The sequence below is a fragment of the Antennarius striatus genome, chromosome 14 (genome assembly GCF_040054535.1).
Source record: "Antennarius striatus isolate MH-2024 chromosome 14, ASM4005453v1, whole genome shotgun sequence".
In the NCBI taxonomy this organism is placed as follows: Eukaryota; Metazoa; Chordata; class Actinopteri; order Lophiiformes; family Antennariidae; genus Antennarius; species Antennarius striatus.
In genome coordinates, this window is record NC_090789.1 from 20,154,480 (window position 1) to 20,298,658 (window position 144,179).

The window sequence follows — 144,179 nt, forward strand, 5'->3', positions numbered from 1 at the left end:
GTTGGCTCAGCTCAGCTGGTGCTGTTTCAGGGCACAGACACAAAATGATCAAATCCCAGACCTCCTGTTTCCATAAATACAGATGACACTTCTCCAGGCGATGGGACCAGGATGGGATTGGATATAAATCACGAGCTTTCATAGAAACAACATTCCTGGGGATCTGGGCCCTGGTCTGTTAGGGACAGCTTTGAGGTGGGGGGGCTCTCCATGGAAACTATGCACGCTGATGTCACGGTGAACACAGGAGGTGTGGATCTGTCGCTGATGAAGACGATGTTAAATTAGTCCTCAAACCGGAGCTCAGACTGGGCTCCACTGCTGCCCCAGGGGGAGTCAGGCAGACTGATTTGCCCCTCTGCTGTACGCTACACGCCGTGCTGGCCCTGAAGGCTACCTGCTCCATTCAGAGCAGATATCCCATCAGCCCCTCTGTCTGAGTTATGACCACGAAGCTGGAACACCTTCATGTTACAGCAGGAAGATGAGAATTTATTAAAGCACAGCCCCCACCTGTCTGTCCTGTCCAATCAGCTCCAGAAAAACTGTCTGTCTGTCTATTATTTTACTAATATTAATATTAACATTAACATTAACATTAATATTAATATTAATATTAATGTTAATGTTAATGTTATTGTTGTTATTACTGTAATTATTATGATCAGCATCATTATAATCACAGTGGACGATACTGTGGTCTTCTAGGCCCCGAACCCACCGGCTCCCCCCCCCTTCATTGCATGTTTACAGGTTTGTGTGTGTGTGTGTGTGTGTGTGTGTGTGTGTGTGTGTGTGTGTGTGTGTGTGTGTGTGTGTGTGTGTGTGTGTGTGTGGGTGTATGTGTGGGTGTATGTGTGTGTGTGTGTGTGTGTGTGTGGGTGTATGTGTGTGTGTGTGTGTGTAAAGTAACTTTCCTCTTTGTTTCTTCTCCAGCACACAGTACCTGTCTTCCACCACTAGAGGTCTCTCATCTATAACAAACAGACGTGCAGCAGCATTGGACCACGCAGCTCCTCTTCATTTACTCATCAAATACAATCACTTATGAAAATGCAAAGCAACACATGTGTTCACAGGTTACAAAATACATAATTGTGTTATGTTTGGTCACCCTCACATATTTCACTATGTTACTTGAAGATATGATCTCCACACAGCAGGTTGAGTGTTCCTCTTGCTCTGTTTGTTGGAGCAGGATTATACAAAAACTACTGGACACAAATTAGAAACGTGGCCAAAAAGAATGAACCATTTAATTTCAGCGTAAACCTGGATCAAAATGTGCATCCATAGTTTCCCAGTTGATTAACACTGCACGGACCCTGAGGATAGTGGTTTAACTCAAAATGTTACAGACATATTTACATGAAACATTTCAGGGGTCGACATCAGGAATAGAAACAGGTAACTAATAATTCATCATATGGAACTGATGTTTTCTCTGGCACAAAAGAATGGATCAGGTGACTGCAGCAGCATAACATTAGTGTAACATTAGTAATATTAGTCTAACATTAGTATAACGTTAGTGTAACATTAGTGTAACATTAGTAATATTAGTCTAACATTAGTATAACGTTAGTGTAACATTAGTGTAACATTAGTAATATTAGTCTAACATTAGTATAACGTTAGTGTAACATTAGTGTAACATTAGTAATATTAGTCTAACATTAGTATAACGTTAGTGTAACATTAGTGTAACATTAGTAATATTAGTCTAACATTAGTATAACGTTAGTGTAACATTAGTGTAACATTAGTAATATTAGTCTAACATTAGTATAACGTTAGTGTAACATTAGCAATATTAGTGTAACATTAGTGGAACGCTAGTGTATCATTAGTAACATTAATGTAACATTAGTAACATTTGTGCAACAATAGTAACATTAGTGTTACACAGCAGTTTAACTAATGTCACTAACATTACTAACGTTACACTAATGTTACACTAATGTTACTAATATTAAAATTTAATTGAAATTTTAAATTTAAATTAAATTACACTAATGTAACATTAGTGTTACTAATGTTACAATAATCTTATACTAATGTTACTAATATTACACTAATGTTACACTCATGTTACTAGTGTTATACTAATATTACTAATGTTATACTAATATTACTAATGTTATACTAATGTTTCTAATATTACACTAATGTTACTAATGTTACACTCATGCTACTAGTGTTATACTAATATTACTAATGTTACTAATGTTACACTCATGTTACTAGTGTTATACTAATATTACTAATGTTACTAATGTTACACTAATGTTACACTAATGTTACTAATGTTATACTGATATTACTAATGTTACTAATGGTATATTAATGTTACTAATATTACACTAATGTTACACTCATGTTACTAATGTTATATTAATATTACTAATGTTACTAATATTACACTAATGTTACACTCATGTTACTAATGTTATATTAATATTACTAATGTTACTAATGTTACACTAATGTTACTAATGTTACACTAATGTTATTAATGTTACACTAATGTTACTAGTGTTATACTAATATTACTAATGTTACTAATGTTACACTAATGTTACTAATACTACACTAATCTCACACTGCTGCGTAAACACATCACCTTGCTTTTTACTGACTTTCATACAAATTTAATATTTTACTTTATGAAGGAAAAAATCCTTTCTTGCATAATGTCATTAGGTCCAAGTATGTGTTTCTGATCCAAAGCATTAAGCATTAATTCACACGCAGGAATGTTACAGAGGTGAATTATATAGAATTATAAACATTGAATAAATGCCCTCTAACTGCAATAGGTTACATAAGGACGAGCATCCGGCCACACTAATGTCACTTGAACAAGTCATTTGTCCTCCTGGCTGAACTGGCGCTCTGGAGGAAAAATAAAAACTGTGTTTGTTGATATTTTTACTGCTACGATCTTTTAAGGTTATAATAAACAAAAAATGTCATTTCAAAACTTGCATCACAATAAATTGTCAATGCCTACATGGGACATAGAGATGGGTGCTATGCCCACTGTCATGTGACAATGATCCATTCAATGGTATGAAAGTCTGGATAAATGTTGAAGTTTCACAAATAATTAATAACAACTAGTTCAATCAATATAATGTGATGTGTCAATACAATACTTATTGATTGTCAAACACTGACAGCATGTTGCCTGCCCTGTAAGAAATATTTGAAATTCCAATCTGGACTTCCTTTGGTATGTATGGACAGCAGTGTAGAACCCTTTAATACCCACTAGTACTCGTGATGGTGGTGGATCTAATCTGAAAAATGCAGTGGCATTCTACTTTAAAACACCACATCCTTGAAAAAATAAGTCTGTACCTGCTGCTCCAAATATCTCATCACTTCTACTGCTGGGCGTCTCCTCCAGACACACATGATTCCATTACAGGAGAGCGGCTCACACACTCACATTAAAGGCAACGGGTTTGTTTAACTCACCTGTCAAACACAGACCATTTGGGACCGTGTACATTTCACTGAGTCAGTTCAGACCAGGTGGAAAGGGAAGAGTTGGTGCTACAATCAATCACACACACACACACACACACACACACACACACACACACACACACACACACACACACACACACACACACACACACACACACACACACACACACACACACACACACACACACACACACACACAAGCACAACAACCAACTCGCCTCATGATGATCTGGTACCTCATCTGGGGTGTACCCCACATCTTGTTCGTAGCCTGCTGAGATAGACCCCTGACCGACAAGGGTACTGGTCGATCCAAGCTGGACGGATGGACGGATGGATGAATGGATGGACGGACGGATGGATGAATGGATGGACGGACGGATGGATGGATGGACGGATGGACGGATGAATGGATGGATAGATGGATGGATGGACGGACGGATGGATGGACGGATGGATGAATGGATGGACGGACGGATGGATGAATGGATGGACGGACGGATGGATGGATGGACGGATGGACGGATGAATGGATGGATAGATGGATGGATGGACGGACGGATGGATGAATGGATGGACGGACGGATGGATGGACGGATGGATGAATGGATGGACGGACGGATGGATGAATGGATGGACGGACGGATGGATGGATGGACGGATGGACGGATGAATGGATGGATAGATGGATGGATGGACGGACGGATGGATGAATGGACGGATGGATGGATGAATGGATGGACGGACGGATGGATGAATGGATGGATAGATGGATGGATGGATGGACGGACGGATGGATGAATGGATGGACGGACGGATGGATGAATGGATGGATAGATGGATGGATGGATGGACGGACGGATGGATGAATGGATGGACGGATGGATGGATGAATGGATGGACGGATGGATGGATGAATGGATGGATGGATAGATGGATGGATGGACGGACGGACGGACGGATGGATGGATGGACGGATGGATGGACGGATGTTTCGACTGGACATGTCAGACTGAACTATGTAAACTTTTTAAACGACACGTGAACGATCCTGAGAGTAAACAGAACACTAACAGAACAAGAACCAATGCAGTCACAGACTGCAACATCCCGTGACACCCCTGACTTCAAAATGTTACCCTGACCCACTTGCATAGGTCATAGATCGAAGCTAGTGCTCTGACCTACTGTCATGGATCAGAGCACTATCTTTGATCTATGGTCTTAGTCACACTGGCCTTCTCCCTTATCTTATCTGGTTCCTGAGTGTACAAAAATTGAAATTTCACCTTGACCTAGTTTTGTCAAGGTCAAGGTCATCATCTCATCTTCATCCTCTGTGCTGCCTGAGTCACGTGCTTTTGTTTCATCTTTCTATCTGCAGGTTGTGGAGATCCTTTGTGACACTGGTGACAACCACCCCGCTCTGCAGCGGGACTGATCCTTCAGCGCGTAGAGAAGTTAACGCTCAGCAGCAGCCTGTCGGTCTGAAACGTTCCGTCTGTTTCAAATCAACCTGAAGCTGTTTTTATTGTTCTTGTTTCAGAAAACTGAGTTGGAACTGTGACATTAAATATTTGTACTGACAAGGTATAATGTTTCCTTTCTTTTAGAGATTATGGGATGTTTAGTTGTGGCATGTTTCCCTGTGTGTGTGATTCCATGTGTGAATTTGCATGAATGTCTGTCAGCCTGTTGGACACTAGTGATGGTTCACTGTAGTGAACCATCACTAGTGTTGGACACTAGTGATGGTTCACTGTAGTGAACACTAGTGTTGGACACTAGTGATGGTTCACTACAGCCGCTCTGAGAGCTGCTCCTGATCCACCGGACTGTGGTCATGTGTGGCAGCTGTTGGGCTGTTTTTGGGGTTTGATGCTTAAATGTTGGGGGTGTTGGGGGGTGAAGGAGGGGGCTGCTTGGAGTTATTGGCAGCGGACCTCTGACTGTCAGCTCATTGATCTGCATCAGGCGCACAAACCAGCAGCCAAGGTGAGACTCTCCACACAGAACTTGGTTTCCTGCGTCCTCGTCGCGGCTCGGACCAGCCTCACTCCGCTTCATTCGTCTTTTCCTGCCATTTTTTCCTCCTCTCTCACTCCCCCCCCCCCCCCCCCCCGGAGCGAGAGTCTCTCCGGTTGTGTTGTTATAAAGCGGGAAGCCCTTCCGTTCCCTTCAGATCGGAGCGCACCAACATCTGCGCGCACAACTCTCAGACAGTCTGGACCTGAACCTGCTCTCAGCTATGACCCCCCTGCTGCCTCTACCTGGATTAACTCTCAGATAAACGCAGTTTGTCGCCCCCCCCGCCCCAACACACATCATTGGCCCCGCAGCAGCAGCCTTCTCATCCCAGCCTCCAACTTCCAGCCTTATTCCGCGGTCATGGGGTGCGCTGTGTCCTTTTTGCCCGGGCTTCTGGGGGGCTTGGCCGCGCTGTGAGGCGGGGGACTGGTGGATTTATGGTCTGCAGAGCCGCAGCTTCCAGAAGAGGGACACTAGTGGAACTTTGAGCTCCGGGAGGATGCAGGTGACGTGTTGGTGCGCCGTGTTCCTCCTGACGCCGGGACTCTGTCTGGTAAGTTGGACTCACCTGCTCCACCTGCGATCACAGTTCAGCTCCATCCGCTTCACACAGAAACATGAATCCTCTGTCAGGGGGGGTGATAAGATAAGATAAGCCTTTATTGTCCCACAGCGGGGACATTTGAGATGGTGTTCTGTCCATTGGTGCGGGCTCCAAACGGATTCCACCGGGGCGAGAAAGACGCGACTGAAAGTTTATGTCACAGAACTTATCAAATGTGTCTGATGGACAAAGGGTTTGGACTCCTCTTTGGTTCGTATGTCAAAGTTTTTGAATGTGAAACTTGAAGCCGGGGACTCTTCCTGTGCGCAACGGCGCTGTGCGTAAAATGTGCGTAAAACAGAGGAAACGAAGCTTTCAGTGGATTTTTCACCTCAAACTAAAGTAAAAAAAAACCCAGATGAGATGTTTTTACTATTTGTAGTTTATTATCGTTCTTCTGGTAGCCTGGACAGTGACCACTATTCACCTCATGGGGGCGCTAGAGTAAACCAAAACTCTGGATCCACAGCGGCTCCAGCCTCGTTCCGATGAACACACGCAGCATGTATGAGAGAAAACAGACATTATGTGGAAAAAGACATTTCGTGTGGTTCACCTGTGTGAAGGAAGTCATTTGTGAAATAACAGCGTTCACCTGATTATTGGTTATAAATATGAAAATACACAAAATCACAAAAACAAAACCAGATTCACAATAATTAGTTTTGTAGGAATATAGTCTTGAAGATAACAAACCAAATTAAACTTTGCTTCATATTCTATTCATATTTTATGGTTTAAAACATATAAATATTTCTTACTTATTATTACATAATCACCATGCGCTCTCCTCTATGATCACACAATAAATACATTTAAGTGAAAATAACCTGTAATCTAACTTTAATATTGAAATTAATCTTTTCTTCCTGGACAACAGAATTTTTCCTCTGAAACAGAGGAAGTCTGAACATCACTTCTGCTCAAAGCGTGTTTTAATATAAGTATATAAGTATATGCAGATAAAAACTGGCCCATTTCACATTCGTTATTAATCTGACTTGGTGGATTTCCGCTCGGCTGCAGTATTTAAATTTAGAAAAATAATTATTTCACCTCATAAACTGAGCAGGAATTCCAGTGGAATTATATTTGCAGGTGTTATTTATTACACATTGTGACATTTCAGTGTATTTCATTGTAATCCGTGTATTATAAATAAAGGTCTTTGTATTAGAGTTACACTTTTCCTTCATCTTTATCTAAAACACACACAAACACACACACACACACACACACACACACACACACACACACACACACACACACACACACACACACACACACACACACACACACACACACACACAGAGTGTAAGTGGTGCTCTCCATGGTGCTTAAACAAACATTTAATGTGGATTTACCCAACGGGACTCTGTGGCCAAAAGGGAATAACAGGCCGAACAGTAAACCGCGTTCACACTGAGAAAAGGGGAATAATCTTAAATAGATTTTAAAAATGAAGAATCACATTAAATCAGGAGAAATCCTCTCTGATTTAACACAAGTCTAATCTTTCACGTTTCTCTCGTCTTTAAATCATTTTTTGAAGCGTGGTTTTATTTGATATAATATAAAATCCTTCCAGTTGAAGGAAAGGTGTGGTTTATACACACCGGACACACCGGGCAGATCATCTCCGCTCCTCCAACAAATCCTGTTCACCGGGCTGAAATGCGTAAAAGCGCACAAAGAGATGCGCCGGGAGTGAATTCCGTTAACAGTCAGCCTAATCCGGGCGGATTACAGCTGAACTTTGATGCTTTTATTTGCTGTTAAAGGCTCTTGTCTCTGCTTAAGCCTCTTGTCTGCGAGCCGAGCCTTGACCCCCCCGACCGGCAACAGACAGCGCAGGTAGACGCAGCACTGAACACCTACAGCTTTATTCAATTAACACCCCCGCTGTCCTCTGCCCAAAGCAGGACAACACACTATATATATATATTTAAAGAAAATCTGTAAACGAGTATTCATAGATTCAATGAACTTTTTTTTATTTCTGATTTATTGTTAAACACAATCCCATAATACTAATTTTCAGAAACCAAAATGAGCAGAACTTTTAAATCATGCAATCACGTTATTTTCCATGATTTTATTCTGACAGGATGAAGTAAAACACTGACACACCCATGCGCACACACACTATGCCTTCACTTTGACAGCAGGTGTTTGATTTGTTTTGTTCACAAAAACATTAAAAAGAGTAGAAATTCTTCTCTTATCTACCTCCTGTTTGTCCCCAAAATGTGTAACTTTGAGAATCTTTTACTGGCACACATTAGTCCGGCCCCAGGGCCCCCACCTGACTCTGCTTCTAGTGGTTCAACAATAGAAATTGTTGGAGTAATTTAATCGTAAGTTGATGAACATATTTGTTCATTTGGACACTAACGTGGTTCAGGAGCTCTCTGCTCCGATCGGCTCAAAAATATTCATGTTGCCTTTTGTTATTATTACGTTTGACGTGTGTGTGTGTGTGTGTGTGTGTGTGTGTGTGTGTGTGTGTGTGTGTGTGTGTGTGTGTGTGTGTGTAAATCTTGATCAGGGATTACTGGACAGGAAGGATTTATTGATGCAGCTGACTGAGTTTTTCTCTGTTCTGGTGGGGGACATGAAGCTATGCTGGGGTGTTACTGGTTGTTCACCCCTCCATGGAGGCATCTTCACCCCCCCCCCCCCCCCCGTCCCATGGGAGGAACAGATGCTGTGGTCCCAACTGAGTATTCCCATTAAGAAGTTGTTATCTAACAGTGTCAAGCAGTCGGGGTGATGGGGGGGGATCATTACAGCACTTCTCATGCAGTGTGACCCCCCCACATCACATCACATCCAGCCCCCCTCTAAACACACCACACCTCCTCCTCAGTCCCACCTCAAAACTATATATAATAATAATTAATAATAATGACAACACTAATAATGATAATCTCAATAATATTAATACTAAAAACTATTTATTATTAATAATAATAATAATAATAATTAACTCCGCGGTGCACTGGCGTCGTGCCCGGAGTGTCCCCCGCCTCACGCCCTGAGACTGCCAGGATAGGCACTGGCTACCCCGCGACCTGCGTTAGTGGATTTCAGCGGGTTGGAAGATGAATGAATGAATGAATAAATAATAATAATAGTAATAATAATAATAATAGTGATGATCATTAATATTATTATTATTATCAATAATTATTATCATATTATATAATAATAATAATCAATAATAGTAATTATTATAAATAATAATTATTAATAATTATTAAAATCATATTATATAACAATAATTAATAATAACAATTATTGTTATAATCAATAATAATAATAAACCAGGTTTCAACAGTTAGTTTTTATATAAACTCAGTTACACAGTAAAGGGATGAAAATAGCAGATTCATCACTGCAGTGATGAACACCCCCCCCCCCCAGCAGATGGGGGAACACCCCCCCCCTCGTCTGCTGGGGGGGGGCAGAGCACTAAAGCACTAAAGGGCTGAGAGTTCAGTCTAGAAGCAGAACACTGAATTCACCCCCCCCCCCCCCGCCGTCGCCGTCTCAGCGGCCTCCACTCACGCCGGTTACACCCCCCCCCCCCGTTCCATCGGTTGGCTCTCCCTGTTCAAGTGGTGACCAGCTGCTGTAAGTGGAGGCTCCAGTGACAACCGGGGGGGTCTGGTGGTCTGGAGGAGGTCAGACGTGGTTTTCAGGTGGTTCTGATGGGTTCAGCACGTTGTGAGTCTAATGTGGTTCAGTGGAGTCCTTCATGGGGGGCTTCATGGGGGGCTGGGAGATGTTCAGAGAAGGTCTCCACGTGATCCTGTTAAGACACGGGTTCTTGTTTCCAGTTGGTGGTTTATTGGTAAAGATTTTAAATATACTACACCTAGGAATCAATCAATCAATCAATCAATCAATCAATCAATCAATCAATCAATCAATCAATCAATCTGTGCCACAAAGGAGATATTGATCGATTTTGATATATTGATGCTGTTCTACCATTAATTATCCATATCCATAGTACTACACGTATCCATAATCCATTTCTTATCATTGTTAATGTCTACGATATCAAATAGTAATTTATTTATAACGAACTGTTTCGTTAATAATTTAATAATTAATGATTATTAATTAATAATTTTCTCTCACTTGTACCGTTGTGAACTAAATTATTTCTGCTGCGTTTTGAACGGATCTTAAACATTTTGTCAGACCAACCGTTCAAAACTCAAATATGTTCTGTCATAAGTATAAAACACCAGAAAACGTACAGTAGTGTAAATGTGGAGTTGATTCACACTCATTCATCTGGTGATCTGGAATAATGGTGACTGATCTGGAATAATGGTGACTGATGTTTCATGAACAGGCAGAAGAGATGAGGTTTACACATAACTATGTTTTACCGTTTTGATACAACCATCATTCTCTAAGAGAAAAATCAATTCCATTAAAATTCAATACAATCAGGTCATCAGCCATGAACTAGACCCGACCACACCAAACAGAAATCTAATCTTCAGTGAGCTGCTGTGAGTCCAGGCTGAGAGATGGATGGGGCACGGCTCTGGAGCAGACACCAGAAGGTGACCTGATGCTGCTGTGCTGTTTAAATGTGTGACCTCTGACCTCTGTGATCCTGCTGCTCAGTCCTGGGGTGTCTGATCTGGGATCAGCCTCCCCAGGTGGCCTCAAACAGCCAAAGCAGCGCCCGACCTTGGGCTTTGACCATCCCGTCAGTGATAACAGTGTTACCACTGACACCGGGGTCGTGTTTTCCTCTGGGGCATTACAGGATTAACTATTTAAATCCTGAGGATTAAGAAGGATGAACCTGTCTCTGATGACGAGGAGAGATCTCAGAGATCAGGACAGAAAAATCAAAAATCACATGAAAAATCACCCACTGGGGCTGTAGACTGGGTGTCATCAGTGTGTGTGTGTGTGTGTGTGTGTGTGTGTGTGTGTGTGTGTGTGTGTGTGTGTGTGTGTGTGTGTGTGTGTGTGTGTGCGTGTGTGTGTGTGATTGATGACCGTGGCTCTGGTTCTCTCTTCCACACACTGCTCCACATGTTCAATCACAGCCACAGGTCAGAGGTCAGACGTGGAGCTGGTGGTTGAAGGTTGTTGTTCTCAGAACATCCAGTGGAGCTCCTGACCTCAGTTTGGTCCTGGGGGGTTTCAGCCCATCCGTTTCCATCTCCACACAGAGAGTCCTCTCCTGGTGAGGGAGGTGTTACCCTGACAGCAACGCTGGGAGGCCCCCCTGGAGAGAAGAGTAGTAGTAATGGTAGTGGTAATGGTAGTAGGAGAAATGGTAGTAGTAGTCGTAGAAATAGTAGTAGTACTATTAGAAGTAGTTGTAGTAGTAGTAGTAATAGTAGTAGTAGTAGTAGTAATAGTAGTAGTAGTCGTAATAGCAGTAGAAATAATAATAATAGTAGTAATAGTAGTAGTAGTAGTAGTTCTAGTAGTAATAGTACTAGTAGTAATAGTATAAGACAAAACTATTACTACTATTATAGTAGTAGTAATAGTAGTAGTAGTAATGGTAGTAGTAGTAATGGAAGTAGAAGTAATGGTAGTAGTAGTCGTAGAAATAGTAGTAGTACTATTAGAAGTAGTTGTAGTTGTAGTAGTAATAGTAGTAGTAGTAGTAGTAATAGTAGTAGTAGACGTAATAGTAGTAGAAATAATAATAATAGTAGTAATAGTAGTAGTAGTAGTAGTTCTAGTAGTAATAGTACTAGTAGTAATAGTTGAAGACAAAACTATTACTACTATTATAGTAGTAGTAATAGTAGTAGTAATCGTAGTAGCAGTAATGGTAGTAGTAGTCGTAGAAATAGTAGTAGTACTATTAGAAGTAGTGGTAGTAGTAGTAGTAGTAATAGTAGTAGTAGTAGTAATAGTAGCAGTCGTCATAGTAGTAGCCGTAATAGTAGTAGAAGTAATAATAATAGTAGTAATAGTAGTAGTAGTAGTAGTTCTAGTAGTAATAGTACTAGTAGTAATAGTAGTAGTAATGGTAGTAGTAGTAATGGTAGTAGTAGTCGTAGAAATAGTAGTAGTACTATAAGAAGTAGTGGTAGTGGTAGTAATAGTAGTAGCCGTAATAGAAGTAGAAGTAATAATAATAGTAGTAATAGTAGTAGTAGTAGTAGTTCTAGTAGTAATAGTACTAGTAGTAACAGTAGAAGACAAAACTATTACTACTATTATAGTACGACTACTACTAATAAAGTAGTAATAGTCATAACAGTAGTAGCCATAATAGTAGTAGTAGTAACAGTAGAATAATAATAGTAGTAATAATAGTAGTAGTAGTTCTAGTAGAAGTAGTAGTAGTATTAGTAGTAGTAGTAGTAGTAGTAGTAATAGTAATAGTAGTAATAGTAGTAGTAGTGGTACTAGTAATAGTCGTACTGAGTAATAGTAGTAGTAATAGTAGTAATAGTTTGGGGTGGCAGTGTCTCAGCGGTAGAGCACATGTCTTGAAGACGGATCTCCCGGCCATTGGTGGATCGATTCCCCCTCCCACCATGACATCCCTTGGAGTGTGAGCTGACAGTGGGAGGTGTCAGCTCACCTCCCAGCCACTGCCGAGGCGCACTTGAGCAAGGCACCGTCCCCACCACAAGCTGCTCATTTGGGGCGTGACCTCCGAGCGCGACCCGTCACTCTTCCTCCCCTGGACTAACTGTATGATGACAGGCCCCCAGTGAGCTGTGTTCAGGGGCCTTGTTCACAACACTGTGTGACGGGCTAGAGACTAACACAGATGTGTGTACTGAGAGTGTAAAGAGAATTTACCCTCTGGGGATCAATAAAGTTTGAATTATTATTATTATTATTATTATTATTATTATTATTATTATTATTATTAATAGTAGTTCTAATAGTACTGCTAGTAGAAGTAGTAGTACTAGTAGTAGTAGTAAAAGTAGTATTAGTAATAGTAATAGCAATAGTAATAATAGTAGTTCTAGTAGTACTAGTAGTAGCAGTAATAGTACTAGTAGTGGTAGCAGCAGTAGTCATGGTATCATTATGATTCATTCATTCATTCTCTCATTCATTCATTCATCTTAACTGCTGTTTCTGTGTTTGTGGTTTGTTGGGATTACTTGAGCCTATCCTAGTAGACGGGGTACACTCCAGGCAGGACGCCGGTGCACCACATGAAAGACAAACACTCAGTCAGTCACACCTACAGATGACTTGGAACCAACAAATTCATGTATGTACATGTTTCTGGAGGGGGGAGCAAGCTGGAGAACCAGGAGAGAACCCACGCAGACACAGGGAGAACAGAACAGAACCGGAACCTGGAACCGCCCTGAGGCGACAGAACTACCCCCGGCACTACCACCACCCATCATTGTTATTATTACATCCTGCTGTAAAGCGGTGATGTATTGTAACGGTCAGTGTTCGTCCGTCTGTCACCAAATGTCTTCACAACCGTTTCAGATAGAAAGATGAAACATAAAGCACATTACTCAGGCAGCAAGGGGATGAAGATGAGATGATGACCTTGACCTTTACAAAAGTAGGTCAAGGCCAAATTTAAACTTTTGTACACTCAGGAACCGGATAAGATGGAAAGACGAGGGAGAAGGTCAGTGCAAGTAAGACCATAGATCAAAGCGGAAGCTTTGATCTATGGTCTTGTGGGATGTTGCAGTCTCTGACTGCCTTGTTATTATAGGTAGTAGTAGTACTACTACAGCAGTAGTAGTACTACTACTACTACTACTACTACAAGTATTTGAAGTCACAGTAGTCATAGCAGGGGGTTGTACGACATCCAGGTCTGGATCTGCATATTGAAATACAGACAAGGACAAATGCATCAACATGTCTTCATTAGCATCAAGACAGAAATGAATAATTCTGTCTCAGGGTTAATAAAAAATTCTCTATCAAAAGAATAATTACAAAACTGTGGTGAGACCAGCGACGTTGTTTGGTCTAGAGACAGTGTCACTGAGGAAAAGACAGGAGACAGAGCTGGAGGTAGCAGAGATGAAGATGCTGAGGTTCTCTCTGGGAGTGACCAGGATGGATAGGATCAGGAAGGAGTACATCAGAGGGACAGCACATGTTAGAGGTTCTGGAGATAAAGTCAGAGAGGCCAGACTGAGATGGTTTGGACATGTCCAGAGGAGAGATAGTGAATATATTGGTAGAAGGATGCTGAGTTCTGAACTGCCAGGCAGGAGGCCTAGAGGAAGACCAAAGAGGAGGTTTATGGATGTAGTGAAAGAGGACATGAAGGTAGTTGGTGTGAGAGAAGAGGATGAGAAGACAGGGCTAGATGGAGTATCAACAACACAAACGGCATTAATCTTAAAGGACAAGAGGTTCTCCATCCTGGACTTGATGACCTCCAGCAGATCAGTTTTACTAGAGACGTGTTCGTTGCCAAACGGTTTTGTCTTCTCGACTGGACCGTCTGACACACTGGGTCTGATCAGAGTCTGGCTCCAGTCAGACTTCCAGTGTGTGAAGTCTGCTGCACAGCTTCACACACTCATCGCTCACACACTCATCGCTCACACACTCATCGCTCACACACTCATCGCTCACACACTCATCGCTCACACACTCATCGCTCACACACTCATCGCTCACACACTTATCGCTCACACACTCATCGCTCACACACTCATCGCTCACACACTCATCGCTCACACACTCATCGCTCACACACTCATCGCTCACACACTCCACGCTGCCATTGGTCCTGCCTTTGGAGTAGCTCCACATGTCTCCGTCCGTTGGTGTGGATTCTCCCTCATCCAGGTCAGGCTGCTTCAGATCAGAGTTGGTCTCGTTCCTCATGCAGTGTTTCCTGCTCAGATTGTATTTTGAGTCTTTTCAAAGTCTTTTCATTTTACAAACGTTTACAGCGATGAGTTCCACACCACCTCCAGGTGTTCTCACTGGAACAGCAGCAGGTTTGAACCAGCAGCCTCCTGATGGGAGACAACACGCTCCACCACAGGATGGCGCTGGTGAGAGTCCCAGGCGTTGTAATGGTGACGTCATTTATGAGACATCTTGAAGTAGTTTGGGGCAGAGGCAGCAGTGGTTCAGTCCTGGGGAGGGTGGAAGGTTCAACACCCACCAAGTGTGAACGGACAGTTACCTCCTGAACACTGCCAAGGTCCCCTGGAGCAAGGCACCGTCCCCACTAGTAGTAGTAGTTGTAGGGGTAATAGTAGTAGTAGTATTAATCATACTCGTCGTACTAGTTATAGTAGTAGTAGTATTAGTCACAATCGTAGTACTGGTAGTAGTAGTTATAGTAGTATAAGTAGTATTAGTGTTAATAGTAATAGTAATAGTAGTAGTAGTAGTAGTAGTATTAGTATTAATATTAATAGTTGTAGGAGTAACAGTAGTAATAGTCATAATAGTAGTACTAGTATTAATAGTAGTATTAATAGTAGTTGTAATAGTAGTAGTAGTAATAGTAGTAATAGTCATAATAGTAGTACTAGTATTAATAGTAGTATTAATAGTAGTTGTAATAGTAGTAGTATTAATAGTAGTAGTAATAGTAGTAGTAGTCATAGTATTGGTATTAATAGTATTAGCAGCTGCCTGTCGCTCTCTTACCTCTCAGTATTTACTTGCATGCTTACAGGTGTGTGTGTGTGTGTGTGTGTGTGTGTGTGTGTGTGTGTGTGTGTGTGTGTGTGTGTGTGTGTGTGTGTGTGTGTGTGTGTGTGTGTGTGTGTGTGTGTGTGTGTGTGTGTGTGTGTGAAAAACTCATTTGTGTTCTGAGTTCACTGAAATAAAGTAAGCCTGCATATGGGCCTGTGGTATGAAGTTTCCCCCACACAGGTAAATAATCACAATATGTTCCGTCTTTAAGATGAATGAGAGGAACTCTGTTTGTCCAGATGTTGAATTTCTCTCACAGATGAGTTCCTGTTTCACTGATTAATGTTTTTAAGTAACATCTGAAAATATAATTTCTCTAAATTCCCACTAGGAGTCCAGCTGAGGCCTCACTGTTTCTGTATATCGGCAAAAAAATTAACTGAACTGATTTCTAACTTAAACAAAGAATTTCCAGCCGGCCCACAGAAAACATCACTTTGGCATATTTCGTATTAAATTCTGCAAATCATGGAGGTTTTATATTCATATTTACATGTAATAAATGCACCGTTCCAAAAGAAACTGCTGCTTTTTGATCCTTTTCATGTGTTAAAGTCTTTTCTTATTAATCTCAGTGGTGACAGAACAGCTGGTGAGTGTTGGATTACAGAAACAAACCTCCTTTGTGTTTATCATCATAGTTCTCATGCATGTTGTGACAAAGATAAGAAGGACATGAACAAATTACCAAACTCCATGAATACAGTGATTTATTGGTGTTTAGCTGTGAGAAAGCAGAAACCACGTGTAGCAGGAGGGTCACACAGATCTGGAAGAATGTTCTAATAATTATTAGCATTAGCAACTGGTTTACTAAATGGGGAAGTTAGCACATTAGCATTTACAGAGAGAACCACATTCAGATGTTCAGATTGAAAAGATTGAAATAAATTTGTGAATTTCACTTTAAATATTTATCAAAGACAAACCAACAGATCAACTGACAGACGATCAGTACGTAACCCAAAGACGCTACGATTACGGTCATCTGCTCTTCAAGGAAATGGACGGATTAATGGATAACAGCATGTGTGTGTGTGTGTGTGTGTGTGTGTGTGTGTGTGTGTGTGTGTGTGTGTGTGTGTGTGTGTGTGTGTGTGTGTGTGTGCAGCACGTCTCCCTCCACTGCGTCTGCAGTGATGGGTCTGACACCGGGCGTGTCGGTTATCTCCTGCTGGATCCTGATTGGTTCCAGAGACCGGCCACGCAGACATGATCACGGATCAACTCACAATCAATGAGCAGTGAACACGCGTGTGAACGCTCAGGCCGAGGTTTACAAGCCTCACAAATTTCACAATATTACGCTGTTTCATTGGCAGGCAGCAGTGGAGTGTGGAGGGCTTCACGAAGCAGAGAAGACACGCAATAAATCCTTTTTCAGAGCGTCTGAAGGGGTGTTTCAGACATTCTGAAGGGGTATTTCAGAGCGTCTGATGGGGTGTTTCAGAGCGTCTGAAGGGGTGTGTCAGAGCGTCTGATGGGGTGTTTCAGAGCGTCTGAAGGGGTGTTTCAGACTGTCTGATGGGATGTTTCAGAGCGTCTGAAGGGGTGTTTCAGACTGACTGAAAGATTGTTTCAGAGCGTCTGAAGGGGTGTTTCAGACTGTCTGAAGGGGTGTTTCAGATTGTCCTAAGGGGTGTTTCAGACCGTCTGAAGGGGTGTTTCAGAGCGTCTGATGGGTGTTTCAGACTGTCTGATGGGGTGTTTCAGAGCGTCTGAAGGGGTGTTTCAGAGCGTCTGAAGGGCCGTTTCAGAGCGTCTGAAGGGGTGTTTCAGACTGTCTGAAGGGGTGTTTCAGACTGTCTGAAGGGGTGTTTCAGAACGTCTGAAGGGGTGTTTCAGAGCGTCCGAAGGGGTGTTTCAGAGCGTCTGAAGGGGTGTTTCAGAGCGTCTGATGGGGTGTTTCAGATTGTCTGAAGGGGTTTTTCAGAGCGTCTGAAGGGGTGTTTCAGAGTGTCTGAAGGGGTGTTTCAGACTGTTCGATGGGGTGTTTCAGAGCGTCTGAAGGGGTGTTTCAGAGTGTCTGAAGGGGTGTTTCAGACTGTTCGATGGGGTGTTTCAGAGCGTCTGAAGGGGTGTTTCAGAGCGTCTGAAGGGTATGTTTCAGAGCGTCTGATGGGGTGTTTTAGAGCATCTGATGGGGTGTTTCAGATTGTCTGAAGGGGGGTTTCAGAGCGTCTGATTGGGGCGTTTCAGATTGTCTGAAGGGGTGTTTCAGAGTGTCTGATGGGGTGTTTCAGATTGTCTGAAGGGGTGTTTCAGAGCGTCTGACGGGGTGTTTCAGAGCGTCTGAAGGGGTGTTTCAGACTGTCTGAAGGGGTGTTTCAGATTGTCCTAAGGGTGTTTCAGACTGTCTGAAGGGGTGTTTCAGACTGTCTGAAGGGGTGTTTCAGATTGTCCTAAGGGTGTTTCAAAGCGTCTGAAGGGGTGTTTCAGAGCGTCTGATGGGGTGTTTCAGAGCGTCTGAAGGGGTGTTTCAGATTGTCTGAAGGGGTGTTTCAGAGCGTCTGAAGGGGTGTTTCAGAGCGTCTGAAGGGGTGTTTCAGACTGTCTGATGGGGTGTTTCAGAGCGTCTGAAGGGGTGTTTCAAAGCATCTGAAGGGGTGTTTCAGACTGTCTGAAAGATTGTTTCAGAGCGTCTGGAGGGGTGTTTCAGACTGTCTGAAGGGGTGTTTCAGATTGTCCTAAGGGATGCTTCAGATTGTCTGAAGGGGTGTTTCAGAGCGTCTGAAGGGGTGTTTCAGAGCGTCTGAAGGGGTGTTTCAGAGCGTCTGAAGGGGTGTTTCAGATTGTTCGATGGGGTGTTTCAGAGCGTCGGAAGGGGTGTTTCAGAGTGTCTGAAGGGGTGTTTCAGACTGTTCGATGGGGTGTTTCAGAGCGTCTGAAGGGGTGTTTCAGAGCGTCTGAAGGGTATATTTCAGAGCGTCTGATGGGGTGTTTTAGAGCATCTGATGGGGTGTTTCAGATTGTCTGAAGGGGGGTTTCAGAGCGTCTGATTGGGGCGTTTCAGATTGTCTGAAGGGGTGTTTCAGAGTGTCTGATGGGGTGTTTCAGATTGTCTGAAGGGGTGTTTCAGAGCGTGTGACGGGGTGTTTCAGAGCGTCTGAAGGGGTGTTTCAGACTGTCTGAAGGGGTGTTTCAGATTGTCCTAAGGGTGTTTCAGACTGTCTGAAGGGGTGTTTCAGACTGTCTGAAGGGGTGTTTCAGATTGTCCTAAGGGTGTTTCAAAGCGTCTGAAGGGGTGTTTCAGAGCGTCTGATGGGGTGTTTCAGAGCGTCTGAAGGGGTGTTTCAGATTGTCTGAAGGGGTGTTTCAGAGCGTCTGAAGGGGTGTTTCAGAGTGTCTGAAGGGGTGTTTCAGACTGTTCGATGGGGTGTTTCAGAGCGTCTGAAGGGGTGTTTCAGAGCGTCTGAAGGGTATGTTTCAGAGCGTCTGATGGGGTGTTTTAGAGCATCTGATGGGGTGTTTCAGATTCTCTGAAGGGGGGTTTCAGAGCGTCTGAAGGGGTGTGTCAGAACATCTGAAGGGGTGTTTCAGAGCGTCTGATGGGGCGTTTCAGATTGTCTGAAGGGGTGTTTCAGAGCGTCTGATGGGGGTGTTTCAGAGCGTCTGAAGGGGTGTTTCAGAATGTTATATACGTGGGTGCTGCTGAACAGTATCACACACTCTAAGGGCTGTTTTTATATAAGACTAAAGCTTTAAGAAGGTTTAAAGTTACAAATGGTGTAAAACGGCAGCAAGTGCAAATCTGAATTTATTAAGACACACACACACACACACACACACACACACACACACACACACACACACACACACTCAAAGGGATTATTTAAAGATTGTAATGCATGCTGACGTCACCTCGAGTGAAAATGTCAACTGTCAGACAGAAATTGTCGACATCAACAACATGTTTACTGTCTGGAAAATATAAAAATTCATTCAGATGAGAAAATTTGTTTTCCTCCTGAAACTTCAAGTATTACATCTGTCTTTTAAAATCAATACTGCTGGAAATATGAAATGTTTCTGGTCACAACAAATTATCCATAGGTTTGTGTCTTACCTGTAACCAGCTGGGATAGGCTCCAGCACACCTCACTGATGTTATATCCATCCACCAACACATAATAAAGAACGAGATCTGGTCTCACTGATGTCGTATCCATCCACCAACACGTGGTAAAGAACGAGATCCGGTCTCACTGATGTTGTATCCATCCGCCAACACGTGGTAAAGAACGAGATCCGGTCTCACTGATGTTGTATCCATCCGCCAACACGTGGTAAAGAACGAGATCCGGTCTCACTGATGTCGTATCCATCCACCAACACGTGGTAAAGAACGAGATCCGGTCTCACTGATGTCGTATCCATCCGCCAACACGTGGTAAAGAACGAGTTAATATAATCCAACATATTTTGTGTTAAAGTATTTGAAGCAAAAGGAGTACATAGACATGGACAGCACTGTTTAGGTTCATTATGTAACCAGATATGTTTGTTAGGTGGAATTCCAGTGAGGTGAGAACATGCTCATGTTTACCTGCTTTGGCCCAAACACACTGTCATCACCTGTTATAATAATGTCTGAAGCTTAGGGTGAGTTAAATCATGTTATTTGCCTCTTTTTCAATTGACTTATTTATCAATTTATTTACTTGTTTATTTTTGATCAGTTTGATAAATGAACTGCATGAGTGGCCGGACTGAGTGTAGTGTGTTCATACTGCATACATAAAGAGAATGTATGCAGACAAAAATGGTTTACATATATAGTTCAAATGGCAGAAGGGAACCATCTCTTCCTTTGTACCCAGACCTCCCTTCTTCATGTGCAGACAAAGCACTACCTGTGAGTCACACCTCAGGGCAAAGAAGACCCGAGAACATCTAACATCCTTAACAACTAAAGAGCTGCTTAACCTACTGACAACTCTAATGAGGTCTAACACATGAAATTAACATCTCTGTTTGGAATGGTTCTCAGCTGGACCGTCAGTTTCTATCACTATCACTACCACTACCACTATCACTACCACTACCACTATCGATATCACAATCACTATCACTACCACTACCACTATTACTATTACTATCACTACCACTATCACTACCTCTACCTCTACCACTACCTCTACCACTACCTCTACCTCTACCTCTACCACTACCTCTACCACTACCTCTACCTCTACCTCTACCACTACCTCTGCCTCTACCTCTACCTCTACTTCTACCACTACTTCTGCCTCTACCTCTACCTGTACCTCTACCACTACTTCTACCACTATCACTACCTCTACCTCTACCACTACATCTATCTCTACCTCTACAACTTCCTCTACCACTACCTCTACCTCTACCTCTACCACTAACTCTACCACTACCTCTACCTCTACCTCTACCTCTACCACTACCACTACCTCTACCTCTACCACTACATCTACCTCTACCTCCTACCTCTACCACTACGTCTACCTCTACCTCTACCTCTACCACTACCTCTACCTCCTACCTCTACCACTACCTCTACCACTACCACTACCTCTACCTCTACCTCTACCACTACCTCTACCTCTATCTCTACCTATACCACTACCTCTACCTCTACCACTATCACTACCACTACCACTATAACTATCACTACAACTATCACTACCTCTACCTCAACCACTACCTCTATCACTACCTCTACCTCCTACCTGTACCTCTACCACTACCTCTACCTCTACCTCTACCTCTACCACTACCTCTACCACTACCTCTACCTCTACCTCTACCACTACCTCTACCTCTACCTCTACCTCTACCTCTACCTCTACCACTACCTCTACCTCTACCTCTACCACTACCTCTACCACTATCACTACCTCTACCACTACCTCTACCACTACGTCTACCTCCTACCTCTACCTCTACCTCTACCACTACTTCTACCACTATCACTACCTCTACCTCTACCTCTACCACTACATCTACCTCTACCTCTACCTCTACCACTACCACTACCTCTACCTCTACCACTATCACTATCACTACCTCTACCTCTACCACTACGTCTACCTCCTACCTCTACCTCTACCACTACTTCTACCACTATCACTACCTCTACCTCTACCACTACATCTACCTCTACCTCTACCACTTAATCTACCACTACCTCTAGCTCCTACCTCTACCACTACCTCTACCATTACCACTACCTCTACCTCTACCACTACCTCTACCTCTACCTCTACCTCTACCACTACCTCTACCACTATCACTACCACTACCACTATTACTATCACTACCACTATCACTACCTCTACCTCTACCACTACCTCTACCACTACCTCTACCTCTACCTCTACCACTACCTCTACCACTACCTCTACCTCTACCACTACCTCTACCTCTACCACTACCTCTACCTCATACCTCTACCTCTACCTCTACCACTACCTCTACCACTACCTCTACCTCCTACCTCTACCTCTACCTCTACTTCTACCACTACCTCTACCTCTACCACTACCTCTACCTCCTACCTCTACCTCTACCTCTACTTCTACCACTACCTCTACCTCTACCACTACCACTACCTCTACCACTACCTCCTACCTCTACCACTACCACTACCACTACCTCTACCTCTACCACTACATCTACCTCTACCTCCTACCTCTACCACTACGTCTACCTCTACCTCTACCTCTACCACTACCTCTACCTCCTACCTCTACCACTACCTCTACCACTACCACTACCTCTACCTCTACCTCTACCACTACCTCTACCTCTATCTCTACCTATACCACTACCTCTACCTCTACCACTATCACTACCACTACCACTATAACTATCACTACAACTATCACTACCTCTACCTCAACCACTACCTCTATCACTACCTCTACCTCCTACCTGTACCTCTACCACTACCTCTACCTCTACCTCTACCTCTACCACTACCTCTACCACTACCTCTACCTCTACCTCTACCACTACCTCTACCTCTACCTCTACCTCTACCACTACCTCTACCTCTACCTCTACCTCTACCACTACCTCTACCACTATCACTACCTCTACCTCTACCACTACCTCTACCACTACGTCTACCTCCTACCTCTACCTCTACCTCTACCACTACTTCTACCACTATCACTACCTCTACCTCTACCTCTACCACTACATATACCTCTACCTCTACCACTTCCTCTACCACAACCTCTAGCTCCTACCTCTACCACTACCTCTACCACTACCACTACCTCTACCTCTACCACTATCTCTACCTCTACCTCTACCTCTACCTCTACCTCTACCACTACCACTACCTCTACCTCTACCACTATCACTATCACTACCTCTACCTCTACCACTACATCTACCTCTACCTCTACCACTTAATCTACCACTACCTCGAGCTCCTACCTCTACCACTACCTCTACCATTACCACTACCTCTACCTCTACCACTACCTCTACCTCTACCTCTACCTCTACCTCTACCTCTACCACTACCTCTACCACTATCACTACCACTACCACTATTACTATCACTACCACTATCACTACCTCTACCTCTACCACTACCTCTACCACTACCTCTACCTCTACCTCTACCACTACCTCTACCACTACCTCTACCTCTACCACTACCTCTACCTCATACCTCTACCTCTACCTCTACCACTACCTCTACCACTACCTCTACCTCCTACCTCTACCTCTACCTCTACTTCTACCACTACCTCTACCTCTACCACTACCTCTACCTCCTACCTCTACCTCTACCTCTACTTCTACCACTACCTCTACCTCTACCACTACCACTACCTCTACCACTACCTCCTACCTCTACCTCTACCTCTACCTCTACCTCTACCTCTACCACTACCTCTACCACTATCACTACCACTACCACTATTACTATCACTACCACTATCACTACCTCTACCACTACCTCTACCACTACCTCTACCTCTACCTCTACCTCTACCTCTACCACTACCTCTACCACTACCTCTACCTCTACCACTACCTCTACCTCCTACCTCTACCTCTACCTGTACCACTACTTCTACCACTACCACTATCACTACCTCTACCACTACCTCTACCTCTACATCCTACCTCTACCTCTACCTCTACCACTTACTCTACCTCTACCACTTCCTCTACCACTACCTCTACCTCCTACCTCCTACCACTACCTCTACCTCTACCACTACCATAACCTCTACCACTACCTCCTACCTCTACCTCTACCTCTACCTCTACCACTACTTCTACCACCATCACTACCTCTATCTCTACCACTACATCTACCTCTACCTCCACAACTTCGTCTACCACTACCTCTACCTCCTACCTCTACCTCCTACCTCTACCACTACCTCTACCACTACTTCTACCTCCTACCTCTACCACTACCTCTACCACTACCACTACCTCTACCTCTATCTCTACCTCTACCACTACCTCTACCTCTACAACTATCACTACCACTACCACTATTACTATCACTACCACTATCACTACCTCTACCTCTACTTCTACCACTACCTCTACCACTACCACTACCTCTACCTCTACCTCTACCATTACCTCTACCTCTACCTTTACCACTATCACTACCACTACCTCTACCTCTACCACTAGCACTATCACTACACTCTCACAAATGGACTGGTTGTTAAACAAGTTATTGCCCTGTATCTGCCCCCCTTCAGTCCTCATGTCAGACAACAGCAAAATCCTCCAACTAGATGTTCAAAGAGAGACGGTCACCTGAGTGATGTGGAGCAGAGAGCAGGGCTAGAGGCTAGAGGGCTAGAGGCCCAGAATAGGGACATGGACTAGGGATGTGGAATAGGGATGTGGAATAGGGATGTGGAACAGGGACGTGGAATAGGGACTTGGAATAGGGATGTGGACTAGGGATATGGAATAGGGACTTGAAATAGGGATTTGGAATAGGGACGTGGAATAGGGATGTGGAATAGGGATGTGGACTAGGGACATGGAATAGGGACTTGGAATAGGGATGTGGAAAATGGATGTGGAATAGGGATGTGGAATAGGGACGTGGAATAGAGATGCGGAATAGAGATGCGGAATAGGATTGCAGAATACGGACGTGGAAAAGGGACGCTGAATGGGGAAGCAGAATAGGGACGTGGAAAAGGGAAGCGGAATAGGGACGTGGAATAGGGATGTGGAATAGGGATGTGGAATAAGGATGTGGAATAGGGACATCGAATAGAGATGTGGAATAGGTACATGGAATAGACACGCGGATTAGGGAAGCGGAATAGGGACGTGGAATAGGGATGTGGAATAGAGACGTGGAATAGGGACGTGGAACAGGGATGCGGAATAGGGATGTGGAATAGGGAAGCAGAGTAGAGACGTGGAATAGGGACATGGAATAGGGACGTGGAATAGGGACGTGGACTAGGGACGTGGAATAGGGACGTGGTAAGTCGGACTCTCATTCGCCGTCGACCCCGACGACCGTCCTGACCCCGTGTTGCGTCGCTCTGTGTTCACACTCCTCTGTGTGAAGGCAGACAAGCAGCAGTTGTATTACAGTAGTTGCTTATAGTTAGTCGAGTCAAACGTGATCAGATAAATACTCTAAATGTTTGTCTGGTTGGAATTTGAAGTTTGATGTTTGAAAACAGCAGAACTTCAGCTTTTTATAACAAATAACTCCAATAATGGCCGTCAGTGATTGGTGGTTTGAAATAAACATTTTTATAATATTTTACAAAACAGACACATACAGTTTTGTGGTGTTGGTAAAGCACAATATAATTAATATAATTATAATTACAGTAATATAATTATGTCTCTTTTTCCAAGTAGATAGAATGTTAACAGAACACATAACTTATAATAGTTGGGGATCTTTGGGGGAGGGAGGGGGGGGTGTTGGGGCTACTATGAAATGATGATCTGCTATGATAAAGTTAATGTCCCTGTAATCACACTTACACGTAGCTGCTCATAGTGAACTAATCAATACATCTAGAGCTGAGCGTTCTCTGTTTGGTCCTGGACGATCGATGATGTCATTCACCAATCACAGGCCTCCTCTGCTCCTCATTGGTGGCCTCATTGATGTCCAGAAAAACAGTTTTATTTTCTGCTTGTGGATGAGTTCCAGTCACAGACGAGAGCAGCGCTGTGTGTGTCTGTGTGTGTGTGTGTGTGTGTGTGAGTGTGTGTGTGTGTGTGTGTGTGTGTGTGTGTGTGCATCTGACGACCGTCAGTCATGTGTCAGGGAGATGAGAGTCATCCTTTAGACGTGTGACTGTGGTGAAAGAAGGAGAAGGAGGAGGAGGAGGAAGAGGAGCATCCATCCTCTTATCTCTCCTCCTCACTCGCTGCTCCTTCCTGTCTCTTGTCTGGTTATCGTTTTCTACTCCTCACACTCGCCTCACACTCGTGTGAGTCACTCCTGTTATCAGCTGACCCTTGACCTCCCGTTCTCCCTGGAGGTCACAAGTCCTCCAGTGAGAACGTTTCCACGTTTATTCTCGCCTTATCGCTCCAGTGTCATCAGCCCGATTACTAACAGAGGAAATGAGTTCCATTCACCAAAACCACGTCCACGTGAACATTTGTGTTCACTATCAGCCCACAGAGCAGCGGCCAAAGGGAAAGTGTAAAAAATTAATAAACAAGTTTAAATGTTATACATGAAGACAACATTCACTTGTCACTGACTCTGTCTTTCTACCTTTTTTGTTTTTAAAACATATAATTATTATATTTTATAAATAATAAATATCTAAATATAATATATATTGCCAATATAATATTCATTTATATTATGTATATTTTATTATATTTATGTTTTTTTCTCTATGTCACTGACCTGCTCTGTCTCAGTAGATGCCCCCCCCTGCTGTGAATCTTGGTTTTATGTGTTAAAATGAAGTTTTCTTTGTCGTCATCACCAAAGTTCTGTAGTAGTTTTTGAAGAGCCTTTAGATTATTGTGTTCGTGTGTTATTAAAGAATAACAGAGCTGAACAGATAAAGACACACACCATCACACACACACCGTCACACACACACACCGTCACACACACACCATCACACACACACCGTCAGGTTGATGGAAATATGTCGGTGTTGAAATTTTAAAGACATCAGCTAATTCTGGCACTTTTTCAAATACACAAGTAAAACTATTAAACAGTCTGTATGTGGATATTCAGATGTGTCATAATAAATGTGTTACAAATAAATCAAGCTTTTGAGTCCATGTACAGTAACTGAATTTGGAAGCACATTCTAATGTTTTGGGACAATGACTAAAGGTTGTTCTTAAACGTGGGCAGCATGAGGCTGAAAGACGGGGTTGGATGTTAAAGAAAATATTTCTGACCATTCTGGGGGTTTGATCAGAAGAGTTTTGGATTGTTTTGTTGCAAATCTGGAAAATTTTTAAAATTCTTTTGTAAAAGTACAAAACAGAAATCAGTCCACCTGTAAGATTTAGAGATCTAAAAGCCAAAACAAAGACAAATGAAGATGTTTTGAAGTGTGTGTACTGTGTAAAGATAAATGTGAACGTCATTATGGTGAGAGGACGGAGCTAAAAAGCTGTTTCCTCTGTGTTAAACGTGTTGTGTGATCAGCGTTTACCATCAAACACATGAGACAACAGAAAGAGGTCTGCTGGGGCTTTTCTACTGAGAAGGTTCCATTTTTGTGGCCATTTATGAACATTTGTTTTTGAATCAATTTTGATTGAAAACTGTCTCAAACCTTGTTTTTATTTAGAACATTTGGGTAAATTTATCGCAGCATTACGGCCACGTGACATTGTTTTCTAAATCTAAATTAATATGGACTGAAATCACTGCATTAAAATGAAGGCTATGATAATAATAACATCATAAACGTGGTGCCACTCTGAGAATCACCAGGAAAACCAAACGATGATGATTCTAAACTGCATCAAAACACAGACGTTCATCCACATTTCAGCTTTAATGGACCGCGTGATCAATATTTAATGTTTGACGTCAGCCAGAATATTCAAATTAATTTAATAAGATGAGAGCATGTGGTCTCATATCTGTGTGTGTGTGTGTGTGTGTGTGTGTGTGTGTGTGTGTGGCTACATTTGTTTGTTTGACGGTGTTGTAATCCTAATCTGTGGTCTTTGAATGTTTGTGGAGACGCAGACAGACGCTGACGTGGTCTCTTCTCCCTCAGCGTGAATCTTCTCTGATTTCCCGTCCCGTTCTGTGATCGTCAGTGGAATCCTGACAAGAGCTTTTTACTCCACCATCAACTCTGAATCAGGACAAACCGTCTTCCTGGAGTAGAAACCTGGGCTGTGATCCAGTGGAGATGTGTTTCCATCTCCTCTCTGACTCCTCTTCCTCTCGTTCTGCCCCCTCCCCCCGCCCCCCAGCTCTGGTTCTGTGTATGCCGGGGCATTTATCAAATCAATTACTGCTGATGGGAGTCCCTCCTAACAGGTAGTGAGGTGTCTCACCACTAATTCATCCTGTCTCTTTGATGGATTCGCTCTCCGAGCGCCGGTCCTGATGCTGGGGGGGGGCATCCGATCTGTCAGGCCCCGCCAGCCGTTACCTGAAACATTAGCTGCTCGGGAAGCAGCGACGGCGTGACGGTGTGTGTGTGTGAGACGGTGTGTGTGTGTGACGGTGTGTGTGTGATGGTGTGTGTGTGAGACGGTGTGTGTGTGTGACGGTGTGTGTGTGATGGTGTGTGTGTGTGACGGTGTGTGTGTGACGGTGTGTGTGTGTGACGGTGTGTGTGTGTGACGGTGTGTGTGTGACGGTGTGTGTGTGTGACGGTGTGTGTGTGATGGTGTGTGTGTGACGGTGTGTGTGTGTGACGGTGTGTGTGTGACGATGTGTGTGTGTGACGGTGTGTGTGTGATGGTGTGTGTGTGATGGTGTGTGTGTGTGTGACAGTGTGTGTGTGTGACGGTGTGTATGTGACGGTGTGTGTATGACGTGTGTGTGTGACAGTGTGTGTGACGGTGTGTGTGTGACAGTGTGTGTGTGACGGTGTGTGTGTGTGACGGTGTGTGTGTGATGGTGTGTGTGTGACGGTGTGTGTGTGTGACGGTGTGTGTGTGATGGTGTGTGTGTGATGGTGTGTGTGTGTGTGACAGTGTGTGTGTGTGACGGTGTGTGTGTGACGGTGTGTGTGTGACGTGTGTGTGTGACAGTGTGTGTGACAGTGTGTGTGTGACGGTGTGTGTGTGATGGTGTGTGTGTGACGGTGTGTGTGTGACGGTGTGTGTGTGTGTGACAGTGTGTGTGTGTGTGACGGTGTGTGTGTGACGGTGTGTGTATGACGTGTGTGTGTGACAGTGTGTGTGACGGTGTGTGTGTGACAGTGTGTGTGTGACGGTGTGTGTGACGGTGTGTGTGTGTGACGGTGTGTGTGTGATGGTGTGTGTGTGACGGTGTGTGTGTGTGACGGTGTGTGTGTGATGGTGTGTGTGTGATGGTGTGTGTGTGTGTGACAGTGTGTGTGTGTGACGGTGTGTGTGTGACGGTGTGTGTGTGACGTGTGTGTGTGACAGTGTGTGTGACAGTGTGTGTGTGACGGTGTGTGTGTGATGGTGTGTGTGTGACGGTGTGTGTGTGTGACAGTGTGTGTGTGTGATGGTGTGTGTGTGACAGTGTGTGTGTGTGACGGTGTGTGTGTGACGGTGTGTGTATGACGGTGTGTGTGTGTGTGTGACGGTGTGTGTGTGACGGTGTGTGTGTGACGGTGTGTGTGTGTGTGACGGTGTGTGTGTGTGACGGTGTGTGTGTGACGGTGTGTGTGACGGTGTGTGTGACGGTGTGTGTGTGATGGTGTGTGTGTGACGGTGTGTGTGTGACGGTGTGTGTGTGACGGTGTGTGTGTGTGTGACGGTGTGTGTCACAGTGTGTTTGTGTGACGGTGTGTGTGACGGTGTGTGTGTGACGGTGTGTGTGTGACGGTGTGTGTGTGACGGTGTGTGTGTGTGTGACGGTGTGTGTGTGTGTGACGGTGTGTGTGTGTGTGACGGTGTGTGTGTGACGGTGTGTGTGATGGTGTGTGTGTGACAGTGTGTGTGTGTGACGGTGTGTGTGTGACAGTATGTGTGTGTGACGGTGTGTGTGTGACGGTGTGTGTGTGTGTGTGTGTGTGTGACAGTGTGTGTGTGACGGTGTGTGTGTGACGGTGTGTGTGTGATGGTTTGTGTGTGACGGTGTGTGTGTGACGGTGTGTGTGTGACGGTGTGTGTGTGACGGTGTGTGTGTGACGGTGTGTGTGTGATGGTTTGTGTGTGACGGTGTGTGTGTGACGGTGTGTGTGTGACGGTGTGTGTGTGACGGTGTGGTGAAGCAGTGATGTTCAGACCATCCTGGGACGCAGTGAGAATATGCATGAGGCAGGAGGGATGCTCGGCCCCCCAGGGCCGTCTGCCTGCCTCCAAACGGGGGGGCTTTGGTTAAGCTGTTAGAATCTCCTCCCGGAGGATCTGTGGGGAAATGTGCAGATATGAGAAATTATTTAAAGTCAGATTAAGACTGAAGCTTTTAACCTAATCCCTCAGTTTTTCATATTTGGTGACAAATCTGATTATGTCCCCTTTACTCTGACTTTAATTAACAATTATTATTTGTGCTGTTTGTGTTTATGGAAAAACATGTTTTGCTCTATTTATGACTGTATGTGACCAAAGGTAGGTGTCAGTGGTCCTTATGGATTAAAACTGGTCCTGAATGATGACAACATTCAAGAATGTTTGCGTCTTCATCATAATAAGACCTAGAAGTACTTTTTCTGCTGTCCCACTGGCAGTAAAGCTCCTGCCAATCATGAATCACGTCCCGTCACTCGTGAGACGTGAACACGAGACCTTTGACCCCGACAGTCTTCAGGCTGGAGGAGTGTTTGATGAACGGAGGTATTATTATTCATTCTATATGTAAAACCCATCCTGTTACACTGAGCAGCAAACAAACAAACAAACAAACAAACAAACAAACAAACAAACGTGTTTAGATGACTCGTTGAATGGAACAACCTTTAGAACGTCATCTAACAGACATCACCCAGTGGAACAATGAAGAAGACCACACACACACACACACACACACACACACACACACACACACACACACACCTGTCCTGTGTGATTAATGGTAGGGACCATCAGACTGAAGCCTCTCCTAGAGGACAATAACCATTTAAATGGACGTTAGTCCTGAATACGTCCCCCGCTGCTGGACAATGGGTGACGTCTGACCCAGTCAAAGTCAACCAGTGCAGCTTCTGTTCAGACCCTTCATGCCAGTAACCTGGATGCTGTTAATGGTGTGTCTGATCCTCATTATGGGAGCGTTGTTGAGAGACAAAGTAAAGAAACAAATTTACCAACAGATAAACTGTGAAGGCGACCACAGGTGACCACAGGTGACCACAGGTGACCACAGGTGACCACAGGTGACCATAGGTGACCACAGGCGACCACAGGTGACCACAGGTGACCACAGGTGACCACAGGTGACCACAGCCGCTCACTATTCACTAACAGGATTCTACTAATACGGTATTTTCCACACTATAAGGTGCTGGATTATAAAGCGCACTGGATTATAAAGCGCACTGGATTATAAAATGCACTGGATTATAATACACACTGGATTATAAGATTCAGTGAATGTCCTGTTTAAAAACAGTTTTCACCTGAACGGCACACAGCCTTCTAAGGCCCGTAGAACAGAAACTACCCTAGTGGATGGGGTTGCTAGCCAAAGTGCTACAACTGATTCACAAACGTGGTTGACACCTGAAACAACAGGTAACTGTGGGGGGGCGGGGGGGGCTCAGTTTAGGTCTCATTCTGACTGCAGCCAATCAGACTGTTCACACTGTTCTCAGTAAGTGTCCAAATGCGATCTGGCTCTGTTCAGACTGGACCACATTATCAACCGGTCTGACAGGTTGCCGTAGCAACGACGTCGGGGCGGAGTCATTGTTCAGTGTGCGTAATGTGTGAGGTCATATAATTGCGATGGCTGCAACAACAATGATGAACCATGTTACCATGGTGATATCACTGTCTGGTAGAGGTGGAGAAAACACACACACACACACACACACACACACACACACACACACACACACACACACACACACACACACACACACACACACACTCCAGACATCGTCAACTTCTTCTTCCGTGTTTGACCGCCCCGTAGCGTGACGCTCTTCCTTCTGGCTCCTCCCTCTCGTGTCGTAAATATGACGTCACGATGCATCATATCTGATCGGAGTGTCTGGAGCTGTTTAGACTGAGATGCTTCTGTCCATATCCAATATGAAACTACCTCCCCAATGTGGTTTCAATCTGTTCCGCAAAAATCAGATTGGGACTGTTCAGACTACACACGAGACATGTGACATGGATCTGGATGGGCGGAAAATCAGATATAGTCTGAACAAGGCCTTAGACTGGTGCATTCTGTCTGGGCTGCTGCCCAGACAGACCACAGCCTGGGGGGGTTGAGGTTACAGCTGAGAGCTGAGAACTCATCTGAGACCTTCAGCAGCTTTTAGAGGTCACCACTGCAGAAATGAGTAAATTAAAACACGGGTTTGACGTAAATAAATTCTCTTCTAATCTGAGTAAAACCAGGATCATGCTATTTGGAAACCGCACAACAGATGAACAAGTAGACATCGTGGTAGATGATGTTAAAATCGAAAGAGTTTATGAAAACACATTTCTGGGCGTACTGCTGAACCACAAAACCTGCTGGAAACCCCAAATCAGTCACATAAGAACAAAGCGTCCACGTAGTATTGCAGTTCTGGTAAAACAAAGCACATATTGGACCATAAATCACTACACATCTTATATTGTTCACTTGTACTACCCTATCTAAGTTACTGTGCAGAGATTTGGGGTCACACCTATAAAAGCAACTTCAAACCACTGTGCACTTTTACAAAAAAGAGCTATTAGAATAGTTAACAAGGTAGGCTATCTGGAGCACACCAGACTGTTTCTACAATCATTTGCCATGAAGTTTATGGACCTTGTTGAATATAAAACTGCAATAATAATGTTCGGAGCAAGAATCAATTCATTGCCACTTAACATCCCAAAATGTTCAGTGATAGAGAAGGGCATTACAACCTAAGAAGAGAGCTCAACTTAAAAGTACGACCAGTTAAAACGACACTGAACAGCATGAGTATCTCTGTACATGGAGTGAAGCTGTGGGACAGACTGAGTGTGGGGGTTCAGCTCAGTCCAAACATCAACCAGTTTGAGAGGTCACACAAAAAGATGATGTTTGGGAGGTATTTAAAAGAGGAAGGCCTGTTGTTGACGCACAATTAACAGTTAAAAGACATTTTCAGTTGAAGGTTTACTCTTTGTCTTTAATGATTATGTTCCTCGTTTGATCACTTTACTGTTTTATTTGGTTGTTTATTTTTTCTGCTTCTGTTTTATTTACTTTGTTTTATTTTATTTTATTTTAATCTTTGTATTAATATGCAGTTTAAATGATCGATTTACTTCTGTAAATATTATCATCTAGTATTTTGTAATGAGTATTTTTCTTTTTTTTGGAGTATAAGGGGGTAGGAGTTTAACAAGTTTACACTTCTTCCTACTCCCTTTCGGACAGTGTCCACACCATCCTGGTGTATTTATTACTGTTTGTTGTTGTTTGTTCTGCTTTTTTTGTTATTAGAAATACATTTTAAAAAAAGAAGAAAAACAAAGAACTCATCTTCACTGAGTGGCCTATTTTAAAACTGTTTTCATATATAAGGGGCACTGGATTATATAGTGCACCGGATTATAACGCCCACTGGATTATAAGGCGCAGTCGGTTTATGAGAAAATTACATTACATTTACATGACAAATCAATTACATAGAGTCAGCCAATCAGCCAATCAGCATCCTCTGATCAGACAGAGAAATTGTTTTATTTATTATTTATTAATTATCCCATCTTTACTTCTGAAGGGCACACAGACATCACTGGAACTTTAAATTGAATAATTGTAGGAATGAGTATTAATATTAACATTATTATTAATATTTGAAGTGTCCTCTGTTTGACATGAAATAATAAAACATTAGTTGAATACGGTCCAGACTCACACCAGCCACTGCTGGCTTTAACACAATGAAGTGAACAAATGGTGACATGATCACCGGCTTCAACACACTCCTCAGAATTATTTACGGGCTTGGACTCTGTAGTAACCTTGAAAGAAAAGTTCTATTTCACATTTCATGTCTTATTCATGAAGTAGGTGAACTAAATGTCGAAACTCAATGTTTCTGCACAACTTTTATATTTTTACATTCACACTTTTTAAAACGTTTTTCATCTAAAGCATCTCTTTCCTCTTTTTTATTGCCGTTTGGACATCTGAGCAATATCCTGGTGACTAATAAACAACATTTCTTATGGTGTTCTCCAAAACATCAGGCCAAACTTTCCCATTTAAAAAGTCACTTAAACTTTTTAAAAATGTCACTATTTGTGTTCTGAGCCAAATGTCCTCATGTCAGGGTGAAGGTTAGAGAAATGTTAAAGGTTCCAGATAACCTGCAATTTACAGTACTGACAAGTCTGTTAGACAAGGTAGTCTGATGAGGTTCATTCATTGTAGAACAGTACTTATCTTACACACACACACACACAAACGCACGCACACACGCACGCACGCACGCACGCACGCACGCACGCACGCACGCACGCACGCACGCACGCACGCACGCACGCACACACACACACACACACACACACACACACACACACACACACACACACTTTCACCCAGTAGTCTCCACCGTCTTGTTTCAGATTTGACGCCAGCCTTTGATGCAGCCACAGCAAAGGAATCCCTGTGTGTACCCCCCCCCCCCCGGCTCATGATGGTAAAAAAACACAGCAGTATTCACGCTTCAAGATGCACGGCTTCAAGTCACGTGATACCGTACACACATTCTATTGGCTGACAGCATCAGGAAGCGCGCTGCGTTCTGAGACTCACGGAACGCAGCGCGCTTCAATGTAGTAGAGAAACACTTCAAAGTATTTTAAACAGTCTATCAGAGTGTTTTAAAGGTAACACAGATAGAAGGTGGTTTAATATCAGTATGGGGGGGTCAGAAACATTTAAATTACCGTAAATAATAACATAAATATTTTGTCTCTGTATCGTGGAATTTCGACAGTTGCGGGTGGTCCTGAAATGCATTGTGTGTGTGTGTGTGTGTGTGTGTGTGTGTGTGTGTGTGTGTGTGTGTCTGTGTGTGTGTGTGTGTGTAAATTATTTTTAGATGTAACTCAAGCTATTAAATGTGAAACACAAAAGTCTTACATGGTTTTCCAAAATTGTAAACTACAAACTTTTCACGATGAGTAGAGTCTATTCAGTAGAGGAAACATGGGGTCACCGCGGGGGCTGTCCTCTGTCACACAGCCTCACCGGCCACCCAACGCCTCCAAACACCAGCCAATAAACTGTCTGCATGACATGGAAAGCTCTGTCAGGCATCAGTGCAGCGACGATGAGTAAATGTGGTTCCATACAGGGTGGGGCCAGGAAGGTAAAGGTAACAGCAGAGGAGGAGGAGTCAAACACCATACGGGTCAGTAGAGCAGCCGCCCCAGACCGGAGGAACAGACCAACCAGCACAACTCACAACTCATGTTTACACGATCAAAACAACTCGAGATATATATGTATAATTTTTTTGTATATATAATGTGTGTGGCATTGAGTAAGTTCGATGTCACACCCACCAACAAGACTATAATAATGTTTTGTCTCATTTTGCATAAACGGTCTAATTTGTTTTGACGTGTTTCTTCCCTTGTGGCAAAACCATTTCCGTTTCATTTGTAATCGCACAACAGTGTGTTTGCACCAGACACTGCACTAGGCTGTGATAGCTTCACCGAGTCGCAGCAGCTGTGATCGTACCCCCCCCCCCCCCGCGCTGATGGCTCCTCTAGTAGCTGTTGGAGTGGGGATACAACTGAAACCCAATGCAGACGAGTTCACAACATTACTAAAGTCTGCTCTCCTTCTCTACAAAACCTGTTTGAACCTCTGATCCAGGTGATCACTCTTTTCTCACCATACATACAAAAGCTATACAACTTCTATTCTTCATCTCACTACAGATTCTGTGCAGTAATTGTAGGGGAAAGTGAAATATGATGACTTTGCTTTTCATCTGTTGTCTATTTGTCAATCAGGTGATAGTGTGCACGTGTTTCTATTGTGTCCAGAGGGAAGTCATTCACTACCACTCATTGCAGCGTACTGCATCATCATGTGAGCCTTAGATCCTCTCCTACTACCCCCCAACCTTACTGTTTAATGTCACCTCATGATCACCAAAACCAACGACAGACAGCAGCAAAAATGAATTTCTAAAATGCAATTACTGTCAGCCAATGGGGAGAGTCGGAGTGAGCGAATAACTGCCTCCATTTGCCTCAAGTGAGTGTTTTCTGCCTTCGGTTCTCATATCAGGAGGTGCTCTGCTTTCAGTGAAAGTAAAACTGCTTTCATTGGATTAGAGCTTTAATTTGATTTCAGGCAACAACTGTGCATAATAATGACACGCAGCTGCACTCCCGTGGCGGCCTTTTCTTTCACTACACCATCTCAGACAGACCCCGGGTCAGCCCCAGCACACTCTCCATTCACTTTATAACATCTCTGCTCTGGGGGGAAGAGCAAACTTCATTATGTTTGTAAGAATAAATCAAATTAAATCAAGTACAGCAGGGGCGTCAAACTCGATCACGCAAGGGGCCACAAATCAAGACTAGGCTGGTCAAGCAGATTTTGAATTTAAAAGTTCAATCTCAAAAGACGGCAACAACTTTTCGTCTGGACAGGGAGTTTGACGCACGTCAAGTAAAGCATCAGAGGTCGATGTCAGCCTGCTGGTTATGTATGTTTTGAATTTCCGTGGATCAGAGAAGTCGAGGTTTCTACAAAATGGGATGTGGAGAAAGATCTTTCCAGGAAGTCTTACCGACACATTGGTCTTGGTGAACTCTGGGTTGTGTTTTAAAGTCCAGTGAGAGGTCAGTCACACTAGAGATGTGCTACAAAAGCAGGGGTGGGGGTAATATGTTTGACCTGGTTCACAAATGAACACCTTTGTTTCATTTGGATATTAGCCGGTTCTGGACTAAATGTGTTATCTTAGTCGAGTAGATGTTCATCGGGAATAAAAGGAAAGAGTCGCATCTAGGATGTGTAGTTTTCATGCTGAGTTGTGACTACCCCCCCTCACACGTAGCACTGCTCAAGGGCAATGTAAGACATGGCAGAATGACATCTTGAGTGTTGGAACAAGCGTCTGGATTTCTTGTCTTCACTCTGTTCTGGTGTCTCTGTCAACAGTTAAACTGGCTTTAGATTTCTGAAGCATGTTACTCTCTACGATTTTAATTTTCTGAGAGCAAATCTCTGAATACTTCGCTCTTGTTCCGTCAAGAGACCGTCTCCTTCCTCTAGTCTCTTTCACTGCTAAGCAGAAGTTGCCCAGTAGCTTTTCTTTGCGTTCACCAATAGTTGACTTCTCTGGCAGGAATCTGAGGGTGTAGAATTCAAAATGCTTCCAGTGTCAAGAATATGATCCTTGTCAGCCAAGAAACACCAGAAAACCTTTGGATGGGCAGAACAGAGGTGCTCAAGTTGTCCTTTTTAGCTCCCTGAGTTTAATGTCATTTAAGAGCCTCCATGTTGTCATCAGTCTCTCATCACCATACAACCATACCTTCCTTAATCACCCTGTTTCTGCTTGTTCTTCGCCCCCTCCTCCTCCTTTTCTGTGAATAACATCTCAGTATCTTTACAAATATCTGACAGTACAGAATCATGGCCACGGAGTTCATCCCAAATTTCTACGTCTCATTCAAACCAAAAGTTTCCTTTTTGGACGCCAACTAGGAGTGACGCTCTTTAGGGACTGAATCGGACTTATACGATAAACCAAGAGAGTGGAGGAGTTACAAAAGCCTTTATTATTTCCTGCATCATATCCTAACCCTCAGAGAATTTGAGACTTCATTTGTTCACTCACTTCTAAAACGACTGACTGCCCGATATTCACTCCAGACATTTTGTCTAAGCATTAAGACACACACAATGCCCTCACATGTGTGTGACTTTATGAAAGAGCAACAAAACAGCCATAAAGGTGCCTGACTTTCTATCAGGCTGCGTTGTCGCGGTAACCTATGCTGAACACCTAACCTGCTCCGGAGTAGGATAAGTTCAGGATAAGAGCTCAGCAGGTATAACAGCCCCACCTACTGACCAATCAGAGCTCAGCAGGTATAACAGCCCCACCTACTGACCAATCAGAGCTCAGCAGGTATAACAGCCCCACCTACTGACCAATCAGAGCTCAGCAGGTATAACAGCCCCACGTACTGACCAATCAGAGCTCAGCAGGTATAACAGCCCCACCTACTGACCAATCAGAGCTCAGCAGGTATAACAGCCCCACCTACTGACCAATCAGAGCTCAGCAGGTATAACAGCCCCACCTACTGACCAATCAGTTCTCCTGAAAACGGGCCGTCCGTTCCCTGAGAACCCGGTGGATCTCGGGTCACAGCTTGTGTGCAGAGCGCTCAGGCAGAGAGAATATTTAGGGATGGCTGTAATCCGGTGGGATTGGCTGAACAATGACTGTAGAAAGGTAGAGGTTTTGGGGGGAGGGGTTACATTACATCTGTCAGCTGCTGGAGCCTCACATCAGGAATGGAACGCACCCCAACCACGCGCTGACAGCCCCACACAGTGTGCATTGACCTGAGGGTCTTTGACACAGTTCATATATTTCTGAGTGATGTTGGTCATTATTATGATGTCCTGAAATCCCTCGTTGGACGGGTTACAAGCAAGACACAGATAGCATGTCACTGATCAGTGATTTGTTTCAGTAGATCATGGATTGATTGATTGATTGATTGATTGATTGATTGATTGATTGATTGATTGATTGATTGATTGATCGGTACTTTAATGTATTGTGTTGGCGATGCTGAAAACCTGTGAAGAACACAGTACGTAGAGCTGTTCATAAAGTCACGGGGCTACGATCACATGTCATAACCAAACATGTGGTTCACACACACATGTATGAACACACACATGTTACTGTAGTCAGACACACAAGTGCAGTCATAGTGGGGCAGTAATATTATAATGGCACTAACTTCCTCATTGACGCAGTCGGCCATGTTTTCCCAGAGATCCTTGCTCCGTTTGGCAGCTGCAGCTGTGTTGCTTTTTGCCTGGATTATTGATTTGTATTGATCGTATTTATAGATTATTATTGTTTGCTCCTCCGTTGTGAAATATGCGTCTCGGGCCGGTTTGTTGCATGTTTGTGATTGGTCGCATGCAGCAAACTCCGCCCTTTTTATGTGAGCGCGCACAGATCTAGAGTGGACAAGTCTGGATTGAATTAGTGAGTTGATAGCCGGCTTTATGGTACCGAAAATCCGGAGGGTGGATGTCTGGGTAAGTGAAGCCAGATAAGGAAGAGGAAGCCTGACTAGGTTAATCCAGCTTCATGGGACAGGACTCTGGACATCATCTTTTGGAGCCATGATGCCTCATGCTGAGACTTAACTGTGATGAATGTTTTTTTCTGTTCTGACTGGTGTTAGAACAAAATGATAGATACCAGAGTAGTTACAGATTGTAGATTGCTTGTTGGACATGTTAATATTGGATCAATGTTCATTTTTAAACCTTTATTTATCGAAGTCAGTCAGTTAAGAACCCTTTCTCATTTACAATGAGGTTGATGCTACATTCTGAAGAAGCAAATACTTAAAAGTCTTTTTATTTTCATTAGAGAACTTCAAAATAGACAAATTATTCATTATTTGTTCTGATCTTTTATACTAATGTTTCACTGGCATCGCTCTTGAATGACTTTTGCTCTTTTCTAATTGATTAACCTCATTCAGTACCGTCACCCTTGCTGAACAAAGCACAACATCATTATTGTTAAATTACAAATTTGCTGTGGTTCATGGTTAAGCTGTCAGTTTATGGATTGCTTTTGTAAAACAGTGGAACTGAACATTTCTCTGACAAACGGTGATAAATAACAGTGTTAAGATTCAATAATGAAGGAGCGCCCCAAATAAGCAGCTCGTATGGGGGGACGGTGCCTTGCTCAAGGGCACGTCGGCAGTGCTCAGGAAGTGACTGCTGGTTCACACTCCACATGTTCTGGTCCACGTGGGTCTTGAGCCTCCGCCCTCTGGTCCCCAGCCCAACACCCAATGGACTGAGCTACTGTCGCCCCTAGCAACTTGACTATGGGATGGCTCGTAGATTCACCTGCGTCAGCACCAGCTGTTCAGCAGGAGACTGGATTTATAGTGCTGGACCTTAATTCAGTTTGGGTGACTCCCAAACCACATCAACACCCCACACCCGATTACCCCCCATTAAACAGGCTGATGGTGTAGGAGTGTTATTGAACGTACGGTACGTACCATCAGGACCCTATGAACGACCCCTAACCCTAACATTAAACAGGCTGATGGTGTAGGAGTGTTATTTAACGTACGGTACGTACCATCAGGACCCTATGAATTAACTTATTTTAGAATTTATGAAACAGAATTTTGTAAAATGTATGAAGAATAGAAGAGCTGACGTCTGGTCCAGCTCTGGAATTAATGTTCCAACCAAAACTGTAATGTATACTTTAATGTATATTTAAATGTATACATTAAAGTATACATTAAAGTATACATTAAAATAATGTATACTTTAATGTACTGTGTGTTGGTTTAAGAACAAAGGAATCTGAAATTCTGAATAAAATGACTGAAAGCTATTCAAAGCTAAGCTGCAGAAACGTTCATGATTAGGGAGACAGTCCTGGAGGGGTTTAAGACCTCAAGCAGAACGGATGTAATAGTATAGTCATATGTACTACATATTATGTATTATGTACTATGTATTACATATTATGTATTATGTATGTGTATATGTATGTAATGACACTCTTGTCTTACACCGATCCCTCACCTGTATCGAAGGGAACTTTACTAAATGTTGTGTTGCTCTACTTCTCTATCTGTTCTGGAACGCCTGCACTTATTTCTGCAGTGTGATTCACATTTAATGGTGACAGAACACTTCTTGTTGTACGAGTATCTTCGTTCTCCATCGATCGCTGAGCAGCTGGAGGATATATACGATCAGAGTTTATAACAATCAGATTAAACCGAGTGTGTTTTGGACAAACCACTGTTAATCAGATAAATAATGTCCCTGTTTAAACGTCTCACTGAGTAAAAATTAAACTCTCTGCTGTTTAGTGAACACGTGTAAACGTGAGTCACATTCGTGTTTAATTGTTTTAATATTAGCAGGTTAGCATTCAAACTGGGACTGAAGAGTTCAGAGGAAGAAACTGTCCTTCAGATTCAGGAAACTGTTAATGTTTCCACAGAAACAAACACCAGCAGTTCACTGCGGGGGGGTCGGGGTGGGGGGTTCACCAATGTGAGCCGTCGCCGTAAAGCTACAGGTGGATTAACAATGGAGTAGTGAAATGGCTTCGTTTATGTGTGTGTGTGTGTGTGTGTGTGTGTGTGCGTGTGTGTGCGTGCGTGTGTGTGTGTGTGTGTGTGTGTGTGTGTGTGTGTCGCGGAACTCAGAGATGGTGCTGTCTGTGTGAAAATAACTAATGATAATAATAATAATAATTATTATTATAATCGTATATTATTATTATTATTATTATTATTAATAATAATAATAATAATTATTATTATTATAATTATTATAATAACATTACTAATAACAACAACAGCAACAACAATAATAATAATTAAAAAAAAAGAAAAAAGTAAATAATAAACAAATAAATTAATTGATTAAAAAACATTGACTGAGGAACATTACAAATCATTAGGGCACCATTAAAACTTAATAAATCTGCCATCAAAAAAATTTCATTTTCCGTATTTATGAATCTTTCACAGTAATTAATTATCAATAATCAGGGTGGTGATCATCTCTCTGTCTCTTTCTTGCTTCATCTTCATTTTGATTCCTTGTCTCTCATGACTATTTACCCCAGTGTGGGCAAATATAACTACTGTACTTACAGTAAGGTAAAGTAGAGCTCCTGTCATGGTTCCATAGAGAACACTGGGGCACATTCAGAACCCGATCATGTACATGATGAAATAATGAAGACATTCTAGTCTGTACTGGAAAATCACTAGAGGATCCAGTGATAGTGAACGTCTGCATGTTCACCAGTCAGACTGACGCTGAGCTGCTGTGATCCTCGTGCGCCCTGAGGGACACCGTTCACCATCACACCAATCACAGCACTGATGATGTTAAAACACACCCTCACCCAGAACCAGAGTTCATCCTGTTCCATTCACCCTACTGGTGTGTGTACGGGTCTGATTCCATTCTGTTCCATTCACCCTACTGGTGTGTGTACGGGTCTGATTCCATTCTGCTCCATTCACCCTACTGGTGTGTGTACGGGTCTGATTCCATTCTGTTCCATTCACCCTACTGGTGTGTGTACGGGTCTGATTCCATTCTGCTCCATTCACCCTACTGGTGTGTGTACGGGTCTGATTCCATTCTGTTTCATTCACCCTACTGGTGTGTGTACGGGTCTGATTCCATTCTGTTCCATTCACCCTACTGGTGTGTGTACGGGTCTGATTCCATTCTGTTTCATTCACCCTACTGGTGTGTGTACGGGTCTGATTCCATTCTGCTCCATTCACCCTACTGGTGTGTGTACGGGTCTGATTCCATTCTGTTTCATTCACCCTACTGGTGTGTGTACGGGTCTGATTCCATTCTGTTTCATTCACCCTACTGGTGTGTGTACGGGTCTGATTCCATTCTGTTCCATTCACCCTACTGGTGTGTGTACGGGTCTGATTCCATTCTGTTCCATTCACCCTACTGGTGTGTGTACGGGTCTGATTCCATCCTGCTCCATTCACCCTACTGGTGTGTGTACGGGTCTGATTCCATTCTGTTCCATTCACCCTACTGGTGTGTGTACGGGTCTGATTCCATTCTGCTCCATTCACCCTACTGCTGTGTGTACGGGTCTGATTCCATTCTGTTTCATTCACCCTACTGGTGTGTGTACGGGTCTGATTCCATTCTGTTCCATTCACCCTACTGGTGTGTGTACGGGTCTGATTCCATTCTGTTTCATTCACCCTACTGGTGTGTGTACGGGTCTGATTCCATTCTGCTCCATTCACCCTACTGGTGTGTGTACGGGTCTGATTCCATTCTGTTTCATTCACCCTACTGGTGTGTGTACGGGTCTGATTCCATTCTGTTCCATTCACCCTACTGGTGTGTGTACGGGTCTGATTCCATTCTGTTCCATTCACCCTACTGGTGTGTGTACGGGTCTGATTCCATTCTGTTCCATTCACCCTACTGGTGTGTGTACGGGTCTGATTCCATCCTGCTCCATTCACCCTACTGGTGTGTGTACGGGTCTGATTCCATTCTGTTCCATTCACCCTACTGGTGTGTGTACGGGTCTGATTCCATTCTGTTTGCCCAAGCTGCATAAACATCTCATTATGACTAATGAACAACACACACACACACACACACACACACACACATACACACACACACACACACACACACATACACACACACACACACACACACACACACACACACACACACACACACACACACTAATGCTGCTGTAGCGGAGTGTGTGTGTGTGTGTGTGTGTGTGTGTGTGTGTGTGTGTGTGAACCATTCACTGCTAACCCAGTTCTAATCCCCCACAATGCATCCTCTGCTCCTGGAGGGGCAGGAGGGGTTGTTTGAGAGCAGTTGGGGCGATGGGGTGATGGGGGGGTGCCAGCCTGCGCCGGGGGAGTCGCTGCTCCACTTACTTTACAAACTGTAAATCTCATTAAGTGTGACACTAAAGATTAGTTGGGGGGGAGCAAAGTGGAGGAGAATGAACCCACAGAGGGGGGTGGGGGGTGGGGGCCCTGGCTTTGTTTGCCGTCATTAATTCATTGCAGCAGCTGGGGGGGGGGGGGGGGGCTCCGAGCCGCTGATCAGAGGAGCTGGTATGACAGGCGAACAGGTGCCCCCCTCCCTCTACAAACACATTCCCCTTTAACTCTCCTCGGGTCTTCATTGAGGTGTGTGTGTGTGTGTGTGTGTGTGTGTGTGTGTGTGTGTGTGTGTGTGTGTGTGTGTGTGTGTGTGTGTGTGTGTGTGTGTGTGTGACCATCTGTGTGCTGACAGCGTCCAGCCAGCAGTGATTCATGTGCCCTGACACGCGTGAGCGTCACGTGTTCACCGTCAGGAGTGTCTCTGGTCTCCACTCAGAGACAGGAGGTTTACTTTTTATTAGAATTTAAATAATCCTAGAATAATCTGAGACTAAACGACTTCTCCTGTTGGTGATTAATGGACATCTTCTCAGGATTCTGTGTTTGGTGCTGAATTCAAATCATCCCCCCCCCCCAACTGTCATCTCAGAGATTCAAATTGGTCCTGTTGATGGAGTTCGTTCAGATTAAATCATAAAAATCATTGTTGACTGTAATCTGTCAGATTATTTCTGAGCAGCACCTCGGTTGGGACGGACGGCTCCTGAACACGTTTGTTTATGTGTGTGCTCCAGTATTTATCCTGCTTCACATTCATACATGAAAAAGCTGGAACTTTGCTACATATTTAAAGTATGTACATATTAATATGTTAATTCCGACACACGCTAATTGTGAACAGAACACGGACATCTGGAGGAAGATTTTTGGGAATTAAAAATTGAAGTGAAGTATTGTGATAAAACACAAATGAAGAGGAAGCTGTAAGTAGAGCGATATTTGTGAAATTAACTTTAAATTAAATGAGTAAATGAATCAACTAACGGATCGATTGATCGATCGATTGATGAAATCGATCGATTTCATGCTGAACGAATGAAATAAAAACACAAGAGAAAAGGGGCTTTAAGTGTTACACCACGTTTATGCTGCCCCATAAGGTCTGTTCACCGCTGCGTGACATGGTCTCTGGGCTGGACATGATGAAGAGGAGCTAAACTGATGAGAACAGAACGACAGTCTGTCAGGTCTTTATTGATCTCACAGCAACAACAGATGAGAGAAGGAAGGTGATCTCAGGTTAAAGAACGTAGTGTGGGGTTAGAAACGTCTCTGGGGGTGTCCAGAGGGTCTGAACAGAGAGAAGCATCATAAAAACAGGAGATATGTTCAAGGTCACTGATCAACAGGATCAAATAAAAACCGGACACCCCCCCCCCCCCGTCCCCTGAGTGGAGGGTCGTTTGTTTGAGAGTTTGTTATCAGAATTCTTGAGATTCATTCTCTAACATAATATTGTGGAGGAGTTTCAGTTTGAGTGTCGATCAGAGAGTGGTTGTCACATCTCCAGCTCTGATGGATTAATTTCCTCCTGGGGGGTCTAGAGGCTAAGCCCAGCTCTAATCCATTGAGGTGTTCCACCACACTGACCTGAATGACGCGCTGATGTCACTTCCTGCTCATCAAAAGTCAGACACGCCCCTTTATGTTTGATGTCTGTTTGATGTCGTTAAGTTTCTAATTAATCCTCCAATAGTTAACATCAACTAGTAAAAGATTCAGAGTTCAGCGTTAGCGTCGGTTAATGCTTCCTGACAGAAACCTGACCCGGAAACATTGGTTCCTACATCATTTAGTTCCTACAGGAGGACAACATTGGTTCCTACATCATTTAGTTCCTACTGGAGGACAACATTGGTTCCTACATCAATTAGTTCCTACAGGAGGACAACATTGGTTCCTACATCAATTAGTTCCTACAGGAGGACAACATTGGTTCCTACATCATTTAGTTCCTACAGGAGGACAACATTGGTTCCTACATCATTTAGTTCCTACAGGAGGACAACATTGGTTCCTCCATCATTTAGTTCCTACAGGAGGACAACATTGGTTCCTCCATCATTTAGTTCCTACAGGAGGACAACATTGGTTCCTACATCATTTAGTTCCTACAGGAGGACAACATTGGTTCCTACATCATTTAGTTCCTACAGGAGGACAACATTGGTTCCTCCATCATTTAGTTCCTACAGGAGGACAACATTGGTTCCTACATCAATTAGTTCCTACAGGAGGACAACATTGGTTCCTACATCATTTAGTTCCTACAGGAGGACAACATTGGTTCCTCCATCATTTAGTTCCTACAGGAGGACAACATTGGTTCCTCCATCATTTAGTTCCTACAGGAGGACAACATTGGTTCCTACATCATTTAGTTCCTACAGGAGGACAACATTGGTTCCTACATCATTTAGTTCCTACTGGAGGACAACATTGGTTCCTACATCATTTAGTTCCTACTGGAGGACAACATTGGTTCCTACATCATTTAGTTCCTACAGGACAACATTGGTTCCTACATCATTTAGTTCCTACAGGAGGACAACATTGGTTCCTACATCATTTAGTTCCTACAGGAGGACAACATTGGTTCCTACATCATTTAGTTCCTACAGGAGGACAACATTGGTTCCTACATCATTTAGTTCCTACAGGAGGACAACATTGGTTCCTACATCATTTAGTTCCTACAGGAGGACAGCATTGGTTCCTACATCATTTAGTTCCTACTGGAGGACAACATTGGTTCCTACATCATTTAGTTCCTACTGGAGGACAACATTGGTTCCTACATCATTTAGTTCCTACAGGACAACATTGGTTCCTACATCATTTAGTTCCTACAGGAGGACAACATTGGTTCCTACATCATTTAGTTCCTACAGGAGGACAACATTGGTTCCTACATCATTTAGTTCCTACAGGAGGACAACATTGGTTCCTACAACAGGAAAGACCAAACGACCACAGGAAGTGACATCAGAGCAAACGGTTCACTGAGCCTGAGATCAGCTGAGTCATGTTAACATGACTGGTGAAACCTCAATCCACGGGGTGTTGATGTTACGTTTTACAGACTGTTAGCATGAGGCTAAACCCTTTAGCACGTTGGTGTGATTGGCCCTTATCCAGGATCCTGAAGCCTAATTAGAACTTCTTCCTCATCTTCATCTCCCTCATCATGGCCAGGACAGAAAACTGAATGTTTTCATATTGAGTTTGAATATGAAACTGTTTAGAGCCTAGGCTCACAGAGTGTACCATTAACCTAAAATATAATTCTTTTTTTACTTTTTAATTTCATATACTGATTTCCCTTGAAGGGAAATTGGTAGCACACTAGTAATCAAATACATATTAGACATGTTTATTCATTTTGTTATTGGACAGATGTGTACAGACGTGTAATTAGTAATAAATCTATATTAATACGGTGATCCAGATCAAAACAAGCATCTGTTGGAGTTGAGCTTTAGCAGTTAACAATAACATTAGACACACACACACACACACACACACACACACACACACACACACACACACACACACACACACACACACACACACACACATGAAATGCAGGGATTCTCTTGTTTGTTTTAGTTTCAGAAACAGAAAATTCCAGGAAAATAGACCCAGACTGAAAAATATATGAAATGAAATGTGTTGGTGATCAATCTTTTTTTATTTCAACTTAATTTGTGGATTTTAGTAATGAAATGGAAAATCTCCAACGGACATCTTACCAGCCTTTATTCACTGTGTTGATAATGACATGAAGGTTAATGGTTCATTTATTTAGGGCGGCTTTTCTTCAGTCCTCTCTCTATATTGTTAAACTCCTATTCTTTCCTCTTTCTGCTCCTTCTGTTTCCTTTTTCTGGAGCTTTCCTGAAGTTTCTGTCAGACACACATTGTGCTCAAAGCTCTCACTCTTCACACAGCGTTGTGCTTTTCTGCTCTTCTGATTGGAATCTTCTGAATAGTCAGAGATCCTGGATCTCATCTCAGATCTTTTGTCTTCCCACACAAATGACACGGTGGTGTCCCGATGGACCTGGATGAGGACCTGGAATCGGATCGTTTTATTTAACTTTTTCCTTGTTACAAAAGCAGATTGAACCCCATTCTGTGTATTCAGAGAGGAAACGAACATCACCTGCCCTCTCAACGCGTTTCCTCCTCCAGTCACTGATGCACACGGTTCACGGAACAACATGGATTCTGATGCATGTGTTGAGATTTGATTTATTGCCTCCTCTTCAGCTGGTGGCAGTAGCGGAGCATCAACAAGAACACCTGCCTGTTCAGCAGAACGCAGCAAGTTAATTATAAGAACAAATGAAAACAAAGCGCGGCTCCAGTAGAGGATACGTTTGGATCATTTTCATGAATCCAATGAAAGTGAACCGGGTCTGATGATGGGACCAGTGGGGGGCGCTGTCATCGACAGCCAGGTGGGAAACCAACCTTGGATTGGTTGGTCCTCATCTAGTTTATCTGGTATTAAACTTTGATGATGCACAAATTCATAAAGCAAGAGTAAAAGTAAGGTTTGACCAATTTTGATTTTTCTGTCTTGTCAAGAGTTTTGTAGATCTTTAATCGATAAAGGCGGTCTGAGGGGAACATTGGATTTATGTACTTACGGCATATTTGACATATTTGGGGCATTTTACAACAAATCTGACAAAGAGTCACTTTATTTATTTGTATTTTCTCCTTCCTCCTGGAAGTTTTCTCTTTAGCTGACTTTACCAGGTGGTCACGTGTCTGCAGTGTGTTATGACCAGAGTTCAATCAGTGTGTTTTGGGACTACTTGAAGTTTTTCTCCACTTATTTAGTCAATTCTGTCAAAACTATGGAAATAGCTTGTTTTTAAATTCAGTATTACAGTATTTTCCACACTATACAGTATTACAGTATTTTTCCACACTAATATATACATTATCACTTTCTGAAATATTGTAACTTCCATATTTCTTTTTTGATGGAACTGAAATTTGTTTTATCCATATCTGCTAATTTTCACATCCTTGGTCACACCACCGTCTAGTCCATTGGTTCTTAACCTGGGTTCGGTCGGACCCCAGGGGTTCGGGTGTTGGTCTCAGGAGGTGGAGGTCAAGACAAAACACCCGACATGATGTGTCGGGTGTTTTTACCGAACAAACACAAATCACTGTACGTTTGACCCATGGTGTCAATTGTCAATTGACACCATGGGTCAAATTGGTGATGACACATGACGCTACATCATTAGCCTACCTGTGCTACAGGGGATTTTGCGCACTCAGTAGTGGATTTCTGCCTTCATGATGGTACGTCTTCTGATTGATTTCTTAATATTTTAATTCATAGTAACTATGTGGATCAAAAACAGAAAGTGGTCAGACGAACACGTGTAACCTGAATGTACCTGTACTGTATAACAGAACGTGATGGGAGTCAGGGTTCTGCAGGATCTGAATGTCAAGGTGAACACCTCTAGTCACATTGAACCCACATTTAGTTTTGAACAGCTTTAACATGTCTATCAGACACATTTACTGAACTGAATGTCCCACCATAAAGAGTTTTACTGTACTTTATAATACATGTAAATGTGTTAGTTGTGTTTTACTGGTACCAGTTTACCTCTGTCACACTTCTTGGTAGATCTCATTGGGCAGAACTGTTTCGTTTGCTGTCGCTGTGTTTCGTGGAGATGCTCAGATTCTCGTCTCCTCCTTCGCGTCTGTCTGAGGCTGCGGGCAAATAAATCAACATTAAAAATGAAAACGGGGGTGACAGTGTCCCGGTGGTAGAACGGGTCGCCCACTGATCACAAGGTCGGGGATTCGATTCCCGTTCCCGCCCAAAAACACCTGGAGTGAGAGCTGACGGGGGGGGGGGGTCAGCTCTCCTGCACTGCCGAGGCGTCCTTGAGCAAGACGTCGTCCCCCTTTACAAGCTGCTCATTTGGGGCGCACCAGGAAGGAGCTGCACACCTGTGTGTGTGTGTGTGTGTGTGTGTGTGTGTGTGTGTGTGTGTGTGTGACTAATATATGAATGCGTTAGATTGAAGAATGACCACTAGAGTGTGTTCGTAGGTTATTAATTTTCTTAACAAAATACAAAAAATAAATAAAAAATCACCACCATCATACAAATGACCTCCAACTGTAGGGGGTAAAAACTGCCCCTTTTGCCACCTCTGCATGGTAGGTATAGGCATGGTAAATACGACCTTCTACTAACATGCAGTCAGACGTTTGAACGGCTCTCATTGGGTTAAACCCTGGAAGCCCCCCCCCCCCCCCCGTGTTGCTGCTATTGATAGATAGATAGATATATACTTTAATGATCCCAGGGTAAATTCAGGGTTGATTTTGGTTGATTGGTTGATTTTGTTTCTGTCTGCATGTGACCGTGTGGACCAGGTTATACATTTTACATTTTAAATATTTCTCTTCTCTCCATTTGGTACTTCCTACTCTCTCCATGTCTAACTTTACACTCATCTTAGTTCTATTTGTTCTATTTGTTCTATTTGTTCTATTTATTCTATTTGTTCTATTTGTTCTATTTATTCTATTTGTTCTATTTGTTCTATTCCATTGTGTTTTTATAATATATCTTCTGGGCAGCTGAATCCTTTCCTTCTCATGTCAGGAATCTTGTCTGCTTCATGGAGGCTTTTTATTTTTCTCCATTTGAAGGTTGACAGAATTCATCCGTCAGCAGCTCCACAGAATTGAAGCTCATTGTTTCACCAAAGCCTTAAAAAACAGTGATATGAAAGATTTTTTTTTTAGAACTATTAATCAATTAAAATATATACAAAATAATGTAAATTAAATGTATAACATCTGCTTGGAATGATGGTAAATTAATGACCAGATGCTTAAATGTTTTGAGGGAAGGACTGCTGAACAGAGAAGCAGTGAAATGTATTTTGACTGATTTGACAACATCTGGAAATGTCAAAAAATAACAGATATTTGAGATGAAATGAAATCGACTTATAGGGAAATTATTTGTACACAAGGAGCTGAATTTTAAAAAATGTGGAAGTTGAACTCATAGTTTTGAGAATTTCAATGAAATGTTCATAATTGCAAACAAGCATGAGATGAAAATTAGAAAATAAAAGCATTGACCTCAAGAAACTCCCACGTCCTACAAATGTCATGTTTGTAACGGTTCCCTCCATCAAAAACACCCTTCAGTACCAAATATAACATCACTAATCAAACGTTCATTCACTGTGAGAACCGTTGAGCTTCAGAAACGTCCACAAATACATCAAATTAAACTTTTAGTGAACACAGAATTAAATTATTCTGCAGACATCTGAACACACACAAAGACTGTCCTGTTTTCCCTGCCGGGGGGCAACCGACTGGCTGTCTGGCTGCTATCTGTGCGGCCTGTGATGGCCATGGGGGGGGACATGTTTACCAGATGCCCCATTCCCTCAGGTGAGCACACAGCTGGCAGCGCCAGGACCCAGGAAATACACTGGCCCCCAGCCTGAGATGTGCTGGATGATGCTGAACCTGAGAGCAGCCCAGATAAACACACACACACACACACACACACACACACACACACACACACACACACATATAATACAGAGTTTCATTGAAAAAATTGCAGTCTGGATCAAATGTTTTCAACCCCAAAATAATACATACTACAAATAATATTAACAATAAATAAATACTATTAAATAGTACATGATGCTATTTAATAGCATTACCTTACTCATGAATTCATGAGTTAATGTTATAAACTGTTATAAATATGCATTGCCCCCCCCCCCACCACCACCACACACTGCAGCTTTTATGGTTTCTGGGGTAGCAGGACTTTTTTTTTTTTTTTTTTTTTGTCTAAATACTGAAAGTATTCAACAAAGAAAAACACAGGTTTCCACACGACAGAGGCTGTTGTAGAAGGAAACCAGGGATATAATATTGATAATATTGATATAATATTTACTATAATGTTCTTATAGTAAAGGATCCACCAGTCATTCCAGAGCAGTTAGATGAGAGTTATAAATAAGTAAATAACTGGAGGGACGGCTCAACCAATAGGAGCCAACGAGTCATTTTATTACAGACGCGTCTGGTCTATATAATGTAGTTTTATTGCCTATTTAATTAATGCTAAACGGATCTAAGAGGCAAATATTGTTTTTAATTAGGTCCATGTTCCACACCTATCAGAATTCAGTTTGTCAGTTTTAATTAATTTGCATGATTAATGCATAACATTTAGACTTCCACATAAACCATATTTATGCAGTGATATTAAATTTACACACTGAACAAATAAGTCAAACACGTAAAATAAAAAATCTTCAATAAAATTAAAAATACGCTGACAGACTGTTTTCTGTCACCACCTGGTCTCCGGCAGAGGTTATCAATCCGGGTTACCTTCTGGTAGTGTGTTTTATTGTCACACACCCTCCTCCATTATTCCCTCTCACACACACACACACACACACACACACACACACACACACACACACACACACACACACACACACACACACACACACACACACACACACACACACACACACACACACACTCCGTCCTCCAGCTCTAGAAGTCAAAACTTTCTCTCACAAATGTTTGAAATGACTTTAACTAGAGTAAATACCTTCACATCATCCTCCAACAGCTGGTTTGTTAACATACAGGTGGTTTAATGCTGCTGCACTGATTAATTAATAGTAACAATTAATTGTCTTATTTAATGTGTACAGCTAGAAAAATGTGCAGAGACAATTTCTGAGTGACTGGAGAGGAAACATTTCAAGTGTGTGTTCTCTTTCTCTGAGGAGTGTGTGTGTTCTCCTTTCTGTGTGGAGTGTGTGTGTGTGTGTGTGTGTGTGTTCTCTTTCTGTGTGGAGTGTGTGTGTTCTCCTTTCTGTGTGGAGTGTGTGTGTTCTCCTTTCTGTTTGGAGTGTGTGTGTTCTCCTTTCTGTGTGGAGTGTGTGTGTTCTCCTTTCTCTGTGGAGTGTGTGTGTTCTCCTTTCTGTGTGGAGTGTGTGTGTTCTCCTTTCTGTGTGGCGTGTGTGTGTGTGTTCTCCTTTCTGTGTGGAGTGTGTGTGTGTTCTCCTTTCTGTGTGGAGTGTGTGTGTGTGTTCTCCTTTCTGTGTGGAGTGTGTGTGTTCTCCTGTGTGTTCTGTCTGGTCTCCTCTCTCCACCTCCATAAACACACGCTTCAAGTGAAGTGATAAGACCTAAATTGCCCGTAGGTGTGTGTGTGTGTGTGTGTGTGTGTGTGTGTGTGTGTCTGTGTCTGTGTCTGTGTGTCTGTGAGTCTCTCTGTGTGTGTGTGTGTGTGTGTGTGTGTGTGTGTGTGTGTGTGTGTGTGTGTGTGTGTGTGTGTGTGTGTGTGTGTAGGTAGTTGTCTTTCTTGTGGCTTTGCGATGCACCGGCGATGCGTTCGGAGTGTTCCCCTGTCGTCTTGAAGATGTAAAATGCTGTCAGCAGGATGAACTGGTGAAGTGTTGATGTGATCAGTACTCTACACTATATATAAATTAATGCTGGGGGGGGGGGGGCATTCTGAAACCACATTAAAAATTCCCCAAAGGGTTCCTGCAGTTCAAAAACACTTCTTGTTACTGTTTGGTTAACACCAGCATCAACTTGTCATAATTACTGTGACATATGAAGGTCATTGGTCAAAAATGAAGTAAACTTAATAGGATGATCTACATTAAGGGGTAGGAACATTCAGATTGGTTAAATGTGGTCAGTAGGTGAGACCAAACATCGTTCCTGGTCTTGAATAAACCAGAGTCTCTTCTGAACCAGACATTCACACTGGGTTCTCATGACAAATGGTTTTACTAGTTGCAGTTTTCTTGAGAAATATTCATATTTAATTGATTCCATAACAAAAGACCCAATGTGATATAAGCTCCAGAGCAAAGGTCAACATGAAACCATCAATTAATTAAATTAATAGATGACAATGCCCCTCTGAGGGCTTTATAATATGTACAGATTAACACTCTCTACCCTCAGACCCACGAGGTAGAGGTAGAGGTAGAGGTAGAGGTAGAGGTAGAGGTAGAGGTAGTGGTAGAGTTAGAGGTTGAGGTGGAGGTAGGGGTAGTGGTAGAGGTAGAGGTAGAAGGTAGAGGTAGAGGTAGAGGTAGAGGTAGTGGTAGAGGTAGAGGTAGTGGTAGTGGTAGAGTTAGAGGTTGAGGTGGAGGTAGGGGTAGAAGGTAGAGGTAGTGGTAGAGGTAGAGGTAGTGGTAGAGGTAGAGGTGGAGGTAGGGGTAGTGGTAGGGGTAGAGGTAGAGGTAGAGGTAGTGGTAGAGGTAGAGGTAGTGGTAGAGGTGGAGGTAGGGGTAGTGGTAGGGGTAGAGGTAGTGGTAGAGGTAGAGGTAGTGGTAGAGATAGTGGTAGAAGGTAGAGGTAGAGGTAGGGGTAGTGGTAGAGGTAGTGGTAGAGGTAGAGGTAGTGGTAGAGATAGTGGTAGAAGGTAGAGGTAGTGGTAGAGGTAGAGGTAGTGGTAGAGATAGTGGTAGAAGGTAGAGGTAGTGGTAGAGGTAGAGGTAGTGGTAGAGGTAGTGGTAGAGGTAGTGGTAGAGTTGGTGGTAGAGGTAGTGGTAGTGGTAGAGGTAGAGGTAGTGGTAGAGGTAGAGGTAGTGGTAGAGGTAGTGGTAGAGTTGGTGGTAGAGGTAGTGGTAGTGGTAGAGGTAGAGGTAAAGGTAGTGGTAGTGGTAGAGGTAGTGGTAGAGGTAGAGGTAGTGGTAGTGGTAGAGGTAGTGGTAGAGGTAGTGGTAGAGGTTAGGTAGTGGTAGAGGTAGAGGTGGAGGTAGGGGTAGTGGTAGGGGTAGAGGTAGTGGTAGAGGTAGAGGTAGTGGTAGAGATAGTGGTAGAAGGTAGAGGTAGTGGTAGAGGTAGAGGTAGTGGTAGAGATAGTGGTAGAAGGTAGAGGTAGTGGTAGAGGTAGAGGTAGTGGTAGAGGTAGAGGTAGTGGTAGAGGTAGTGGTAGAGTTGGTGGTAGAGGTAGTGGTAGTGGTAGAGGTAGAGGTAGTGGTAGAGGTAGAGGTAGTGGTAGAGTTGGTGGTAGAGGTAGTGGTAGTGGTAGAGGTAGAGGTAGAGGTAGGGGTAGTGGTAGAGGTAGTGGTAGAGGTAGAGGTAGTGGTAGAGATAGTGGTAGAAGGTAGAGGTAGTGGTAGAGGTAGAGGTAGTGGTAGAGATAGTGGTAGAAGGTAGAGGTAGTGGTAGAGGTAGTGGTAGAGGTAGAGGTAGTGGTAGAGGTAGTGGTAGAGTTGGTGGTAGAGGTAGTGGTAGTGGTAGAGGTAGAGGTAGTGGTAGAGGTAGAGGTAGTGGTAGAGGTAGTGGTAGAGTTGGTGGTAGAGGTAGTGGTAGTGGTAGAGGTAGAGGTAGAGGTAGTGGTAGTGGTAGAGGTAGAGGTAGTGGTAGAGGTAGTGGTAGAGGTAGAGGTAGTGGTAGAGGTAGTGGTAGAGGTAGTGGTAGAGTTGGTGGTAGAGGTAGTGGTAGTGGTAGAGGTAGAGGTAGTGCTAGAGGTAGAGGTAGTGGTAGAGTTGGTGGTAGAGGTAGTGGTAGTGGTAGAGGTAGAGGTAGAGGTAGAGGTAGGGGTAGTGGTAGAAGTAGTGGTAGAGGTAGAGGTAGTGGTAGAGATAGTGGTAGAAGGTAGAGGTAGTGGTAGAGGTAGAGGTAGTGGTAGAGATAGTGGTAGAAGGTAGAGGTAGTGGTAGAGGTAGTGGTAGAGGTAGAGGTAGAGGTAGTGGTAGTGGTAGAGGTAGAGGTAGTGGTAGAGGTAGAGGTAGTGGTAGAGGTAGTGGTAGAGTTGGTGGTAGAGGTAGTGGTAGTGGTAGACGTAGAGGTAGAGGTAGTGGTAGTGGTAGAGGTAGTGGTAGAGATAGAGGTAGTGGTAGAGGTAGAGGTAGTGGTAGAGGTAGTGGTAGAGGTAGAGGTAGAGGTAGGGGTAGTGGTAGTGGTAGTGGTAGAGGTAAAGGTAGAGGTAGTGGTGGAGGTAGAGGTAGTGGTGGAGGTAGAGGTAGTGGTAGAGGTAGAGGTAGTGGTAGAGGTAGAGGTAGTGGTAGAGGTAGAGGTAGTGGTAGAGGTAGAGGTAGAGGTAGTGGTAGAGGTAGTGGTAGAGGTAGAGGTAGAGGTAGGGGTAGTGGTAGTGGTAGTGGTAGAGGTAGTTGTGGAGGTAAAGGTAGAGGTAGTGGTGGAGGTAGAGGTAGTGGTGGAGGTAGAGGTAGTGGTGGAGGTAGAGGTAGTGGTAGAGGTAGTGGTGGAGGTAGAGGTAGTGGTAGAGGTAGTGGTAGAGGTAGTGATAGTGCACCCCAAGTAACTTATAAAAGGGATGCTGCCTTGCTCAATGGCACCTCAGCAGTAGGTCATTGAGCCGGCCCTCCTCCAGTCCCCAGCCCAAGAACCAGTGGGCTGAACTTTCTGGTATGATGTTGTTGACCAGGAAGCTGGATCACAGCAGACCACGACTGTCATTGATCAAAACTAACTTGATCATTTTTTTCCCTCAGTCAGCGTCGAGTCTGATCATAAATGTGTTCTGTGTGTTATAACAGCAGACACACCTGTGGGGCTGTAACGTCTGATGTTCTCACCTCCAGTGCTCACAGACCAGCTGCACTTCTGGGGGAAACATGTCCACCTTTGTCCTTGTTAAAGTTCACCTCAGTTTAAATAATTTATCTAGACTTGTATTGTTTTCCTTAGTTATCATCCTTCAACACATGGATCTGTGTTCACTCTCCTCCTTGTGATGCCAAATCAAAGCCAGTTTTCAGTCACCTGTTGTTTTGACGTCACATTTTTTGTCAGAGTCAGCTTTGATGTCAGTTTCTTTTGAAACTTTTTTGTTTGAAATGCATTAATTCCTGTCAAGCAGTTTGAAGTAGATCAGTTGTTCTTATGATACTAGAGGAGTTTCCATTAAAAACGTGTCACCACGTGTCAGTAATGTTATATTCAGCATCCAACAGTAAAGGTGACCCTCAGTCAATGAGTTTTCCACTGATCATAAAGGTACAGAATTAACAAGAATTATCAGGAGATGCATAATGCATTTTGATGTCTGTATTTTGAGGGTATATAAGACAGCAAATGCTGCTGTGTCCAGCCTCATTCTAAAAGCATTAATCTGTCATTTACAGTAACTGATCACTACATTATGTACACACAATATTTACACTAAACTGAAAATATAAAACTATTTTGATATATGTCTGTCATGCAGAATAACAATAAACCACAGTATTGGATGTCCCACACTTCATTGGCAAACTGCTGGTGAATTAGTACATATATGTTTTTATTTAAGCTGAAACAGTCCACTGGATCATAGTACTGTACAGTCTTCTTGCCAGTTGTACTGCAGTGTTTGAACTTCAAGAAGTATCCACTCTGTTTAAAGTACCTCTTGTATTGTACTTTTTTGCATTTTATACTTTTTAAATGCTACTTGTTCTCTCAAGGAACGGTGCTTTAAACAGTAAATGTGGACCCGGTTCAGTGATCTGGGAACGGTCCAGAGTCACAATAGATGACATCATTGACGTCACGTCCCAGTCCCCGTTTCTGTGTTTGCCTTTTAATTCTGAATGTAGAAATATTTAGCATGACACATATCCAAAATGTACACACACACACACACACACACACACACACACACACACACACACACACACACACACACACACACACACACACACACACACGCACACGCACACACACACGCACACACACGCTCACACGCACACACACGATCAGCTGAATAGTTTTCACAACAGATGAATTACAGTAGGCAGAGATGTATGATGTCAAATGATTAATATTTAATATCTATTAATTAACTTTCTGTAACCGTGTATTCTACACGGGTCACAAGTTGTACATAAAACTACGAACAACCAATCAAATTTACTTTCACATCTACGGTCATTAATGAACCGTTTGTGGTGAGTCAGCAGACCTACCTACTTACCTATAGACAATACAATAGCTACACATCTGCAAAGAGGCAGTTTAAAACTACCACTGCATTCAAATAAAAACCCCGGTATCGTATCTTGATTTTAATTTTTCTGCCCACCCATTGACATAACTACCATTGTGTCCTGGACAGTATCACTGAGCTGTTCCATTGGTGACAGGAGACACCAGAGTGCTGTCAGGCAGTTTAATTTGAAGGGCCAGTCGATTGTTACTCAGACCTTATTTTCCAGACATCAATACCGGGGCCAACCAGGTAAATGTAAAAAACCCCAGCCAGACCGATCTGCTGTCACATCCTACAGGAGAAATCTGGCAATCAATGTCAAAGACGTTCACCAGGGACCTCTATAACACTAATTTCACTCATCAGCGCTAAATAGTGTTCATTGTTCATCCATCATCAATTCTTTAGTTAATTGTCTGGTCTTTACCCTGATCAGCCACTGCATGTGTTTCAGCACAGGAGTCTCACTCAGCTTTTTGCACCTTAAGCCCAAATTTGGGTCTGTCTGCAATGATGATACTGTTATTTACATGAATGCTTTTCCTATTTGGTCTGAATTTTAATGAAATAAGTAAGTTTCCTTTGATATTACTAATAATGAATGAGAAGAGACACCATTTTCATTAGTTTGATATTCATTACCCCAAAATTTAGACAATAACAAGGATAGCCCCAAATAACAAACATTGGCAATGTTAGTAGCAGTTGTTTCTACCATTTGCCACAATGACAGCTTGACATTGACGTCTCATGCTCCTCACTAGCCTCATGATGTTGTTCTGACACAATATGCTCTTCCTGAAGGCACTCCGACTTCCTGAAGTCGAGTTGTGATAATTCTAGCACGATGTGGTGGAGCATTATCATCCATGAACAGAAAGTTGGGGGTGTGCTGGCGGAATTGGGGGATGATGAAGGGTTCCATGTCTCTAAGGTAAGCACGTGCAGTGACTGAGCTTCTACAATAACCAAATCTGTTTAACTCTGGCTGGTGATGCCTGCCCAGACTGTTGCACCTCCTCCACCAAAGCGAATCCTGGGGACCATGTTGACCTCGGTGTATCGCTCACCTCACCTTCTACAGCAACGCTGACGACCATCATTTCTGTGCAAGGTGACCCGACACTCATCAGTGAACAGGACGGTGGACCACCGCTGCATTGTCCAGGTCACATGGTCTTGGGCCCAGTGCAAACATTCACGGTGGTTTCTTGGTGTCAGTGGAATCACCTGCAAAGGTCATCTGGCATTCAAGCCAGAGCGGTGGAGTAGGTTGCAAATGGTTTGTCTGGAACCCTGAATACCTCTCACATTCCGTAAACAGCTGTGTAGCAGCTGCATAACGATGTCTGAGTGCAAACGTCCTCAGGTTCTGGTGATGGTTGTGGTCTATCGCTCGAGGGCCTCCAGTCCTGGGTCTGTCACAAACTTTGCCAGTAGTTCTGTGTCGTGATGCAAGTCTGCTGATGACACTTTGAGACTCACCAAGTTCACGAGCAGCATCTGACTGCCTGCCACCAACCTGAAGGTGCGTTATGGCCAGGTGGCGCTGCCCGTCCATTAAATGACAGTGTGTTCATGGCTGTTTGAACGATGAACAGCCATGTGGGGTTTTCATACCCACAGAATGTTGAAACTGGTGCCACATTGGAAAGGGTTGTGTTTTTGTACTTTTTGGTGTTGGCCCCAATATGTAAGACACACTGTACGCAGTGAGACCAAAATACGATTGCCTCCCTATCCCAAAAATCACTAAAGTGAAGTAAACACCGTATGACACCCACTGAGTCTCTCAAAGTACCCCTACCTTATTGTAGGTAGTATGTATAACCCTGACCTTAGCCCTAACCCTAACCCTAACCATAACCATAACCATAACCATAACCATAACCATAACCCTAACCCCTTGCCCTGACCCTAGCCCTAACCCCTAACCCCTAACCATAAGCCTAACCCCTAACCATAACCCTAACCCCTAACCATAACCCTAACCCTAACCATAACCCCTGGCCCTAACCATAACCCTAACCCCTAACCCGGCCAACACTGGTTCCTACTTACACCTGAGCACTAATTGTCCCCAGGAGACCCAACACATCATTTGTCTACAGGAGGACAACCTCATCAATACAAAACTAATAACGTTTCCGTTCACGATGTCCGACTGAACAGTCTGTCGATGATCTCTCTCTCTCTCTCTCTCTCTCTCTCTCTCTCTCTCTCTCTCTCTCTCTCTCTCTCTCTGAAAAACGTCTTTTGAAAATGGACACTTCATTGATTAGAGTCATATACATTGATTAGAGTTATATATTCATGTAGATCTGTGCTATCTAACCATGTAAAGGTGCAGGCTGGAGGTTAAAAAATTGATTCACAAGTTTACCTTAAAAATATAATTTCTTTTTGTATTCCAAAAAAGTAATACAGATAGACAAGACTGAACTCTCCTCTTCCACTCCTGTCTTTTCTCTGCTTACATGGCATACGTCTTCTCTGGGTCGCTGTTTTAGTTTTCTCTTCTATATTTCTTTTCCTCTGCTCCTCAGCACACCAGTTCTCTCTAGCCATGGGTTCCTTTAATACAAAAATAATTAAAAATGTATTTGATTATTACTATGTAATCAAATGTTCATTTTCTTAACATGATTGAATGATTGACGGATTAATTGACTGATGTAAAATCTTAAATGTGTAGTGTGTGTTTCCACAGCCACATGTTGAAAACACAACACAACGAGCTGCGCAGAATTAGTGGGAGATGAGACACAGCCATTACATTGATGTTAAGATAAAACCCTAAAATATCATTCCATTCCTTTACTATGTTCAAAAATATTACAATATTAGCCTATTAAGCCGTCATTGGTGGATTTCTCAACTCCGTCTGACGGAGTTGTGGAAATGTCATGTTTTTTTCACTCTGCAGAAAAAAAACACTGTAGCTAGCTAGGTAGTCTTCTGTCTATTGATAGTTGTCTCCATAATCAATAAAAACTCATTGAATCCACCGGTTTAACAGGAAGTATAATGGAGAGATGTGTTGAGATGCTCCAGCTGTGACCACAGGAAAATTAACATTGGTCATCGAAAATATCAAAAAATGTCCAACAGACCAGATCATGTGTGGTATTGATATATTCACCACAGCCTGGAGAATGAGAAGGGGTCCTCAGGGGTATAGCTGGCCATGCTATTGCCCGATTTAATGAGGTTCATGAAAAAACCTGACGGAGTTGAAGAAACGGAGTACACAATTTTGACAGGCAAATTTGTATATAAATATATTTATTTAAGTGTCCATGGCATGAATTGTTTTGTACTTTTATAACCTTTATCTTTTATAAATGTTCTCACAATTGTAGAGGTTTTTAACGGTATTTGGGGCTGGTAAATAGTAAATACTGTGACCTCTTGCTGAGGACAAGAGAAATGACATGGGCCGTCTAACCTCTGGTCATAGATTTAAACAAATATCCCAACAAAAAGTAATTGTGTATGCTAAAACATAACATCAGTATTCACAATTCCTTTAGACTTAACTTTGTGAGTACGTCAATTATTATTAAATTCTTCATTGTTGATGTACATAAGATTTGTCAACGTGGGACATGTTTTGTCCCAACTCTCAAGAATCAGTGATGTGTGTGTGTATATATTTATATTTTTTATTTATTTATTCAGTTTATTTTCTTTTTTCCAGACATGTTATTACAACAGGTTTTACTTTCATCATTGTTGAAACATCGGCAACATCACCCGAAAAGAAAAAAAAGGGTTGACGGGTAGAAGCCATTGGCTTGTGAAGTTCCCGTCCCCTAAATCAACAACATCTCTCTCATTACATCACATTGTCAATTAATACATACTTTGTATGTCATAATTCAAATTCAGTTATTTTTATTCTGATATGCTTTTGTTTTGATCCATCCATTTAGTCCAATAGGCGTGCGTCTTTGCACACCTCTTTATCAGTTCTTGAGAAGAGTCCTAATTTTGTTAGTGTTCATTTTGTTATTCCTTTCAAGGGTTGTTTCTTGTCAAATTATTTGTTAATCGCCGTTGGAAAGACTTGCTTTGTGTGGCTGAGTAGTTGTTGTTGCTTCCTGTGCCTTCCACACTCCTAATCACTGGCGTCAGCATCACGGTTTCTGGTCTTCACATCCATACGTTTTCCCCATTTCTCCAGCTTCTCCAGCTTTTGGTTGATATCCTCCTTGAGCCGAGCATTGGACTCCTCATGCCGGTCACTCATCCTGGCTATGGCTTCATTCAGCATGATGGCCATAGCCTCCTTATACACCCTGGCTGTTGCCTCTGCTGCTCGATCAGAATCCTCTTGTGCTTTGGTCTGTTGTAATCCCATTTTTCTCAGCTTGCGGTGCAGCATGAAAACACCAAACCCCAGTGCTGTTATCCCGATTGTCATGGTGGTAAAGATGTACACATCCTCGACGTCCTGCACATCCAGTGGGGCCAGATACATAGTTTTGAAAGTATCCCAGCTGTCCAGCATGTAGCCAGCCAAGAAAGTCCCATCTGGGCAGTGGCGCTCACCAGTTCCTACAGGTCTGGTGGAAAAAATTCTGTCGATCGCATTAAGTGACCAGCTCAACAGATTCATCTTGGTTAGCAGTTTTTGTATGATGATATAGAATGATATATATATATATATATATATATATATATATATATATATATATATATATATATATATATATATATATATATATATAGTTCATCCATACACTATACTGTATCTACTAATCCTTAAAAACCAGTCGACAGAAGTTCTTTATAGTAATATTTCATATTTCAGATAATCTTTGCAGGATGCATACAAACGCACATCTCATTACCATTTTCTTCACTTTGCTTATTTTAACATATGTAGCCACATGTCAACAGGAGGAAAAATATTTTTTTCTTGAGGATTACTGAACCCTAGTCTAATGCCTAAGGACCACCCTCTTCTCTTCAGTGATAAGTCAGAAATAGAGAATATATTTCAGTACATTGTATTTTGTATAAAAGTGTGTAACAATAAAGCATTGCTAAAAAAACCGAACATGTGTTCATAAAATAAGATCAAGAAATATTTCATAATGTTGGTTTAGTGTGGTTACAGTTTAGACCAAGGACAGTAACTCATTTAAACTAGAACCAATGCAGTCACAGACTGCAACATCCCGCGACACCCCTCAATTCAAAATGTTACCCTGACCTACTGTCATAGGTGAAAGATCAAAGCTAGTGCTATGACCTACTGTATTAATCAAGCACTAGCTTTGATCTATGGTCTTACTCACACTGGCCTTCTCCCTCGTCTTTCTATCATATTTAGTTCCTGAGTGAACAAAAGTTTAAATTTGACCCTGATCTAGTTTTCTCAAGGTCAAGGTCATCCTCCCATCTTCATCCCCTTTGCTGCCTGAGTCATGTGCTTTTGGTTTCATCTTTCTATCTGAACGGTTGTGAAGACATTTGGTGGACTAACGGACGGACGAACACTGACATTACAACACGTCACCACTTTGAAGGGGAATGTAGTTATTGCACATTGGCTGACATGTACTTATCTCTCTTTCACAGATCACAAGTGTCCATGCCTCAAAGTCAGACATTGTAAAGTCAGGTAGCCCAAAATCGACACTAAAGCATCTATGGACAGAAAGCAGTAAGGAACTGTCCATCAGTAGGCTGCTGTCACAGACTCTACACGGCAAAGAGAACAGCACCGCCTTGGACCTCCGCTACGACACCCCAGAGCCATACTCTGAGCAGGACCTGTGGGACTGGCTAAGGAACTCCACAGACCTGCAGGACTCACGGCCACGCGCCAAACGGCGGCCAATGGTGAAGACAGGGAAGTTCAAGAAGATGTTTGGCTGGGGGGACTTCCACTCAAACATCAAGACAGTCAAACTCAACCTGCTGATCACCGGTAAGATTGTAGATCATGGCAACGGTACCTTCAGCGTCTACTTCCGCCACAACTCTACAGGTCAGGGAAACGTGTCGGTCAGCTTGGTCCCTCCCACCAAGATAGTGGAGTTTGACGTGGCGGCGCAGCAGTCTGTCATCGACGCCAAGGACTCCAAGTCCTTCAACTGCCGCATAGAGTATGAGAAGGTGGAGAAGGGGGCCAAGAACACTCTGTGCAACTTTGACCCATCCAAGACCTGCTACCAGGAGCAGACGCAGAGCCACGTGTCCTGGCTCTGCTCCAAACCCTTCAAGGTCATCTGCATCTTCATTTCCTTCTACAGCACCGACTACAAGCTGGTGCAGAAGGTGTGTCCGGACTACAACTACCACAGCGACACGCCCTACTTCCCGTCTGGCTGAGGTTCCACTACACTCACACACAGAATGAGGGGTGAGGGAAGAATTGGCTCTGGCTTCTACCCTGACCAGAGGAGTGTGTATGTTAGCTGTACTGTCCCTAACATGTATCTATACCAGAGTGTCAGTCATCCCAACTTTTCCTATCTAATCTTCTGTATTTTGCAGATAGCAGATTTTTTTTAAAAAACCATTTAGAATGTGGCTATACAGTACTGTAAGAAGCATAGAAGTACATAAAAAACTACAGTGCAGATTAGATCAAAAATTATATTTTGTCCCTGGTCAACAAATTGTAGATAGCAGGGTCTTATTAGATGCTTTAGCATTGTTACCATCTTTATTAAACTTTGCTTTTGTTTTGTTGTCTTTATTTTCAAACTGGATCTTAAAAACTTTGTTTTTCTCCATTAATATTTATATTTAATTTCAATAAATGCTTTAACTCTCTGGACAACAACATATGGACTATTTGCCCCAGCTGTGCAGCTCACACTTTGCAGTGTTTCCTGCATAACTGGAAAAAACAAAATCATTTGTTAAAAAGAGATTCTTCAGACATTTTTACTAAATCCAAAAGGCAGCTGAAGAGCACAGTGAATATTCAAATATGAGTTTGATGCTTTTAAACCTGTGAGATGGTCCCTGCGTCTGTAGTGAGCTAGTAGTGAAACAGACACGTTTCGGTTACCGGAGAAAGGTGTGACGCAGTGAAATAGAAAGTTTCTGCTAATGCAGCTAGATGTCAATAATTTAGTGGATGATTGATCCTCAGCTGACTGGATTCTGATGGACTAATTGATCAATGGATTGTTCATGGGAAATTGGGCTTGCTCATCGTCTCTTATTATATGAACTGTAATGTATTGAATGCTATATCTTACAATCTAATTTCTATGAATGGTTTGTATTGTACATAGTTTTTCCCGGTTGATGTTTCTGTACATTCCCCATGAGCTGTGTGTTTAGACCCTAGCTGCTGAAACCTTCTGTTCTCTCCGTTGATGCTTGTCGGTTCCTCTAACACAGAAAATGATATTGCTGCCCTAGATGTGAATTTCATGAAAAGAGAAATCCTGTACAAAATCTGTAAAACTGACCAAACACAGTATATTCAAAGTATTCGAGTTTCTTTGTTGGGGAGATGGGGGCTGGAGATGTAAATACGAATAAAAGAATAAGGTAAATTTTATCAGTTGAATGCTGGAGTTCTTTCTTTGAGTCAATGATGACGTGTTGAAGTCTGGTGACATCACTGAGTACATGTCCATTCATGTGTGTTATTGTCATAAACAGGTGGAACATTTTCCATCATCTCAATTTAAAAAAAAGTAAGGGCTCTAAGTTTAAAAAACAAAACAAAATGAGAAACACTATATAACCTCACTTCTTCTCATTTGAATTGTGAGATAGTCATGGACTCCTACGTGTCATCTGGAAGATGTATGATTCTGATTAAGACGGCACAAAAATATTCACTAATTATTCATAGTGTGGTCAATGTGTAGAATCACAGACACTAGTGAGGTAATTAGTACCTAATGATTCTGTGATAATCTCCCATAATCTTTTTTGGACAGCTCCTGATCAGGAGGCACCACACTGGATTATTGATGAGATTATTTTTTTCAACTGAATGATGTCTTAATTTTTTTTGAACCACGGTTGGTATATTTAGCCTTTAAGTTGTAAAAAGACAACATGCAGTCCAAAAACAAGTGAAAGTCTAATGAACAAACCAGTGGACAGTTTTGGACTCTGTCACTCAGAGCTGCATAGATGATGTGTTGAAGTCTGTCAAAAGAAAATCCAGTATCTGTCCTTCAGTGTCACCATCAGTGTTTGACAGGTTTTCAGTCTCATTGACAATTAAATAAAGGTTAGATGTAGACCTACGACTTTACTTCTGTTATAGAATTCAACACACACTATTGTGATGACTCTGAAATCTTGAGGCGTTATCTGACATCACCTGTCTTTTTAAACATGTCTTTGAGCGGCGCTGCGTGTTACGTTTAAGTACGGCTGACAAAACGACCAAGATGACATAAAAGTCACCCGTATTTCCAAACCGAGTCATGTCAACAGTCTGCGGATGCTCCACACTGCCTTTGCATTAAGAGAGGACAGAACACATAAGCTCCATTCCTGGCTATAAATCCATCTTGGATCTGGTGATTTTGCACCATGTGCAGCGGGGCGGGTTTCAAACTAATTGTGTGCCAGAAAGTTGGACAAGTAGAGGTGAACTTGTGTTTTGGTCCCTGGGAGATGTGGAGATTGGGATGCGAGGCTGATAGCGTCTGTTCTGGGACTCCTCAGTGGCACCTGCCATCCAATCCTCCGACTCGGCAGTTAGGATCAGCAGTCGGCTTTAAACAGATTAGGGCCTCTTGGGGGGGGGGGGTCTGCTGCCTTTAGCTGGCTCACAACTTATCAGTAATTAAAGTGGATGCCAGGTTTGTGTGTTCATTGGGGGTCCGCTGAGTGCTTTTATTCCTGTCCTCATTAAGGAGCTGCTTCCAGAAGTTTGCCCTCAATGCTGACGTGGATCAAACCAGGAGGAAACCAGTGTTTATGTTAAATACCAGCAAATAATGCTAAAGCAAAGCCTGTTAATGCTATATATAATGAGCATCAATCCAGATATTTACCCTTGGCAGCAGGGGAGGGGGGCATATTTTGATGGGATTTCCATGCGGATCCGCTGGGGATTGTTATATTTAACCCACGCATTGATGGTGAGGAGTGTTTGTGAGGTGGAACACGACGCGTGTGCACCAGCGATTCTCCACGACAGCTCTCTGGTAGGAATACAACTTTAGAACATTTGCTTTTCAAAAGCACCAGGGGCGAATTACAGCTTTGAAGATACCTACAGAGAGGTTGGTCCAGCCCCCCCCCCCCCCCCCCCCCCCCCCATAGAAAGTCCCATGAGGAAGACTGTGTTGTGATTGGAGCATTAAAACAGAAATAATGCTATGGGGGGAAAAAAGGAAGAAGCAAGAAACATACAAAAAACAAATGTGTTGATTGAAACATGCTGTAGATTATTTAAACAGTTCATTTACATTATCTATTAGTACTTCAAAGTATTAATAAAAAGGTCGTTGATCACAAAATCACTGCTACTTTCAAACCTTTGTGTTTATCATCTCAGTTCTCAAAATTAAACTTAATGTAAAAGAAGAAAAAACTGTTTGATTTTGCTCCGTTTTGGCTTTTCTTGTTTTTTTGTGAGGTTATCTCACACATTTGTCACTGAGGCTGTGAATGATATATTTTAAGAACTGTCAGTTGATACAACTTGGGCTAAAGTGTCCAACAATCATTAAACACATTAAACACTGATGTGTACTCAAATCCTTAAAAACCAAGTTCAAAGAATTAAAGGCCTTCCTGTTTCTGGTGCTTTGGGTTCCATGATAGATAGAGAGGTATATACTTTATTAATGAGAAGGTAGATCCTTCTCTAAACGGGGAAAAGACTCATTCATTCAGAAAATGCCTCATTATTAAAGAATATTTATGAATAAAGCACAACGGCACATTTCCAGTATCGGGAAATAAACCTTCTATAAACCACGATTATAAAAGACACAAGTGTGAACGGTACTCAGTACAGTGAGCTGAAATTTTATTCACAAAAAAGTGATGACATCATCATCGTGTACAGTGAGGGGGGGTGGGGGGACTCGTGCTGGTTCAGCAAAACAAGGACTGTTGTGTGTTTTTAGTTCTCTGCGAACAGAGGAAGTAAACCCATGAGAAGTGGGTCAGAGAACCCCCCCACTGGGTGATTAGACCCCCATGGGACCCCTGATGCGTCAGGAACTCCTTGTGGGATGTTGACCCAGGAACATTTACACCTCATGTTCAGGTACCGCATTATCAATACACCTGAGTTCATCACCTGTAAAATATAATTATACAATATGACTTTATACTTGTACAGTATGACTTTATAGAGTAAAATAGAGTAGAGTAGACCTTTATTGATCCCTTAAGGAGGTTCCGTCAGGGAAATTAACTTCTCCATTGCACTACACACAGCACAGTGAGTACACAAACACAGAAAAAGCACACAGAAAGCACCAGCACATTGAAAGTATTACAACACCAAATAGAAAGAGTAATGGATAACCCACCAAGAATATATAAATAGAAAATCATGAATAAGCATAGAAATAAAAAATAAACAGGTCTAATTAGGCATGGGTAGAGTGTTTGTATTGTTTTTACTGTATTGTTTGTGTCATCCAAATTATACTTATATAATCTGACTCTATACTTATACAATATGACTCTCTTCTTCTTCTTCTTTTCCTTTCAGCTTTTCCCTTCAGGGGTCGCCACAGGGAATCAATTTCCTCCATCTAGCCCTGTCCTTTGAATCCTCTTCTCTCACACCAACTACCTTCATGTCCTCTTTCATTACATCCATAAACCTCCTCTTTGGTCTTCCTCTAGGCCTCCTGCCTGGCAGTTCAAAACTCAGCATCCTTCTACCAATATATTCACTATCTCTCCTCTGGACATGTCCAAACCATCTCAGTCTGGCCTCTCTGACTTTATCTCCAGAACCTCTAACATGTGCTGTCCCTCTGATGTACTCATTCCTGATCCTATCCATCCTGGTCACTCCCAGAGAGAACCTCAGCATCTTCATCTCTGCTACCTCCAGCTCTGTCTCCTGTCTTTTCCTCAGTGACACTGTCTCTAGACCAAACAACATCGCTGGTCTCACCACAGTTTTGTACACCTTTACTTTCATTTTAGCTGAAACTCTTCTATCACACATCACACCTGACACTTTCCTCCACCCGTTCCATCCTGCCTGGACACTTATACAATATGACTCTATACTTATACAATCTGACTTTATACTTACACAATAATGACTTTATACTTATACAATCCGACTTTATACTTGTACAATCTGACTTTGTACCAGGGGTTTGAACCAGAATTTTTTGCCAATCGGTTTGTTCCTGAACCGGTTAATAACGTTCCATTTAATATAAATATGTAGGTTCCGTATTTTACGCTTAAAAGCCTTAAAATGTCTCAAAAACCAACGCTGCTCCTTCTGACATGAAGCGTCTTCTGTGTTCACTGAGTTCAGAAATCTGTAGAAATGTTTCTGTGACGTCAGTCAGATTCTCCAGACCGACCACTGTCCACCGAGAGGACGTATTACGTCACTACGTACGCCGGCAGCCATGGACCAATCAGAGAACATGACGCGAGGCTCCGTCCGGCACACCTCTGGTTGGTACCGGTATGGGGGGGATACCGGGACTGGACCGCAGGTATGCTGGTAACCACATCTGATTGGCTGAAGACCCCCGACGATGACGTCAGCAAAGAGACACGCTTACGACACAACATGTAAACTCCAGGCTATCAGTTCCGGTTGTTCCGGTTCACGTAAAGAGACCAGGGGGCTTTTTTCACGCTTCTCCATCTCTCTTGATCTATGACTCCATGCCCCCCCCCCCACACACACACACACCACTGCTTCTGTCAGAAACACGTCCAGCGGCTGAACTCGGAGCTTGTCTTCATCCTGGAGGATTAACGAAAGATCTCCACCTGCTGGACATCGGTGTGAACAGAGGCTTTAAAGTGAAGCTGGGGGGTCGTGGAGCGATGGATGAGAGACGTGAACACACGTTTACCAGGACTGGGGGCAGTGCAGAGGAGTTACACCCCCACAACATGTGGTGGATTGTGGGTCCTGGACTAACGTGTCTGCTCAGACTTCTGTCCGATGTTTCTCTAAAGCAGCATCATTACCGGACAGACCCCCGGAAACCAGCCGGTCAGCGGTGGAGAAACTACCGAGAGATTCAATGCAGACCGGAGACGAGGACTTCAGGGATTTACTACACATTTATCACTAAATAAATAATGTCGGTGTATTCTTTTAAATTTAAATACGTAGTAAAACACAGTTCAACCACAGTCACCTTTTTTCTTCCGTTAGCTAGCATGTACTGAACAATGAGGTGCGCCGTGTGTAAAAGTAGAGAAATAAACTCCGTTATTTAGATGGAGCCTCTTCAACAAGGAGCTGAATGGGGCTCAAAACACGGAAACTGAAGGACTTTAAATTGGAAACTAAAGCAATTAGTTTATATACTATAGACTATAATTATAGATATGCCCCCACCCTACAGTAAACAGTACCCCAGCACTACACCTCTGCTTTATGACAGTTATATCATGTAGTTCAGGCTTATGCCTCCTACTTAGACACGACATGACATAAGAACAGAATAACTCCCACCATGTCATTTATTGCTGAACAACAGATCTTCATTGTTCTTCTCCCATAGCTCAGTATTACTACAAAGCGCTGGCAGTACGGGAACACACTGCTCTGAAGATGACTGCAGCCACTGAGTTCATGTCTAAATCATACATGTTCAGACTGACACGCTGAGTGTTCACCTGTAATGATTAATGGTGACTGGGAGACCTTCCTGTTCTTACCTGCTGCTGATAGCCACTACTTCTCTCTGCTCTCACCCCTCCAGTGAAGGACAGGATGTGAAACATAGATGGATGGATGGATGGAGATAGATAGATAGATAGATAGATAGATAGATAGATAGATAGATAGATAGATAGATAGATAGATAGATAGATAGATAGATAGATAGATAGATAGATAGATAGATAGATAGATAGATAGATAGATAGATAGATAGATACTTTTTAAATCCCGGAGGAAATTGCACATATCCACTGCTCAGCCAAACACCAGGAAAAAACAAAACAGGACATACCACAAGACAGACACTACACTAACAGACACATGTAGCACTAACAGGACATATACTAAACTATAACTAAGATATAAACAGTATAAAATTAAATATAAACAGTATAAAATTAAATTCAATCCATTTAACCCCGTGCTGACCTCCCACCTCCCCCCGCTCCTCCTGAGAGAGTCATTGTACCCCCTGATGGCACGAAGGAGGACCTCAGCCTCTCTGTGGAGGCGCTGTGTGACAGCAGTCTGTCGCTGAAGGTGCTTCTCTGCTGGGAGAAGGTGGTGTGCAGGGGGGGGGCTGGTGTTGTTCATGATAGCCTTAACTTTAGACATGGTCCTGCTCTCCAGAAGCGTCTCCACAGAGTCCAGGCTCAGCCCGACCACTGAGCCCGCTCTGTGGATGAGTCTGTTCAGACGGTCCATATCTCTTTTCCTGGCCCCCCCACCCCAACACACAATGGCGTATGACAGCACACTAGAGACTACGGACTGATAGAACATGAAAAGGAGCTTAGGACAGATGTTGAAGGAGGCCAGCCTCCTCAGGAAGTACATCCTGCTCTGCCCCTTCTTGTACACACAGTCCCAGTTGAGTGACCAGTCCAGTCTGCTGTCTAGCTGCAGTCCCAGGTACTGATAGTTTCCTACCACCCCCACCTCACTGCCCTCCATGATCACCGGCTGTGGAGAGGGAGGTGCCCGCCGGATATCCAGCACCAGCTCCTTCGTCTTGGAGACGTTGAGCTGGAGCTGGTTCTGCTGGCACCACTCCACGAAGTCAGCCACCACTGCCCTGTACCCCCCCCTCATACAGCCACCAATGCCCTGTACCCCCCCTCATACAGCCACCAATGCCCTGTACCCCCCATCATCACCCTCCCGGATACATGCCACTATTGCTGTGTCATCGGAGTACTTCTGTATGTGGCATGTATCCGAGTAGTGCTTGAAGTCTGATGTGTAGAGGGTGAAGAGAATGGGGGAGAGCACGGTCCCCTGTGGCGCCCCCGTGCTGCTGGTCACCATAGAAGACAAACAGTCCCCCATACGGACATACTGGGGTCTGTCCGTTAGGTAGTCCGTGATCCAGTTCACGAGGTAGGGGTCCACAGCCATGGAGGTCAGTTTATCCTGCAGGAGCCTCGGCTGGATGGTGTTGAAGGCACTTGAAAAGTCAAAGAAGAGCACCCTGACGGCACAGCCCCCGGTGTCCAGGTAGGAAAGCACACGGTGGAGGAGGTACAAGACAGCGTCGTCAACCCCAACCTTGGCCTGATAGGCAAACTGGAGAGGGTCCATAGGACCCTGCACCTGTGGACGCATGAGCTCCAGGACCAGTCGCTCTAGGGTCTTCATTACGTGGGAGGTCAGAGCGACCGGTCGGTGGTCGTTGAGCTCAGTAGGGAGTCCTTTCTTGGGTACTGGGATGACGCAGGAGGTCTTCCACAGTAACGGGACCCTCCCCAGCCGCAGACTGAGGTTGAACAATCGCTGCAGGGGGTCCCCTAGTTCCGAAGCAGAGGCTCGGAGGAGTCTTGGGGAGATCTTATCCGGTCCAGCCGCCTTATAGGGACGGAACCTCTGCAGTGTTGTCGTCACCAGATCTGAGGTCATGAGGTCAAATATTTTTTTTGAGAATGAAAAAAACCCGGTATTAACCGGTTTACAATTATTTTCTCTTCCGGAACATTAAAAAAATTTAAGTTTTCGGTTTTGTTTTCGTTCCATGAACCGGTTCAAAGCCCCGCTTTATACTTACACAATATGACTTTATACTTATACAATATGACTTTATACTTATACAATATGACTTTATACTCATACAATATGAATTTTGACTTATACAGTATGACTGTACTTATACAGTATGACTATACTTTACAATATGACTTTATACTTATACAAGAGTGTATGTGTGAGTGGTTGTACGTCTTTGTGTGTGGCTCTGCGGTGCACTGGCGTTGTGCCCGGAGTGTCCCCCGCCTCACGCCCTATGCCACTGGGATAGGCTCCAGCTCCCCGTGACCCGCTGCGGCGGATATAATGGTGGTAATATGAAAATGACTGACTGACTGACTTATACAATATGACTTTATACTTATACAGTATGACTATACTTATACAATATGACTTTATATTTATATTTATACAATCTGACTTTATACTTATACAATATGACTTTATACTTATACAATATGACTTTATACTTATACAGTATGACTATACTTATACAATATGACTTTATATTTATATTTATACAATCTGACTTTATACTTATACAATATGACTTTATACTTATACAATATGACTTTATACTTATACAATATGACTTTATACTTATACAGTATGACTCTACTTAAATAATATGACTTTATACTTATATAATATGACTTTATACTCACACACAATGAAATCTATGTGGCCCACTCTGTAGCCATTTATAATAATGAGCTACAAATCTGACCAAATCTGTTTTTATTCTGCAGGTTCAGTAATAAGCATCAGCGTCACCGATTATAAGAGAAACCACAGGTCTTCAGTATTTGTTCTGTGGCTGAAGCAATCCAACCCTCACCTCTCTGTTCAGAAAATGATATTGTTTAATGTCGGTGTTTGCCTTCACGGGTCGTGTCCCACTCAGCTGTATGATAAACTGTAATAAATGTGTGTCTGACAGGCGGCCTGGAGTCCTCTTTGTCATCCTGAGGGTCTCCATGATGAGACGTTTCTGTGGAAACAGAGCATCAGGACAATGACTTTGGGATCCTGCCCATGTTAAGACATTCTGCCAATCCCATCATGACCTGAACTGCACATTTCCCCAACAGAATTTTTTGCTTTAATCAAAAGTGGAATGGAAAAAGCACCCTGTGTGCCTCTGGGATATTTTTCCATTAACCGTTTTGACACATGACTGACTGTGGGGGATTATTGGTTTTTGAAGAACTATTAACAGCTATACATTTGCATTTTAATACAGTTCTCCTCAAGTTACTGATGCAATTTGCTTCTAAGCTTTGTTGCCATGTCATTCATTTACCAATACAGGCTAACTACAAGCGAAATAAATGCCCTCAGCTTTAATAATTAAAATTTCAGTCAAATATTAGTTTGTTATAAAAGTTAACAATTCCAAATCGGACATTTGAACATTTCTGTTCAAAGTGTTATTGTAACTTTGCACAAGTATTTGAACGATCCTTATTCATCTGGGGTTAGAAAAGATGTTCGCTTTAAAGAAAAGTTTGAACTCCAGATCGTGTAGATTAGACGATCAAATTGTTATCTACCCCACTTGTACCCCACCCACCGTATCTTCAGCGGGTACTGAAGATAATTGTAAAAACGGGCACCGGTCCGCTAGGAAACCACAGGTAACACGTGTTCTGTTCAGAGAAACATTAGTACCGTGTTAGAAATTACAAAAACTATTGACGACATTCCCCTCCACTCCACTAGGTGGCGGAAGTTCTTCATGTCTATCATTACCTCCCCTATAAACACAGGCATGAATAGGCAGGACTTCCTCTGTTTTACCATAGTGAAAAAAAACCCTTGATAAACAATCGATCCATCCATCCATCCATCCATCCGTCCATCCATCCATCCATCCATAGTAACTTTTTTACGGCTCAAATACCTTTGAGCAGGATATTCAGATGATTAGTCACTTTTATGTGAAGCAGAAATTCCATTCAAACTCCACTGAACAAAAAACAATCAAACAAATAAAAAACGTCTTCCAGCAGAGACACGTCTTTAGGTTCAGTTATCCAGCAGAGACGTCTGTAGGTTCAGTTATCCAGCAGAGAGACGTCTGTAGGTTCAGTTATCCAGCAGAGACGTCTGTAGGTTCAGTTATCCAGCAGAGATGTCTGTAGGTTCAGTTATCCAGCAGAGACGTCTGTAGGTTCAGTTATCCAGCAGAGACGTCTGTAGGTTCAGTTATCCAGCAGAGACGTCTGTAGGTTCAGTTATCCATCACTGAGACGTCTGTAGGTTCAGTTATTCAGCAGAGAGACGTCTGTAGGTTCAGTTATCCAGCAGAGACGTCTGTAGGTTCAGTTATCCAGCAGAGACGTCTGTAGGTTCAGTTATCCAGCAGAGACGTCTGTAGGTTCAGTTATCCATCACTGAGACGTCTGTAGGTTCAGTTATCCAGCAGAGAGCCATGTCTTGTTATTTGGAGTTGTATAGGAGTCATGGGAAATTAGTAATTCAGTTGTATTCACAGTTTTGTGGCTAACAGTCCGTCTCTGGAGACAAACTGTTTTTTTTTCTAAAATATGTTAGTTACAAATGAGAATGTGAATGAGCAACAAGGTAACACAACAGGGTTTTCATGGCATTTGAAAATGGCAAACGTAGAGTGAGCGTGTGATTTTTACAGGAATGGGACATTTTGTACAGTTGATTGGATGCTCCAGGTAACTTTTCATGGAAATATAAAAATGTTTTTCCCCACTGCAGGGTCCTTCCTCTTGTGCTGAGAGTGGTTTCATTTTGTAATTAACCGTCTGTCACTGGTGGCACAGGCTGGTAAATATATACCTCACTCCAGTTCTGGAGCGTTTATCCCTGGTGCCAGCCTCCACTTTTCATCTGGTCAGTCTCTTAAACGATAGTCTAGTCTGACTACCACTGGTCTTCTACCATCTCAACCTGCTTTCCATCATCTACCAACTCACTGTTGCTGCTCCACACTCCATCACTGACCTCCACTCTGCTCTACCACAAAGTTCTCCTTCCACCTTCCCAGTAGCCCCTCAAATCCAAATTATGTTTGTTTTCCTGTAAATATCATTTCATTTGTACCATTTCATTGTGTGAACTGATCATTACTCAGACAGCCTAACCTCTAAACACTCAACACACGTTGTGAACACGGGGCACCCAAGGCAGCATCTCCTTCCATCTATCCTGGGATTAAATGATTATAAAGCTATCCCCCTTAAATCTGTGGTCCCAAAATCCTTTGACAGACAGGTGACCCACCTGAAGGACACAACTGGCACCATGTTGGACCCTCTGCAGTTCATCTTTGAGTCAAACATGCAGTTTGGATCTTGGATCGTCTTGACTCCTCAGGGGTGTACACAAATATCCTGTTTGTGGGATTCAGTTTCACAGTGAACCTCGTCCCTGAAACCGTTCATGAGAACCTCATCCAGCTCACAGTGTGTGCCCCCCAAGAACTACCTGGACCTGAACCCCCTTTAGACCGTCAATCCACGTGACTGTTTCAGGAGAAGTGACAAAACCAGACGCGACCAGACCACAACAGACCGCCAGATCTGCAGAGCAATCATCAGTACTGACCTTTACCTGCACCCAAGACCTGTAGCTGGAGCTGATTGATTGATTGATTGATTGATTGATTGATTGATTATCGCCATGCATCTGAAAAAGCTGCAAAAGTGGGAGGAAAACCAAGTGACAATGAGTCCTTTCTTCCATAAAAAACAATCAAAAGTTAATATAGACAGGTATTACTACAGATATTACTACAGGTATTACTACATACAGTATATTACTACAGGTATTACTACAGATATTACTACATATATTACTACAGGTATTACTACATACAGTATATTACTACAGGTATTACTACATATATTACTACAGGTATTACTACATACAGTATATTACTACAGGTATTACTACATATATTACTACAGGTATTACTACATACATATATTACTACAGGTATTACTAAATGTGTGTGAAGGTTCTGTCAGCTTGGTTCAGTGTCCACAGGAGAAAATATGAATTAAAGGCAAAGAAAACTGTGTGAAAAGTAAAAGTGAAAAAAAAACCCAATAAAACTTTTTTACATATTTATTTCTAAACTTGTATTTTTTAAATGACTATCAGGCTTTAACATATTGATAAAACTAATATATAATTGTACTCTTTTTTTCTTTTTACTTAAACAATAAAAATACATTAAAAAACACACCAGTTATAATTAATGCCATCCAAAAAAACAAGTGTTTAGCTTTTTATGGTTAGTTTAGAATTACCAATTCATCTTTTAACACATTTTCCTAATCTTGAACCATGTAGAATTAAATGTGGATTTAATCTCAGGACTTCACTGTGAAGCAACAGTCCTACCCACAGCGTCATTTCTACTCTATCTAAATGTATTCTACGGTCAAACATGGCAGAGCACCTGATCAATCATACACTAAAGGAAACGAGGAGGTGGGGGTCAATGACTTGTATAGAATAAACTCAAATAGAAAAGGCAAATAAATATTTCAGTAGATCAGAGAAGAACAGGGAGTTGGTGATGATTCATTCACAAAGCATTTGTAGCCCATCTGTTATCCCAAAATATTCATGAACGTTGGGGCCTCAAAGCAGAATAGCATTGCAGCTTTCTATTAAACACACATAAATATGCTCCAGGGGTGTTGGTGCAGTGGGTAGTGCTGTCGCCGCGCAGCTAGGAGGTTCCTGGGTAGCATCCCGCTCGGCACAGAGCGGGATGCGACCCACGACGGCAGAAGAAGCGGGTACTGAAGATAAATGAATGAATCATACAGCTGGACACGGTACAAAGATTAGGGAGTCCCACAATTCAAGAACACCTGTTTTTATTTGCTTTGTGTTTTTGTACACTGAGCAAGATGACATGCAGTACTAGACCCAATCAATGACACAGAGTGGGCTCTTTTCACATCCACTCATAAAAATGTATTGTTGGATCAGATTCATTGCTAAAAAAATCTGCAGATGTGTTTGTGTGATGCAACTTCCAAGAAGCAGACAAACTATTTGTTTTCATCTCATCTGATCACGTCTACACACCTTTCATTTCATTTCCCTCCTGTCCTCTGGGTGCATTCTAACAGCTGTGTTTGCATTTGCTGTAAATCTCCATAACTCTGGTATAATAAGAAACATCTAAACACCTTCAAACACAACACACACACACACACACACACACACACACATACACACACACACACACACACACACACACACACACACACACACACACACACACACACACACGTTCCTAAAATCCATTACACCTACATCAGTGAGTGTGAAGCGACAGAAAAAGGTTACCCTCATGCTAAATGATGGAGATTTCCCAGGAGACTGGAGAGCTCTTCAGACAGCTGTAAAGGCCTCTCCATGGCTGTTTGTCATCCACATTAAAAGTTCAATAATGCTATGGAAAATATTTTAATTATTACTGATTGTTTCTGAAAGAGCACTGCCTCAGGGCCTGGGAAGATGTCTCATGAAATATGTAGCTGTTTAATCTCAGAGCTAATTACCTGCTACCCCCCCCCAGTCTAATCTGTTTGACCTTTCACTTTCTCATCTTTTTCTTTATTTAGTGCCAGTTACAGCCAACCTGACTATCTTTATAAACTTATAACTCAGTACCAACAGAAGTCAAGCACTTTATTGACTGGAGGTTAACTGAGTCAAATTTGTGACAGTTCAATTTCTCCACACATCAATATAACCAGAGGTCAGGCTTAAGTGTTTGGTAATAGGGGGATTACATACATGTGCTCCAGAGGTGCTTAAGGTAGTCACATTTTTTTCTCATACATCTAAGTTCAAAGTCCACTAATCTGAATGTATAATAAGTAATGGTGCAGTCTGCTATGAAATGCTCTGTCTGCAGCCATCAATGCAGCAGACTGTTGAAGCAGGTGATAGTCACTGAAAATAATTCAATAATTATTTAATTGTGTTAAGTTTGATTCTAAAATGCAATGATTGTTACTGTTAATGTAGAGTAAATTTTGCTGCTGCTAAACAAAAGTTTAATTGGTATAAAGATGAATAATCATTATTAAGCTATTTGAAATATATTCATGGTGGTACAGTGGGTAGCGCTTTTGAAATCACAGATGAAGATGAAGGTGATAGTCTGCATAGATGCAGATAGTCTGCATAGAGACATTTAAAACCCAATGCTGCTCCCTTTGAGATGAACTTTTTCTTGTGCTCCTGTTGTTCTTGCTGTCTGGTCTTATAATGTTTTATATATGACATAAAGCCTCCTAAGGCCATGTGGAACAGGCTCTCCTTTCTTTGTTTTAATCCTTGGACCGTGTAAACTTACATTTCCCCTTTGGTGTGAAGATTGGGTGTTGGCCAGTCATTTAAGCAACTATAGGGCCAGCCAGTTCTGTCTGCTGTTGGGAATGTCCAAGGGCTTACATGATGAATGTTATCCAAGAAACCAAGTCAGTTCACAGTGTACAGTGGAGAGACTTCAATGTCCGGCCTGACCAGAGGCAATGTCTGGGCAGAAAATGAGACATAACCTGTACAAACAATGAGGCGTAGACTGGGCACAGAATGGGGCAGAATGCTAGAATTCTTAATGGATGATTTATTTGCACAACATTGAACCAAAAAGGACAGAACAGAATAATAAAAGGGGCAGAAGATTAGACAGAGGAGCCTCGATATACTCCTGGAAAGAGGTTTAGTTAGTTGGTGGGACTGGAGGGATGTTAGTCAAAGTTGACTCTTTTATACCACAACATTGGAAGATTTTATAGCAGAGGTAAAACGAGATCTTGACCATCATCATTGTAAGATGTTTGTTTGAACGTAACAGAATGTAACAGCATCTTTTATCCCTGAGTTAGAAACATTAATCAGTATGTACAGTATTTAGATTGAATTAATCGTTAGAAGAAGCAGGGGTTTCAAAGCTGCCACGGACTTCTTCTCTACCCCACTTGTTGACAATATCAGTCTATGATATATATATTTTTGATTTAACAGTTGCATTACTTTGTTCCCTGTAGGGCAGAGGTGGAGAAACGGACATGTGTGATTCCTGATGCACCAAGAGAGGAGATTGTCTGGGCCAACCGTTGTACTGCTGTAAGCTGTTGAGGTTCTCCCCTTTAGAACATGTAGTAAGATTTTTACAAGGCATCCATGGATCATCAAATGATCTGAGATTCCTGTCTCTCTCGATGTACTTTCACAAATAAACATAATCCTGTCAAGAAGATACATAAATTGATCTATGTCTTCCATCGCTGTTCTGCAGACCAAACTGCATTAGAAAGGTGACCCAGGATTGCCTGCCGTAGTTTCTCCTGCACCTGCAGGACAATGAACAAAGATAATCAGGCCCATGGTCATTTCCTTGATACTTTATTAGAGCAGATTAGAATTTCATAGTTGATTTATAATGCAAGTTATGTGAATCTAGGGCATGAAATACCCACTAGCAAAGGGAATGTGCTAAAGAAAATTGACTCGCAGGGCTCAAAATGCACTTTTTTAGCTTACTTGCATAGGTGAACATAACAAAACATTACGTGCATATAAATACTTTTACTTGCACAACACAATAAAAAAATCATACTTGTTTCCCTTTGGCAAAATTAATGTTTTTATCCTTAAGCAGTCAAAGTAAACCTTTTGTCATTGTGCAATGGTTACAGAGACAGGCATCAGACTGAGGATTATAGATAGGGTACATAAGCACATTAATTTAAACTTGTAGTATGATGGTCAGTGTTCCTATACAAATTTTGTACACATACCTGTGCAAATACAGTAAAAACTAGGTGCCCCCTCCAATTTTACTTGTACAAACTTCAAAAAGTGATGCTGGACTTTTGGCTCAGGAGCCACATTGACTTTTAAAAATTGACGGGCCAACATCTGATGCATAAAAGAGGCAGATAAGAGCATTACAGTGTCAATACTTACCTTCACTTTTGATGGGAACCATGTTGTTGAACACTGTTTTTATGCCAGTGCATTGAAGTCTGGTGTTAGTGTTGTTGGTACACTCCAATACGTCCTCTAGTTTAGAATCCATGACGATGGATGCTAAATCCCACAACTGGATGGAATGTCAGGAATATCAGGATTATAATTATCAGGCAGTGCCCTGAAGGGCCCGGTGTGTAAAGTAACAAAGTGGAATCTAGGGCACTAAAGGGGGAGCCCGTCTCTAAGTCTGACAATACCACCACCTACATAAACGGCTAACTAAAAAGCTGGAATGGAAAAATAAGGGTTTGAAGAGGGACCCATTCTTGACATAATAATGCCTTTGAGACTTTGAAACACAACATGCCACAGACACAGATGCTTGTGAAAGCAGATTATGGCAAACCTTTCTTTCTGTATGTTGCTAACTGTACGTTATGTTTCAGCAGTGTTGATTCAAGGAACTCTGAGTGGCCACATGAATCTGCCTGTAGGCTGCAGGGCTGGCCATCATGTTACTATGGTCTGGCCACAGTATAGCTCCCCTATGGAAAAGCATAAACTATATGATGTGTTAAGATGTGACTATACAACGGTGTAATACACTGAATCCAGCTGATATATCTGTTGAATTCTACATCGGTGCGTCGCTGAAACATTGAGGTACACTGAATTCAGCTTGAATGTTGACTCTATTGATTAACGCTGATGTGTTGGAGAACAGTTACACAAACATGTGGGTTATGCTGTGGCGAGACAACAAGGGAACGTGTTTGTGACGGAAAAAGCAGAGGGTCGTGTGCAACCATGTTCAGCACAGAGAGCTGAATTAAAAGCGCTGACTGAGGCATGTAAGTTGGCAAAAAAAGGAAAGTTGCCAATATCCAGACTGATTCAGCGTATGTACAGGGTGTGCTGTTGTTTGCCTGGTCTGGAAATAATGAGGGTTTTGGAAGACCATTGGAACTCCAGTCTGACAGGGCAGTCAGATTAAGTAGCTCACTACAGCAATAAGGTTTACGATAATTAAATAGCAAGCCAACCACAAAGGCAATGAGGTGTGATGAACCTGCAAAGAATAGTACCAAGGTATTAAGCAGCCATTATGGCTGAATAAAGAAATAGTTGTATTGGTCACATTACATGAAATCAATGGTTGAAGTGCTGAATCAATGTAGCATTAGTGCATATGATGTGTGGAAGAGTGTGAAGTCACCAGTTGGAGACATTCCAGTGACAGAACGTCCTTTTAAGCAGTTGGTCATTGATCACATGACATGATGGAATCTGTTCAAGGTAAAAGGTACATGTTGGTGGTAATTGATCACCTGACTAGATTGATGGCTTCCAACAATCTAGAAGTGGAAACAAGTCAATTTCCTAGTCAGAGGCATTCCATCAGAAATCACTTCCAATAATGAGTCAGCCTTTGCATAGAAAGTTGGTAAGGGTATAAATACAGCAGTTTCAGATTATACAGGTTTCAGAAGCTATTTATCACTCAGAGTCAAGCAATGCTCAAAAAGATGAATAGGACCTTGAGCACTAAGCTGAATGAAACGTGTGCTTCTACTGAACTTAACCCGGTGGATGCTTTCCTATTAGCTGTCACGGAGGTCAGGGTATGGACCCAAATGCAGGACACCGTAGGCAGAACTTCTGTCCCTGGTTTTAATCAGAACTGAAAACTTGTCTACAGACACGGGCAGGAAGGCAAACAGAACAAGGCAGAACAAAACAGGACTACAGGACAGAACGTCAGGACCAAAACTTCTGGACAAACCTTTAGGAACGAACCGACAAAGAGCTCAGACACAACCTGGCTTAAAAAGCCTTGTGGTCATCAGCCGAATCGCATTCAGGTGAGAAGACCAGCAATGGGTGTGGTGATGAGTAACAGGTGTGGAGAGGACCAACAGGTGTGGAGCCGAGGCTCCACCCACTAGTTTGGCCTCTCTCCCTGCCACACGCCAGCACCGCCACACCGAACCGTGATATTAGTACTTATGAACTATGGTATGCACCTGTATAAGAGCACACGTGTGAGGTTGCCGTGGGATTCTTCTGATCAGTGCGAGTGTCATTGTTTTTTCATTTTAATTCATTCATTCATTCATCTTCCAACCCGCTTAATCCGCTAACACAGGTCGCGGGGTAGCCAGTGCCTATCCTGGCAGTCTCAGGGCGTGAGGCGGGGGACACTCCGGGCATGACGCCAGTGTACCGCGGAGCCACACAGAAACAAACAAGCATTCACACAAACACTCACTCCTATGGTCAATTTGGGACCGGCCAATCAACCTGAAGCGCATGCTTTTGGAGGTGGGAGGAAGCCGGAGAACCCGGAGAGAACCCACGCAGACACGGGGAGAGCATGCGAACTCCGCACAGAGCTGGACTCGAACCCGGGTCCGCCGTGTTGTGAGGCAGCAGCGCTAACCACTGCGCCACCGTGCCGCCCTGGGTCGCCCTCATTTTAATTCATTATTGGGTTAATTGGCTGGTCCCAAATCCACCGTAGGTGTTAGTGTGTGCATGCGTGTTTGTCTGCGTCTCTGTGTGGCTCTGGGGTGCACTGGCGTCACGCCCGGAGTGTCCCCTGCCTCACGCCCTAAGCCAGCTGGTATAGGCTCCAGCTCCCTGCGACAGCGGATGAAGCGGTTGTGAAGATGATTATTATTTAGAGCCTACACTGGAGTCTGCTACTACAATTCAGCAGTAGTGGACTGTGTACTCCAGGGAGGAAATACTGGACCAGAGGAGAACCCAGGGATCAGGATCTCATACCCACTGAGATCCAGCAGACAGTCAGCTGAGCAGGACAACAACACAAACTACAGCCACTAGCCTGAGGTGAGTCAAGCCATCCATTTCTCCTGCCCAACAAGAGGGACAAACTGACGTCACGACAGGAAGACCAGGTGGTTCATCTTCTCCCTGACTTGGCTAACGGTCTACCTGCCTGATGCTACTGTCAAGAACCTGGGTGCTCTGGTCATTAACTATTAATGCTGACCAGCTGACGTCTGAGCTCTATGACTACCAGCCAGTCGCTCTTACGTCCCATGTGATGAACACTCTGGAGCAATTCATCCTGGAGCTCATGCATTCCCAGGTGCAGGGTGCAATAGACCCTCTCCACTTTGTACACCAACCACAGGTTGTGGTTGATGATCCGGTAACTCCTCCACCGTGCAGCTTCCTACCCGGATGTCAGCAGCTCTGCTGTTACGGTGCTCTTTGTCGACTTCTCGTGTGCCTCTAACACCATCCGGCCCCAGCTGGATCTCCTCAGGTATATGGGCGTTTGTTTTTACAGATGTACTTACAGATGTTCTGCCAGTCAATGGTGTCTAATGTGCTGTTCTACGCTATTACCTGGGTGGACGGTGCCAAGAAAAAGGAAACAGACTGAGCCTGGACTCTGTGGAGACAGTACTGGAGAGGAGAGCCACGTCCAAGCTCAGAGCAATCTTGGAGGACCTGGCCACGCCCTGCACACCACCTCCTCCCAGCAGAGGAGCTATTTCAGTAGCAGATCGCTGTCACCAAACTTCGTCTGTCCGTCCATCCGTCGTCTCTACCGTGTCAACCTATCTCTCCATGCTAAGTCAGGTTTTGTTTCTATGCTGCCATATTTCATGCCAAGTCAGCTTCTGCATTTTGTTCCAAGTTTTATTCTCTCCTACATCTACTATATGTGTTAATTTGTTTGGTGTTCTCTACTTTACTAAGAGTTGAAGTTTTTTCCTCAGCTAAGCATTTTTTCCTTTCCTCTAAGTTCTTTTCATTACCTTGTTAAAAAAGATTGATGATGTTATACTTGTTCTTGAGAGTCCTGGTTCTCACCGATGGGTGAAGCAAACTAACGTCGCTGCCTACCAGCACCAGTTTGTATAGTCTTGACGTTCCAACACTTTAATGCTATGTCATTCATAAGTACCTTGTTATCCATGATGGAATCACAAACTCACAGTTCCTCAGTGTTTAATTCATTAAGTCCAGGCTCGGATGTGATCTTCATGTCATCTAAAGGTTCCTTCTCAGAAATTCAGCATGTAAGTGGGGGCTATTTGGGGGCTCGCCACCACCCTCCCAAAGCTGCTGACAGTCGACTCCCCAGCATCGTTCTTTTATGCCTTTATTGCAGTTTATAATTGTGTGTGTTTGAGGTAGAGACTAAATCAACTCCTCGCGTACAGGATGTCATTTTGATTTAAGACACAGAAGATTCCTCTAATGACAGGAAGTGTCTCTATGGTTACTGAAACCAATCAGATTCTTCCTCAGGAAGAACAATTCTGTGAGAATAAATGAACCCAGTGATCTCTCTCTCTCTCTCTCTCTCTCTCTCTCTCTCTCTCTCTCTCTCTCTCTCTCTCTCCCCTCCCTCCCTCCCTCCCTCCCTCCACACCATTAACAATGCTCTGGAACCTCCAACCCTATACTTGGTAATCCTCCTTATTGGTGGTCCCTTTCATGATGTCTTCTTCACATTAAGCTCCACTCCTCATCACCACCAGCCAATGGGGTCCTGAGTGGGGAGTGTCCTTCATAACATCGTAAAGTGCCTCAAAGACTGTACTGTTTTTAACAATAAATTATTTTCCTCCATCTAATTGTTTCTGTGTCCAGTCTTTCCTCATGATTCAATATGGAATATTCTTCTTGCCTGGTTGCCTCCTTTGGTCCTCTTTATCCTGATGTTGAATCCTAGACATGTTTCTCCTTTCCACTCAGTTCTTCTGGTCACTGAAAGTCATCAGTCATCCATATTAATATTTCCTCCAGACTAGACTGCTGCAGCTTTATTCTGTTATTAGCAAGCAAGCCAACCTTTAAATGCTTTTAACAGCACTAGAAGAAGGGATCCCCACCAGTTCTTGTTGACTTCCATGGCAAGAATTGATTTTTTAAGATTGTATTGCTTGTTTATTACAGTCCTCTTCTGGACTTGCCTCCAAAGGAGACCAAGCCTTTGCTAACGGAGCTCCTGCCCTAAGTCATTTTTGTATTCCTTAGATTATCAATATAAATGATTTATTTTTGAGACAAGCCACATAAACATTATTAAAGTCAGCTTTAACAGAAATACCTCAGTAACTCCATGGAACAGTATTAATAAGCGAATGCAGTTTGAAAGCCTTTGCTCCTGCCTCTCTGTAGGTCTGGCAGTGTGAATTAGTGACTGAGGGGTCAGTTGAGTCAGGAACTGGACTGTATCTAATCTCAATTGATTTTTGGCCCACCTAGCCACGTGTGCTGTTTGGGTATAAATGTGCAGCTTGGTAATGTCTAGAAACAAATGGACTCCTTCATTGGTTGTGACAGCTGTGCTGGATTTGACAGACAGGAACACATTTTTCATCAAACACAAATAATAACAAAAGAAAGGGAGTGAATAAGTGGCTGATTAGAAGCAGGTGTTGAGTAACCCTATAAATGCAAATATCAGTCATCCCATTTATTTTCTATCATGATAGATTTGCTGTTATTCCCACAGAGACATATCTAAAAGTGTTTTCTACTTCATCATCTCGAAACCGAACGAATACTATCTTTTATTACAAATGTACTTCAGCTCCTAACTACACAAAAAATAAGATTTTCTTTTCAATTAACAAATGTAATGTTATGTATTCTGCATCTATAATAATCTGTTATTTGGAGGACATACCACTACTGATGACTTGTTTTGTGTAGTAAGAGACGTTTATTTTTGCTCTTGGTTATATTTTTATGCTCTTATAGAAATGTTATGTAGCCTCCCTTTGACTCTCTGTAGACAACTGACTATTTTCAGTATTTCCATTTTGGGGGTAAACTGTTCCATTTGATATCATGGGTCTTAAATATTAGTATTCATTCAAACATGCGGCAAAAATATGAAATATGTAAAACAAACTGTGGTGAAGGAAATAATTATTCAATAAAAATGCTCACAACTGCAGAACATGGGAAAAAGTGACAAATCTGCGTCCCAGAAACCACATGTGAATAACGAATTCCGCAGTATAGTGAGCGTTGAAATACCTCAGTATAGTAAAAACTTCCCAGACCCAAACTCACGTACTGTTTTTAATTGAAAAGGGTTATTATAAGCTGTGTAATTTAAATAAATATGGTTCTTTTCAAGACAACTTATCCAAAACATGGACACTTTCTGTTTCCATGCCCAATTCTTTTTTTGATAGTAGTCATTTCAGAATTTCTTGATTCCGTCAGTAGATTAAAAGGAGATAGTTGTTTGCATTTTGTCTGGTTTCAGGTCTGCTCAGACAGTCGATGTCCAATAATGTGGTCTTGACAATTTTCTAGTCTTTATAATAGCACCTGTCACAGCAGCTGAGGCAGAACACCATGAAGAATTTCCTCCAGAGTTATGGTAGTCATTGTGTGGAGCATTGTACTTAGCCTCGTCACCTGCAATTAATGTCAATGGGAAAGTGTTACCCAGCTGACACAGCTTTCAACTCTATGACAGGCTGTCACTCACTGAGCTTTTACTGCCCTCTCTGCCTGCTGTGAGCTCCAAAAGGGGGGCACAAGACAAACCTTTGAGATCCGTTTCCTTCATCAAATGAAATACGTGTTGAGTGAGAACTGAAGCAAATGAAAAGTACATACTATTTATTCATTAGCAGCTGAAATGTGATGGTTTAGACACCAATGACACCATGTTAGTTTTTTATCCATTCAGACAAGCCCCAAAAACATTACATTGATGTAATCTCTGCTTTAGGTCGTGGGTTTGAGGGCTAAAGGAGAGGACTCCCTTGTGTTTGAGACTGGGTGGGAGGATTAGATGACAAAACATTATGAAAGAGGTCTGAAAACCCAGCATGAGAGGCTGGGCCGATGGGTGCTGCTCAACACTAAGAAATAAACAGAACAAAAACAGACTCGCAAACGTGGAGATGATAGTTCCTGAGAATAACTCTGGTAAAACCCCAAACTCCACTTCACTACGTTCCCCAAACCAGGAGTAAATACAAAGAGATGTCAGCCCCACTGCCTCCTGGGACTGGACACGACTCTAAACCTCACAAGAGTTTCTAAACATTATCATTTTTGAAACTTTGTCCCTCTCCTGTCTCTCCCCACCAAGTGCTTCATTGAACACAGAACAAACTAGAACCAATGCAGTCACAGACTACAACATCCCGCAACACCCCTGAATTCAAAATGTTACCCTGACCTACTGTCATAGGTGAAAGATCAAAGCTAGTGCTCTGACCTACTGTCATTGATCAGAGCACTATTCTTGTCTTACTCGCACTGGTCTTCTCCCTCGTCTTTCTATCTTTTCAGGTTCCTGAGTGTACAAAAGTTGAAATTTGACCTTGACCTAGTTTTCTCAAGGTCAAGGTCATCATCTCATCTTCATCCCTTCTGCTGCCTGAGTAATGTGCTTTTGGTTTCATCTTTCTATCTGTAGGTTGTGGAGACATTTGGTGGACTAACGGACGAACACACCGACACTGACGTTACAAACATCACCTCTTTGCAGAGGGATGGAACGAACACAACATCCAGAGGTCCGTGTGGCCAGCAGCGTGTCCCAGCGTCAGTCACTGCCCTGCTGCATCGCAGTGACTGATGGACGGACGAAGGATGACGTCAAACAGAATATTGCTGGAGCGCCCGTTGATTTGGAGCCGAGATTACGCACTGCAATTTACATAAAGCAAATGACACAGAACAGGGTTGTAAAATGAGGAGGGCGTGGGCATACCAACACCTGTGAGACATGCTGGGGCTGCAGGGGATTCCTTCATGAGGGTGACACCGGGTGGTTTCACCTGTGAGGTCGAAGCAGCCAATGCTGCTGTGTGGAGGACATCTCAGGTGTCTGAGGAGCTCAGGGCTTCTAAGGTCTTCTAAGAGAAGACAAAAGCAAACTCGTCGTGAGGGATGGAAGCAGAGCCAACAGGTGAGGAGCTGGATAAATACTGGGGAACATGCAGACTGTGACAACAACACCACCTTGGTTCCTTGAATTGTGAGACCTTTTTGGTCACTGATTGTCTTCTGTGCAAAATGTATTTATGATTCATTATATCACTGGGAACCTTCCGTACTTTGGAGCAAAAGAATTTTTTTGTTTGCAAGGTGGAGAACTTTGAGAACTCTGAGAGCATCTCCATTCATTTCTCTGGTTTCCTTTCACCCCTCTCTGTGGGGGTAAATTAGGAGATCCTTCCTCTGTTTTCTATTTTCAGGTCTCACTTTCACGTCAGTAGTTGTGAGTGTTTTCAGATTCTTGTATCATTCACTACTAAACTGTAGAGTCTTGATTTGGCTCGTTGTTGGTTTCATTAGGCCGAGCAGCTCCAAACAACAGATCTAATGAAACAAAGTGGAAATAGCCTTCCTGCTGTAGAGCACCATTCTGTGGGCTTAATGGCATTAGCGTTTGGTTTTCCAGAGGCTAACGATGCATTGTGCTCCTACCTATTTGTGCTCCATGGCGATGTCCCTGCATTATGAGACATTTCTAATCAGCTTTGGTCGCCTGTGTCTGCTGACTGCAAAAACAGATTGAAAGCAATATCATCCAGGCCCAGGTACTGATGTTGCTATAGCAATCGTAATCACAATAGGTTCATTAACTCCCAACAGTTTTGCTAGTCAAAGAGGGGTTCATATTAACTAAATTTACATATTTAGGAAATTAACACAATTGGCATGGAGCCGTAGTCATTGGAATGAGAAGAAACCTAACAGAGATGAAAGGAGGTGGTTGGATTAAGTACATAGAAAAGAACTGATGTTCTCTGGTGGTTAGCTGTGGTGTCCTGGTAAGAATGTTACAAATACAACTATATTATTTATGTAGAAATGCTATTTCCAGTTTTTATTATTTATTTTATAGAAAATCAGAGGACATGGATAAAGTAACTAATAAATGTCATGAATTCTTTGTGTTGGTCCTGATCTGGCAGAAACATTCCTGTCTCCCACTGGGATCATTTAGACGACACTGGAGGAACCAGAAGTCAATGTTTGTGGCGCCAGTGAAGGACAGAGAGGAGACACCTGGTCAGACAACGCGTAGCAACAACTTCTACTGATGTGAATGGATTTGATATGAAGCTGATCAAGGACACACTGGAGGGAATTCCTTCAAACATTTACACACACGTAATCTGTCATCTCAAACTGGGGGGTTTCCTGACAAAATGAAGATTGCTAAAGTGGTTCTGATGTATACAAATGGGGATGCTTGTGCATTTACAAACTACAGACCTGTTTCAATACTACCACAGTTATCAATAATCCTAGAGAAGCTGTTCAATAACAGGCTGGATAAATTCATAACAGAGCACAATCTCCTTGACTGTAGTCAGTACGGCTTCAGGAAGGATCATTCCACTGCGTTAGCGCTGACAGAAACAATAGAACTCATCACTGATGCCATGGATCAAAAGATGTACTCCATAGGAATCTTTATTGACCTCAAAAAAGCTTTTGACACAATTGATCAGGAAATTCTAACTGAGAAACTAGAACGATTTGGCTTTAGGGGTACAGTACTAGAATGGAGAGTTATTTACATGAGAGGTCTCAATACGTCACTCTGGGGGGAGGACATCAACAACATTAGACACTGTGTGTGGGGTACCACAGGGGTCAGCGTTGGGTCCAACATTATTTATACTTTACATGAATGATTCATGTAAGGTTTCAAAGGTACTTAAGATGATCTCTGCTGATGATACAACCATCCATTGTAAAGGAAACGATATAAATAAACTAACCCAAACAGTCAACGAGGAATTAGCCAAGATGTAATTATGGTTTGATAAAAACAAATTATCCTTGAACCTAACCAAAACTAAGTATGTGTTATTTGGGAAGAAAAGCTGTAAACACAAAATCAATATTAAGGTGAATGATGTAGATATTGAACGGGTTCATGAATTTAAAATGCTAGGAGTGATGATTGATGAGATGCTAAATTGGAAACCTCATTTAAGACAACTGCAAATAAAGTTCTCCAGAAGTGTGTCCATACTCTGGAAAACTCAAAAACTATTCAATCAGAAGACTCTCCATATAATATATTGTGCACTAACCCTGCCCTATCTGAACCACTGTGCTGAAGTCTGGGGAAACACGTATAAAAGTGTCTTACAACCTTTATTCCTGACCCAGAAAAGATGGGTCATGGACGGATCAAAACAACAATGTACCAGAATAAAATAATTTAAATTGATTTGGGACATGCAGTGTATGAACTGGTTGACAATGAGCTGTAATGAGATGTTGATGATTCAGGGGACGGGAACCTCACAAGCCATGGCTTCTACCCGTCAAGCCTTTTTTTGTTTTCAGATGTTGTAGCTGATGTCTCAACACTGATGGAAGTAAAATCTGTTGTAATAACATGTCTGGAAAGAAGAAAATAAACTGAATAAATAAATAAATAAATAAATAAATAAATAAATAAATAAATATCTCATTAGCTGTCTCGTAGCTTCTGTGTCTCTGTGATAAAAATGTATAGTGTGACATTCTCATCAAGTTTTCCTACAGTTCTCAGCTCATGCATCACTGTATGACTGTATTCCATTTACTTTAAATTGTGTGTTATTATTACTTCTCTTCTCAGTGTTCTTCCAGCAAAATGAGCTCAAAGTGTGAGTAAAGTATGATTTTGTTTAAAAGAGATTAATTTTACAACCATCAATATCTTCAGAATGTCTTTTCCCTCCTGAGCCTAGAGGCTGATCCCAGCTCACTGTAGGCCTACCTGCTACACAGTGGGTGTCCTGAAATGGTGAAAGGAATCGTGATCATGAGCCAGAGTGTTGTTGGCACAACCCCCGCCTTCTGGACTTCTATCCTACTTTTTGCACTCATGACGACAACAAAAAATTCAGTGTAAAGAAACGTCCATCCTACCTCTAGGTGAAGAGCCCCCAAAGCTCTGGCCCTAGAACCCCCCTGTCTGGAGTCTATCACCCCACATAGAGCAACATATCACCTGATTAGCAGTAGACAATGTTGGCTGAGACGCTGATTAGTTAAATTAAACTTAAACTGAATGTCATTATTATCCATAAGACCTTGGAAGTTAAATTTTGTACATTTCAAAACTTCCAAAGCAGAATGCATCAAGAGTCCACAGAGACCACTAGTGCTCTACCATCCAAATCAATCCTCACTTATACACAATCATACTTCTATATGTCCTGAAAATGTTTCTCGTGTGGTCAGTCATGACTTTGTGATATTTGATTTTCTGATATCCTATAATGAAAAACACACTTCTTCAGGTCTCTACACACACAGTGGTCCTCCCTAACCCGACCAACTCCCAGAATCTGGTAAACAAACTATTCCTGCATCAATAGATATATTAAACAAATAAATAATCCACAACAAATACGCTCAGATTTGTAACAGTTCAGTTTGTGACGTCACAAACTGAATGATTGACGCAGTGATTGAACTATCCTGAGTCATATCTGATTGTCAATCAAAGGTATTGACGACTACGGATCGGTTTGGGCCAAGACATTTCAAATAGAATGAAGGACATGAATTAAAAACAGTATAATATGGTCCCTTTAAAGAACAAACAACAGTTGTTAGAGTAGAACTGTGTGAAACAATCGTCTACTGTAACTCATTCAGGTCTGAACATGACTCTTCACTCAACTCTTCACAACACAAGTAACTTTTTGCATTTTGTCCTCTTAAACTATTTCTCTGTTGTTGTACAAAATACCATTAAACTGAAATCCTGCTGTATTATGTATATCCTTATTGAGTTTCTACACACCGTTCTCATACTGTATGAAGCAGGAGGTGCTTCATCTCTCCAGGTCCAATGTAGCTGCTTATTATTGACCCTGTTGTTGCATCATGTACCAGCTTACACTCTATATTGCCATTCAAGCCCATAATTAATCACCGTGGCAGTGTGCTGTGACCGCTAGCTCGGTGCGAGCGCTGCAGACTTGATAAATCACCCATTGATCGAAGCACGCTCTGCGCCAAAGGACTGTGAACAAAATACAACCACCTATGAGTCGTCATCAATAAGTCTTGACCTGCTCTCTGCAGGTCCGGCGTGGAGAAATGTGGAGGTTTAAAGAGCCACAAAGTGTAATTATTCAACACCCAAATGAATGGCAAACACGCTTTGTGATCATGTGAGCTCTGGGATGTGATCCTTCTGCTGTAACAGCCAATCACGGACCTCCAGCTCCAACAAAACACATTTCAGCTGTAATAATTTTACAGGTCATAATTTGAGAGAAAGCAGAGATGGATTAGTCGCGTTGGGTTTCCTGCCTGCTTAGGACTGGCCTTATTCTGAGCAAATAAATCAGGACTGGTTCCAGAATAGGACAGGCCAGGCTCAGTGTTGGGGGGCTCTCTCTTGGGGGTGCTCTTTACTACCTTTAACACACTCTGATGGACTTTAAAGCACTTCAGTGTCTCACAGAAGACTGAGACTCACAGAACGTAATGCACTTCAGGATGCTGTCAGCCAATAGAATGTGTGTACTGTATCACATGACTACCTACCAAAAATCCACGATGAGCTAAAGGTCGCGAGCATTGATGCGCGAATGCGTGAGGGCCACTGTAAACTGTATATGATTATTAAAGCTAATGAAAACTGCAGAATTAAATATTAGTTGGTCATCTGGTTGGTTTGTTCCTGGTTTAAATGGGCTTTATTCATTGGTCTGTCGCTAGGATACCAAGAAAACAGATAAACAAAGATCACAGTGAATTTAAAGGAAACCTACTAGAAACATTTTGGGATACACCTGTTGACTTTTTATGTCCATCCAGACAAAGGGACACAATAAACATTTTGTTTTCACGTTTGTAACATTCCTGATGAATATAACTAAAATTATAACATTTTAAAGGAGAAACCGCTTCATGCACATACACAGCTCACGTGTAATTGGATTTATGTCCTAGACACCCACTCTAGTCCCTCAGCATCACATTTTATCCTATTGATGAAGGATTCATTTTAGGAAGCGCATCACTAGAACACACCCCAGAATAGAGTAACTGCCCCATTCTACAGGTGCATCAATATCCTGAGTGTTATGTTTGCTGTTAAGAGCTGACGTCCTATATGATAATACATATAGCAAATCAATAGAGGATCTTTTCAGGGATTCAGGTCAAAGGAAGAGAGTCTGGACACTTCTGAGATGTCCCACCGGCCAAGAAAATGTCTTTGTCACAGCTATGAAAACCAAAAGAGCCCATGGTGATCAACAGCAGAAATACAGGGAAGAACGTTAGGAACCAGATTCCCTGCAGACAGACGGGAGTGAGAGCTGATAATCAGTTGGTACTTTGATGATTACGGGCTAATCACGGCTTCTGCTCCGTGTCTTCTTTCCTGCGTCACATGAAGAGTCTGAGAGGAGAGTGGATTCAGATGCTGTTTAGAGTTTAACAAGCTTCCCTGGAGTTCTGACACTGATAATATTTACAGTGTGCAGTTGAAGATCCAAATTTGCATCAAAAAGAATGAGCATCAAAGCCAAAGAAGTAAAACAATGGACAATGACTATTTTTTTGTCTCTTATCTTAAACTACAGCAAATGAGAAAAAGAGAATTAAAATTTCCAGTTGACATTCAAATTTAAGAGGATTATAATCCTTCCATGCTGGGACTTTTTTTAACAATACACCACTGATTTATCCCTTAACAGTATCTGAGTGATAATGAACAGTTTTGAACAAAATAACTGAAATCAATACCGTAGAACCAGAGATATTTATTTTATTCAGCACATCAAGAGGACAAATTGTGCAACACATTTTGCTTAAAATGCCTAAAAGACGTTCATCACACTACCAGTATTAACAATTTCATGAAAATCTGACGTCGGAGTGTTGCATGCAGAGGTTCAGCAGACACAGTTCTGGACTGTATTCCACATACATTATTCTACTGGAGCGCTTAAATATACAGAACAGAGGAGCCAATGATGGATGACCTTAATTACGACAAGAGATGTGTCATAAACTTCTACTTACTATATAGTGGATTCATTATGTGAAGTGTTATGATCCTCAACAGTCAGTATTTAAAGATGTTTTGGACATGAATTAAACCAATTAGAGTCATCATCCGTCCCTTAAAGGGGTGTGTGTCCTTGTGTTGGAGCTGTCTGAGCAGTGCCTGTTCATCTGAAGGAAGGGTCTTAGCTTAAAGGTCCCATATTCTGTATTTCTAACTTAATGTCATTCAGCTGCCAGATGTCCAACTAGACTGTATACCAAATATTCTGACCTAAAGTGATCTGTGGTCCTAAATATCAGCTTTTCAAAATCCCTCATCTGAGCTCCTCACAAAACGCTTCGTTTCAGGCCTCCGGCTGCAGTATGTTAATGAGCTCCGCTGGTCCACGCCTCCTTCACCTGGGCCCCGCCTCCTTCACCTGGGCCACGCCCCTCTGACGTAGAGCGTTAGGCTAACGGGACACTGACCGGCGTTACGTTTGTTATCATTATGGCGTTTGGAGGACCCGTCGTGTCGGCGTACATTCATGACCCTGAGCCGGACCCAGAAGCTCCTACAGAAACACCGACGGTGCGGCTGCAGCAGGACGTTTCTGATTGGTTAGTCCGTGTGAACAGTACTTAGTTGGTTCTGTGTTGTGTTGTGTAACCTACGTCATCACAGGACGTTAGCATCGTCCGGTAGCTGCTTTAGTTTCTACTCCCGCCTCTCATCACAGTAATAATGTCACATGTCTTATTATGTATTTAGTATATGTACAGATGTGTTGACTGTTAAAATGTTCCTGTACTTCTATAAGTGACAGTAAAGTCTGATGGTGGTTCTGTTAGTTATTACCATGTGGCTAATGCTAGCTTCTGCTCACGGCTAAGTGACTTTATTTTTCTATCACATTGATTTAACCCGTTACTAAGCTGCTAAATGTTTGAGGCAGTCCTCTGTGACGAGACACACGGAGCTGACACCTGCTACCATCACACCAGGTTAATGCTGAAGTGATGGAACCATACTGCAGTGATGCCTTTATCTGCTCCATTTTGAGGTGTCTTCACCTGTTGTACAGGTGTCTTCACCTGTTGTACAGGTGTCTTCACCTGTTGTACAGGTGTCTTCACCTGTTGTACAGGTGTCTTCACCTGTTGTACAGGTGTTCCTGTGGACACTGAACGGATGCCAACAGCAGTAAACATCTGTTTGGAGATACCACAGGTAACAAGCTCACAGCTAACCCTTCACGTCTGAGACCAATACATCGCTAAGTCGTTCTTTGAAAAATGTCAGAATAAAAACTAGTTATGTCTTATTTTACTTCATCAGGCATTCCTTCATTAATGCAGTAACATGACATATACAGTATAGGTACAACAAAGTCTACTTTATTGTATTTGCGACACCTTGATTTTTCTCTTATTAATAGACATGTTGAACATTTTTTGGTATTCACAATCCATTTCTGTTGACATATACAAGCATTTATTTACATAAAACAATACATCCAATAATAATAATGAGAACACAGAGCCATCCTGTCAGGAGATCAACAACAGTTGTAATATTCAGGATTGAAAACATTGTGAAATAAATAGTTTTGTGTCCTCCTTCTGTAGACGGTGCAGACATCTGGCTTATCGCCCCTTTGTTGCCTGGTGCTGGGGCTACTTAGGACGCAGAATCCGGGTCGTCATCCCAGCCTGTGTAGTCCTTCACATACGCCAGGAGTTTCCTGAAGACAAAGGCCACTACGCTGGATTTAGACCGAGTCTTGGTTGAACCTGCGAAGTTCTCATGCTCTCCCCGTGTCTGCGTGGGTTCTCTCCGGGTTCTCCGGCTTCCTCCCACCTCCAGAAACATGCGCTTCAGGTTGATTGGCCGTTCCAAATTGCCCGTAGGAGTGAGTGTGTGCGTGTTTGTATGTCTTTGTATGTGGCTCCGCGGTGCACTGGCGTCGTGCCCGGAGTGTCCCCCGCCTCACGCCCTGAGACTGCCGGGATAGGCACCAGCTCCCCCGCGACCTGCGTTTGCGGATTAAGTGGGTTAGAAGATGAATGAATGAATGAATGAATGAATGAATGATATTGTTTGATTCATTTCTTTGTTTACAAAAATCGTGTTCAAAATACATCCTGGTACTTGCTACTAATTGATTCATTTGTATGGTTGAGCCGCTGCAGCATCACCTCTTGCAAAGTTTTCTGTGGTGAATGACTGCAGGCTCAATAAAAGATCATGGGTACAACTACTGATGTACTGTAGATAACAGCAGCATTACAAAGGCAAATGTAGTCGAAAATCATAGAAGATCTGCAGGACAGGAACTTCATTTTCCATAGAGGGTCAAGTTTTGTGAATATAAACCGTACAATAGAAACGTAACGAAATACGGAGCCAAAACATCACATGACATACATGAATCTGTCTCAAAAAATCTTATACTAAACTCTTCACTTACTGTCTTGCTGGAATATTTGAATACACAACACTTATTTTTTACTGAACTACCAACACATGTGCACTCATTAACACACACAACAACGTAATGGGTAACTTACAACACAAGTGTTGGCTCTGACAGTGCTGTGATGGACTCTGCAGGATCATCCTCCCCCTTTGCAGCTGACATAGTAGAGCTGACCTCTCATGGATCTTCCTCCAGCTCCTCTTCAAGGTCCAGACGAGGTCTCTCTGAGGGTCTCTTTACAGGTGTTGATGAAAAAAGAAAGGATGGGTCTGCTGGGGATGTCCCAACACCAACATCTTTACAGGACGCAGTTGCCTGAACACCTGTAGACAACAATTTTTAGAAAATTAGTCTATTTAACCAATTTTATTAAAACATTGTATGGAATATGACTTGTACATACCTTTACTTCAATAGTGGGAATGAGGAGTCCTGCAGGACAGCTGTGTACCAGCAGTATGGGTGTCCACTGGGTCAGTTTGGCCCCCCACGTCCCTTCAAGCTGTGTGCTGAAAGGATGCACAAGGAAGAGGGACACTAATTTCAAGACACCAATGTTCTGATTTTGGATAAGGAGGACAGACCTGTGTGTGTTGTCGCTATGACGACCAGCAAACAATCAACTAACACGTGCCCGCACACACACAATACAAGCAAAGCACAACTCCCTACTTAGCCTAGCATTAGCTGACTTTATTTATGCTGACAGATAATAGGAGAGAAAACATGAGACCAACTTATGTGTGTTTTAGCTTTATACTGTAGGTCCGCACGCACACACGTTGGAGCGCACACACGCAAACACGAAACAAAGCAGTACCACCTAATTAGCCAAATAGCACTCCATCACTCATGCTAACAGACAACTGCTAAAAGATAAATGTGGTGAGACTTACCTGTAACCAGGGTGCAGGTCCTTGGTCCTTGGTCCAGGGTGCAGGTCCTTGGTCCCTATGGTTGGGAGTGATCCTTGAATGAGGATCAGTCTCAGACAAAGCCCCGTCTGGACTGACCCTCATTGCTAAAACAGGCTGGAGTGAAGTGGTTCACACACAAACTAACGAGCAGGAGATGTAGCTGCACAGAGACATTAAACATGAAATGTAACCACGGTCTGTTCTGTTCTTCATTGGATGGGATTAAAAATAAACGTTGGTGTTGATTTGTACAATCAACAACTGAACAACTACCTTGTCTCCCTGTGACGGACGCCATTTCAACAGACTGCTGCCTCACGTCCGACTTGGGGATGGCCATGCCCTTGGGCGTGTCAATCAATCCATATCGTCCAATACTCTGTCCAATAGCACAGAGCCCCTTGGCTGATGTCAAGAAAGGGGATTCTAACAAAATATGATCAGTTTGATTCCTTCAGAGCCATGACTTCCTAAAACTCCAAATATCTATTGATGCAGGAAGTGTTTGTTTACCAGATTCTAGGAGTTGGTCGGGTTAGGGAGGACCACTATGTATATGTAGAGACCTGAAGAAGTGTGATTTTCACAATAGGGCCCCTTGAAGACAGTACACAGGGACAACTCCACGGTCTCCCAACCCTTTGACTCTTCAACTGTGTTTGACTGCATTTGAGCAAATGTTGTGTTGAGGAGGAATGGATGTCCTGTGTTCTCCTACACCTCTGAAAGGTCACACATGGTCCAAGGACAGAGAGGAGGAACGAGGAGGAAAGGTACGTTTGTTCTCAAAGCTGTGAACCGCCTAAACTCCTCCTGAATATCTTCAGTTTGGGTTTGCCTGTTACCTCTTTACCTGTTTATTTTTACATTTTGTGTTCACGCTTTTTATACTGTTCACAACAACACGCATAATGCTGCCACAAAATGATCGGTCTGCTGGATATCTTTATATTTTTACAATTTCCATGGTCTTTTATATATTTATGACCCCATTGCACATGCATGTTTCTATTGTACATTTCTGTTTATTATCCAAAAGCTGTTGAGTCGATCCACTGGACGTTAAGAAAGTTCTTGAAGACGTTTCGTCTCTCATCCAAGAGACTTCTTCAGTTCAGAGAGTGGCTGATCATGTCCCAGATTATTAACCCTGTGGGGTGTGGTCAGATTATTAACCCTGTGGGGTGTGGTCAGATTATTAACCCTGTGGGGTGTGGTCAATGCTTTTCACATTCCAACGACTGTCGTTAAACCGTCTGGCTCCTCAACGGTTTTGGGGGGGGGGGGTGTCAAAGGGGGTCTTTGAGATATGAGTTACACCTTTGTATGCTAATGAGGGTCATTAGCATGAGACACATCACCTGGGTCAATCCGCTGAGACAATCTTTTTGGGAGTTTCAAAAGGACATGATTATAAATGGGAGAAAGGTGATGTCACAGACCCCCCCCCTCTATTCAGAGATGGCTTCTCCATTCTGACGTGGATGGCCTCTTTCACTCCTCTCTCAAACCATTTATCTTCTCTGTCCAAGATTTGAACATCTGTGTCCTGAAGTGAGTGTCCCTCTTCCTTGAGGGGGGGCAGACTGCTGAGTCCTGTCCTGATGTGTTGGCTCTTCTGTGTTGAGCCATGCGTCTGTGCAGTGGTTGTTCGGTTTCCCCTATGTACACATCTGAGCATTCCTCGCTGCATTTAACTGCATACACCAGACCGCTCTCCTGACTGTGTGGTGGGGGGTCTTTTGGGTGGACCAGTCTTTGTCGGAGGGTGTTTCCCAGCTTAAAATACACAGGAACCTTGTGTTTGTTAAAGATCTTCCTCAGCTTGTTCGACACTCCAGACACATACGGGACCACTGTACCAGTGCACCTGTTCTCTTCCATCCTCAATGGGTTGTTCTCCTTTCTGCATCTTGTGTGGACTTTCACGAAGGTCCAGTCAGGACATCCACAGGTTTGGGGGTGGGGGACACCAACTGTCATGTCTTCGGACAATTAAGCGTTCCTTTTCTTTTCTTTAAGAAATAGATACTTAGATTTAAGGAATTCCTACCATTTGGTTCATATCAGGGAGGGTGATGAGTGGAAGACTGCCTTTAATACTCCTAATGGACATTACGAATACCTGGTAATGTCTTTCGGACTAACTATTGCCCCTGCAGTGTTTCAAAGTTTAGTTAATGATGTGCTTTGTGATATGCTCAACATTTGTGTTTTTGTGTACCTCGATGATATTCTGATTTTTTCCAAGTCCGAACAGGAACATGTGATACATGTACATCAGGTCCTGCAGAGACTCTTAGAGAACCAGCTTTTTGTTAAACCGGAAAAATGTGAGTTTCATGAAATTCATGCAAATTTCTATAGATTTATTCGCAATTATAGCTCTGTTGCATTATAGCTCTGTTGCAGGTTTCTTTCAAGTGGTCCCAAGCCACGGAGGAGGCTTTCGGGTAGTTAAAGGCCAGGTTTGCTTCTGCTCCAATTCTGATCGTACACATCCTGTCAGGCAATTTATTGTGGAAGTGGATGCTTCAGTCTCTGGAGTAGGAGCAGTTCTGTCACAACGGTCTGCTGAGGATCAGAAGGTCCATTCCTGTGCCTTCTTCTCCCGACGCCGAAAGAAACTATGACATCGGGAACTGGGAACTTTTGGCGGTGAAGTTGGCACTCGAGGAGTGGAGAAACTGACTGGATGGAGCAGAGCAGCCTTTTATAGTTTGGACAGACCACAAAAACTTGGAATACATTCGGTCTGCCAAACGGTTAAACTCTCACCAAGCCAGGTGGGCGTTGTTGTTCAATCAGTTTAACTTTTTCCTTTCATATCGACCAGGATCTAAGAACACCAAGCCTGACGCTCTCTCCCAGCAGTTCCAGTCAGGTGACTATCCAGTTTCCCCTATAAGCATTCTCCCCGAGACTTGTGTCGTGGGTGTCGTTACCTGGGAAGTGGAAGACCAGGTAAAGCGTTCCCTAAGGGAACAGACTACACCAAGTGCTTGTCCTGATAATTGTTTATTTGTCCCTGCTAGACTTCGTTCCCAGGTTCTGCAGTGGGGTCATTGTTCACGACTGGCTTGCCATGCAGGGGTGAGACGCACATTGGCCTTGTTGCGACAGCGATACTGGTGGGAGAAGGACGCCAAGGAGTTTATTGCCGCTTGCCCCATGTGTGCTCAGCACAAGAACTCTAATCGACCACCCCCCAGACTTCTCCAAGCTCTACCTCTACCTCTACACCACCGCCCTTGGTCGCACATCTCTCTGGACTTTGTCACAGGACCACTGGCCTCAGAGGGTGACATTGTTATTCTCACCATAATTGATCGCTTTTCTAAGTCTGCCCACCTTGTACCGCTTTCTAAATTGCCTTCTGGCAAAGAGACCGCAGAGATTTTACTTTTCAATGTCTTCCGTCTGCACGGCATTCCCAGCGATGTGGTTCCCGACCGGGGACCACAATTCACTTCTCGTTTCTGGCACAATTTCTGCAGTCTGCTCGGGGCAAAGGTCAGTCTCTCTTTCAGTTTCCACCCACAGTCCAATGGCCAAGCCGAGAGGATGAATCAAGAGATGGAGACAGCACTGCGTTGCTTAGCTTCCCGTAAACCATCTTCTTGGTCTAAACAACTCCTGTGGGTGGAATATGCCCACAACACCCTGCCCAGCTCTGCCACCGGCCTCTCACCCTTCCAGTGTGCCCAAGGTTTTCAACCACCACTCTTTCCTGAGCAGGAGCGAGAAGTCGGGGTCCCCTCAGTCCAGGCATTTATTCGACAGTACCGGCGCACCTGGATGCAGGCACGGAACACCCTTCTGCGTTCATCGGATTGTTACAGGCGCTCGGCCAACCGTAAGCGCACACCAGCCCCTCAATATGTCCCTGGTCAACGGTCTGGCTATCTACATGGGACCTTCCCCTCCGGGTGGAATCAAGGAAGTTGGCTCCTCGGTTTGTGGGCCCATTTCCCATCTCCAAGGTGGTCAACCCTGTGGCCATGCATCTCCGTTTGCCCCGTTCCATGAGGATCCATCCCACCTTTCATGTTCTAAGATTAAGCCGGTGAAGTAGAGTTCGTTGCAGCCCGCCTCCAGACCCCCACCACCCCCAACTCATCGATGGTGTCCCTGCCTACACAGTCCTCAGATCTCGGCACCGTGGCAGAGGTGTCCAGTACCTGGTCGACTGGGAGGGGTACGGTCCAGAGGAACATTCTTGGGTCCCGGCTCGGAGCATCCTGGACCTGGAACTCATCAGGGAGTTCCATCGGAATCATTCACACCTGCAGCCACTCCCCAATCTGTCCCCACCCTTCAAAAGCCAGCTCAGCCATCTGCTCTCTGCCAGATTGTTTTAGTGTTCGCCCTGACTCTCCAGCCTTTGATTCCTGCCTGTTACTCTGATTTCTGGTATTGACCCAGCCTGTTTCCTGGACCCTGTCTTTCGTCGCCCCCTCTTTGGATTTGTCTGCCTGGTTTTGGATTGCCTTCCTGTGTATGACCTTGTCTGGTTTTTGGACTCTGCCTGTTCATCTGTCCTTTGGTTTGTTGGACTGATTACCCGGTACCTGACCCCTGCTTATTAAAACTGGTCTAAGACTCTACTTGCCCGCTACTCTGTTGTGCTTTTGGGTTCCTCTTGCCAGTCGTGTTCTAGCCCTGACACCAACAGACTGGCTGGGGCAGTAGTCTGAGAGTGGGGGACACCAACAGACTGGCTGGGACAGTAGTCTGAGGGTGGGGGACACCAACAGACTAGACAGACTGATCCTCAGGGCTCGAAACATTGTTGGAGTAAAGTCAAATCTTACTGTAGTGTTGGAGAGGAGGACATTGTCCAAACTAAGGACCATCTTGGACAAAGCACCCCCCCCCCCGTACAGAACACTGATGGGACTAAGGAGAACTTTCAGTAGTAGGGTGACCATTCAAAAGACACCCACAGAACGCCATCAAACTGTATAATTCTTCACTTTGACATATGGTGATGATGAAGAATGAAGCACCTGTAAGTGTGTATGTCTGTACATACAGTGTATGTTTATATATAATTGTATTTATTCTCTTATGTCTAATATCCTTTGCTCTTTTTTTATTAATTCTAGTTTTACATTCTTGCTGTTACTTTTTTCTTGTATTCTGGAATGGAGCAACTGTAACAAAGAGCAGTTTCCCCTAGAATATTAATAAAGAATTCTGATTCTGATGTCTAGTATATACTGTATTTTTGAATATATAGAATATGATAATCCTGAGAATACAATTAATATTTATTCATTGTCTAATTGCTAAATGCTTCTGCATTTGGCAGTAGAAGGATCCCACTGTTTCTACTTAGTTTGCTGCATCGTGCTTTTCAAAGACGAAAATGGCCTGTGTTTGTTGCCAGTTGTGTTGAAAAGTCTTTGGGTTCCCAATGGAAGACTCTGATGGTCCAGGTTTGGCCCACGGTCTACTTGTCAGTCACATTTACCATCTACACCCAGAAGTAGAAGAGTTTAGCAGAAACATCCCTGCCTGTGAAGGTAGATCCATTTAAAAAAACCTGTTACTGGTTCTATGTGCAGTTATAAAGTCCAGCATCATCAGCAGAGATCTCTCAGGTTCTTGAGTCCAAACCGATGCATCTCGCTTTCATGAGGCAATGCAGGATGGCAAATTGGGCCGAACTAATTACAGTTTAAACCAAAGCATAATTGGACATTTTGTGCTTGTCAGAAGATGAGAGACAGATGGGTTTGTAATTGCATTACAAGTCTGACATGAATGCATGAGTTACGGCACACACCTCCCCGTGCCCTTCACGCGGCGCTGAGGAGAAGTGGCCCATGTTCAAAAACAATTTACTGTTGATTTCCATAATCAGTCAGCGTCACCAGCAGGATACTTCATCAACCAAAGTAGGATAGATCACCACACTTATCAGCATCGTGTTCGTCTGATTTCACCTTAATGCTGCAAAACAGAGAAAAGCTGTTTCACTAAATTCATAGCACTGAAAACAAGTTAAATGTCAATTCAGTAGAGTAATCTTACTACTAGTGGAACCAGTAGTTCTGCTCTGTTTGTTCAGATTTCTAATCTTAAAGAAATAGGACATTGTGCAAAGCAAAGATGGAAAAAAGCTTTCAATAAACTGTTTATTAAGTAAGGCAACATGATTCACGACCTGCACCTTGTGAGTCCGTCACCAAAGTGTCCGTAGGTCTGAGAAATGTTAAACATATTGTCACTTTAACATAAAAAATAACCAGCAGTTTACTAAAGTCAGGTTAAAAAGTGTCATAATGAAATTAAACAAAATAAATAAGATTTTTTTTTTCATGTTTGAAATACTGTACCCTGCTGCAAGTCTAACCTGTTAAATTAACAACATAACACTACAAATGGTTTTACACATCTCATCAGTTTAAGAAAGAATTTAATCAATGCTCTTCCGACTGGGATGAATGCAATGTAGTTAGTTAGTTAGTTCCACCCGTTCCTATTTGGAACATTGGGCTACGAGTCTCCTCCAATTGCTCCGGTCTCTGGCGACCCCTCTTGCTCCATGCCAGCTGACACCCATCTTGCTTAGGTCTTCTTTGGGCCTCCCTCTCTTCCTCTTTCCACCCTCTGGCATCCAGTCCATGGCCACACTTGCCGGTGTTTCTCTTGGCAGTCGGAGTACGTGGCCAATCATTCCCCTTTTCCTTTCAGAGACAATGTCTGACAGAGCAGCTACCCCTGCCCTCCTCATCACCTCCTCGTTGGTGACGTGGTCTCTCCATGAGATCCTCAGGAAGGATCTCAGGCAATGCCGATGGAAGACATCTAACCTCTTAGTAATGTTGGCTGTCTTCATCCATGTCTCACAGGCATAAATTGCCGTTGGGATGACCACTGACATATAGAGGTGTAACTTGGTAGCCGTAGTGATGGCTTTTGATGACCAGATGTTGCAGAGGCGTTGGAACACTCCCGCAGCTTTACCAAGTCTACTGTTGACGTCTTTCTCCACAACACCTGTATTTGAGATGTTGCTCCCAAGATATGTGAAGTTGTCAATGTACTCTATGTCGTGTTGGTGTAGAGTGAGTGGTTGAAGGTGTTGGTGCTGTCCGATGGCCATGACCTTGGTCTTTTCCTGGCTTATTCATAAACCGACCTTAACTCCGTGCTCATGCAGATTGTTGGTCAACTCCTGGAGTGCGGGCTGGGTGTGACTTAAGAGAGCCAAATCGTCTGCAAAGTCCAGGTCAGCTAGTCTGCCTTCTCCCCACTTGATACCAGCATTTCTCCCCATGATGGACTTCCTCATCACAAAGTCAATAACTACGATGAAGATCAGAGGTGACAGAACGCAACCCTGTCTTGCACCAGTGACAATGTCAAAATCATCAGTTGTGCCACAGTTGGTTTTGACACGACAAGTAGAGTTGTGGTACAATGACCTGAAGATGTTGATGTACTTGAGAGGTACACCATATAGCTGGACGATCTGCCACAGTGATTCTCGGTGGATGCTGTTGAAGGCTTTCTTGAAATCAATACAGTTGATCATGAGTGGTATCTGAAGTTCTTGTCACTGCTCTATGATGTTTCGAAGAGTAAGGATCTGTTCAGAGCAAGACCTTCCCTTCCTGAAGCCGGCTTGCTTTTCCCTCAAGATGTTAACCACTTTGCCTTTAAGGCGATGGAGCAGAACACTGCAGAATACCTTGCCGGGGATTGACAGCAGTGTAATGCCCTGCCAGTTATTGCAGTCTGCAAGGTTTCCCTTCTTAGGCAGCGTGACAATGACCCCACATCTCCAGTCAGCAGGAACCTCTTCAGCATGCCAAATCAGGTTGAACAGGTAGGTAAGGCTCTCCACAACAACGTCTTGGCCATGCTTCAACAACTCGGCAGCTACCTCATCGAGTCCCGGTGCATTGTTGTTCTTTAGGCCCTTGATTGCTCTGGCAACCTCAGTCTCGGATACCTCTTCCGATGTAATGTTTAGAGTTGGAGCTGTTGTATCGTGCTCGAAATTGAAGAGCATGGGAGGCATTGGTTGGTTGAGAACCTCCCTGAAGTGTTCCACCCATCTCGCTTAGGAGTGTCCTGCCATCCTTGCTCCTGATTGGCACGCTCGAGCTGCTCCTAGAGTATGTTAGTTCCTGCACGATCTTGTACAGGGTCGTCATGTTGTTCATCTGTGCTGCTTCCTGTGCCTCTCTTGCTTTCTCCTCTAGCCACTGTCTTTTGTCCTTCCCGCAACTCTTCTTCACTGCCCTGTCCAAGCGCCTGTATTCTTCGTCTTCCATCCTCCAGCTCCGGAGCCTCCTCTTTTGTTCTCTTTTTATCTTGGCCACCTTCCTTGCATCAATCAACCTCCACGTGTTGTCTGATATCTATCTTTCTTTGTTGGTACCCCTCTTTCTGCCTATAACTGCTTCCGCAGTTTCAGCGATGGCACAAGATAACATACTCCACGGCTCTTCAATGGTTGCAAGGTGTTGTGGTACCTTCAGCTTCTTACTCAACTCCTCACAGAAGCTTTCTGAGATGTTGTTATTCTTCAGCTTGTCCACTGCGTAAGGTCTCTTGGGCTGCATCTTTTTCACCTTCTTCAGCTTCAGCTTGATTTTACCCACCACAAGGAAGTGGTCTGAACCCACATCTGCACCTCTGTGGGAACGAACATCCAGCAATGACGATCGCCACCTTGTGTTAACGCAGATGTAGTCCAGCTTTCCGGGTCCCGCCACCAGGTGAAACCCAGGTCATTTTGTGGATCCGCTTGTGCTTAAAAAAGGTGTTACCAATGCTGAGGGCGTTGCTACTGGTTAGCATCAACAGTCTCTCCCCGTTGTCGTTCATGGAACTTGCAGACCAATGTGGTCCAACTGTGGCATTAAGGCCACTTCTATTGCTATATAGTTTTGCGTTGAAGTCTCCAATCAGCATCTTGATGTCATAACTGGGGATCTCCTCAAGCACAGTCTGGAGCTGGTTGTAGAAGGTGTCTTTATCTTCCTCAGAGGCAACTTCGGTTGGGGCATAGACTTGCACGACGGTTACTTTGGTATATCTGGTGTAGAGCCTTGCTGTGATGATCCGTTCATTCACCGGCTTCCATCCAACCAATGCTTGTGCCGCACTGCTGGAGAGGATGATGCCGACTCCATGGGAATGGTGGTCTTGCTTCCCAGAGTACGGAAAAGTTTCTCCGTCAACCATGAGGCGCCCCCCCCCCGTCCACCTCATTTCACTAACGCCTAAGATGTCTACGCTATAGTCCCTCATATTCTTCAGCACCTGGTCCATGCGACCAGACTGGAACATTGTGCGCACATTCCAGGTGCCTACTCTGGTGTTGGTCTTGGTTCCGAAGATCGGGGTCATCAGGGGTCGGGCTTCCTGCTGGATTTCACCGGCCCCGTCATAGATACATCCAAGGATGTGCCGTCTCTTCTTCACCGTGATTTACCGGATTGGCTTCCTCTCGTCGTTTCTGTAACAGGTTTTTGTTTTACAGGGTGAGGTTGTTAACCTCACGCCCAACCCCAACCTGGAGGACCAGTTGGATGCAGTTAAACGTTGTCGCAGGACAGATGCAATGGAGGCTGTCTTATATTTACATTGATACACGCATTGATGATTTTACACTCCTCCGTTAGTTTTTAAAGAAGTTTTATAACAGCGCCACCTTTAAAATATTCCCTTAAAAAGGCAACATAAATCTAATCATCCTTTATTTTTGTCTTCCTCAAAAAATTGTACAAATATTTTGGTGTCCACCTAATTACTCTGACCATTCATTCATTCATGCATTCATGCATTCATGCATTCATTCATTCATTCATTCATTCATGCATTCATTCAGCTTCCTGACCGCTGCTTCTGCTTTTTGTGGGTCACGGTGGTTGCTGGAGCCTATCCCAGCTGACTTACGGGCGAGATTCTTGGGACACTCCGAGCGCGACGCCAGTGTACTGAAGAGCCACATAAAAGACAAACAACCACTCACACACACACACACACACACAGACACACACACACACACACACACACACACACACACACACACACACACACACACACACACACACACACACACACACACACACACACACACACACACACACACACACACCAACAGGTAATTTGGAATGATCGGGTGTGTTTATGGAGGTAGGAGGAAGCAGGAGAACCCAGAGACACGTGTGACTTCACCTCATCACAGACTTTTAGTAGGTAGTCATGTGATACCGTACTCTCATCCTATTGGCTGACAGCATCCTGAAGTGCGCTATGTTCTGTGAGTCTCTGACTTCCATGAGACACAAAAGTGTTTTAAACAGTCTATCAGAGTGTTTTAAAGGTGATACAGATAGAAGGTGGTTTAATATCAGTGTGGGGGGGTTCAGAAACGTTTAAATTAACACAAATAATGAGATAGTTTGTCACTACATCGCAGAATTTTTTTATTCACGTGTGGTTCCTGGAACGCATTAACCACGAGGAACGAGGGATCACTGCAATACAATACAAGCATAACTGCAGTCATGTTTAGTTGTGTGTGTGTGTGTGTGTGTGTGTGTGTGTGTGCGTGTGTGTGTGTGTGTGTGTGTGTGTGCGTGTGTGTGTGTGTGCGTGTGTGTGTGCGATAGATGATTCCAGCAGTAATCCTTGCTCTTTACTCATAAAATAGAGAGAGTGTCCCCATAGATGGCTCCAGCAGTCGCCTCTTCGTACCTTCTGTCAGGAAACCATTGAGTCTTCCATTTCCTGTGAAATAAAGCATTCATATTAATTTAGCACGCAGCAGGTGGAGGGCTCTTTCTTTGGCTTTATTTGAAGGATCACAAAATCCCATTGGGATCCAAATGAAAATGCTTAAAGCCCAAACTCCAATTGAAGTTTGATATCATCCTGTGGTAAACATGAGTGGATTTGGTTTTAATATCTGCCTTTAATCCCTGGGATGAGATTCCACTGGAAGAGGCACAGGTCAATGATGAGACAACCTGGAAGACATTATGTCATCCACAACTATCTAAACCCTGAAGAATTACCTGTCACAGGCTGTGGGGAGGGATGAATCGCCCCAAAATTCTCATTTGGAATTACATTCCGTTCTTCTGTACACAAATCGGATTAATCATTGTCTTCTAGACTGAACAGCAGTGATGGTGGAATTCATCCTGGAGCCGCTGCTGTGTGGGTCTGGGGGAGCAGGTCTGAAAAGATGACAACTGTCATAGCTCTCCTTGACTCGACACACACACATGCACACACACAAGCAAGCACGCACACTCACACACACACACACACACACACACACACACACACACACACACACACACACACACACACACACACACACACACACACACACACACACACACACACATTAATATTCTGAGCTCAGGAGTAATTACATGCATGCTTTGGTCCAACACTGGGTCTTAACAGACTTAGCATAAAAAATTAAGAGCTTCAAGTGTTAAACAGGAGCAGAGTCAGAATGCAGTCAGACTACTTGACCCATTTTTAGCACAAATTGCTATCACAAGTGTTAATTTTGATTTACTGATTGAGTTTTGTTTTTTTGTTTTTTTAATGTTTGAAATCTGTAAATCTTGAATCTTGAAATGTGTAAACATATAATGTCATTTAGTGTTGTATTAATAACATATTTAGAATAAAATAGAGAAGGATCAATACAAATAATAATAATAAAAATAATGAACTAACATACACTGTGACGTCCTATCCTTTTGTCCCTGTATGGATCAAAATGTCACATAATCAGAACAACATTCATGTCCATTTTTATAAAACATTAATCTGGATTAATTCGGTGTGACTAACAATAGTTTAACTGACTTTGACTGAGTTCTATCTTTAATGAGCCTTAGTTACCTTAGTATGAAACTACTGACTGAGACATCGGGTCGGTGTTCCAGGAACATTTATTTCTATTTCTATTGCATACAAACTGAATAAATTCCTCACATAGATTGAATATTGATGATTGGATGCTATTACAGATGTATTTGATTCAGCTTGTTACAGAAAATCCAAAAATGAAAGGTTTTGACCAAATTTACTGTTAGGTTCTAAAAAAAATAAAAGAGAGAAAATTTTGAATTTCACTCTTAAAGGGACACAAGTTTAAGGATTAACTCAAAATGTGAGATCTTGAAATGCTAAATAAACACTAACATGATCAATACATTTCTATTTTGTGTTCTATTTTGTGGCCATGTGTTATTATTTCAATTACTGCTGAATTTATTAATCAAATCAAGACTTTTCTAAAAATACTGAGCAGGACACAATTTTTTATCAAAATAATTTTCCCCTTTTCTATTTCCTGTAATATTGCCCTGATATCTTAAAGGAACACAAAAGTTATTGATATTTCTTGTAATCCAACAGACAGCGTGGTGAAGCACACAGACTGCGTGGTGAAGCACACAAACAGCATGGTGAAGCAAACAGACAGCATGGTTAAGCACAAAGACAGTGTGGTGAAGCAGACAGACTGCGTGGTGAAGCACACAGACAGCGTGGTGAAGCACACAGACCGTGAGGTGAAGCAGACAGACAGCATGGTGAAGCACAAAGACAGTGTGGTGAAGCAGACAGACTGCGTGGTGAAGCACACAGACGATGTGGTGAAGCACACAGACAGCGTGGTGAAGCACACAGACGATGTGGTGAAGCACACAGACAGCGTGGTGAAGCACACAGACGATGTGGTGAAGCACACAGACAATGTGGTGAAGCACACAGACAATGTGGTGAAGCACACAGACAGCGTGGTGAAGCACACAGACAGTGTGGTGAAGCGCACAGACAGCGTAGTGAAGCACACAGACAATTTGGTGAAGCACACAGACAGCGTGTTGAAGCACACAGACTGCGTGGTGAAGCACACAGACAGCGTGGTGAAGCACACAGACTGCGTGGTGAAGCACACAGACAGCGTGTTGAAGCACACAGACAGCGTGTTGAAGCACACAGACTGCGTGGTGAAGCACACAGACAGCGTGGTGAAGCACACAGACTGCGTGGTGAAGCACACAGACTGCGTGGTGAAGCACACAGACAGCGTGGTGCACCTCCTTGAGGACGGGTTCAGAATCTTCTGGGCTGGAACATCGACACGTTGTCGGAGCCACAGAACAGATGAGCAGTAGTTTCATGCGTGGGGAGGGAATTGACCCGTGTAGAGCTAACATATAAAGCAGAGAGGGTCTCATGTATGAAAGAGACTGCAGTTATATGTACATAATAACAAATAGACTGAATGACGTTGTCTTCTATATGTGACATAAAGAACTATTAAATGAAATAAATTTGCTGAGACCAAAACAATCCCTGAAGCTAAAGATAACATGTTCATGTTTTAATCACTGTGTGGTTAACAGAGGGCTGCTTCTACCTCACTCATTCATCATTTATTACGCATTTTGTAAGACCAGTAAGTAAAAACACCCAAATCATCAACTTACAGGAGTTTGGAGGTGATTCCAAAATGCTCCATTCTAGAAGTTGAAAACATCGTTATCGACATCTGCTTTGAGTGTGTGACAGGTCTTAGTCCAGCTTGTGCCTGGAGAGCCTCTTCCTACCTGAAAAACGTGTTTAGAAGAAGTCTGACCAGTTCTAGTACAGATTCACAGCATTGAAGTTGCAGTAATAATATGTACTCTTGATTTTCAAGCAACAAAATCATTTCATTTCTACACATTTAATGCATATGTGCCTTTTGTCTGTGTGTGTCTGTACTTTTCATTTGTATGTGATTGTCAAAGGAATTCCTCTATTGTGGTATAATACAAAGGACTCTTCTTTCCTGGTACATTTAAGTCATTAACAAGTAAGAGCATACACTGTAGGTACCTTTTAGTCATACTTGTAAAGTACTTTCAATACTCTGACTTCATTATGCAAATCTACTATACATTAGCTTCAACTGAAATGTGTTCAGGATTGAGATTTCACCAAACATACTTCACCTTATTACAGATTCATACAGAGAAAGATAGAAAGGTGGAGGAGAGAGAGAGGATGGACCAGAGGGACAGAGGGACAGACAGAGGGACAGACAGAGGGACAGAGGGACAGACGGAGGGACAGACACAGGGACAGACAGAGGGACAGACGGAGGGACAGAGGGACAGACAGAGGGACAGACACAGGGACAGACAGAGGGACAGACGGAGGGACAGAGGGACAGACAGAGGGACAGACAGAGGGACAGACAGAGGGACAGAGGGACAGACAGAGGGACAGACAGAGGGACAGACGGAGGGACAGAGGGACAGACAGACAGACGGACAGACAGAGGGACAGACGGAGGGACAGAGTGGGAATTCAGACAGAAAGACGGAGTGAAAGAGGGAAGAGAGACAGAGAGAAAGAAAGAAGGACAAAACAGGCAATTATCAATCAAGGCAGCAGATTTGAGCGTTTAAAAGCCCCGTTCCCACAAAGACGTGTGCCAGCATTTCAGTGCCTCTGATTAGAATCCTAGAATTGTAAATCGTAGCTAATTAGGCTGTCATGGGCTCATTAAGGGCTTCGGCGACTCAGCTTTCCCTCACCTGGATGTATATTAAAACTCATTAGCCTCCTTGTCTGAGACACTACTTGCATTAATTGCCATTGATGCCCTGGCTCTCTGCGCCGGGGCCTTTTCATGCTCACTTGCACACCATAGTTAGAAACATGAATGTCCTCTGAGAATAAGCCTTTTTCTTGCTCAGTTCCTTCAGTCCACCAAAAACATAAAACAGCACAACCATAAAGCTTCTAAAGATAAAAAACAAAGGAAGGTAAAGTAACAAGTAGTAACCAGTAACAAGTACACATCACACGTTCTGCTGTCATATGGTTCCCTTGCAGGAAAGAGTCCTAGATAAAAACTGGAACACATTTAAGTGTGAAGATTTGTTTTTAATGGTGACACTAAGCACTTGTGTTCAGGTTTGGACTTTGTTTATTCCTTAATTGATTGTATATTAAAAACTGCAAGCATGTTTCCGTATAATTGTGTAGTATACAATCCATAAAAAATCCCATTAACAAACCATCCATCCATCATTCCAACCGCAATCATATTGTCTAAAGCTGCTTTTCCACTACGTTGACTGCCTTCCAAAATTCCGCAATAAGTACAAATGCTTCAATTTGACCTTGACTTATTTTTCTTAAGGTCAAGGTCATCAGCTCATCTTCATCCCCTTGCTGCCTGAGTCATGTGCTTTTTGTTTCATCTTCCTATCTGCAACGGTTGTGAAGATATTTGGTGAACACACAAACACTGACAGTTACGATACATCACCATTTCACGGGATTTAATTAAATTAGGTGACCAACAAGCAAACTATCCATTTATGTCTTGATGTGGCTCTAGATTAACATATAATCATTAGATTATGAAGAACCAGCTCTGAAAACTTTCACTGGAAAACCACTGAGAACTGGGAACTGAAAAAGTTCTTCTGAGACAACAAAAAGACAACCAATGATGAAAGCATGACATAATTGAAATATATCACTCATTATATGCACTTATAACAAACTATGTAACCATTGTCAGGCATAGTATTTTAATATGATTACCCAGAATTCAGTCAATTATTGTTACCCCAATCTGTCTCATCAACTGTCATTCCAGGACTGACCAGTTACATAGTCAGTAGGTACTTAGTCTGTTCACACTGTGTCAGAAGACGTAGATGCTTGTTTGAGGCCAGGTCTACTTCCTGCCTACTGCCAACACAAAATGATGAATGTCCCACTGAATTCCATCCCTTATGGGGGTACTCGCACAAACCCTGGATGCACAGTGGCTGCGCTCATCCTCAAGGTGAGAGTTCACACATCTTTGAATGACCTTGGCAGGAGGCGTGTATATTTGACAGTCTTATAAAGCTGGTAAAAAAAATTAACGTGTTTAGCAGTGGCATTTATTTCCAGGGCAAACTGGGGTGTAAACCTTCACAATTTAATTTATGTGCTCATACTGTACGTTTGAGTGTTTGAATATCCTAGGACCTATGTTGTAGTGGCTTTATGATCCTGGAAGAATCTCTCATGGCAAATAAGTCCTGGGGGAAAGTCCAGACTGCGGGCAGTTCAAAGAGCCCTATAAGTAGGGGGGCCAGGACCAGGTTTGAGGCCAGTGAGCGCCGGGTGGCCAGACCTCCTCTGCCCACAGGACCTCTTGACTTCCTCCTTTTGTGTGATTTTCCCACCTGTGTGATTGTCTACCCCCCCCCCTGACTGGCTCCATCTGTGTTCACCCACCTCATGATCTGTTATGTAGGACTACATGTTCATACCCCCCAGTAGATTAGTACTGCACCGACGAGACTCTGTGGAGTTCAAATGAGTGATGACATCCTTCAAGTTGTCAAGAGGGCCCCCCCTTCCATGGATTACTCAATGTTCAGCCCCCGACACTTCCAGAGGGTTCAGCATTGAGTCCCAGCGTCCCAGGTTCACTCCCAGGTGGGATCCTTTCTCTTCAACCACAGCCACTGGCTCCCCCCGTCAGCAGCCCTGGAGGGGCCCCTGGCCCCCTGCCTGTGAGCCTTCCCCCCCACTCCCGTCTCCCTGAGTACCCTGGATGTTGAACTGACTCCAAAACCTCCACAGCCTACTGTCCCTGGGTGTACCTTCGTTTTCCAGACTTGTTGGGAATCTGACCCCCTTTTCTCTCTTTCACCGTTTTATCGGGTCATCCAGGGGGGAGGACGGGGGTGAAGGTATTCTGAATCACCACCCCGCTCACAACTACCTGGTGCACCTTTTCAACTTCATTGAGAAAAAAGGCCATGGCTTTGGTGTACCATGATTCAACCACCATTATGCTTTGGGAGTAGACCAGACTGGTGTTTTAGGGTGCGTACTCCTCCGGGTTCTTTGCTTTTTTGTGGGCGTCTTCACTTTCACTTAATTTCAGTTTCATCCCAGTTGTGTTCGGTAGTTTGTAGGACTTTTTCAGGGATTAAGAGGCAATATGGTAGCCCCAAGATGGGCAACCCCAGAGGAAATAGCGGTAGTGGGACGGCTGACACGCCAACAAGATATCAAGCTGACGCCGACTGTCAGCTGCTGTGGGGGGGCGTGTTTAGCGCTGGGGGGAGCAGGTCGGATACGTTAAAGCAGACTCCCGAATGAACAAATCGATGGTGATTTTTCTCGATGAAGGTGGTAAGGTGCACCAGGTAGTTGTGAGCGGGGTGGTGATTAAGAATACCTCCACCCCGTCCTCCCCCAGGCCGACCCGGTTAAAACAGTGATCTTTTTGAACGCACCGCCGTACCTCAGCGACGAGGCCCTGGAGAAGGAGCCGTCGTGACACGGTCGGCTCCTGAGGCCTGTCAATATGTTCCCAGTTGGTAATACCACTCAGGCATGCTAGGCCTTCAGGAGACGGGTTATGATGGTCCCTGATCGGATCAATGAAGAGCTGAACAGTAAGCTCACGTTTAAAATTGATTACTATGATTACAAGGTTTATGCCACCAGTGAGAGCATGAAATGTTTGTGGAAGAAACTAAAGACAAAAGTAAAAAATTTGATTGTGGAGAACGATGAGCTGGTTTTTGAATTTTGTCTGCTTTGAATGAACGGAGCAGGTTTTAGCCTGATTAATGTTAAAAGGTTAGATGTTCTCCAGTACACACAGTACTGTTAAATCTACCACTGTTTGTTTTTGAGATGTGAATTCCTCTTTGTGCGAATCTCTTCTAGATTTTGTGTCAACGTGATTATCTTGTAATTTGGCTTTAATGAATGAACATGATTTAAAAAATCTCTCTCTCTTGTTAAATTGTTTAATTCTAATTCATTCTCCTCCCCAACTCTCTATAATGGTGAGTACAGGTTTTCTCCATCGGGAGGTGTTGAAAATGGAGACGTACCAACATAGACACCATAGATGGAGAGATGCAATGCATAACAGCATCTTTTTTAAAATAATGTTTTTACTCCAATTGTCGTGTGTTTTCTTTGCAGGTCTAATCAATTATGCAGGCGGAATGAAGCCTTCGGGCACAGAACCCCGACATTGCCACATAAAATAGGAGAAAGTTTTAGTCATCAGGCCTTTGTCTCTAATGACAGAAATTTCACCCCATGTAGATGAAGCACATCAGCATCTCCACAACATTTTTGTTCCACATCATTAATCTGCAGAAGCTTCCTTAGCACAACAAACAAAATGGAATTAATTAGGAAGATGCAGGAAACCAAGTTGAAGAATTAATAAAACTGTTTCTTGTTAATGGATAGAGAACAAATGATGCCATTATTCTTTAAAAGGCAGGCCGGCTCAGTGCACCGGCTGCTCATTTCTGACTCAATTACGATGCAGAGAGAGGGCCGTTCTCTACCTTTCTGAAATGAGGTTTCAATGAGAAAATTTAATTAGGAATTATAGCCTGGTGAAGATTCGGATCAAAAACAAAGCTTCTCATTTTCACTTTTGCAACTTTTTCTGTGCAAGTTTGTGTTTAGTTACTAAACAAGTGATTTCTAAAAGTCTCTCCTGAGGAATGTGTGCATTTGGAATACCAAGTGTAGCAAATATCTGTGCTGATTTGGTCATGTAAACCAGGGGTCCCCAACCCCAGATTGGGGGTTGGGGACCCACAAACCGGTACCGGTCCGTAGGTCGTTCGGTACCGGGCTGCACAGGAAGAAAAAATAATTTACTTTACTTCCGTTTTTTTTATTTCAGAGTCTGAAAGGTGTTTTATTTTGAAAAATTACCTGATTCTCTGTCACATCCGTCTACGTCAGTGGTCCCCAACCACTGGGTCGAGACCCGGTACCTGGTTGCAGGACATTAGGTACCGGGCAACACAGAACGTTTGACTTTTTTTATTGATTACCAGTCTAAAGATGTTTTATTTTGAAAAGTGACGTCTGAATGACACACAGACGAATGTGTGCGCCTGTGCCTCTTGACAGGTCTGGGTCACGTGACAGGTTACCAGCCGTTACCCCTAAATTAAGCACCCACAACTGCCCCAGTGTTCTGGATTAAAGTCAAGGCAGATTATCCTGAGACCCTAAAAGTATCTTGATCCCTGCTTCCATTTCCACCTCCTGTCTCTGTGAAGTGGGATTTTCTGCAGTGACCATAAAGAAAACCAAACTGGAGTAGACCGGAGGTCTGAACACACTTCAGGTGTCATTGTCTCCGTTACCCCGAGATCAGAGGTCCCCCACCACTAATTCTCTTTACTGTAATTATTATTATTGATTGACTTGTCCACCCTTTGATTGGAATGATCAGTATTTCACCTACGTTGAATGAACTGATTGTAAGTCACTATACAGTTGTGTTCAAAATAATAGCAGTCCAACATGAATGACCTGTTTTTGGTAGAAATGATATCACTGCATGGCAAATAATTTACCAGTTGCTGTAGTTGGGTCATAGAAAAAAAAACAGAGCCAACATTCGTGATATGTATGGACCTGAGTCTGTGGAATTGAATAATGATTGAAGGGGCGTGTTCAAAAAAATATCAGTGTGGCGTTCAGTTAGTGAAGTCGTTCAATCTGTGAAAGAACAGGTGTCAACCAGGTGGCCCTGATTTCAGGATGAACCAGCACATGTTGCTCATGTGTTTCTCTCTGAAAACCTGAGAAAAATGGGTCGTTCCAGACATTGTTCAGAAGGAAAACATATTTGATTAAAATGTTGATTAATGAAGGGAAAACGTATAAAGAAGTACAGAAAATGATGCGCTGCTCGGCTAAAATGATCTCCAATGCTTTAAAATGGAAGCAAAACCAGAGAGACGTGGAAGAAAACGAAGACTACCATTGGAATGGATGGAGGAAGAGCCAGAATGGTGAAAACTCGGCCAATGATCAGCTCCAGGATGATCACAGACAGTCTGAAGTTGCCTTTGAGTACTGTGACAATCAGAAGACGCCTGTGTGAAGCTAATCCATCAGCAAGAAGCCCCCGCAAAGTCCCACTGTTAAACCCCCGCAAAGTCCCACTGTTAAACCCCCGCAAAGTCCCACTGTCAAAAAAAAGACGTGTGATGAAGAGGATACAATTTGCCAAAGAACACACTGGCTGGCCAAAAGAGAAACGGAGAAACATTTTGTGGACGCATGAGAGTAAGATTGTTCTCTTTGGGTCTAAGGGCCGCAGACAGTTTGTCAGACGACCCCCCAACAATGAATTCAAGCCACAGTACACTCTGAAGACAGTGAAGCATGGTGGTGCAAGCATCATTTGGGGATGTTTCTCTGACTATGGTGTCGGGACTATTTATCGCATACCAGGGATCATGGATCAGTTTGGATACATCAAAATACTTGAAGAGGTCATGTTGCCCTATGCTGAAGAGGAAATGCCCTTAAAACGGGTGTTTCAACGAGACAACGACCCCAAACACACCAGTAAGCCAGCAGCTTCTTGGTTCCAGACCAACAAAATTAAAGTCCTGGAGTGGCCAGCCCAATCCCCGGATCCGATAGGAAACTGTGGGGTGACATTAAAAATACTGTTTCTGAGGCAAAACCAAGGAATGCAGAGGAACTACGGAACGTTGTCAAATCATCCTGGGCTGGAACTGTGATGGTCTGTGTCTGTCTTTCTGTTGTATTTTATTTTATGGGTTCAGTTCATGTACTTTTCTGTTTCTGTTTCTGCCACATTTAGTGATTTGTTGCACCTGGTTTGTTTCCCCTGATTGTTTCATTTTGAGCTCAGCCAATCCGTGTTTAGTTCTCCCCATAGTTAATTAGTTTGTCGTTAGTTCCACCTGAGACCAGTTCAGCACCCTGGCCTGCCGATTGAAGGAGCGTCTCTTCTGTTCAGCGCTGTCACAGCGTAGTCAGTCGTCCTGTGAAGCAGAGTTCCGTGTATGCTGATTGGTTACCATTTTACCAGACCGCCTTCTGTACGACCACGACTTTAGCCTTGCCTTGTCTGTTCTTGTTTCGGTTTTGACCTCTTGCCTGTTTGACTACGACTTTTGGATATCCCACTGGTACTGTAAGCTCTGAGTTTTTCCTGGCTCTGATTTTGGACTGATTAAAGGATTTGGACTTTTGACTTTTGGACTCTCGGCCTGGTTCCTTTTGTAAGCGTTACAGGAATACCTGTTCAGATGCCTGTTCCACTCCATGCAACACAGATGTGAAGCGGTTCTCAGACACGGTGGCTGTACAACTAAATACTAGTTTAGTGATTCATAGGAATGCTGAATCCTGGGTATTTTTCAGTTTATACAGTAAATATTTGAGTTTGTTAAGTAAAATGCAGACACTGCTATTTTTTTGAACAGCCCAATGTTCATTTTTCTTCATTTTCTGTAAAGTAATTAAAGAATTTCTGCTTTTTTCTTTATATTTTAATTTATAATATAATGTGCAGTGTTCCCAATGCATGGAAATAAAAACCATTATAAGGATTTGGGGCTTTACTCAATTTTTTAAACTGACTGCTATTATTTTGAACACAACTGTATTTCATAGATATAGAATTTTTTTTTTACAATTATTTTGTTTACAGAGATGTTGATTATCAATATATGAACAAAAGGTTGTTTATTGTCTGTTGATGTCTATATTTTATATAAACCACTGATTTATTATCAGACTCCAGCTGTCCTGGTGTGTTAACGGTTATCCAGTAAATGAAGACGGTCCGTTGAACATGGTCTTGATGAAACCGGTCCGTGGGGACAGAGAGGGTGGGGACGGCTGGTGTAAACAGCTCCATGAGCTTCAGTGCTTCATATCAGGTGCTGTTTTTTGGTGTTTCTGGTGTAACATGCAGTAGATGTAAGTAATGACATGCATTTTACCCCGAGGTTGAAGATAAAGCTCTCCCTGTGTGATGGGGGCCGTGCGTCATCACAGATCCAGCGGGGGAATGGAAGCATTTGGAAGCTGTGCAGGCGTGTTGTTGTTTTGGTCCCTGAGGGATTCCCTCTCTGTCGGCCGCGTCCCCCCCCCCTTAAACAGGTTAGGTGTGCAGGGCTTTGGTGGAGGGGTTAGTGGGGGTCAAGCAGCAGTGGAAAGAATCAATATGTGATGAGTCAGAGGGGGGAGAGGCCGCCTTACCTGAGGACAGCAGACCTCTAATCTACTCAGGAAGAAAATTGCAGAGCTCAATTTAAGACCTAACCCATGAAATTAACACCTCCAGCTCTCTTTTCTGCTACCAAGAGTGATTTCACAGGATGTGCAGCCTCTTTTAAACTTTTCAAAGTGAGAGAAGACCCTGAGTTTATTTCGGGATTCACCTTATGTGCCTCGCCTTCCAGAGGGGCTGAAGTCCATAGGGAGGGGCATTAGGGTAAAAGAGAGCCGACGTGTTACTCAAAGGAAAGGAGGGTGAAGCTGAACACGGTGCTTCTCTGAGAACAGGAGTACAGCTGCTGTTTAATTAGATGTAACCAGTCCTCTGGTTCAACAACACCATCATTTCTTCTGTTCATTCCAAACTACACCCTGAGTTCCAACATTTATTTTCCTGCTGAATTAAAGAGGACAATAAGTGAGACCACAATGAAGGAGGCCTCCAATGAAACGCTGTGACCCAGTGGAACAGCTTTTCAGAAGGTCGTGGTTTAACAAGTCTACATGTTGGCTCTGGTATCTGCTCCACTGGTGTGTGACAACCATTTCTGAACTGTCCCACAAAACTGAAATTGTCGACATTTATTCTCTATTGAATCTCTTTTATTCACTTATTCTACTTATTTCCCTCCTGGTCACTGGAGCTGAGCTGTCATACTTCTATTATTTGATACAGTAATACCTCTACTAACGAATGTCTCCATGTACCAGATGTTCTACTAACGAAACGCCTCTAGTTATGAAAGAAATTTAGAGTTACGAAAGGTAAAAATACAGTTTGGGCTGATACTTGAATCTCCCACAGGTTCCTGAACGCAACATTCTTATAGCTGCTCTGCCATTGGCTATTACCTAGCATCCTGGCATCCCATTGGCTCAGAGGGACCTCTGTGTGGAGCTAGATCGGTGTCTATGCAGCGTCCTCGTCATTCGGTCCTCGACCCATGAGGTGTTCTGATAGTTTTACGTAAATATATTAACTTTTAGAGTATTCACTATGGACCCCAAGAAAGTGACGGAGAAAAGAGGAAAAGAAAAGACGAAGAAAAGAGTTTTTTTGTCCGTACAAACAAATCAAGAGATGATAGAAAAGCCTGAAAAAGGGATGCGTTTGGTTGATCTCTCCAAAGAATATGGTCATAATGCATCTACAATCACCACGTTATTAAAACTAAAGGAAGTTTAAGGAGTTTAAGGCGTCGCGTGGGTGGTTGGAGAAGTTCAGAAGGAGGACTGGAATTCACTCTGTTGTTCATGGGGGGGCAAGAGGGCATGAACCAAAGAGGGCAAAAAACAATGAGGACAGCAGTTAAAAGGTAAATGACCGTCATTTTTATTCTTTACTCTATTCTTTGTTTTTTACGTTATACACAACTCTCATTTATTGTGTAATAATCTAATCGTAACATGTATTTGTTACATGTTTTGATGCATTTTTATGCTTTATAAAACATTTATGTCTGAATTTTGGGGTCCTGGAACGGATTAGGGCATTTACATGGAAAACCCGTCTTTACTTAAGACATTTTCTACTTACTTAATTTCCTCCAGAACCAATTAATTTAGTAAGTAGAGGTTCCACTGTACTTTGCTTTGCCTCCCTGAAGAGATTCTTCACAGTTGTGTCATCATTCAGGTTATACAACTTCCATGAATGTGATTTTTTTAACAGGTATTTGGTGACCAAGGTTTGTAAATGATTTGCTTTAGTCGATGATCCTATTATCAGGTGCATTGACACCTTGATCTCCAGCTGAAGATGCTATGGATCACCATCACCACCCCTAAAGATCCAATGCGGGAATCACCTGTGTAACACTATCAGACTGTTCGTGAACTCCATCATATTCCAGAGGACAGTCTGGATTCCATCTCACCTGTGGACCAACACTTCATCAATGTATAAACATGTTGTCTGTGTACTTAATTTTCTAAAGCACTTAATAATAAACACTGTTTTTATGAGGGTGGTGCCGCAGCAGGGGAGAAAGAGGTCAACATCCCATATTTCATGTCACATTCCATTAAAACAGAGTGAACTAATTAGTTACTTATGTCAGCTCCCATTCCCAGATCACCATGTGAAGCCGATCGGACCTGTTTAAAGAGCAAAAGCAGTTCTAACATCCATTAATATCTGATGATATCTCACATTTGTTTTTCTTTCAACAGATGATGATAATTTCATTGGATTACAATCCAGGACAGTTAAGTGAAACTGATGATTTATAAATCACAAATCAATATTGGAGTGATCATGTTTTATAAATAAAAATGTGTTTCTCACTCTTAATGTTACACTTTGCAACTATCACTGCATTGAAACAGTAAATGCTAACCCCTAGTGTGATCACACTGGTGGTTTTAAGTGTTATATGATGGATCCACTGTTTAATTAAGGCTAATGATGGACAGAAGGAAACGTGTGTGTGTGTGTATGTGTGTGTGTGTGTGTGTGTGTGTGTGTGTGTGTGTGTGTGTGTGTGTGTGTGTGTGTGTGTGTGCGTGTGTGTGTGTGTGTGTGTGGACTAAATATAGAACCCCCAGCTGGTATTGTTATATTGAGCAGTCGTGAGTGAACCAATCACAGGTTGATCACATGACACATCTAAAACAGTCCCTGATGCTGCGTCCTTTGGACGACTGATGGTTCCGTTCATTTTCCTGCAGCTGAAAATCACAAAACTACTCTGAGAAGACTTTCAGAATGGCTGTAATTTAAATTATGCACTTGATAAAGCAGTCGCTTGATTTAAGTCGTTAAAAAGGGTTATTAAAAGTCACTTATTGCAATCAGGTTGACTGACCAGCTTTTTAAATAGCGGATAAAAGCTGTATGACGTTAACCTGCATCCAACGCCAGGTTCAACTGCCCAGGACACACCATATCATAACTTTTATGAATAAACGTTATTTTAAAGATCAAAATCATCTTCTATCAAGTGACCCACAAGTTTAACTACTATTGATTTTAAGAAGTCTTTAAAAATAACATTTTACTCATTAAAAAGAAAATTAAAAACAACCACAACCCAGGTCTGCAGATGATTTGGTACCAGACCACAAAGAAAATCTTTCCTGGTACAAAACATAGTTTTTCATTTGTACTTCCAGCTCTTATTTTGTCGCTTCACCATCACGCGTGACCCTGGTACGCCATTTCATCAATCAACAACGTCAGGTATAACCTTCAACCAACCATAAACCAACCTTAAAAAGTGTGCCAAAGACAAGCCTTTTCAATTTTTAGAAAGAGAAACACATCACCTCGATGAACACAAGCGGTTATTGAGGGTCACCCCTCCAACAACTGTGTCTGCACAGATCGCATTGCTAAAACTAAGAAGTCCTTCACTCTTATGGCAGAATCGATTCTATCTGCTACAAAAGACATTTGACAGGAACCTTGTGGAGAGGATGAGGTGAAAAAGTCAGCAAATGTTCTCCTTTCAGGTACAAACAGCAAGAAGAGTTGATGATATAGTGAAGGACGCTGAGGTACATTTGCTAGAGAGGATGAGAGTCTCAGTGGTACGCAGTTCAGGTGGACGACGCTACTGATGCTGACAAGAAGGCAGTATTGGTCATTTTTCTACAATATATCTTCCATTTATTTATAGGATTTGTTTTGTACATCATGTTTGCCAACCAACTCCACAGCTGTAGAACCGGTCCTTGAACGATTGTGTACCATGAAGCTTTGCTTGGTCGTTTTGTGTCGCTGTGTGCAGAAACAGACCAGAAACGAGGACTGGATGGCTTTCAGGTGTGACGACATGGATCAAGGAGGTCGCGTTAGAATGTGAGTCGTCCATAGGGAAATGATGGTGAGATGAAAACTGTCACCTGAGCTTAACTGTGTTATACAAGTTGTAACCATGTCAACGTACCTGCCCTCGAGTCACATCTGTTCGATCAGCTCTGATGGAGATGGATGCAGAACATGAACACCTCCTCTTAGTGAGGCGGCTTTCTAGAGATTCTGAATTATGAGAGTCCTTGCACAGATTTCTTCTAGAAAAGGAGTCACCGCTGGCAGAGCATTTTAGCAACACTGGTTGGGTCTCAAAGTCGGTGTTTTTAGACCCAACTTGTTGAGAAAGTTAAAAATTGTGTGAAATGTTTTACTTTCTCAACAAGCTCAATTTCCCACTTCAGGAAAAACAACTGTTTTCCAGTTGTCAGATAAGGTTGCTGCATTCAACGCCAAACTGGAAATATGGAGATGGAGAGTAACCTCAGGGACTTTTGACACGTCTCACACAGTAGTATAGACTATAGAAGAAACAGAACCTTCATACCTCCAGTTCGTGCCTGACGTCTGTGTAGGTTCTCAGTTACCAGGTCCTGGTTGTCCAAAAATATTGAAGTCAATCCACTGGACTTAAAGAAAGTCTCTTGAAGACGTTTCGCCTCTCGTCCGAGGCCTGACCCCCTGCTGCAGCTGTCAAAAGAGTTTGAGCACTAGTTCCCAATCAAAACAGAGTGGATCCACAGTCCATTGGTGAACAAGCCGGGTCCAGGTACAGCCCATGTTGGAGATAACTTCACATCCCTTTGCATTCTGGGTTAAAGTCAAAGCACAATATCCTGACATTCCCACTGAAAGCCCTTCTTCCTCCCACTGCCTGCATGATGGTGAGTTTATACTAGAGTACAAAATTGTCACAAAATAATGTATTTGCATCATATAATGGACTTCTCTCCTCACTTCCTCTGTTAGATCTGTGTGACCTTTGACACTACTGACCATCAGAGCCTAACCGATAGACTCCAGTCTCTTTGGCATCAGATGCAGGTTGGTTGAAGTCCTTCTGATTTGAGAGAACTTCTCATGACCATCTGAACCCCTCTACTCCTCCACCTACTTCTCCTGCTATTTCCATTCTCTCTTTCATTTTAATTTCCCAACTTCCTGACATCATGGATGTGATGGTCCTGCTATCCAGGTGAAATGTGATCATGTGTGTCTGGGTAACACATAGAGGAACCAGTGGCCATGACTCCTGCCCTGGAATGCCAGGTGGTCCGTCGATTGTCCATGTGTAGGCTTCTACAACACAGTAGCATGCTCCCAAACTCATTTCAACCATCATGGACTTTGATTGTTGTTGATGACTGACGACTAACATCTGCTTCTAGTTTACCTGAACAGTAGGCGTCCCTTATCTGAGGCTATCCCAAGGTGTTTAGGCATTTTTCCTCTCCTGATTGGTGAGTCTAAGGGTAGAGGGTGTTATTATGTACAGGCTGTAAAGCCTTCAGAGGCAAATTGTCAATTGTAAGTTTAAGATATAGAAAAAAAAGAGAGTTTTATCTGAAATATTTGAATGTGTTCAGGCACATTGAATGGAGACTAGACCAGTGTTAAAACAAGCCAACAAAAAGTTTCTCAAATGAGTGTCCTGACAAAGTTACCCTGCTTGTTCATATAATATATAAATCAAATTAATTAGAGTCATTATGGAAATCAAATAACACAGTACACACACAAATGCAGTAATGTAAGCTTTGGTTTTGTATCCAACATCAGTCCCATCAGTCATAAAGTTAATTTAGCAGGACAACCGTATTTAGATCAGATATGGTGGTTCGATTCTCCCTGCGTTAATAAAATATGTTACTGGGAGAATTTTGTTCATGCCGTCGAGTTGCAGCTTCACGTATTACTGTTTCTACCTGATTGATCTTCCAGTGGATCAATGTCGTCCTCCCACACATAGAGCAGCCACAAAGACACTTTTTCATATTTCAAGTCATAGTTAAGTTGGTTCAACATTTGCCTGACCTGTTACCAATGCTCACCAAAAAGGGAAAACCAATATTCTATCATCTTACAAAAATGTAAATGCATCAACCACACTCTCTCCCCTGTACACATTTAGACAATCAAGTAAATCCAGTTTTACAGGCGTACTGCACTGAGCTTTTAATTCACAGCACTTAACACAACGGTCATCTTACATCTCTCCTTTTTCCATATAGTAGGTCACTGACTCTGAGTAAAGCTAAAAGCACCATGTAGTCAACCTGAGAGATCCATGAATGGACTTCATGTGGATGGAAATTATTGATATGCTTAGTATTGTTGGAAGTTGAATAAAATCTCTTCAACCACAAATTTTATTCTTTGGGTATAAACTCTTCATTTTTTAGAAGTAGGTGAAAGACAGCCGTGGCTAACAACAGACAAGAAAACATGATGTGTGCTGGTAGAATTATGACACTGAATTAACATGTCCAGCCCCCCTGGAAACCCCCACCGCAGTGAAAGCGGACGGCCTGATTAGACCTGTTTCTGGGTATATACTGCTTTACCTGATCCTTAATTTGCCTCTGCAGCCCTCAAAGATGCACAGAAAATGAAAGCTTTCGTACACATAGACTTCTTTTGCAGCATGGGGAGGGACCTCACTGGAGTTATTTACAGCAGGACACCGACTCTGTCCAGGTGAGGATGATATTCTTACTGATTATATCTCTGGGTGTCATAAAACATTTGAACATGTTTACAGGCTGACCTGCTCTCAGCAGCCCTGACAATCCTCACGCTTCATGACTGCTGCTGTCCAAACATACATCATCAAACCCTCACGACAAACTGAGGGACTCTGATGAAGAGCCACAGGCTGCTGATTGCTCTCATCTAAAGGTAAAAAGGTAATGTTGTAAATGACAGTTGTTCACTGTAAGCACTGTGATCAGCTTTATATAATAATATACTGTATATATAGAGTCAAGAATGATGCAAACACAACTGGTGAAGAGCAAACGATATATCAACACTACGGTATAATTACTTTGATATACAGAAAAACTGAAGTAAAACAAAAGTAGACATTTTAGTTTTACTACAAAAATAGGTTTCCAAACTTGCCACTTGGAAATCAGCCCTGACTGAAAGTTTTGACATTCACAGGTAGAACAGGTCAGAGATTGTGACTGGCTTGTTATGAACAAAGGAATTAACAGTCGAGGTAGAAAACAGGGTACCAGAATCAAGGGTATGACAAATACGGCAAGTATATTTAGAAACAATGATGTAACATTAGCCACATCATTCAGGAACAGGAGACAAACACATTGAGTTTTTGTGAAAGCAGATAATTCACAACTCTTTTAATTATTTTAATCAAAAATGGAGGGAATCAGGGTGTTGTTGTGGTGAAGTCCAGTCTGTTACCGTCTGATTTTCCTCCTCATACCGACTCCACTCACCTGTGGTCCCACCTGTGCCCTATTAATCAGTTATTGTCAGATTGTCTCACTTTCCAACATTTCAGACTCAGCTTTATGGATTTTGACCTTGAATGTTCCCCAGACCTTGTTGTATGGATTTGACCCTTCCTGTTTCTGAATTAAGCAGTTCCTTTCATTTTTTGACTCCGCTGGGTCCAGTCCAAAAAAAGAGACGTGGGCAAAGGTACAAAACAATCTGCCACAAAACCAACAGAGAAGCTTAAGAGGCCTCAGCCTCATCAGTCTGATCAGGTACAGGTGTGGAGACAAGCTCCGCCCACAAGTTCAGCCCCGCCTCCTGCCCCACCCCAGCACAGCAGAGCAACATGACACCAACACCAAACCGTGACAAGAAGCTCATCATCCCTGGGGCAGTTAGGTAGAAGTTGCCTCTGCCCATTCAGATTCACCCAAGTTCAAACCCATCCAGTTCTGCTGCCCCCCCCCCCCCACCACCTCTCTCCTCATTGGATCATTGATGGAGACCCCACCTACACCTTCCATCAGCTCTCAAAGTCCTGTCATCAAGGACGGAGCCTCAAACACCTTGTGAACTGGAATTCCCTGAAGAACCGTCGTTGGGCCTAGGGTAATCTCTGGGCCTAGGGTAATCTCTGGGCCTAGGGTAATCTCTGGTCCTAGGGTAATCTCTGGGCCTAGGGTAATCTCATCAGGGGTTTCCATCGCCATCACCCCGACCAATCCACCAGGACTTCTCCTTCTGCCACCGAAGCCCAGATGAAGACCTCCCCTCCCCAGGGTTCCCAGCTTCCTGATGGTAATTATGATGGGGATGAGGAAGATGGTTCATCTGCTCTAAACCCTTATCAGACACAGAATGGGAGTCCAAGGGGACCTCTCTGAGGAACTCTGTATTTGTAGATAAAACCTAATAAAAGTCATGATTCGACTGGCGTGATTGAAGTACAAATAAATATATTTTAAAAAGATTATTTTCTATTTCAGAAAACACAAGTATAACAAACAATATTTCTTATGTTTGAACCTTTTTGCAGTGTTTCCCTGTATATTTAGTGTTAAATGTCTTACATGTAAAGCCCTAAATGGTCAGGCATCAATATACCAGTAAATCATGTAGAACGTAACGCTTTCAGGATTTAGAATGACTTCTGCTTCCTGACTCTGGAGGTTTCTGTGGAATATAATTATTAGTTCGGCTGCGTTTTTTCTTTGTTTTTTCTGACAAAAGCCAGCTGACAGCCAGCGTGTCCTCCAGTCACTAATGTCACCAGTACAAGTGTGCAGACAACAGATCTCCCTTCAGACTCTCCTCCATCTCTGTTTCAGTTGAATACAAACATGAGACAACTCCCTGGATTTCACGCCATGCCAACATCAAGCAGGAGGACGGAATAATGGTCAATTTTCTCTCCTTTCACTCAGTAGAAAATAACAAAAATCATTGGAAGCGGTGGGTCTTGAAGAGGTAGTTCAAATGCAGGCTGGCCGTGCCCTGTTGTTTGCTCTCTTCCGTCTCCATCTTCTTCCTGCTCTCCCAAGACATCAAGGGAGATTTACTGGCGCTTATCTATAAAGGGCCAGGATGAGCCACGGCAACGGAGTGAAACAATTACTCACAGCTGCTCCCTATCTGTCCACCCTTTGCTATTCCACTTGAGAGGCTGACGCCAACACTCACTTTCAGGCAGGCATCAACAGCCTCACAAATACCCCAGTTACCCCAGTGGGCAGTAGGTTAGTCAATGTGTTCACATGTGTGGACCTCTGCTGGGTAATATGGAGAAACAAAAGTCCCAGTTATCACAGGGGTGAATCTAGGGATGTCACAGCTAGTGGAGGGAAAATGAAGTTCAGATTGATCATTACTTCCATCCTTAATCTTAACAGTTGAATGAGAAGCATTTGACGTGTAATCGATGAATATCCTGAAAACCTGTCAGAACGTTACGGTGAGAACAGTTCCTGATGTAATGGACAAACCTACAAACCAACAACACAATGAGTCAAAGCCGGGAAAAACATGAACAACTTGTTTAAGTAATTACTGTCAAGAGACATCTCTTATTTTTCTTTTCTTTTTTTTTTTTTCTTTTTTTAAAGCAAGACACATGAAATATTAAAAATATTACAAGAATCTTGAAATACTTTTCAATTAACAGAATGACTTTAATATTTTTAACAAATAAAATGATGCTTTAAAATATGACGTTTGTGTTTCCATCATTACTCACAAGAACAAATGAACAGTTACAGTAAGTCTCAGCTACATATACTGAAATACTTTGGTGTGTGTGTGTGTGTGTGTGTGTGTGTGTGTGTGTGTGTGTGTGTGTGTGTGTGTGTGTGTGTGTGTGTGTGTGTGTGTTTGTGTGAACCTGCTTGATATTAATATTACAGTAATATTATTTAATGTCGCAAATCAACATCTTTATCCTCTTTGTGGACTTCAGAATTTTGTCTATGTGCCAAGTGTCTTAATGGGAAGGATGATAAAAGGTTCAGTCAAAAAGAATCACTTTCATACACTTACTTGTGTATGAAAGTGAGGAATGAATAAACTTGACTCGGAGTCCACTTACAATAATAGTCTGGAACAATAATCCAATGAGGAAGCAGAGAGAAAACTCCAGTTTATTCACAAGAAACACATGAACGTGAACACACACCATCCAAAGGGAGGAGCTCAATCTAAAATAAAAATGGAAAGGAGAACAATAAGCAAGTTGGATAAATGAATGAGGTGCAGTGGAGGTGAGACGGGTACCTGACAGTCAGACAGGAAGTCAGGGGAAGGGGAGACAGAGCACAGGTGAAAACACCAAAGACAGCAGAGGAAGATGAGGAGTACAAATAGAGGAAGATGAGGAGTAGAAAGGAAAATTGTAACGCAGGAAATAAAAAAAAAAGAATCCAAGCAAACATTAACGCTCATAAATATATCACACACCTCAAGAAAAATACAAATCCCATTTTCCATCATGTGTACATGGAAGGGGGGGGTTACACTTCCATGTAGGACATGAGGTGAAGGATCTATAACATCTCCATCCTCTATGGATGAACAATCCAAATTACTTTACAATATTTTTGAGGTAAAGAAACTCAAAGATTTTCAATTGTATCATGAAAATCTGTCAGTGACCAATCCAGCATCCTACTGGTGTATCACGTTAACATTACCTGGAGTTTATGTCCTGTAGACGCCCCACGGTGCTCTCCAGGGTGGTGTTTAGGTGTGTGTGTGTGTGTGTGTGTGTGTGTGTGTGTGTGTGTGTGTGTGTGTGTGTGTGTGTGTGCGTGTGTGTGTGTGTGTAGCCCCTCAGCCTTCCTGCCCTGCAGCATCGACTACTTTAAATGAGCAGCGACAGAAATCAGTAGAACCCTGAGTTTCCTGCGGTGATGTGGACCGACGAGCAGCACCTCTACCCTGAATAAAGTCCATGGTGTCAGAGCTGAAACATCCTCACCTGGACGTGTTCATGACGCACACATCACTCCACTTCCTTTACTGAATTCATTATTGTTCAGAGTGCTAGCAGTGGGATAAAAACACGTTATAATTGTTAAAAGATCTTCATTCTGCCCTGAATGAACAGTGTCTGTGTATTATCAGTGACTGGAGGGGTGTGAGTGTTTGTCTACAGTTGTGCAGTTAGTTGGTGATTCTCTGCTCAGACAGACCAGCCTTCCCTCTGGGTTTCTCACGTGATCGGGAACAACAGGCGCCGGTAATGCAAAAATAATCAGATCCATCTCCATTGTAATTAAACAGATGGAATGAGGTCTTTACTGCTGGGCTCCAATAAGCCTCGTGTTCCCCAAAGCCAGACGGAGACGTGCAGAAAGGAGCAACGAGCGCCGCTGAGGAACAACGCCGAGATAATAGAAGAGTCAGCATCATGACCTGTAATCTGCTTCTGTCCAGGTCGATCACACTCATGGGTTTCACCTCCGTTCACACACACACACACACACACACACACACACACACACACACACACACACACACACACACACACACACACACACACACACACACACACACACACACACACACACCGTTTCATGAGTCAGTAGAACAATAAAAAAAAATCAGAAAAATACTGTGACTCAGAGAATCACTTTATTACTCACAGCTGAAAAGTCCAGTTGAGAACTGGCCTTCAGGGGACTGTGATTTCTGGAATGGTGCTCTGTCCGTTTTCAAATGGTGCAACACACACTTCCGTGTGTCAGACACGTCCTACAGAAGGCAGCAAAAAGTCAAGAGTTTTAACAACAAATATGAAAGCAATTTAAAAAAATTATGATGACATAGACAGAAGGGATGAAGTGAGAAAAGTGTGATAAGTAATGAAGTGATGGACTGCACAGACATGAAGTTAAGACTTCAGGACAGAGACTTCTTTCTATACTTAGAAAAAAAAAAGAATAGCTGGTGAAATCCAAATGTCAAGGCAACAAACTTGGATAAATGTTTTAGTTGGGCAGTTAAAGTAAATATTTGAACCTTTTCTGTTGAATTTGCTCAACTCTGAATTCAGATTTTTGCCAACCAAAATTTCAAACTTTTAATCCTTACTTTTAGTAACTCCCCGCATGTTCTTCAACCTTCTCATCTTACATACCTCTGAATTCTTTTGATGAAGTTAATATAGCGGAATACATTAAGAGAAAGTTAATTCAAAATGCAATAATTAAAAATGTAACTTAACCAGTTTGGTAGCAGTCAGCTCCAACAAACAGCGAGGAATTGGTGTAAGTCGTCCCTACGCACTGAAAAAAGGGATTTTTGAGCCCTAGTAAATGTTACCTATATTAATTAAGCATATTTATATAAATACTTGTGTTTTTTAACTCCACTTATAAATTATAAGTAATTTCATCCTATTTTCTCAAAATATGACTCTTGTATTTTATTTAATGAAATGGTCCTCAAAAAAATGAAAGGTCCCATTTTCTGCTCTTCTTAATTCACGTCCTCCAGCTGCCAGATGTCCAACTGCACTGTGTTTGAAATGTCTTGTCCCAAACTGATCCGTGGTCCTCAATGTCTTTGATTGAATATTGATCAGTAACTGTCAATCATTCAGTTGTTATGTCACAAACTTTGTAGTGTTTCATTTGTAAATATATCTATTGATATGTGTTGGGGAGGACCAGTGTGTATGTAGGGGCCTGAAAACGTGTTTGACACAACAGGGCCTCTTTCATGACCTCCATAACGTTACAACTATTCACACGTGTTGCTTACACCGAATTTCCTCACATTAATGAACTTCTTTGCTTTCCAAAGAAATGACTCCAAGCTCTAATGCAAAACAGATACAGGATAACTGCATGACGGTGCAGAGGTATCGGCAGTGGATTATATTACTGATTAATAATATAGTGTAAAGTCTGACGCACAACAGCTAAGGACGAGATCACAGACTTGTTTTTCTCTGCGAGTCGGCCTGCTGGTGGGAGAGAAATGACAGATCTACACGCCGTCCGAATCTCACCATCGAAACCTGAAGACGGGCTGATAAACGTGCGAACACCCTGGCGAGCTTCGTGTGCAGCTAGATGAAGCCTTTGAACCTCTTCACAGCCACGAGAGCTGAATGCTCTATCAGCAGCAACACGCCTGAAACACGCGAGCGGCCCAGCAATCCAGATAAACATGTAAGTACCGCTGGCTGTCGTCAACACGCACATTCACGGGCAGACAATGTGGCTCTGATCAGAACAATGATTAACAGGCTCTCTGCCGTCTCCTCATCGGCGCCACACTTTCTCCATTCCTATCATTTTAATTAATTCTGTGATATTTCCAGTCGGGGCTGTATGGACCACTAATGAGAAACCTCATCAGAAGACACACAAGCCGTGTCTGGCGTGATGCTCTCCACGCTCAGCCTCTTGCTCCATCGCCAAATTACTTGCTTTTCTTCTCGATGAGCAGCACAAAGAGTCCTCCGGTCACTAACGGTACACCTGCATCTGTGTGTGTGTTTCACCCCCCCCTCGAGGTAAGGTGTGTTTTTTCTTTCTCTTTTGACTGGCTTGCTCTTGTGTACTGATAGCCATCTTATTGACTCTAATCAACCATCCATCAATGTGACAACGCTCGAAGAATAAAGGTTTTCAGGCTCTAGTTAATTAATCTGCCCGCTTCTGTCTGCCTGCACTGCTCAATCATGGGGTAAATAAGGGCAGTCAAGAATGTAATTGTTTGTTTTTCTGTGCAGTTTGGAAAAAAGGCAGTTTTTCATCTCAAGGAGCTGTGAAAGTTGCCCTTTTCAATTCCATTTGTCAAAGGTATTTCATAAAGCAAATGAGGCAAAGGTGTACACAAATGTCACGTATCAGAATTTATTTTTGCAGCTCTTTCTTCATCGCAGTGGTAGAAGTTTTGCAATGTGGAAAAATGTTTTAATGTAAAAAGATAATCCAGATAAAGTTGGTCTACCAACTACTTTTTTTAAACCTGATCCCAAAGGACAAGTTTTTATGGTTTTGTTTTATTCCTCATTACATAAAGACTGTCCATCACACCCATGACCAGCACGTTTGGAGAACACGGGCTTCTTGCTCCGTGTTAAATGGTAAAAAGTTTACATCAAGCAGTATAAAAAGTAATTTGTCAATGCAAGTTTCAATTATCTATATTCAAGAAAAGACAAAAGTATTTGGACAATTAGAAAACCAACAATCCTCTGGTACAACATCCTGACCTCAGCTTGCTGGAGAGCCGTAAGACAGCCATAAAGTTGGTGCTGATTTTGTGGGGGGAGAGGGTGGCAGCGTTCAACATGGGGGGAAAGGACTGGGTGGGAACAAACCCTGGAATCAAGACAGAATATGAACAGAAATCACTGTAAACATAATGGAATCACACCGAAATCTAATGGAAAAGAACAGATTACTGTCATGAAAACTCCATGTTCACGAAGAACTAATGAACACGGGGTAATTCTGCTCCATTTTATATTGGATTGAGCTGTTTAATCAGTATTTGTGATGAGGAAAAAGCTATTTGCACATCAGTGGCAAAGAACTAATGTGGAGACTGGACGGCTGTAGAGAACCCGCTAACTGAACACGCCATCACGGATTCCTGAAAAATCTGCTTCTTGCCAATTTAACTAGATTTTCTTTAAAAAGAATTTCCTCAATAAGGGATCAATAAAAGTGTAATAAATCTTGGAAATATATAACTTCAACAAGAAAAAGGAATGAACTGAATTTGGATTGAATTTGTGTAGATTTAAGCGGAAGTTTTATCAAATTTAAGCGCGACAATAAAAACCCCAGGTAAGCATCATAGACACATCTGTTATAAATATTTAATTCAAATTCCATCAGACTTCACATATTATCAGTAGCTTCTTGACACGGGTCACAGTCTTTCTCGATTGCTGACACACATGTTCTGGTACTGGAGACACAATGACCACAACATGTGACCACAACATGTGACTCCTGCACCAGCCCCCTGAGCCATTTCTGATGAACTACAAACACAATTTCTCCTTCACACTCACATTCAAGTGTAAAACACTTTTTCTTTCTCTGCATTTGACACAATTTTCATGAAGAAAACCTCTTGTTTTCATAAGGAACACACCGTCATTCAAAACTCTAAACTTAATTGCCCTACTATGTGCACCGACTCACCACATCAGCAAACACTTGCCACACAGTTTTACAGTTAGCAATCACAGCTTTAGCATAAATGGGCAACAGGTGAGCTTGTCTGTTTTGGAACAATGGATGCCAACAGAGGCGGAGCCAGAGCAGTGGGAGGAGGAGGAGGACGAGGAGGACGAGGAGGAGGACGAGGAGGAGGACGAGGAGGAGGACGAGGAGGCCAAGGACTGTCATTTCAGATGAGGTCCGAGCCGCTTTGGTTGACCATGTGATCAACCATGGTCTCACAACGAGGGAAGCTGGGCAACGAGTCCAGCCAAATTTGAGTCGACACTCGGTGGCATCCCTCCAAAATGAGAATAGGTACGAACTCCTACCTGTTCTACCGAAGTATGTTTCAAGTTGGGAAATGTATTCCTACTTTGTATTCCTACACAGTATTTACAGTATTTTACTATTTGTATTGCAGAACTGCAAGATTAGCAGCCCGTGGTGGTGGAGAACGCCAGAACAGTCTCCAGAACAGGAAACTGCAATAATCAACATGGGCCGAGAAAATAACATCAGAACATTACAGCAAGTACAAACAAAAGTAATCGACCACAATGACGTATTTCTAAATATTGGTAGCATCGGCTCAACACTGGACCGATGCTACTGGACTTCATTTGAGGATGAAGCAGGTCTACAGAGGGCCATTCGAACGCAATTCAGAAAGAATCAAAGAATTGTGATGTAACTATGTGCAAGTAAGTCCTGTACAATCCCACAATTGATGAACTCTCAATACTATAAATACACAATACAGGTACATATTTCAGTGTTGTAATCATAATGATTGTGCTTCACAATAGCGACCGGTCCAGGTCTAAGTCTGATGTTGTCCTGAGTTTCAGAGAGTCCTTGAGCTGGAGGTCGCTGCAGTGGAGCTCCACTTCATTTTCATTGGTGAGGTTGGTTTCACCCTCACTGAAAGAAGGAGGGGAAGGAATGTCATCGGCCAGCGTGCCGTTGTAGGAGTCCCTGGCCAGCGCGGAGGGAACGTCACAATGTGTGCAGCCATTTCCATCACCGTGCTACCCTTGGCCCCTACAACACTGCTTGTATTTGTAACCTTGTGTTGGTTTGGATGTACACTGTGTACAGTGTTTTTGTTGGGAAAAATAAAAAATACTTGTTACAGTGTATTTGTCTGTTCTGGGTATAAAAACAATATTTTAAAATATTTGACTCTTCTTTCTGTACTGTCTGTAGTGAGTGTAACACTGAACAGAAAGGCCCGAGTCCTTATGATGAAGGGAGAAGAAGTGTTTCCATTCATCAGTGTTTCACAGCGAGAACATCAGTGTTCAGATGGTTCTTATAAATGTCGACTCATTTGATGGTTTGTGTTTGTCATTGGACAACAAAACATTTTGAGAGGAGACGACATTGTTTTGAAAGTAAAGCTTCATTTTGCAGGAGAAGCGAGAGGTTTTCACCATCGTGTGTATTTTTTTGGATTTGTGTGCAGAGTTCTGAGAGTATGAAGCAAACTTTCAGAAAATGTGTGTAAGCGATCGAGAGTGACTGTAATATTTGAATCCTTCTTTGCCCTTCTTCCTCTGCACATCTACCTTTTGCCCCTTTTTGAAGCTCTGATTACGTTTTAATTCTGGTTCTATTCAGGAATACGTTCTGAAAAGTTGCAGGATGTACCGATCCATTCCAGCAGCAGCTGCTTGACTGCAGAGCTTTTCCTCAGTGATGTCATCAGTGATGTCATCAGTGATGTCACAGATGTGATGCCATCTCTGCAGCTCTCACTGAGATCTCTGGACTGTGAAACATGGACCCACTGAGGTCACGTATGTCTAACCAAGCAGACAAGACCAGTAATGACTTTTTAATGACAGATTATTAATGACAAATGAATAAATGTGCTTCTGCATGAAGGTTTGAACATTTTCAAAGCGAAACTTGATGCTTAGTGACCGAGTTGTAAAGAGTCGTAAAGAAAATGTTATATGGTGCTGTTAATACAATTCCGTATTTGTGTTAATTCAGTCTGTAGTCATCTTTATTGTTAAAAATGTGGATCCCACCCCATGTCCATGAACAGGTGAACATGGTCTGCACCAAAGCCACGGTTCGCAGTGCATGTCAGAGTAACATCTACACGGATGGAAGGACCCAAGATATCTCTACCGATTGTTGCCAAAAGCATCACACTGCCTTGTTTTCTCCACATCGTCCATCCTTTGGCCACGTTCCCCAGGCAGCAGGTCTCCCATTGCTCTTCTGATGCTCATTGTAGGGGCTTTTAGCTGTGCCCATGCATCCTGACTGGTGTGAGTCTCATATGAAATAAACTGAATCACTCTGTATTGTGACACCTTTCCATCAGAACCAGGACTAAATCTTTCAGTGGTAGTCTGTCTGTTGGATCGGACCACACAGCTCACCCTTTGCTCCCCATGTCCACCAGTAAGCCCTGAACGTTCCTGACCCTGTCACCAGTTTACTGCTCTTCTCTCCTTGGACCTCTTTTGACAGACGCTAACTCTCCCTGAGCTGCACTGTGATACGCTCTGACCGTTATGCAAGCATCACAGTTTGGCCCCTGTCAAATATGAATTCTCAAATTCTTATGGTTATGCATTTTAGGAAGAAAAACATTCAAAAATCAAAAATTCCAAGAATCAAAGTTCCAGGAAACACAAGAAAACTCTAGAAGTCCAACAAACTAGAGGTGTGGGTGAGGGCACAAAACAATCTGTCACCGGAACCAAGAGAGAAGCCAGATTAAGAAGTCTCAGGACTTCGTAATCTGGTTTAAGAAGTCCTGAGACTGCCTCTATCACCTGTGCCTGATCAGGCACAGGTGATGAGATGAGGGACAGGTGTGGAGACGAGACTCCGCCCAAAGGTTCGATCTCTTCCCTTGCCACACCCCAACACAGCAGAGCAGCATGACACAAACACCAAACCGTGACAGTGACATTATTAAGGGGTAATTAGCGTTATTGGGTGGATCTCAGGGACCATGAGCCACGATGACACAGAATCAAGGAGAACAAGAGAATCAAGAAGACTGAGCTAAATGGTGAACTGCTAATTGCTAAGTTCTAAGTGATGAGAGAAGAACGATGACCAGACGACAGGGGGAGAAAATTTTCTACACAGCATTTAAACAAAATAGTGGTTGGGGTCAAGAAGACACACCAATGGCTAGAAGACACCAGACTGACAGAAGCACTGACCCTGGCAGCACAACGACAAACCCTCATGACACGGACCTGAAGGACCACGAGCCACCAGACGAGATCCAACCCAAGGTGCAGCATAGGAGCATCATTTAATTTACAGAACACAAGCATCAAGCTCACGCTCACAGCTGAGAGCTGTGTTAGTGAGACTGTAGATACTACTGTTACCTGTAATCACAGGACATCACAGGGCATTGTGGGACTGATTTCTATTGGATCTCTAAAGAGAGCCGTAATGTTGGTGATGTGATGGGGAATAAACCTGGGGAAGCACACCCCACAGCACATGTCAATGAAGCAAAGTACTTCAGTAACTTTGTGTCCCATCAGCTGTGAGGACAGGACACTTCCTGTTCATTGTGACTCCGCCCCTGCGTGTCTGTTTCCAGGTGGCAGACCTGTTGGAGACTGGGCACACCTGTTGGAGACTGGGCACACCTGTTGGAGACTGGACACACCTGTTAGAGACTGGACACACCTGTTAGAGACTGGGCACACCTATTGGAGACTGGGCACACCTGTTGGAGACTGGACACACCTGTTGGAGACTGGGCACACCTGTTGGAGACTGGACACACCTGTTAGAGACTGGGCACACCTATTGGAGACTGGGCACACCTGTTGGAGACTGGACACACCTATTGGAGACTGGGCACACCTGTTGGAGACTGGACACACCTGTTAGAGACTGGACACACCTGTTGGAGACTGGACACACCTGTTGGAGACTGGGCACACCTGTTGGAGACTGGACACACCTGTTAGAGACTGGACACACCTGTTAGAGACTGGGCACACCTATTGGAGACTGGGCACACCTGTTGGAGACTGGACACACCTGTTAGAGACTGGACACACCTGTTAGAGACTGGGCACACCTATTGGAGACTGGGCACACCTGTTGGAGACTGGACACACCTGTTGGAGACTGGGCACACCTGTTGGAGACTGGACACACCTGTTAGAGACTGGGCACACCTGTTGGAGACTGGACACACCTATTGGAGACTGGGCACACCTGTTGGAGACTGGACACACCTGTTAGAGACTGGACACACCTGTTGGAGACTGGACACACCTGTTGGAGACTGGGCACACCTGTTGGAGACTGGGCACACCTATTGGAGACTGGGCACACCTATTGGAGACTGGGCACACCTGTTAGAGACTGGACACACCTGTTGGAGACTGGGCACACCTGTTAGAGACTGGGCACACCTGTTGCTAACGGAATCCTGCAGTATGAGGACCCAGTTCATTCCTTCATGTCTCTGCTGGAGGGTTCTGCGTTGATGCCAGGCTGTATCTCTGCTCTTCTCTCTTGTGTTTCTGTCCTGTGTGAAGATTGTTTCCTGTGTCCAGGTTTGCCTGCCCCCGTTTGGAGGGCAGGCAAAACGACCTCCCTGTTTGGAGTCCAGCTGCTTCCCCCCTCCATTGGAACTACTACAATATATTCAGACAATTATCATTTAACAATTGGTTCTACAATAATGATGTTAGACACAACAGTGTGTGTGACCTTTTAGATTCTACTGTTATACACTTTTAATTTATTTGACTAATTCATTCACTTTAAAGGGATGTAACAAGCCAGGATTTAAATGTTTGATTTCTAGTTAAATTTGGAATGTAAAAAGGCTCAATAATATTTAGCTGTTCAGTACTGTGCGTATTTAAAGTTTAAACACAAAAACACAATTGCCTGTTTAAATGGGGTGAGTAAATTTATTTTTTACACAAAAATAAACAATTAATTAAAAATTAATCTTGCTTTCAAAGCATAGAGAGCTGTATGCACCCCGAAACTCAGTTTGTGCACGGTGTTCCAAATGAGGTGCTTAGACCTTTGTAACTGTGTAATTCCAATTATCTTTGATAATTATTGTGTAACTAATAGTAATCTTAATAATAATCTGTGCTTCACACAATGGAAATCAATTTATCACGTGCTGTGCTTGGATAACTACGCAAATATAATTTGTAGTGCTCCTCAGTAATGTAAATAAAAGTGTAATTCACTTGTTTCTCTTCTGTCCTGAAGTGATGTATGTATGTGTGTATTTTCTTTTGCTCTGTTTCCAGACATTTTAATTCCTTTGCTGCGCTGCTAGTATCCTCAGAGATACAGGAAACTGAAACGGGAGAAATATGTATAAATCTAAATGAGTCTGAGTGTAGGAATGAATTGTTATTGGAATAAATTAAAGCCACTTAATATAGTAAACACATTTTTGTCTTACGGCTTCCTCCTTTTTTTTTTACGGGAAGAAAACTTAAGAGATTTACAGCAATTTAGTTGGTTTGGGGGGAAAAAAGGCACAAATCACGTTTTCAGCTTCATTTTAATCTGGCTATGATTTAAAGACCAAAAATATCTCTTCACTTTTCAACGTCTTCAATTCTAGAAAGAAAAATGAAGAAATGAATCATTACTGTAGTTGTTTTTACACCAAGGTTTGAAAAACGAAATATATTTTCAGTTTTGAAAAAAATAATTGTACTGAGTCCAAAATGGACACGCTTTTATTAAAATAATTTCTTGTACAGTGAACATGTAGCTAACATGACTGATCAACTGTTCTTGACCTGGGAAAAGAAAATAAGACTTTCCTCCTCGAGGCACTGGGTTTCGTTTTGTTTTGTGATTTGGCATCTGTAAAGATATTTTGAGATATTTTTGAGATATTTTTGAGATATTTTTGAGATATTTTACCTAACTAACAAAGAAAGATCAATACTGTCAGAAAGATGGCATCCTGGTTGAAGACAGAAGGTTACCAATAGTGGATAGACTGAGTGGACTATGTAGACCAGACTAAAATGCTCACAGACCAACAAAGGATCTGACAGTGATCAACACAAAACACAATCTTCATTGATAAATGAGCTGTAATGTCGACAGAAACTACCTCAGCGATCAAACCTTTTTCTCTGCTGGGGAAAAGTTTTACAAAGTTTGTTCACATCAGTCTATAACACTGTTTTATTGCTTTGTGTGTCCTGTAATGCTCAAATTCATTCAAATCTCCTTTTTATCCAATCATGTGTCTCTTGGTAAAAAATATCTGCCTTTAGGCTTCAAGAATTACAAATGAATCCCCTTTGCTGTTGAAAGCTGATGAGGTTGTTGATTGTCATTTTAATATATGTTTAACTACAACCTGCTAGTCACGCTATCTCCTTATTGGACCATTTTTCCAGGGGTTCACAACACTTGAATGGAGACCTCTGTGTAAAATATGCATCAGTTTTAAACTGAATGGATGATTCTAACAACAAAATTAATTTAGTTTCCTTCAGAAAATGTTGGATCTAATGCACTTTGAGCATTGGGGAGAAACTTGTGGCCCATATTTAACTATATGGAGATGTTACTGACATGGTGGTGAGTAGTTCCTTCACAGATAAGCAGTGCCAGACGTGTAGAAACTGTTGCTGTCAGCTGTTCTCACACGATCCCACTGGATCTCCAGACAGGTTCCTGTCTGCAAACTCCTGAAAATGAAACATCAGTGACCTTAATGTTGATGGTAAGACCGCCTCTGGGCCATCTCCCCCCGCACACACGTGTCTTTGTTTGGGGGGATAAAAGGGTTTAAATGGAATGAGTGCTCTAAGCTGTTGGAGTTCCTCCCTGTAACAGTCATTCAAGGTCAGTGTGGAGGAGAGCAAAAGAAGGATTCCTCCCCGAGGGTGATAAGCCCCCAGGCAGACACATATTTCAGATGTTGTATGATGATAATCCTCCTCACTATATGGTGGCCTGGGGGAGGTGATTAGACCACTCTGTCTTCGGTCATACCACCTCATCCCATCCTAGTCTCTGATCACTATCTGGAACAACTCAACTATGTTTTCATCCAGCGTCACAAAAACTTCTGGATTAAATCTAAAACCTCATCCATTTCTCATCCATTCCTGGGCAGAGAAAGAAATGGACTCTGTCACAGTTCCATTGTTAAATCTTCATGTGACATGTGTCACCTGGATTGTTCTACACAACCACACACACATACATACAAATATATATAAGTAGTCCTCAAGATATGAACAATCCACTTACAAACACCATGTTGGATTAGTGCAGTTCCCCCTTCTGCCACAACCCCCACCGAGCAGCACCGCTGCGTTCACGCATCTCTAAGACTCAACTCCCCTTTCCTGATGGTGAATGAATGAATGAATGAATGAATGAATGAATGAATTCTTTAATAATCCCAAAGGGAATCAAAAGGGATGCTTATCAGTAGATATTTGGACTCTACCTTTGTTCTCTAATATATTGTGGTTGTTTGTATGTTGTACAGTAACATGATATTTTGTGCTCCTAAATGATCTTTTAGTTGTTTTACATTTCCAATATTTGTGGCAGACAGATATAAAGTCGAGTAAAATGACGTAAACTTGATTTCTGTTTTTCCTGGATTTTTCTGAAAAGTGAGGCATGATGGAGAATGACAGAACCAAGAGCCAATCAGCTGCAGGCACATTGAAAGGAGGTGTCATGTCAGACAATGGCAGGTACCAAGGGTACCTGACCATCAGGTACAGACGTCACTGTCTAAGGCCAACACTGTTGTTTCATTTTTGTTTGTTTGTTTGTTTGTTTGCCTTTTTGCAAAGAAATGTACTTTTTATATGACAAAATGTCCTACTTTAGTGATATAATGTAACTATAACCTTTTATGTTTTTAATAAATGTCAAATCCAAATATCTCTACCTTTTTGTGAATTGTTCACGCTTCCACTTTGGGATGCCATCAGGAGCCCCTAAACCAACTTTCACAGTCTCCTGAGAACATAATATAATACTCTTTTAAATATTTATCAAAACTACAGGAATTCTCATTAAAATCTTTCCAAGAAGTAAAACATTTTGGAATCATCTTTGACTTTTATTCCACATACAAAGACTGTAGTAGAAATAGGTTTTGAGCTTCCGAGTCCACTCATCTGGCTAACACTTAGAGGCTAACATAAGCTTTCATATCTAGTTGTATCGAATACTTTCTTTCTGGTCTTCCCAAGAAAAGCATCTCACATGTTCAGCTGCTCCAGAATTCAGCTGCATAGGTTTCCCTCATGTTAAACCAGTTTTGGTGTGAACACATTAGATCCCATGACTTTCAGGATTGATTATAAGGTTTTTAGAACGGCTCTGATACTGCCTGACCGAGAACCTGAGGTAAAAAAAAAAATCACATGACATTTTATATAACTGGTATTAAGAGAAAAAATAATTTGATCATTTAATGTGATATAAATGCTTATTATGTATCATCTATTAAGTTATTAATGCTCCTCCTAAAAGACTAAATCAAACCCATATTAAACATGACTTTCTCCTCAGTGTGAACAGAATCCAAGGAGAGGTCACTTCACGTTTGGCTTTGTTGCATTTGGGATGGCGACTTGAAAATCAAGGAGGTTCCATGTAGTTTTCTAAGGGCATAGAAGATCAAATACTTCAAACACAGGTACAACACCTTGTACGGGTTCATCTGGGGGGAGCACGCTTGAATTGAAATGATAAAATATATCAAAGCTGGAAGTGTAAGCTGAGCAGAGCAGAAGTTCAAACAGGAGCGGGAGCCTTGGGTCAGAGTCACAGCTTTGAAATAAACCCCAGACACAACACTGAGAACAACCGAACCCCGGATGATGACCCCTGAGGGTCAGGTCGGGTAAATGTTTGATTCATTGTAGGAAAAGATTTGTTGATTTTCAGGATTTTTACACATTTTTTCCACAGTCTATCAAATGTTTCCTAAGGCTTGCTTGCATTTACTTTACACACAGTCTGCATGCATTGTTTTGCTATTTTTCTTATATTTATTTATCACAGTTGTAATTATTTTGTATTTCATCTCTTTTATCTTTCA

General features: G+C 42.8%; 1 protein-coding gene across 1 annotated transcript; it reads left to right on the plus strand.

Annotated features, from left to right (window-relative positions):
- The first annotated feature begins 5,811 nt into the window (after positions 1 to 5,811).
- nxph1 (neurexophilin 1) lies at positions 5,812 to 64,450 on the plus strand. Its single transcript, XM_068333560.1, has 2 exons — positions 5,812 to 6,076; positions 63,426 to 64,450. The coding sequence occupies exons 1-2, from the start codon at positions 6,023 to 6,025 to the stop codon at positions 64,179 to 64,181; spliced, it is 810 nt and encodes a 269-aa protein (XP_068189661.1). The 5' UTR covers positions 5,812 to 6,022; the 3' UTR covers positions 64,182 to 64,450.
- The last annotated feature ends 79,729 nt before the right edge of the window (positions 64,451 to 144,179 follow it).

Coding starts and splice junctions, on each gene's coding strand:
- nxph1 (XM_068333560.1), top strand. CDS start 6,023: ATGCAGGTGACGTGTTGGTGCGCCGTGTTCCTCCTGACGCCGGGACTC. Junction 6,077..63,425: donor TGACGCCGGGACTCTGTCTG/GTAAGTTGGACT, acceptor TCTCTTTCACAG/ATCACAAGTGTCCATGCCTC.